The sequence below is a fragment of the Oxyura jamaicensis genome, chromosome 4 (genome assembly GCF_011077185.1).
Source record: "Oxyura jamaicensis isolate SHBP4307 breed ruddy duck chromosome 4, BPBGC_Ojam_1.0, whole genome shotgun sequence".
NCBI classification, from domain to species: Eukaryota; Metazoa; Chordata; class Aves; order Anseriformes; family Anatidae; genus Oxyura; species Oxyura jamaicensis.
In genome coordinates, this window is record NC_048896.1 from 87,129,348 (window position 1) to 87,273,526 (window position 144,179).

At 42.4% G+C, this 144,179-nt stretch overlaps 2 protein-coding genes and 1 long non-coding RNA gene across 6 annotated transcripts; all 3 read right to left on the reverse strand.

Annotated features, from left to right (window-relative positions):
- Positions 1-999: 999 nt before the first annotated feature.
- On the reverse strand, positions 1,000-9,489 carry LOC118167177. Of its 2 annotated transcripts, XR_004750992.1 has the most exons (4): positions 8,235-9,489; positions 5,432-5,529; positions 3,154-3,220; positions 1,000-1,390 (listed from the first exon to the last, which is right to left on the reverse strand). It is a non-coding gene; the product is annotated as an uncharacterized LOC118167177 (long non-coding RNA). The 2 variants fall into 2 exon arrangements; XR_004750991.1 differs by lacking the exon at positions 8,235-9,489 and having other exon boundaries at positions 5,432-6,096.
- Positions 9,490-20,913: 11,424 nt separating this feature from the next.
- FAM193A (family with sequence similarity 193 member A) lies at positions 20,914-98,607 on the reverse strand. 2 transcript variants are annotated; one of them, XM_035325173.1, is made up of 22 exons: positions 98,148-98,607; positions 68,128-68,193; positions 64,935-65,180; positions 62,451-62,617; positions 62,022-62,189; positions 58,585-58,819; positions 55,516-55,640; positions 50,562-50,706; positions 45,804-45,881; positions 44,138-44,250; positions 43,738-43,980; positions 41,703-41,856; positions 41,422-41,601; positions 38,006-38,257; positions 35,407-35,605; positions 33,837-34,109; positions 33,232-33,514; positions 31,904-32,090; positions 29,839-30,069; positions 27,264-28,110; positions 24,246-24,327; positions 20,914-21,791 (listed from the first exon to the last, which is right to left on the reverse strand). In XM_035325173.1, the coding sequence occupies exons 1-22, from the start codon at positions 98,421-98,423 to the stop codon at positions 21,698-21,700; spliced, it is 4,644 nt and encodes a 1,547-aa protein (XP_035181064.1). In that variant the 5' UTR covers positions 98,424-98,607; the 3' UTR covers positions 20,914-21,697. The 2 variants fall into 2 exon arrangements, with proteins under 2 accessions (XP_035181064.1, XP_035181065.1); XM_035325174.1 differs by lacking the exon at positions 45,804-45,881.
- Positions 98,608-123,310: 24,703 nt separating this feature from the next.
- Positions 123,311-141,174, reverse strand: RNF4 (ring finger protein 4). 2 transcript variants are annotated; one of them, XM_035325026.1, is made up of 8 exons: positions 141,105-141,174; positions 133,466-133,663; positions 132,837-132,957; positions 131,852-131,931; positions 129,956-129,965; positions 128,012-128,177; positions 125,362-125,410; positions 123,311-125,015 (listed from the first exon to the last, which is right to left on the reverse strand). In XM_035325026.1, the coding sequence occupies exons 2-8, from the start codon at positions 133,472-133,474 to the stop codon at positions 124,866-124,868; spliced, it is 585 nt and encodes a 194-aa protein (XP_035180917.1). In that variant the 5' UTR covers positions 133,475-133,663; positions 141,105-141,174; the 3' UTR covers positions 123,311-124,865. The 2 variants fall into 2 exon arrangements, with proteins under 2 accessions (XP_035180917.1, XP_035180918.1); XM_035325027.1 differs by lacking the exon at positions 141,105-141,174 and adding an exon at positions 137,908-138,434.
- Positions 141,175-144,179: the final 3,005 nt, after the last annotated feature.

Here is a 144,179-nt window from a genome sequence, read left to right on the forward strand (position 1 = left end):
GCTGCATGCCAGATGTTATTTTGCAGTCATGCGGCCAGGGCTCTGCCTTATCTCCCGGCCACGTGGGGCACACCACCCATCCTGAACAGGTCTCTCGTGCTCCTCACCTCCCTGTCATCGAGCTGTGCCATGACAGAGGCTTATAGACAATGATAGTTGCTTTTTGTGTGCGTTTTTTTTGTAGGTAAGCCATGAACCACAGTGAGGCTCCAGGTCATGTTTCTGAGCCCTGGAGAGACACAAGAGGCATAAAAGGCTTTGGAGATGTAGGGTGGGGTTAAAGCAGTGCATGGACAAGAGAGAAGTGACCACAGCTGCCACGTTCACTACATCAAATCACCCCTCAGCCATACAAATCTCATCTTTCTCCTGCTGCAGTCTGCTCCTAATACTTATAAAAGTTTTCCCTTTTTACTCTGGCAGAAGCCATCTGCCCAAGACAGAGATGTACAAGGCAACAACCCTGCATAAACTTGAGAGAAATACGAGGAACAGAGAACAGGAATGACAGCATTATCTCCTTACACACACAATACCTCCTAGGCTTCTTCACCCTATCGTGGAAGCTGCAAAGTGTTAAACCCAAGTGGTTCTGGTCTTTTTCCTTGCCTGCAGGGAAGGGGTTGAGATTTTGGAGCCTATGGAAGATGCCAAGTAACACCTACTGAGACCACAGTCTGGGTATCATGCACAGGTGAGTTTCCACCTGCAGACGTGGATACACACTGGAGATCAGGTGGAGTGGCTGCAGGTGCTTTGTGTTGAGAACAGCCATCTTCAGACCTGCACCATACCCCCAGCTTCTGGAGGATACCAGCAGCTAAGGCCTCCTAGAGCTGTGGGAAGGTGGCTTCCCTGGCCTTCAACTCTTGGCCTTTCCCCATGTCTTTCCCATCTCCTGTAACAAGCAATAAAATTGTGCTTTAAGGAATGTATGAACAAACACTAGAAAGACTGGAAAGAGGTAAATACCTTAAATATAATTTATTCAGCATACTACAAAAAATGTAGCTTAGTGGTCAGGCCTGAAGAGACAGGAAAGGTTTTGCTTATTTTAAGAAATAAACACTAAATTAAGAAAGGTAGAGTAAGTAATTTATTTTGTCAGTCAATACCAGAAACAGAATTTGGCCTTCCACCAACTTATTACAAATCTTGAGAAAAAGCAGAAGGATGGAATTAATCCAGGGTTGGGAAAACTCAGATAAACCTGAGGAGTCTGAGCAGTCCAAAAGGAATTAAACAGGAAGAGATTCTTCTAACAATAAGCTGCAGTGTCACACAAACCCATGGCTTCTTATTTTAATCCACAAGGCTTTGTTGCTTTTAAATCTGAACAAAAATTATGTTATTGTCCTATGAAGATGTTGTAAATTCTGTTCAAATATACCTGAATATGAGAGAGAAAACTTCAACAGCTTCAGATGCTCATTAACTTCTGGACAAGACAGGATCTAGACTTTTCAACATAAATTCCAAGTTCCAATTCTGACTTTGTCCTAACTTCACAGAATCATCTAGGTTGGAAGAGACCTCCCAGATCACCGAGTCCAACCTCCGACCTAACGCTAACACATCTTCCACTAAACCATATCCCTAAGCTCTACATCTAAACATCTTTTAAAGACCTCCAGGGATGGTGACTCAACCACTTCCCTGGGCAGCCTATTCCAGTGACTAACAACCCGTTCAGTAAAGTTCTTCCTAACATCCAACCTAAACCTCCCCTGGCGCAACTTTAGCCCATTCCCCCTCGTCCTGTCACCAGGCACGTGAGAGAACAGACCAACCCCCACCTCTCTACAGCCTCCCTTGAGGTACCTGTAGAGTGCAATAAGGTCACCCCGAGCCTCCTCTTCTCCAGGCTGAACAGTCCCAGCTCCCTCAGCCGCTCCTCATAAGACTTGTTCTCCAGACCCTTCACCAGCTTCGTTGCCCTTCTCTGGACTCACTCGAGCTCCTCCATGTCCTTCTTGTAGCGAGGAGCCCAAAACTGAACGCAGTACTTGAGGTGCGGCCTCACCAGAGCTGAGTAACTTATTACCTCTATTTCTTTAAATGATCCCTTGTACCACTAAGTGGAGCTAACAAATGATTACCACCCTTGAACACTGAATACAACTGTTTTTTTTTTTCATGCTCATAGTAGCTGACTGCCTAGTTAAAATGTTGAATTTTGTTTCTACTGATCCCAGACAGTGACCAATTAAGTGACAACTCATGTCTTTTTGTTAAAAAGCAGTACTTAAAATTAGCAAGTTCAATCAAATACGAAACTCACTGACCACTACTGACACAGACATTTTCAGTGATATTAGGTTGTGCTCAGTATATCGGTAGCCAATATAACAGCATTATCTAAAACCAGAAGATAACACATTAAAGGAATGACTAACAGGTAGCATTAACTTTCAGCAGGAAAAAAAATAAACCCAAGGCTTGCAGAGGCCAATGACGAACAGAAGAAAAGGATCATGATGGGTAGGCAACAAGTGGCAACTTCAAAGGTTCCAGCTCACTCTGAAGTTTGGTCCAACCTAGTCAAAAGCCACTGTGACCTTAATGTGCAACCTCCCGAGCACGTGCACAACCTGGAAGAGACCTCCTGCTAATTGAAGTTAACTGGGATGAAGGTAGAAGTAATGCCCCACACCCCCAGCAGGAGAAAAACCCTAAGAGAAATTGGTATGAGACTGAGCTGAGGCTGGCCCTTTGAGGCAGAGGCAGTGGAACGTCTTGGGATTTCCTGCTCAGCGTGTGCATTCCCACTGCAAAGCAGTGAAATTTTTTGGGCTGTGAAACTGTGCCACCTATGTGATCTTTCAGAGTGTTTTGGGGAGGGGGATATGTGTGCTACGTCTGTTGCTGTGGTTTGGTTGAAGATGGTTTCCTGTGAGACTGGGCCTTCAGCATCTAAGTTTCACAAGAGAAAGAAAAAAAGTACTGACAAGCAAGTTAGACGCAAGCTTAGACTCTCCAGGAAACCACAAAATAACTTTTCTGAAGACTGCCAAATATGCTATTTCTACACCTCTATCATCTTTTAAGGAGACTAGAGTGGCAGAGGAAGGACTAGAGAAGAGAGCTGAGCTCCAAAGAGCTGAGCGAACGCGGGCAGGAAGGAACCAAGAGCTGGGGAATGCCAAACCCTACTGGAGTCAGCAGGAATTTCACCAGCAGCTTCACAGAGCTGGGGCTGCACCCGGAGCCAAAAGTCCTCCTAGACAGGAACAAAGACAGACGCCCACTGTCAACATGGGATCATGGCATGGGAATGCCCCAATCTAGATGAGCAACCTACACATGAGCAGCGGGCTGGAATTACCAAGCTGGGCAGACCTATTGCAAGATTAAGCCACCACAACCAGACTGTGGTTGAGGTATGCTGATATTTTAAACAGGTCTTCTGCATAGTAGGGAAGACAAATGAGGTATGGAAATAGTTAGTATAATACCATTTGAGCATCACTAGCCTTCACCACGAGGATTTGAAAACCTCATGGTCAAGAGCAGAGGTTAGCCTCAACGCTGCCTGCGTTGATGGGCTCTATGCTCGCTCCAGCTCCAGAGCTGTCACTGGGAAACGCAGCCTGTGGCGATATTGTGGCTGTCTGCTTCGTCTGCTTCTTTTGGTTTTGACACTTAAAACTGGGCAGCATTTCAAAAAAGGAGATCAGCTAGGAGAGGGAAAGCATTTGTATCAGATTAATGGCTCTCAAATGACTGTGAACTGATCTTACCCTCTGCCTTGCCTCATGGCTTAAATTGATTTCCTTGCAGTGAGAATCACAGAAAGCTGCAATTCATTAGGCTGAGCTCCAGCTTTATATTACTCACTTGCACTGCTGGAAACCACAGGCACCAAACAAGCTTCAAATTATGATTGCTCTGCTAAGAGCTAGAGCAGAATCAAATGCTAAAAAAGATGAAATACCAGCTGGTTGAAAGACCTTCATCTGACAAAGGCAAAACACCACTTTGCAGTAATTACGAGAGAAGGCTTTTCCCTTTACTATCATTTTTCAAGATTAGGTGAAAAAAGCTCTGCAGTTTTCTGTAGCAGGTAACAATTTATCGTGTAGGAAAATGAAGTACTGAGCATTTTGTATCAAAATAAACATTTCTTAGACATATTTTGAACCTTATAGTCTTAATGACAGATCCTATGTGACTGTTGTTCCAAATACATTCACAATTTGCATTCACATTAAATCTTTATAAACTTTTTTCCCCAACTATGAAAATTGCAAGGAAAATATGCTTTTTAAAAAAAGTCTCTTGCTCCAAGTGGAACAAGCTATGAATGGGCAAGGAGGAAGAAGGAAAAGTCCCTTTTCTTCTCAAAACAGGAAAACTCTTCTTAGGAATAGCAATTACTCCATACGCCAACAGAAGCTGCTAGCTTGATGCATTAGTGGCTTCACTTGCTACAATTTTTTTTTAGTCCAAATCGAAATGGGTCTTGGGCTTACACATGAGGAGCCAGCAGACAAGGTAGGGATGTGCCATGCTCTGACAGTGACTTCCTGCATTGCTTTCAGCGAGTCATTTAACCTTGCAGTTTGCGTCCTGTTGATCTTACAAAGATCAGGCATGCCCTCAGCATGAATGTGTGCACGAGAATCACAGAATCATGACAAGCACAATATAAATGTAAAAACATTATTAGAGCACTTTTTGAAAATACTCGTTCACTGGCATAAACACCCATGAAAAGGTTATTGGGGCTGCAAGTACAAGCACACTCAATTAAGAAACTCCTCTCTCCAGCAAAGCATCAGTTCAGCTACTTCACGTACATGCTATGGCTGCATATTTATGCCATCACCAGGATACTTGTGCTTCACTTGAAGAATAGCGTGGACTTACAGAATCACAGAATAGTCTGCATGCAGTAACATGACCCAGCAAAGCACTCCATCCCGAGGATTTACAGATGCCATCACTCCCAGGTCTATTTTATTGCATTTTCTTTGCCACAACCAAGCACTACTAGACACGTTCTCCTGGCTATAGGCAGGTACAGCCCAGGAGAATATAAAACTGAGCCATTTGATCACAGGAGCTCACTGACTGCAGCGGCTGTGTGGCACAGGGAACACAGCACAGGTGTGTCACAGACAAACATTGGGCTATAGAAGCACAGAAATTACACTGCAATACCAAACATGGAGCCTCCTCTGGAGCTTTAAAGAGCATGTGTAAGAGAAATCCCACCTGCCAGTGGGAAGAAATGTTTTTTTTTTGAGGGGGGCGGGCCACAAACCACAATGACTAGCTGGTTTCTCTTTTGAAAGACTCTCTCAGACTGTGCACAGCAGACCCCCCTCAAAGAGAAAGGACAAAGAGAAGTTACTGAGATACTACAGCAGGCGAGTAGACATCAACTTCCACAGCTATGGAGAAGTGCTCAGGGGAAGTGCATACTGACCTCCTAAGAATTGTTCTAGGATGGTTCCTCTTCAGATAGTTAGGGCACAACTTAGGAGCTATCACAGCCTCGGTGGAATTCACCTGAAGAACCCTGGACTTGAAAAAAATGACTTGTTATAATCATCAATAGTTGCTCACATCTGAGTAGAGATGAGGATGTGGGAGCAGAGAACTGCAGTCTTCCAGCTTCTGAGAAGAGGAGGAGGAAGTGACAGGACAGACGCCCGCTGATTCTGCTCCTTTGCAATGGAGAGAGGAAGAAAAAAAATTTCTTCTGCTCTTCCTCACTGGGGACTAATTCTCAAGTCCACTGTGTGACAGTCAGAATCCATCACACAGAAAAACACTGAAGATGAGCAAAATCCGCTGGAAGGTGTCTGAACAGACGTTAACACAGAACACACGCATACATTTGTGCAAGCATGTTAAGTAGGTGCAAGTGCGTTACCTGGGATTCAGCACATCTGCAGAGTCTTAAACAGTGACCAAACCATCAGAGGTAGACCAGCATCATTCTGGAGATGCACAAACCCACCCTAGACCATAAAAGCTGCATATGCAGGAGCCAATTAGAAGTGCCTACATATCCTCGTGTGCTCACTCACTTGGTCCTCGCAAGGAGTTGCAAAGGTTTTTTCCCTGGATATCGCAGTGCCTGGGAACAAAGGCAGCCTGAAATGTCCTCAATGCATCAAATAGCTTGGTTCCTTCATGACACCAGAACCAGTTTTACAGAAATGGAAAGGTAAAGAGCAAGCAGTAGGCAGTGTTCCTAACCCTTTCCCAAGACTCTCACCTTCTCGCTCTCAAGATGAAGATGGGGCCTCTCCGAAGGCTGTCTGTACTCAAGTGCTGCAAAACAGAAGAAATCAGAAGTCCAGTTGCAGACACAAAGCACCTACACAGAGCTAGGATCTCTAGGATTAGAGATGCAGTGAGGGTAGTTTACATTCCTGCAGTGCTATTACAGATAGATGTCTCTTCAGGAATTAAAGAAAGGGAAAATAAAGAGCACAGGGCTGTGCTCTAAGCAAAGGAGTGACTTGAACACGCAGAGCTCTGCAAACTAATAGGTAACAGACTGGTCAAGAGTTTAGGGGTCAGAATGAGATGGGAGGCCAACAAGCAGAAGAGTGTCATGGGTGTCTGCTACAAACCACCAAAATGGAGAGAAAATGGATGAAGTCAAACAGTCAGCTGCTAAAACCTTTTGACTGCCAGACCTGTTTCTCCCTGTGGATTTTCACAACCCCAGTATCTGCTGGAAGGGTAACAGGAAGGGTTGAAAGCAACAAACCAAGAAAACAATCCTAGAGGGCATTAAGGACAACTTTTTGAGACATGTGATAGGTCAAGAGGGGTACTCTGCTCATTCTGCTACCCATGGACCAAAGTGAACTAAACACGTGAAGGCTGATCACAGTCTTGGCTGCAATCGTAAGATGGTGATAAAGATCCCGAAAGAAGTAGGCAGGTAGAGATCTTGACCTTCCAAAGAGCAAATCTGGGCTTGTTCAGGTAGGCAGGAGCCCATCAGAGGCTGAGGCAAAAGGGCCCAGGAGACCTGGTTGATCTAGAACAACCACTGAGAACAGAAGAGAGGTCCATTCTGAAAGGCAGGGTATCACGCAAACATGACAAAGGGCCAGCTCTGCCAGAGAGGGGGATCTCCTGCCTGAGCTCAGGCACTAAAAGGAAGTATGTGGAAGGTGAAAGTGGGGAGAGGCTGTTTGGGAGGAATATGGACAGAGTTTGAGCACACAGGGAAACAGGAAAGCATAAAGCATGTTTGGATTTGAGATACGGAAGGGATACAGAAGGTATCAATTAATAACTCATCGGCAAAGAAAATGTTGGTCCAATCACAAGGGCACAAAGAAGGCCAAGGTATAAGATATCTACTTTGCTGTAAAGGTCTGCTCTCAGACCTAGTCGAATGTAGTGGCAGAGCCTGTGCAAATAAAGCATAATCCGGAGTCAAAAAAAAAAAAGGATCAGGGAGTACTTTAGCAAACTAGACACCGTAAAAGACAGCAGGAGGCTAGACTAGATGACCTGTAATGTTCCCTTCCAACCTGATTTATTCTGGTTATAAATTCCCCAGGGATCACCATAAAATCTTTGGCTATGCAGAGGAAAATCAAGATAGAAATGTCATCTCAATCTATCATCTTAGCCACAGCTCTGACAACACTGAAATATGTAATGGACAGAAGACCCAGTACAGCAATGCATACAAGAAATGGTCACTAAGTTCACCAACAGTTCTTATTCATATGCATTACATTGCCAGATGCTAGAATTACTAGAATTACGTTTTTCAACACCAGCATCTCAGGTGAGAAAATGATGGGCCAAGCATTGTGCTGCCCTCTAAAACATATCAGAAAAGCTGGTAACTTCATTGCCTCACCCCATCACCAAGGGACTGACATCAGATTTGGTGGCTCTCTTGTGATTCCGTAATACTCTCATAGTGAAAAGCCCTCAAGCCTGTAGAGCAAGCAGGTCTGGTGCTTCAACAATACAGTAAGGTAAGACGTTAATTCATTTAGGACTGAAAAGGGAGTAACAGCTTCCATGTGGAAGACACCCTATCCTGCTGTTTGTGTTTGCTAGTTTTTCCAACAATATCTGAGCTCCCTTTAAGACTAGGATGGAATTGCTAATCTAAGAAAACCTTCCCACATTTTGTCAGTATCCTGCTGCACTGTAAAGCAGCAATATTTTGATGTAATGCCAAAGCAACTGTCAGAGCAAAGGGGGAAAAAAACACAAGACCACCTTCCAGAGCTACTTACATCACAGTAATAACCAGTTTGAAGGAGGCAGCCTACAAATACAGACAGGAAAATCAGCTCTGTGAAGAAAACAAACCAGACAAAAATTAGGAAGATGAATAAAAATATAATGAGGATATTATGAGTTCTCAGGCCCCTTCAATTGAACCACCAGCCAGATAACTCCTTTTTATACACTTCAAATTCATCGTCCTATAGCAAGCACAGGAAGCAACTTCCTTTTTTTTTTTTTTTTTTTTTTTTTTTTAATATATTTCAAATAAAGCAAGGTCAAGCAATAAATCAAGGGTGCTGCAACAACCAAAGGGCAACTACACACTTCGTCCCAGTGCTACAACAGCAGGAAGGAGCCAAGCCGTAGCAGTGCGTGCCTTCAGACAATGGAAGCTTTTAAAGCTCAATCTTTTTCAGACCCTTCTTACACGCTGAAATATTCTCAGCTGAGTACATACACACAGATGCTTGCTTTAATGAACTGAAAGCATCGACTTCCCATTGGTGCGTCAGATGGACTTTTTCCTTAAGCAGTGGAAACAATCGTCTAGGCAGCGCTTGCGTGGGGCAGCAGACACCGCTGAGCTGTTAAAGTACCTTTTATAATAAAAATGAAACTACGAGGAGAGACCATTCATTCTTTACCTCTGAATCAGGAAGTCCACTCATTCAAGCAACCATCAGCCCGCATAGAAAGCGCAACATTCACACCATCCCTTCCACTCCTCCTCCAAGCATGAACTCACAAAAAGCTGCTCGGAGGCTTCCTCAAGCCCACCAGGAAAATCAGTGGGGGCTTTCTGTAAATGTTGCTTATGGCAGTCTAAGGTCAACAACTAATTTCAGCCAGGGAAAACCCAATGCCATTTATTTAGTATTTCCTTAGTGTAACACACAGATTGTGTGGGTTAAAAAAGGGAAAGGCCTGAGAGAACCATGATGTAGCCGACGTGGAACACTGCTCCATGTCAACAAGAACAGCCCACAACAATATTAACAAGCAGAACAGTGCATGCCAGTTGCTACACCATTCTGGCAATTAACACAACCACTGCAATGCTTGTGACACTGTTCTGTCATAGTGGAACAACAACCTTTCACAAGAACCATCTCTACCTCAAGGTAGAGATAAAGCAGGCACGTAGCCATCTGATGTTCATGATTAAATTACTTGAATGCAAGGTGTCACAAAGTTGCTGATTTAGAAACAGGAGATCTAGATGCTGTTCCTACCTCCCTGTCCCATTCTTCAGTTGCTCACAAATTGAAGTAATACCTAGCTCACGTGGAAAGGGGCAAATGGTTTGAGATCCTTAAAGGAAAGGTGCTAAAACTTTACAACTTGCCGGAAGCAGCCCAGGACAGATCAAGAACAGAGCCCTTCCTGTAGCACTACCATATAGGTGGATGGGGTGCTGTGCAAGAAGAAATAAGCAATGAAAGACTGAGGTAAGCTAAATAAAGTGAAGAATTGGGAATGTTGCCTCACCTGCAAATCCTTGAAATGCATGGGTTAATCCCCACTCTTTCCCTAGAACTTGCTTAGAATCCATGACATGGATTTTTTTTAAACACATACAGAAAGCTTAGAGACATGAAAAAGTGAGCTAAAAGCTATAAAATTAACAATAATGAAGTGTCAATTTATTACAACTAACAAATCCACAAACAGACTGCCCAGAAGTTGCCATCTCCATCCTTGGAGGCTTTTACAGTCAAATTGGCTCATCACCTAGGTAACCTGATCTGATCTCAAAGCTAACCCTGCCCTGAGCAGGAGGCTGCATGAGAAACTTCCACAAATCCCTCCTGACCTGGATTATCCTAACCTGTGTTCCTCCTCTGCGGTTCTTTGGCAGGTTCTTCTGGTTTCAGCCTCTGACTGAAGAGATTAAGTGTTTCAAGCCTTGCAATACAGACATGAATACTTGCGGCCTTAGGAGCTAAAACTCCCCTTGCAGTATTAAAGTCAGCCTTCCTCCCCAATAAAATGAAAACAGCTACGTGATCATCTGTTGCCAGGTAATGCAGAAGCTTTCAGAGTGCACCAGAATGGCCCAGTCTGCACAGGGAGGGTGTTAGAGATCACTCATAAGGAGCACCCAGGCTGTAACGTGCTTCACTTCGCTGCCCTGCCAGGTTTCAGGGCTCACTAGAAACTACCTTGGCTGTGAATGTGGCAGCCCACGCCTCACGTCGGTAACCAGGCTGCGTACGAGCATGGCGGGCAGGGCTGCGGGTCCTTGGCATCCCACAGTGGGCACGGCCTGAGCCCATCTCCTGGAAGCGTCAAACTAGACTGAGTCATACAGAATTGAGTCAAGTTCAGAATTTGAAAGGGAAGCCAAAACCTCTGTAAAATGCCCACTTCCTGATTAGCAGTAGCCAGCCCTCAGCTGGGTGCAGACTTGCCCCGGCCACCACCTTGTGTCACCAGCAGCGGTGGGTGCCCACCCCGAGCCCATCTGGCCAACACTCCCCAGGGCACGCTGCTACCAGTCTCCACTGATCTGTGCTAAACATTCATTTTCTTAATTAGCACGGGGAGAAGTACAATCGGAACTCCAGCCAAACCCATAAAACCACTCTCTGGTGCTGTCAGCTGTGCTTTCAGCTCCTCCTGGCTGGCAGCACCGCTGACTAGAGGCCTGGGGAAGCCAGGTAGAATTTATAGCGCTGCTTTCCAAGCCCAGTTGGTTGTCCCATACACTTCCACCAAAATAGCATCAAACTGCACTGGCAGTTTTATTGTTGCCTGAAAATTCAGTTGTTGTCCCTTCCTAGGGCACAGCTGCTACGTGCTGCTCAGGGAGCTCATCTGCTGTCCCATCTGTCCTCTGAGACACATGCAAAGAAACACCACGCATGGGATAACAGGAAGAATTGGAACTTATTTAAAATTTGGATAAAGGGAAAAATATTCCTGATGCCATTCCTTAAACATGAAAAGGAATCGACTGCTGGCAATAGAAAACAGCAGGGGAAGATGAGTGGACATAAAAAGGAAGCTCTCTTGGCCACCGAGCACATCAACTTCTACGCTGGCCACACCACTCTCACTACGGGTAGAGCATTTCCTCCCATGGGCAGCTTTTACAACAAGGTACTGCCACAATGCCACTAAAAAGGGAGCAGAAGCATTTCAGCAACACATCCTAGAGGGAAGAACAGCACATAGCCTCCAGCCTCCAAAAATTTAGGATCCACAGAAATTATTTTGGTGTTTCCAACAGCTGATATTCAGACCTACTGTGTTTTGAAGCCTGGGCTTCCGAAGTAACCAAACTTCCTTAGTTACATAGACAAAAGGCAAACCCAAGAGCACCCAAGTGATCGCTGCTTCACCACAAAGGCACTCGGATATTTCAGGTTACCCCTTGGGTCCCATCACCACTGAAAAAGTTGCAGCTTTTGCAACCCTGGTAACTCCACTGAGGTTGAAGCACGACAGCTGGCACGTTTGCATCTTCTGCACAGATTATGGCAATTCTCACATTACCTAAAAGCATCACACATGCCTTACAGAAAACCTAGCATCCACTATCTCTCATACTGCTAGATAATAGGAAGATTTTCTCAGCTGAAGACCCTAAGACTCAAGACCATAAAACGTTTTTTTGTTTGGTTTGAATTTTAAATTGTCAATTTTCATACTGAATTCTCAATAAAAAGCTTTAATAAAAAGCTTTCCTTTTTATTGGAATACAGTTATCCCACCAGACCAAGAGGCCTAAATAAACCTGCCAAAATCTTTGCATATTCCTCATCTCCTTCCCCTGTCTGCACAGGGATAGATGACTTCAATTCTCTGTATACTTCTCAGAGGGAAATGGCAGATTCAGTAGCTGAATTAGATGAACCCATTCTGAGCTGATCATCTGAAATTAGCTCACTCCATGCAAATGAGTGCATCTGCTACGAGACAAGGCTCCTCACTCAATGCAAAACTCGCTGCTTCTGATGAATGCTCTTAGTTTCTCTCTATTAGCGAAAGTAAGGTGAACAATGTAAGTCAGTCACATGCTTTCCTGGAAATTCATTTCTAGTGGGTAGATATCATTGTCACTGTACACAGGAGAACTATCACTTCTGGAGACCACATTTATACCATGGCTAAACTGCTTCTTAAGCATTAAGCGTGTAAGCCAGTTGATTCACTTCTTCACGCATAGGATGGTGATACTGCACAGGGAGCCAGTCCACGCAGGATGGATGTCAGAATGTAACACACCATTCATTAGCATTTAATGTTCCCAACACCTCACTTCACGGCTGCTGCTAAAGGTTTGCACGACGCCTTTCAGATGAAAATTTCCCCCATAACTCTGCTCGGTGCCCTGGAGAGTAAGCATCATTCGGAGGGGCATTTAATGAGTAAGCCATCTTTCAAAGGTAGAGAAGCCATATGTAGTTGTAGGATCATTTCACAGTTCCCATTCTCACAGGGAAAAGTGGTCACACGTGACAGAAAAGAGCAAATTAACCTGATCCCCCAATGTGCTAAACAAAAGACAAGTTACTAAGACCAGGAGCAAGAGGTTAAATGAATCCACAGAAAAACTGAGTACTGCGGGTCTGGATTGCAATCTGGCCACAGGCGTGAGATGCATGCTTCCCGCTTTATGAAAATCTACCAAGAGACAAGAGACATTACAACTGAGCAGGAAAGTAAGAGTTCCTATGCATCCCTGTGACCACCTCCTCCAGCACTGGACATCCCACTACTGGGCTAGGAATGAACGAGCTAACGAAAAACCAGGAACCTCCTCTTTCTCTCATCCAACACTGTTTAGAAAACAGCTAGGAGTTTGACTTCATTTTGACCCTACCAAGCTTACTCACAACACGGTCTGACCTACAGCAGAGAGTGTTTCATCTGGTTTTAGTCAAGCAGCTGTCCACACGTGATAAAAAGCACTATGGTGTGATGGCAGCCTTCCAGGCACACGTGAGATAAGAGCTTAATTGAACAAACTAGAGGTCGTGGCACTAGTTCATCAGTTCTACTGTCACAAAGCCTCAGGAGCACATTACCACTTACGCAAACCAATTGCTTCATAAGCATTTTCAGGGAACTTCAGCCACAAGATCTGTAAAAGCAAGACTGGGGTGTTGTGGTCTAAGTGACACAAGGTAAAGAACATTCAGTACAAAGAACACCACAAAGCAAAAAACTACAATGCTTTACTATATCAACTCACTTTTTTTTTTTTTTAATCCAGGGAGAAGCCCTGTATAAATTCTCATGACCTAAGTGAGGCTCATAATCCAGCCACAGGCTCGGTCTCTGGAGAGCTGGGTTTGGTGTCCAACACACCTTCCACAACAATTTGGGTAAAGCCAATTCACCTTTGCACCCCCTGCTTCTTCTATGAAAAGGAGTAAGCATCTCACCTCTTTGCTGCCTCACTATTCCAGCTATACACTCGTTGGGAAACTAGCATCAGTTTGGAAACATTTTTAATGCACTTCAGGTATTCATAATCATAAGGAGAGACCAATTCTCCATTTGGTGATCAGCTACTGAATTGCACAGATAACAGTAAAAGAGAAATACTGTCTACAGGCTGAAACAAAAACTATTTAAGAAAATAAGAAGATAAACATCAGAGTCCTTTAACAGAAGAAAGCAACACATTTCTGAAAAGCTGTAGGCTACAAAAGCTTGCACTCAAAGTTTAAAACTTTTTACACGGTTTATAAATTAAGCTACAACGCAAAAAGGAAATGCTAAAGACTTTATGATGAAGAAATAACACTTCATACATTTAAAACAGTATTTTTAAGATAAGTCTGCGGATAACACCTATTTTTTCCCTTCTTCATTCACCCACAGCTACCTAGTTTTGGTTCTCATATAAGAAGCAATGAAGTTGGGCAGTGCACAACATTTGCTGATCATGGTCACAAAATCATACGTTTTATAAAAGTTTAAGCCTACAAAAAAATGTTACCACAAGCAAAAAAACAAAGAGGAAGTAGGATTTTAAGCCAACATCTCTGTGTAATGTTTAAACCTGACATAGTTCAAACAACGTTATCTTTAGGACCATTACCATTTTAGACCATTTAATTACACCTTAAAACATAATTTTACATCCATAATTGGAATAGGTAGCATGCTTGTTTTCCTCACTTATGTTGCTTTATCTCTCGCAGTTCTACCACACAGAAGGCATTCCAAACTATACCCAAAAAGCATTAGTTTTTTTTTCCTCCCCAGTCATTTCAAAACACTATCACTTCCACAATTTCTCAACCAGCTGCATCGTTTCCTCATTGGGGTACTTTTGTTTGGGTGACTCGAACAACTTTCAAGGTTGCCAAGAGCTAAGCATTATAACAAGTGTCAACTGCTACCAAAAACAAATCTAGCATACAGATGATAATCTCCCAGTTTAAATACATCAAGTTTTTTTGTTTAAACAGAAAACTGAGCAATAAGCAGAGTCACCCAGCCAGTCCAGAGTTCATCTAAAACTGTATTTGGGTTCTAGCTTTTTCAAGACTACTTGCCCCAGAATCTCATCCCTTTACATGCTCACCTATTGCTTGTATGACAAAAGAACTGGCAACAGGTCTTGCCAGACCTCATCTGTCCCTATGCCACATCATTTAAAGGATTCCAACGCAAGGACAAGCATAGCTTTGTATGAGTAATGGCTTTAAGATTTCTCTCCTATGTTTAGTCTACTTGCATGCATCACTGTGTCCTAGTTCAAGGCATTGCCAAAATCTCCATCTCTGCCAAGGCCTAATCCACACAACCCCCCCAGCTCCTACGCCTAAGATGATCCAAAGCATGTACAGATGACATTCCTATTGCACAAGTGTAGATTAATGGCCAAAAAAGGCATCTGCATGGAGAAAGAGGAAAAAACAATCAGGCTATACTGGCTAAAACAAGACTGCAAGTCCGGCCCACACAGGAACATGACAGCTCTCTGGCAACTCAGCTGTGGCCAGTTTTTGATTGCCAGTTAAGAAGGGTTAAAAATGGATTTCAGAAGAACCATTACCATAATGATCACAACTGGGGGTCTTCGAGTGAACTAAAATCAGTGTTTTGGAAAGGAGTAGCATTTCTCATGTAGCAACAGGATTATTTCTCATACCATGCTATCAGTACACCGACCTACTTCTCACTTTTCCACTTGTTCTTCTCACTAACATCTCCAGCTATAGCTCAGCAGAGAACTTTAAAAACATCTGAAACCTCTTGTAACTTTACATGTGCATTTGCATAACTCTTTCACCAATGCTCAGCTACCAACTATGCATTTGTACCAGAGCAGTACAACAGACCATTTAGTCCTGAGCAGCTGAGTGACATATTTGAAGTTAATTTGAAGTTATCAAACAACCTGACAGCAAAATCTGCTATGCTAGGTGTTAAACAAAACCCTTCGCAGCATGAATAAGGAGCCACACATTACATAACTGTCTTAAGCCTTTTGCTTTCCAATTCTGTTCACATCCCCTCCATATATCTTCACAAGCACGATGCCATCTTCTCCCAGGATTATATAGAATACTACATTTTTTTTTTAATATTAAAAAAAAATAACACACTTCTATGCAGTAAAGATGCTTGACTCAAATATGTAACTCATGACACAGGAAGGATAGGGTTTTCTACAAAACAGCATTGAGAATTTTTCCCCATCTGGTGAAATACATAAAATATGATCAATGTAAATGACAGACTCAGAGGCAGCTGGGCAGACTGAATGACAAAATTTCTCTGCAGACCACAAAATGGCTTGGGCAACTGACATGCAACAGTCACATTACTGAAAAGGTTCAAAGATTCTTTAAACGGTGTTCTCAGACATGCACTCAGCCTCAGAAGTGAAGGCTACCTTTTAAAGCTTATTTTTTTTTCTTTGCCATCAATTTATGTAGAAGTCCCATGTAAGATGAACGGTAGCAGTCTGTCTCCATTGCTCTTTTCAAGTGAACAAAAGTCCATTTACCTGCTAACTAGAAGGCAAAGACTCCTACTTCCTATAACTGTCTGCAGATAAGAGTACCCTCAATTAAGAAATGTAAGAGATGGTCTTGCATAAAAGAGTAGAGGAAGGCAACAGTACTACTGCTACGTTAGATGCTAGTGTACCAGTATGATTTCTCCCTCCCTCCCACTTTCAAGCAGTTCAAGCTATCACCTCTTTCACAGTCAGCAGGACAGCAGAACTGTGGTCTCACTTCCAGCCAACAAGAATTCGCTCACTACAACAAAGAACTTACACCCTGATATAATCAACACATGTAAGTGAAGAGACTCATATAATGCTATGTAAAACTCAGTCTTTCCCCATTAGTCTGTTAAGATTGTTCCAAGAGGATTTCTCTTACAGACTGGTTATTTCTGATTTTCCCACAACAGAAAACTTACCAGCGTCTATAAATACCTGAAGGGAGGGTGCAAAGATGGAGCCAGGCTCTTCTCAGTGGTGAGAAGTACCAGGACAAGAGGCAGTAGGCACAAACTGGAACATGGGAGGTTTCCTCTGAACATCAGGAAGCACTTTAATTACTGTGTGGGTGACCAAGCACTGGTACACGTTGTCCAGAGTTCTGGGGTCTCCTCCTTGCAGATCTTCAAAAGCCACCTGGATGTGGTGCTGGGCACCCTGCTCCAGGTGGCCCTCCTGGAGCGGGGGGTGGGGGGTTGAACCAGATGGCCTCCAGAGGTCTCTTCTAGCCTCAGCCATTCTGTGGCTTCAATTCTGTGAAAACAAGATAAAAAGCTTCTAAAAAAGGTCATCTTAATTGCTCTGCACAATAGTATAGAATCCAGTTAGTGGTCAAGCAACAAATTGACCAATTGTAGAAGGTCTTGAACAAAGAGTGCAGGAAACAGGGTATTCATACCCAAGTAACTGACTTTAGGAGGCTTGATTCCTCCTATCTTTTGGAAGGAGAGGGCTTTGCTGATTATCTATTTCCAGTTAGCATAGAACCACTCTCCAATAAGTTGATGCAGATGAGGGGTTTGCAGCATAAAACCTGAGACAACAGCAGGCAGCAAGATGCTTATCTGGTCTGATGAGTTCAACAGCCCAGCTTCCCACTCCAGAGTCCTGGTTTTAAATTCTGTATTTCAGTCACTAGTGACAACCACCTTTGACAACACGCTACTTGCTTGTAAAAAAACAAACAAAAAAACACACTAGCCCAACCCATTGTGTTAACTTGATTTGAGTCAATGGCCTGTTTAAAGGAAACCTGAATGGGAAGACAAGTATAAACATCTTTCCCTCAGAAAAAATCAGACTTGTACAAGCTGGTTCAGTGACATACTTGGTGTGGAATGCATGCTAGCTGATACAATATAAGTTGCAGATAATCAGTTATACATCCATCACTATAGTTTATTTATTTTCCATGTAATATTGTGTACCTCTTTCCTTTTCTCCACAGATACTACATCTGCCTACTGCCTTCCTTTTATCATAGATGACAAGCTGGATATAAGGATTTTACAGCAAAAATGTTAACTAGGTGTTCTTTGACAGTTAACATACTTGAAACTGTCATTTCATGGGTATTAGGGCCCTGCCAAAGATTTTGGCTTTTCTTTTCTGTTTGGCTTCGAGGAAAACAGGCGAGGAAAACAGAGTTAAATGTTGACACGAGATTCCCAAATGCTTATTGTTGGCTGAAGTTAGTCTTTTGGAGATTTCTAAAAAGAACTGTCCAGAAGCTGTCTTGCCACGTTGCATCTAGGCAGATCTGTGGATTGCTTTACTTCTGCTACACAGATGTACTGGAACGACAACTTAGGTTACACATCCAGACTACGTCCAGTCTCCTCTCCTGGTGACTCTGTGTAATGGATAGCTAATGAAATAATAAGATATTTCTGTTCAAAGAATATCTGGTGAAACAGACAACATTAGCAGCTACAGACCTGCGATTTAAGTGTGAAAACGTGTTTCAAGGCATTCTAAAAACAAAACATGCAGACTGGTAAATAGTAAAATGTTTACAAGAACATCTTTGAGAAAAAATAATTATCACTATATACCTTGTCTCTATTTGCTTTATGCTTTTTATAAACCACAGGGACAGGAATTGGACACCATCCACTTCAAAATCCCATTTGTACCCATCACGTTTGTAACCAAAGCATTAAAATTTCCGCCGGGGGAATACAGTTACAGAAAAGCAAAGCTTTACCTGGCACATTTTTCAACAGTTTAAGTAGATTCACTATGCATCAACAGGTAGATTCTTCCATATCTCTAAGCACTGAGCTGAAGGAGGCCCAGCTCTACAGCTAAAAACAGCAGCAAAGCTGAAACTGAACACAGATGTGAAGAGAAGAAACACCCAAAGGTTATGGGCCATTATTTGTTATGTGGGGAAAACGGAAGACATGAAAAACATCCTCCTCTCAACCATAGTTACCTCAGAAAGCAGCAACAGTGAATACAAAGCACAGATTCCACATCCCTGTGTAAAAGCAGTCTTAGGGCATTCAATGCCAGCACTCTTCAAAACTCCCATTAAGAACTAAAAAGTACTCAATTATGTATTTACAGAGGTCTCCTCTACTTGAAGAGATACCTCAATCTCTTATACCTGAACACATTTTACCTGGATTGAACACACCTGAACCTGCAGAGCTTGTGTGCCCAGGAGGTTTTAGTGTTGCACTTCAGACTTCACCTCACTACTCAGGCATTAAGAAACATGCTCATAATCCAGCAAATCCTTAATAAAACCACTTACTGGGTAGAGTAACAGTCACTAACTCATTTGCCCAAGGCCACAACAGCGGTACTTTTAAACCTCCTGGCTCCCAGATGGGTCCACACACATCTTCACATAATTATGAACTCAGAAAAATATGACTTGCCTTTACATTCTCCTCAAGGTACAACAGCAGATTGAGTTAGATTTGCTCCGTATGCTTTCTGTGTAGTGCACGCAGTCACGTCAGTTGCATTGATATCTCATGATGCAACATAAGGCAAGTATCTTCGAAAAAATATTATAAATACAGATATACACAACCTAGGTACAAAAAGAGTCCGTCTGTTCTCTTAATTCAGGATTTAAATACAAAAGAAAAACATCATAGTCATATATCACTCTTCGCAGCTTTCTTAGCTTATTTTCTTCCCCATTAATTAGTTAAAACAAATGCTATGAGTTTTCTAGCACCATTAAGGAAATCTCAAAACTCTTCCAAGCTCTCCTACTCCAGAGGAGCTGGAGCCTGCACCGTTATTCAGACAGGTGACAAAATCTCGTTTTTCCATGCCCTGCCCCAGCTGAAGATCACTGACATGGAGATGACTTCTGATGACACGCACTGCCACCTCGTGTTACACTTCGGAACCGCAACAAAAGCCTGAAGAGAGACCCCACATTCAGCCTCGGGTGTTTTAGTCACATTTTTCACAGCTAGTGTCCCATAATAGAAGTGTCTAAACTTTTCTGCAGCTAACATCCAACCGAGGCTGCAACAGATGCAAGCCTCAATGGCCGCAAGGAGCAAAGATCACTCTTCTGCACTGACTGATGCAGGTATTTTGAGCAGCTCAGTCTTTGCAGAGACAGCTAGAGTTAGAGCAGCACAGGTACTACTTTTTAGGCCTGATATCCTATTCCTCTAGCAGGTAAATAGATGTTACAATACTTCAATGGAGGAAAAAAAAAGTGAGACTACTCTATTACTCCCTTCCTCAACCTGAATCTGATGATTAACTGATGAGTAACAGAAGCTGTCACCTTTAAACCCCTGGACTATAATTTGGTAACAGGTATTGCATCATTCCCTCCTCTACCCAAGGGAGATCTCATTTACCTGCAGCAGCTTGGTTTAGCTGAGCAACTATATTCTGCATCAGCAGCACACACTAGGACAGGAGCTCCAGGACTGACTAAAGAGGGATATGAAATGGTTGATCTCTCAGGAATCTGCAGCCACACCAACCCTCCTGCTGCCTCTTGGCCTCAAAGGGGATATGGAAGCAATCATTCCTTAAACCTTCTCAAGCCCAAAGCTGTATAATTACACTGTCTTGCAAAGCAGTCCCAAGCCCAGTGGCTGTATTACACCTAGTGGGCTTTGAAGCTGCATTGTCACTTTAAATATATATTGGATGGAAGTTTTATTTTCTTTATAAAAATGAAAGTGTCTGGGTAAATATGGTCATCAAAATGAAATGTTATGTCTAAATAAATAGCACACTATCAGAAAAACCTTTCGAAGTGCATTGTATCTTTACACAGACGAAAATCCTGAAACACCAGTTTTCCTCCATGCTGGAGGACACTAAGCAACCCATAAGACATTACTATATTGTTAAATACTTACACAACATCAAGCCTACCTGTTTCATTTCTATACCAACAAGGAAATTGAAAATACTTGGATTACCTTGTTTCTCATAAAGTATCTATTATAATAGTCGTGTTATCATAATTCACAGAATTTGCAAACTTAATTCCAGCATTCAGCAGGAGTCCTTCTTGCTCCAGCAGACAGCAGTTTTTCCGATCAGGTGAGGTGGCAATCAAGTGTTCAGAGGGACACATACTAAAATTAAGCAGCATTCACTGATCAATTCTGGCACAAGATTAGATTTAGTTTAGAATAACATTATTTTTTTGCAATGTTTGTTTCTTCCCTCACCCGACCCAAGCAGAAAAAAGCAAGACACAAGTCTTCTGCCATACTAATGTATTCCATCTTTCAAAAAGAAAGACATGATTTTAATATTACTTAACAATATGTTAAAAAAGTAGCCAGTTAGGCTTCAGTGTTAATACAATTATACACTCTATAACAGATTTGATAGTGTGAGTACTGTTCTTTTTAAATTTTCTCATTCTGCAAGTATTCTTACACAAGCTGGCTACAAGTCAGGAAAAAAAATCAAAACACAAATAGCGTAACTTGTACACTCTTAAACAGTAGATTGTGAAAGAACTGAGGAAATACTTGTCCCATAAGAGCCTCTTTTTCATGAAGTCATGTCAGGAGAATTCTGGAGCAGATGAAAGCACAACTGACTAGGTCCATTCCTTTGTCAGGAGTCAGAATGACAAAACATAGCTAAATGCAGAAGTGACAGGAGCCACTGCAGATGATGCAAACTAGTATTTTGGCCTCCACCCAAGCCTAAGCAATTTAAAGTCTTTGAGGCCAAGGCATTCAGAAGGAGATGGAAAAGAGCTATTGTTCCAACTCCAACGGCATACAGCTACAATCAAGTAAGTCTCACTCACAGACTACAAGCACACAAGCTAACAAATTCAGGTAGAAAGTGGCAATTTTTCAGTCCGCAAGAATTATCAGGCCAAAGGGTTCAGTGCAGATCCACACAGCACTGGGGACAAGGCAAGGCAGCACTGGCTCAAGACCAGATAAGCTCTCAGCACAGCAGGACAGGTAAGTGGAGTTGTCATTCATCGATTCCTGCAGGGTTCCCTCCCCATATTGTGTCATTTCAATGTGCAGCAAAGGTGGTTTTTTTCAAGCTAAAATTGGACCAGTTGATGGAAAGTCTCTGCCTCGTCTGTCTGGCAGAATCCAAGCAGAATCTGAAAAAAAAGCAATAGAGTGAAACTAATATTCTTCAAAAAATCAAGCCACTGATAGCATCCCTTTTCAAGGGTCATTCCCATTCAGAAGTACAAAACTTAAGTCATACCATGAAAAAAAAAAATCACTTGCCCCCTATTCATAAACCAATTTCTTTAAACATCCCTCTATTATCAAGAATTGGGAGAAGAAGCAAAGAACACCGCATATTTAGCAACACAGAAGCTAGCTGAATGTTAACTTAAACCAGAGCTGACATGGCTGTATCTACCAAAACCCTTGTAATAGTAAGAACGTAGGTAATTTATAAAGCAGAAGCACCAATGGCATTGGACACTGCTTTTTCTAACACCAATCTTCTGAGTACAGCAAAATTGCATTTGAGACAAAGACGTAGTGAAAGGAGATTTGTTTATAATATAGCAGATAAATAGTCCACATGCCTGGAAAAAGCATCTTTAGAATAAAAATGCACTTAGTAGCTTTCACTGGACACAGTGCACATTTATGGAGAAACTTGTGAAAGCTTGGCATGTGCTAAGAAACAGGTATTTCAGTGACGATTAATTCGTGCTTAAGTCCCTTATCAAGGTATGCTGTAGCTTGATTAGGCTAAAAGTTCAATTACAGCATCAAGGTAGCTCATCTGTAAAACCTTTCTCTGAAAGAAAGGCTACACACCTTCTGTAACAACTGAAAGCCAAGTAAGGGGAGCAAACAGAAGGAGAGAAACAGAAAAGGTACAGGGGAGGGTTAGAAGAACCATACTTATTTTGTTCTTTCTAAGCCAAAGTTAGAAAAAGTTTGCAAAATCAATTCTGAAGTCAAGATGTAATTAGTTTATCTATCTATCATCCTACTACAAAGAAAGGATGACAAATTAACAAATTATCATTAGAAAGGATGAATTCAACCGATGTTGTTAGCTTGCCGTTGATCATATTGGTAACTATCCAATGATGGAACACATTAAACGTGTCTTCATGGCATTCCCCTAGAACAGCACCTATCAGGGCACAGCAGGCACCTCTTCCCAACAGGTACACACACAAAATTGGACGCTTTCAAACAGATGAAATTAAAGGAGTAGATGATATCAATCACAGAATTGGTTATAAAACAGTAGAGTTATAGAAGTTCTAACTGTTCATTTGGAACCATGTTTGACAAACTCATTTCCAAACTTCAGCCACAATCTGTAAGTAAAGGACACTTTACTCCGTTTATCCTATTGAGAGTAAAGAATTGGTGAAAAGAATTTTCTTGTTTTATTATCACAGACACTACAAACTTGAATGAAGCTAAGAATATTACCTACAACTTGTAGCACATTGTAGCACAGTACTTGTGCTATGCCAACACTAGTATTACTTAATATATGCCAAATTTCGTTTATAAAACCTACCTTTTAGCTTAAATAAAGTTGGTTAATTGGCACAACTCGGAAAAATACTTTTTAAGAATAGAGTATGTACCACTGAAATTTCATCTTCCATATGTGGTAACATTAATTTAAATCTGGCACATGAATTTCATACAGAAATAACCAGCACAGAGAAGCAGTTGTCCTTCACTAGACTTGGATATTCACTACTTCCCAGGCACATTGACTATCAAAAGTGTAAGTTTAGAAAACATTTGAATTCCATACCGAAAGCCTGATCTTAAAATAAACAAAAACACCCTTTAAACAAATAGTTTTACTTGTTTTGTGAAACACTACTATTGATTCCTAAATTATTAAATGCTAATGGATCTGTAACCGTTCAGCTTTGGCTATCACAATGAAAGACTCCCTAAGAAGTATTTATGGGAAACTAGCACGCCCAGCCACCATTAACAGATGACAAATTTGAGTAATCTATGGTATTATTGAAGAACGTGTGCTATGTTACACACATATGACCCATCTTCCTGTATATCAATAATTTAAATATAATCTGATGCATAACCCTCCGGCAAAGCAACCAAAACTCAGAAGAACAAAGTTGCACGAACATCTGTTCATTCTTTCTTGATGCTGCACTAGTGTAAGCATGCCCTCTTAATCACTAGTATAAGCTATTACCCACAGTTGTGCCATCTATATTTCATGTACAGTAAAAAATTCTGAAGTAACACCTCTTGTCAAGTAAAAAAAATCATGAAATTACCTTTTACAAATACATGCTCTGAAATTTCCATGTTTTAAATGTTCAGTACTTATCATCTAACATTGAATTTTTATATCTGGCCCCCCCCCCCCCCCTTTTTTTTTTAAACACTAGCAAGTATTTTGTCTGTCTGGATAATAAACATTCATTCAAACTTCGCTTATAGAAAAGGTGGTAGCTGATGACATTCTGAAAACCTTGATGAGAACTTGGGGGACACAAAGACGATGCAAGGAATTGGTCATTAAATACACTGGAAGCACCACAACATCTTTATGGGCAGGGGTTACAGCACTTTACCTTTTAAAATATTCCACTTCTCGCTCTGTTTCATCCATTTCCACACTGTCTAGATCAATGTCTTTGGGTAGAAAAACATCATCTATGAAGGGAAAAGGATTAGACTTGGTTAGATTCCATGGGGAGGAAGGACAGAGAAAGGAAGAAGCTTGAACAAGCTGCATTAAAGACACTTTTAGCGAACTGTCTGAACTTTGTGGACTACTGATTATTTGTATTTAGGCTGAATTAATAGCAATTTATAATTGAAAAGCCACTTCTTAAAAACCTTACAACAGTATCTCTGCTCAGCCTTTAAAAGGAGTTACACCAGGAGTAAGGAAGAGACAAATCAACAGTAAATGTACTGATCACATGGATCGCAAAAGATCCGATAAGCCCAGAATACATGAGAAAGGTCAAATTATACAAGGGGAATGACAAATCCGGCAGCAAAAGAACACTGTGTGCCTGAAATTTGTTGGCCTGGCTACTAAATAGACAGCTCTAGAACATTTTAAGAGGAGTATTCATAAAGAAAAAAATTCAAGAGTTCTTTGTAGAGACGCTGCACTCCTCCTGGACATTGTAATCAGACTGTCTGCAAGTCGTGCTATGTGCAATTAGGAGATTTTTAAAAACATTTTTCTAATATTTTAACATGGAAGGAATTCAGGCGTTAGCTATTATAACAAAGTTGGTGTATATTACTGTCTCAGTATATGATTCTCTTGTACTTTCTGGAATAAGGGCATGCTTCAGGAAATGTAATGCTTTTTGTAGAAAGAAATTTGAGAATTTTCTTCACGTAGCCTCTTCTTACTTCACACGTACTCCATTCTCACTTCATGTATACTCCATTCTCACCTCTGAAGCAGCCTCAGAACGTGTTCCAAAAACAGTGAGACTGAACACAACTGAAATCACCTAGCACACGTGGCAACTTTCCATACTCCCTGGATCTAAGGGAACAGATGACTTCTCTAAAGGCACTCCTGACAGTTCAAAAACTGTGTCTTGGCCTTGCAACTGACTTCAGGAGAACTAGAAAGCCTTGTAAAGCCGGGCTCCCTGTACCCTATTTTCTTCAGCCACTTTATAATGAAGAGTTAGAAAACCCTGCCCAAATATTTTTAAGAAACAAATCACAACAGCAGTGTTCACTGCCTTAACACTTCATTTAACACTGAATTCAAAAAAAAACACGTTACCCTAATTTTTACAATTATTTTTTCCTTAGTTCATTTTTTGTGCCTTTGCTAGTTTAATACATCAATCCCATGTCTTCAGGAAATTGCAACCAAATGAGAAGTGTATTACATTATCTTTTAGTTCTAAAGTCAGAACTACTCAAAGCAAAGGGACTACCTCGTCCAGATTCTTCAGAGAGGAGCATAATGTTTCTGAATTTATAAAGAGATAACGTCCTTGTTCTTCTTGACATTTGAACATTCAGAACCTGTAAGTATACTTCTTACAGTAGCAGAAAAGAAGCGTGGGGGTGCGTGTACATGTGGATATGCGGAGAGGGTGAGATGCAGGAAGTACCTAAATGCAGGAAGCCACAGCAACCTACCCACCCACTCCTATTCAAGGGTTTCCTTCAAATGTCTGTAGGACCAGGAGAAGAAACCAGACTAGCGTTTTGTTTTTTTCCAGTGACTGGAGTTAAGGCTGCACCACAACACCATATAAACAAGACCTAAGATCTCAAGGAAAAAATGCTCAGGGCTGTATCACTGTCAGATTGACACAAAATTGAAATAGAGAAAATAAGAATTAAAAGAAAGAATGGTGGCTGACTCAAACTGGCCATGAAACCACAAAAACAAGAAGAGGCTCTATCTCTAGCTTACAACAACCAGAAGTCTGGTTTGTATTTTTATAAGAACGCTGAAGAAATAAATGTATACTGAAACACATAAGTGCCTTCTAGCACAGACTGCCAGAGAAGGATGGGACATGTGTATGTGCTTACCCAAGAATATTGCAGTTCACATTGCTGTGCTAAATCATTCAGACATTTCATTTGTGCACTGCTGCCACTCAGCTCCTATGCAATCACTGGGGAGTGACCAGGTGCTCTGAGCACACATATCTGCACCACAAAACTGCCACCTGAACAGGCAGTCAGGAGGGACCAAGCACATACAGGAACAAATCGGTGCCCGAGAAGAGTAGATTGATGAGTACGTTGACTGAGCAAACCAGCTAGCACTGCAGGCATTCATCAGCTTTGATATTAACCATTAAATGCTTTCAGGAAAACAAATTAAAGCAAAAAATACAACAGGAAGAGAACTATGCAAGTGCAACTTCTTTGAGTCAAGTCCATCTTCTGTTGTTTGATTAATTCTATCAGATAATTGAAATCTATTTATTAGCACAAACTGATATTCATATAGTGAAAACACTCCATATTATTAAGTTATATAATCCCACTAAATTTTCACAATGACAAATATAAACCAGTAAATTAGTTTGTATTTACTACACCTGTCCATGTAAATACAAGCAAATCATTTCCACTGAAAAAAAATACGCACGAGCAATTGGCTGCAGAATCCCCTAGTTTCCCTTGCACAAAGGGTTAAGACCAGTTTTAGACTACACTCAACGCTGTATGAGAAACAGCATTGCTTTCAAACAAGTTCAAAATAGAATTCCACATACTGGTCAAGTATTCTAAATATTCTTAAACAGTAAAGAAGAGACAGACTGTAGAGAAAATAAACTGATTCTCAACTGATAAAGAAAACATACAAAAACAGTGGCATGTGCTAGATTATTCTGCCACATCTCTTTACTAAAAGTATTTGCATCTACTAAGAGCACAGAAGTAGCTCCAGATTGTATACCATCACTGAACACCCTGGAAAACAAACTGAAGTGTAATTACCGTTACTGGAATTTTCCTAAAACCTATTTTTCTGTTTCTCCAGTTTAAATTAGCAGGGTTGACTAAGGATAAAATTTTGGACTTGAACAATAATAGTGAAAAACAAAACAAAGAACATTTCTTCCTTCTTATACACTTACCAATGGAATTGTTGACTTTGTCCCCTTTTTTCTTCTTGTTTTTCTTGTTCTTGCCTTTTGGTTGAGGAGAATCTGCAAGTATTAGCTTATTATTTTGTTGCTGCTCATTTGGTGAAGGGGATTCACTTGGTATAGGGGCTTTCTCTTCCTTTATGTGGTTCAACTGTTTTTTGTTGTTGTTGTTTAATTTCTTCTCCTCTTTTTTAGGTTCTGCAAGTGTTGAGAGCTCTGCTGCTTTTGCTTTGGCTTCTATTTGGTTTCTGGTTTTAGTCTGAATCTCAGCTGCTTTGGGGGATTCAACAGGCTTTTTCACTTGTTCAGCACATGGTTTATTATTTATTTGCTTTAGTTTCTGTTTGCTGTTTCCTTCTTTATGTTGATGCATAATATCAAGCAGAAAAGAGAGGGGCTCATGCTGCTTTACACTCCCCTCTTTCTGATAAAGCAGCTTTGAGTCTCTAGTGTTTACGGGGTTGGATAGTTCACAGCCTGTCTCCGAAACCGGCCTCTGTTCTGTGTGATTCACATGTCTTGACAGTGAACCAGAGGAGGTTTCTATCTTTTCTGATTGCTCAAGTGTACCATTCTGAATGTCTTCAGGTGCATTTGGGACAGATTCCTTCACTGTCTCGCAGTTTCGAGTAAGCATGTCCACCTTCTGACAGTCTTTACTTGTTCGTTCTTTCTTCTTTTTCTTTACAGCTCTCAACTGCTGAAGTTCTTGAAGCCGTTGTAACTCTTGTTTCAGCCTCTCCTCTTCCTCTTCTTCTCGCCGCCTCTGTTCTTCAAGCAACTGGTGATGCTCCCTTTCCCTGGCTTCTGCTTCAAGTCGAGCCTTTTCTTCAAGCTACAAAATAGCAGTAGGATTATTGGAAGTGACACAAATTTTGGAAATTAGTTTTAAGTATCATTGCTAGTTTTGTGTGCGAACGGTTTAAGTCTTAGGGCATCAGCAAAGCAACGTATTTGATCGGCCAGCATGTATGTGGCAGCACACAAGTAACTAGTTGTACAAAAGCTGTCTTTTTTTGGAGTCCATAAGTTTCTTTTTGGAGTTTGTTTTCTATATTTGTGTAACACATTTGACTGTTGTCAATACCAACTGTTCGTCTTCTTTTTACTACAGCTAAACTTAACTTTCCTATCAAAGTTTGCTATAATCATCAAGGCCTGTTGAAAATAAAATATTCAGCTTCGTTCTCTCAACTATCTGTGAATTACTGAGGTAACTCTAGCTTGTGGCATGTTCCATCATTTACCTGTTCTTTCCCTATGGCAGAGTTACTTTTCAGTGTTTATTAACATTAGGAGGAGCAGTCACTAAAAGCAAAACAACTAAGCACATTAAAGACACATTCCAAACTGTCAAAAATATTATGGATGGTGAAATCTTCTGTTAGCCCTGAGTTTATAACCACATAAAACAAAGACATAAGACTTTTTCCAGCTGTTACTGCAAGTAACTAAAACTTTGTGCAGTACCGTTCTTTCCTAAGAAGCAAAATGGAATTCGTACACTGAGAACAATCCTGTGCATATAGTTACTTTCCTGCACAGTTACACATGTCTATAAAGGATTCCTTTTTCACAGCTACAGAAGCCATGCAAAAAGAAGCACAACCCTGTAACGTAAACATCAGGTCTTCCAAACCCACAGGAGCATTTAAAGCACGCAGACTTCGTGCCAGCAAACAAATCCACAAACATGAAACATTTACAGTGATGTCACACAATGTGCTTACCAGGATTCAAAAACATTCAGCAAATCCATCTCATTACAATTTGAACTTGCAGTATGTTAAGGCTGATACTTAAACTGCAATAAGGAAAGCAAATTTTCTGCTTGTTCAACTTAGAAAAATCATTTTCCTCTATTAACTCAGCAAGTGTTGTTTCTGTTGTTTTCAAAAAAATTATTTTGTGTTATACTTTGTAGATGTTTTTGTTTGAAATGTCTGTGCCAATTTCTGTTTGAAAGCAACCTTTCATTTTTATTTTCTTCTCTGCAGCTTGCCACTTCACTCTGACTTCGGATAGGCCTTCACGCCATCATGTGGCACAGCACTCTACCCCTTTCAACTGGGGCAGCCAGGTGCCCAGTGCAATCCTTCTACATATCAAACTCAAAACTTAACTTCTCCGCTCTCATGAAAGCACTGACCATGTGCTTCCTGGCTTCCGACAGTCATCTTTCATAACCATTATTCCAATGAAGAAACACTAGCTTTCTAATTTCCCCAAATTTCAAAGTGCCCATTCTATACAGCTATCAGATTCTTGTAGTTGACACTTAAAAATAACTTTCTGAAGTGGGGGGAATTCCAACATAAAGCTGACTTGCAACAAAATAAACAAGGACATAGTGAGAAATCTTCCTGTTCTATGCAACTTCTAAGCATCAAAATGGGTAAGCAAGCTTTGTATGCACAACCAGGCAGAATACCATAAACTACATGGAAAACATTTAGGCCATTATTATGAAATCAGTACAGAGCGGTAAAACTTAAAGAGTGAGCACAAAACACACTTAAATTCAAATATGAGGTTCTAAGATAAGCAGACTTATAGATCTTACCTTTCTTTGCTTATGTCTGGCTCGCTTGGCTGCCCGAGAACTGCTTACTGGTTTGGTTTCAGAGCTGTTTATGAATTGTAGCAAGTCTTCCACCTTTCGATGATCAACAACACTTTCCCTTTCGGAGATCTGATCCGGTTTCTTCGGCTGTTCCTCCTTTCTTTTCGTTAGACGTAAACGAAGCTTTTCTCGCATCTCTGCATAATTTCTACTGGTTGGTGCAGCTGGTGGCTAATGGACATCAGACAAAAATTTAGTGACTAAATGTAAAAGTTTCACTGACCTAATACTTTTGAGATTTTAGAGACCTTCAAGGTCCAAACTGAAGGTCAAAGCCTGAATGCCAAACTCCATGTGTGTAGGTGTACCTGAGTGGATATTTAACAGGCAACAGATTTCAGGCTTGTTGCGAGCTTGTTTTATTTTCCAATTGGAAGAGTGACTGATTTTGCAGAGGAACACACAAGCGAGAAGACAAAGGCCTTTAAAAGCATGAAAGGAGACTTGCATGTTTCCTTGTGATCAGCATGCTTTACCTGAAGGTTTAAGAGAGGAGACACCCTTGCTGCTATTTCCTTGTTCTACCAAGTCTCTCTCAGAGGTTGGGCTACACAGGCCTGCGGGCCCTCACTGTGAAGGGCTGATTACCCTGCACCGAAGCACACCAGGGTACTTCCAGCAGAGTCACATCGATAGCACGTTAACACTGCTGTAAGATGAACTCCTGAACCATGTTTCGTATCTGTGTTCCCATCCGTAGCTCCTGCCTCTCGACTTCTTTGTTCCTCCTGCCTGCCTTCCCCTTTCCCCTCCTGCAGCAGATCTGGTGCCCATCTGTTTGCAGCTACACCAGTTCAACTCCTTAAACCAACAAAACAAAGCCTATTAACTTTTAAAAATCCTATAGTGTTCTGCCACTTCAGCACAACAAATAGCTCCCTGTGCAATCAGACAACTGACAATAACAGATCAAACAGGCATGGTGGGAACATGCAAGATGCAGGATCCCCTCTCTCCTCTCTGCCCCTTCCAGACACAGGGCAGGGGCTATTAATTCACTTCAGGCTTGAAGATGAAGCTGCAGCTGGCCAAATACAGAGCCAATAAGCTGAATTTTTACTTTAAAAAAGAAAAAGCCAGACACTCAAATTCCACTAGCAACCTGATTATTAAAACAGACATTATGCATAGATGTACAAATAAGGCCAGCACAAAATAAAAATTTAAGAAAAAAATGGATGTGGCAACTTAATAGCTTCTACCATTTCACTTGTGAAAATGAAAAGGCTATTAGGAGAATCACTAGCTATGTTGGGTATGAAGTAAACTTCAAGATGCTCCAACCAAATCCTTAAGGAGTAAAAAAAAAAAAAGGGGGGGGGGAAGGGGAGATTTTTTTTTATAACCTCTATACTACAAAGCACCTTATAAAGGCAAGTTCAAGCCAGCACCTATCAAAATGCACCAAAGGAAATTGTTTGTAATACTGAAAATAGGCAAAATGCAGATTGGGTTTTCCTTTTATAAAAATGAGATTTTTATACACACTGCTTGAGTTCTAGGTGAGTTTTTTTTTTTAATATCCCTTTAAAACGAGTACTTGGAGAACTAAGATTTTGGAGAACTAAGATTTGTGGATAGAAGAATTGTTCGTAAATTGCCACCAACTTTTTTTTTTTAAACATCCCACATAAAGTTCATTTTAACCCGAACTCATCACAATATTTACAATTACACTACTATAGATGAATGCCTGAAATTTGTACAGTTACTTACATGGCTGAAAGCCCATTTGCAATGTCACAGTCAAACATGGTATCTATTATCCAAGTCAGTTGCTTGCTAGATCTTTTAGCCATTTTTATTACTTTTGAATTACTTTCAAAGGCTTGTTTCAATTCTTCATTTCAAAGAGGAAAATTATTTTCTACCCATGCTTTGAACTTCCTTTTACTACTCATCTCTTCAGCAAGCTCTACACTGCAGCTAAGGGGGTGGCATTTATGTCACATGCAATTGATGAATACACAACAAAAAGAATAAAATTGGAAATCCAGCAACTTACTCCGCCATGGCCGAAGAACTCACAGTAACAGCAGTCACAGTATTTTCCTTCCTTCTGATTTGTGGATGTTGAGGTACTTGAGCTATGCTCTGAGCAGCTATCTTCATCTTGGCTCTCCTCTCCATCATACTGTTGGTGATCATATGTGTTACTGTTATCACAGCGATGGCCCTCACAATCAGGATCACTATGTTAAAGCAAGAAAAAGTTTTTACAAACTCTAGATTATAATACAAATAACATCTGAAAACAAACATGTACAGCAGTATGTGTATGTACCAGGAACAACTCCCAAACTGGGATGTCAGCCACCAGCAATGCATCAAATCCTAAGGCTTTCTTACAGTAGCTTTCAAATGGAGATGCTCAAAACCAAAAAGAGACATGATGGTGCATGGCAAAGTAATTTATGAAAAACTCAGCAGGTGACTCACTGAATAAGTAGCCTACAAAGAGCTGTGGAAGTGTTCTCTCTTGTTTTAAAAGGGGTAAAAATTTCAGAAGCAGAAACTTTTAGCTTTAATTTGGAATGGTTTTGAAACTGCAGCCATCTCATTGCTTGTGGTCTGAAGAGAACTATGCAGTTGTAAAATACCAAGCTTATTTCTGAAATCCCCTGGTTTAGACATATTTTCAAGCCCTTGACTTAAAAAAATTCAGCATCAGCTAAAAACAAGATGTTGCCATAACCCTGTTTGTACCTTGTTTTTTTTAAGGAGAAAACACAGTATGCCTCTCCAATAAGCAGAATAAGCAGTAACACAGTAGTTTATTCCCTCCATAGGGCTGCTCAAATATATGCCCAACACATCTATTGTTCATTTCATCTCAAACTGTGATGTGGTCTTGCTTTAACTGTAAAAAGTATTTTAAAAAAATCTTATCTAGCATTGGTATTTCTTTGTTCTTATGTCTTAGGTGAAAACATACCATCATCTGTCCTATCTGCAAAACATATGTGAATCTTCCTTCTGAAGTAAGCAGCTCACTCCCCACTCGCCCCCTGCCCTCCCACAAAAAAGTACAGTTATCCAAAAATAAGTACAGTTAGCAAAAATTATTGAGCAAGGCAAAAGAAGAAACACTCCAATTCAGTATCTTAGTTAAGGAAAAGGTACGCACGACCATTCCATGGAACAGTAGGTACCTGACAACACAAACATTCTGGCTAGTCAATCTGAGCAATCCTAGTATTGCTGTTTCTTCCCTGTTGAGAGTTAGCACTGCAGTGCCCAGCAGAACAGTGGGGTAGTGTGCTAGGAAATAACAGACGCAGCTCTGTAGAAATCACAGCTTCATTAGTTCTGTCACTCAGCTGCTAGACTTACCTGCAGACACTTGGCGGGGCACTTACAGAGCTGTCTGTGGTAGAAGTAGGAGGTGCAACCGTAGCAGGACAAAGACCTGAATGAGGATCCACAAATCCAGGGGCTGTTGCAGCAGTTTTGGGGAAAGAAGGAGCAGCAAGATTTGGAAGATGGGGTGTAGAAGCTGGAGACAGTGCAGCAGGAGACAGTGAAGGAAGGGATGCTAAACTGGTAGGACTATTTCGTGGTGCAACTGGTGCAGAATGTCTATGGTCCTCTTTATTAATATTGTGGAACACTTCACCTAAATTGAGGGGAAAAAAGACATTGCTTACAATTAAAGAGAAATAAATTTTCACTTAACCACACAAAAAAAGTCACTCAAAGTGGTGGATGTTCTCAGTTTCTGAGAAAAATGGGTATTTCAACATCTATTACCGGTCCCCAAATTCAAATATCAAGGTCTATTACAAAGTTATAGAATGAGTACAGAGACCACAACTCAAGAGTACAAAGAACACTGATTAAAGATAATCTCAAGACAAAACATTTAAATAAGCGTGTATAAATCTTTATGATTAAATATATTTGAGTCAGTTACTAAGCTGTGAATTACAACTCCCTACCTATCGATGAAGGTCTCTTGGATGATACTTTGAACTGGTTGCTGCTTGACTGCACTGTTGTAGCTGTGCAAGAGACAGAAGAAGTGGCAGAAGAGGTTGCCATGACAACTTTATTAGCTTCCATAAAGGCATCCTGGAAATTGTACAGACATTTCTTCTTTGCAGCATTTTTCTTCTCTTTGCTGTCAGTAACTGCTGATGCTTCGTTGCTAGATGTAGTAGGAAGTGCTTCGGGTCTTATTTCTGAGAGTGCTGGCGTTAATATATCACTCCCTTCAATTGAAACACACATAGTAATTAAGAATCACAGAATTACAGAATTATCTTTATGGTATTTAAAACTAAACATTTCATAATTTAGATGTGATGTCGCAAGACAAACAAGGATGTGCTGTGAATGTTGGCTTGATCAGATTAGTGAACTGATGCTCTCCTCCCGAGTACCACCCCCTTTCCCTCCCCACCAAATACAGCTGTAATGGAAGTGGTAAGAAGTCCCATAGCAGAAGTAAAACAAGCAAACAAACAAAAACTTTAAAGTTACATGACAAACCTGTTAACAAGAAGCAAATATGCTACAGATACCTATAGCCATTTATCCTTGAAAAATTAAAATTAGATACCTTTTTACATCTTAAGTATACAAGCTTCAACATGGGCAGTCCAGGTTGTCCTTGCAACAATTACAACATAGGCAGGAACAAAATATCCTTCTATCAGTATGATGTTAGAAACCTTATCTTTACTTATTGGTAATTCCAGACAACTATGGTAAACCCCTTTGTGATCAGAGCTTCGACACAAGCTTGCCACTAATCATTTGTTGGAACAGCTACTCATAACTACGCTTGCATGGAGATGAACTATGCTACTGGGGAAGTTTTCTGGAGGTTTTTAATGTCTTTCCTTTCAAGTATCACTTTAGTAGCTTGACCCAAGTTAGCAGTAGATCAGTCTGGAAAAAAAATAGCCAAAACACAAAACCAAGCTTCCTTTTTCATACAAATTACTTTAAAAGGGCATTTTTATATTTACTATCATGTGAATGGAAGATATACATACTTTATTTATTAACCTATTCTATGTTACTTTAACTCTTAGCATCTCCAAAGGCTTCCTGGCTTAAATAAATCACTTAACTAGATTTATACCTCTGTTTGAATATTATCTCTGTGCACTGTAACGAGGATGTAGTACCATGTTACCAGTGCTCTTATGACCCTGTAGAAAATCAGCATGCCTTTGTGACCAAAGAATAAAAGTAACTTAAGCTTCCCCTGAATTCCAATTTCTTTGCTACCCTAAGCATCTGAAGACAAAAATTCCTCTACAATGACCACAAGTGAAAAATGGTGTGCTATTCTTTTGCCTTTAGAGTCCTATCCCCAACACATAAGAACTTATTTTTCAATTTTCGGTCCCACTGAAGTACAAATGGCAGCAAATTTCTGCCAGCATTCCATCTTATATGAACGTGATGATAAAACCCACCATTCCTGGAAAAAAGTGCCACATTCCACTCAAAATATAAGACTTAACTAGTCAGTGTGAAATAATAACAAAACCTCACCAGGAATTGTATCAGGCAAGAACGTAGCAGGATTCCAGTTCTTGTCATTCATCATCTCTGATCCCCAGAGACTTATAAATTTAGAGCTATTCCAATCTGGAGTGCTCCCAAAACAGCTTGGATAAATATGATCTTGGAGAGATGCATTGAATACTTGATGTTTGTTTGAATGATTCTGAACTGGAGCTGGCGGTAATGCCTACAAAAATAAAGAGTATTTTCCTCATTAATATTCTGTTTGCTTACACAGTCACTCCAACAGCAACATTGAAATCATAAACTGTTTCAATTGTGAAAGGCATTGTGAAAAGCTAAGGGTAATAAACAGTATTTCCCAGAATGATAAAAAGGTTGATGATTTTTTTTAAATGCAGATAAATTATTACACAGATTTTATGTATATATTTTATAATCACAAACATTTCCTTTAGATTTAGATAGAAGATGAATACAAAAAAGCCTTCTCGAAAAATACCAAGGTAAATATATAATTTACCTCTGTATTGTGGGTCACCATTTTTCATTAAAAAATAATATTTATTTCAATGTAGAACTTGTTAGGAATTGCTACCTTTCAAAGCCCAGGCTTCTAAAAACAGCTCTGACATAATAACCATTCCCACATAAAACAATTGTGATAAAGGATTACAAACTTCAGGATTGGAAATAGCACAACAGAAGAAATAAACTTATTTGAAAGCATCTTTTAAAAACTTGATTGTATTTGTCTACTCTTTTCACCTCCAGTATTAGAAGGTTCCCAACCTGAAACTTAACAGGCAATGAATGCACCCTTTTATTCCAAAAATCACCTTAAAATAAGCCCGATAAAGTATTTTTTTTCCTGTTTTATAGAGGCGAGTTGTTCTGGCGCACCCCATTTCCTCTAGCTGAAATTGTTTATTCACATTCTAAAATGTAACTTTCTTCCAGAACCCTTGTGCAATTCAAGCATTACATTCAATTACTGCCACCTTTTCTTTTTTTCTTCAAATGATTGTCCACATTTCACGCAATGAAAGGCTATACAGATGTAGATATAAATATTTTTAATATCATCTGAGTCCAATAACATTTCAGAAAGTAATGCTTAAACACTCCCAACCAAGAAAACTTATATACCTGAACTTTTTCCTTTTTTTTTTTTTTTTTTAAATCCAGACAGATTTTCATCATCCGACTAATGGTGAAAGCCAGAGCAGCAGGAATACCCTCCACAAAAGAAAACTTGTACACGTGGGTAGAAAAAACATCACACAGACAGAACAGCCTATCCATGATGAAACAAGCCTGATCCAGTCGGGCTTATTAGCTCCTTCACTACCAGCTCTGCTGAATTCATCTGGCTCTTCAAACGTGAAAGCTCCCTGAAGCTTCAGCTTCCACATGTCTTTCTAGCTCCCGCACAACATAAATACATGGAGCCCAGCTGGTTCAGGTGCTGTGCCAGAACTAATAGATCTGGCCAGCATAATAAAGCCACTCCGTGCTAGCAGCCTGCCACTCCGCATGGGGCTTCTGGTGCAGCCTTGACAATACGCTGCAGATGTTTCAATATGCAAAGGTCTTTTGAAAGGAAAGAGAGCAGAGATCAGGGTACTGCATGGATGAGAACTTGAGAGACTGCTACAGAGGGATGGGGGACAAGGATGGCAAAGGGCGGAGATTACAACAATTAACAGTTTCAGAAGAATGCCAATGGGCTCTTGAGAAATGTCAGGCTGGAATGTAACAGAAGGGACTGGTGCACTGCAACAGAAATAAGTAAAGGACACTAATAAGACAGGAAAAACAATGAGGATATTAAGGAGAATAGCAAGAGTGATCATCTGAGTGATCATCATTAATGATCATCTCAGTGAGCTAATCTACTCTACTTGCAACCACAGGATCTCTGAACCAGAAGAAGGGAGATGACAGGAACATGTCATACTAATGACAGTCTTTGCCCCTTTCAGCAGGGCCCCTGTTCTGACTCAATGAAATATGTGAAACTCCACCACAATAATGTTAGTTCTTGCTTCTGACTCAATTCTAAAAGCAGTCACCTGGTCTCAACCTGTTCTGCATCTCTCTCATTCATTACTTACAAGCCTTGGGTCAAAAGAACTTTGCAGAACCTGCAAGAAATCAAGTTCTCTCAAAGTAGAGAAATGCGCGTATGTTTAATACCTTGGGTTTCTCAAAAAATTACTAATACTTTGAACTAGAAACCTCAGGATATTATCACCAAAATGGAATATTAAATTTTGACCTCCAGTATATATTAAATGAAGATTTAATTAGTCCTATTACACTGACTAAAGCCCCATTACTCTTCTACCATTCAAGACTCATTTGATTCTACATTCTTTCTAATCACAGCAAGGAAATTGTCAGTCTTCCTGATGATAGCTGCTCTCAGCTCTGCTGTATGAACCTTTCACCATTTCCGAATCTGTTCTATTCCCTACCCCTCACTATTTCTTCCAAAAGAACTCCTATAACCAGACCACAAACTCAAGCGATTTTTATGATTGACACTTTTGTCACCTACTCATTTACACAGGTGTACAGCATTTCTCCTGGGAGCAAAAAGCATCTACTTTGGCACACTTACCTTATTGTGTGTAAAGGGGGAAGCTGTATACAAGGTAGGGTGGATAAGTGGACGAGGAAGGTGTGGGATTGTATGCAAAGGTATATGTCCATGGATGTGAGGATAAAGATGAAGTGCGGGATGTGCAGGTTTTTCAGGATTCATGAACTGATGGCCAGCAGGCAGGCGTCCAGTTCCAAGTGCAGAGGCTGTTAGACCTGAAGCTTCTTGTTTGCAAACGTGACATTCACAAGCATTTGGGCCTTGGTCAGCCTGTAAGTGCAAAAAACAAAACAAAACAAAATCAATGTATTTCATAATACAGTCAGACAGCTCCCTCCATGATTTTTTCTTCATAATTATAAACAATTACTTTTGCATACAGAATTAATAAATTCAGAGCATCCATTGAACTCTTTCATTATGGAAAACTATTAAGTTAAGTAAAAGCACTAATAGAGGATCTTTATCTCAGTTAAGCATGGAACATCCCAAAGATTAACACAATTTGATACCAGATTTTGATTGTCTACTATCGGTGACAACAAGCAAAACACTGATATAAGTTATCAAGGAGAGACAGGAATAGGAACCTTGATAACATTAGGCAATTGCTAGGTAATTACTCCATTACGAAAATGGGATTAGATGTTTATTTTCCATAATTTCCCAAGTATACGGAAAACAGCATGCACAGAAAGTAGAAGTAAGGGTTGATTAGCTGATCAAGTCCTGAGCAACATTAGGCAGAGCACTGCCAGCTTGCTGAGTGAGGGGATCCTTCCCCTCTGCTAAAAACTGGCGAGGCACAGCTGGATTACTGGGTCAAGTGCTGGGCTCCTCAGTGCAAGACAGATGTGAATGTACTGGAGCAAGTCCCCCAAAGGGCCGCAGTGATGATTCAGGCCTTGAGGCATCTGTCAAAGAGAGGCTGACAGAGCTGGGACTGTTCAGTCTCAACTGAGAAGGCTTAGGCGGATCTTACCAGTGTATGTAAATACCTGACTGCAGGGGTGGGGAGTGGGTAAAGACAACAGAGCCAGACTCTTCTCAGTGGCATCCCATGAAAGGATGAGAGGAAATGGGCATAGACTGAAATAAAGGCTGAAAATTCCACTCCAAGTATTTACATACTGATTTTATTGTGAGGATGGCTAAACACTGGAGCGTGTTACCCACAGCAGTTTTGAAACCTTCATCTTCAGTGATATTTAAAACCCACCTGGATACATGGCTGAGCAACCCTCTCTGAGGAGCCTTGCTTTGATCAGGGGGGTCAGACCAGACTATCTGCAGAGGTCCCTTCCAAACTCAACTACCATGCTGAGGACTTTTCTTACAAAAAAGAATCATATATACCATCGGTGTCTTGGTGGGAAATTGGTGTCTTACGGGAACCTTTAACTGATTGCAATGTATCATTACTGTCTTAAAAGTACTCAAATACACTCTGTAGGAGAAAAAGCCCAGGAAAGTGCAGCTCCATTTCCCTCTCTTAAATTAGTACTTTTTCCTACCACTTTCATTTGGCATTTTACTGGAAGATAGTTTTACTGGAAACAATACCAGGAACACTTCCCAGTTGTGATTTCTTCCCAGCAATGTGGTAGTAGAGATTTTTTTTTTTCCCCCCAAGAAGCATCATTAGCATCTTAGCTTAACTTTCTAGAAAAGAATTGACAGGTGGTATCTTTCTCCAATATACCTTCTTCTTGGGAAGAAATAATACCTCATATTCACTTAATAGCATTACAGCCTTTGCCACAAGGTATTTTTGGCAACCTGAGCCAGGGCTCCATCAATTGCACAGCACAGAAGTGCTGCCTGATGGTCAGAGGGACCCCCCCTACGCTCCAGTTTGTGCTCATTGCCTCTTGGCCTGGCCCTCACTGAGAAGAGCCTGGCTCCATCTTCTTTGCACCCTCCCTTCAGGAATTTACAGGCATTGAACAGATCCCCCCGAGCCTCCTCTTTCTCCAGGCGGAGCAGCCCCAGCTCTCTCAGCCTTCCCTCACAGCAGAGCTGCTCCAGGTCCTTCAGCTCCTTGGTGGCCCTCTGTTGGGCTCTTTCCAGGATGTCCATGGCTCTCCTGTGTACTGGGGGCCCAGAACTGCACACAGTGCTCCAGATGTGGCTTCAGCAATGCTGAGAAGATGGGAAGGATCACCTCTTTTGATCTAGTAAAATGAGAAACTCCAATAGATAATGCCAAAAAATCTCAAATGCATATGTGAAATTAATCACATAACAGCATTACAAGGTAAATACTAAGCCCTGATAAGATTATCAGACTAAAAAGTGTCAGAACTAATTATTTTTTCCTCAAAGAAAATAAAAAGAGAAAGGTTAAACACCCCCTTTCACCTTGCATTTTAGTTTACCTCCCTAAGGCAAGCAGACTTATATAATCTCAGCAGCACTTGATTTTCCACAACAAAAGCTGGATCTGTTCACCAGTTTCAAGCTAGCTTGACAGATGTCTCAACCCATTTAAGCACTATAGCATTGGTCAGCCATACACAGAAAAAAGATTTTTCTTTCAGTGAGCATGTTGAGACATTGTAGCTTAATACCCATAACACAGGAGAGAATCCTTTCACCAGAGGGCCGTACAAACATCCGAACCGCAGGGGAACATCGAATGGGAGTTCCCACCTGACTATCATCTAAGCCCTCAAAGCTGCCCCCTCCAGTGTAGGGTCTTTTGTACAATAAGCAATAAGAGCGACTGGTATTTTCTGTCTCAAAGCAGTGAACCCATGTTATAGCTGCAGGGTAACTCTCATTGAAAGCCGCACAAAGACAAGTCCAGTGGATGCTTTGCTTTGGTGCTCATGGAACTATTTGTTCAGCTGTTAAACCAGACACTGCTACCTGCTGAGCAAATACTCTGGGTATGGTTCTCTGGGTGGTTTAGTGACCTTACTGTAAGGAGCTCAATCTTAAACCAAAAAGAAAAAACACAACAAACGACCAGAACAACAAACCACATGTCATGATGCATGCAACAGACCCTACACGAGGTTTCAACAAGACAAATTAGTCCTCAGATACAGTATTATAATACACTCATTAACCATGCACTCTCACTGTATGCCACCAACAGTAATTTCAAACAACATTAATATGTAGCAAAGACCAAGACCAAGTTTCCAAGAAGAAATGTTTGTTTCTCACTCATACAGGCAGAAAAAAAACTCTTCCTTTTTACTGAAAACACCTTCAAAATAAGTAACAACCGTTTGTGAGAAAGGAAGATAGTAACTACAACAGTATACAATCAACTAAAGCTTATTTTAGATATCTTAGGCAACCACAGGTAACTTAATACATTTAACCTTAAATATATAATTAAAATTGAAGACATAATATTACCATTCAAGTAGCCACATTTCTGAAGTCCATTTACTAGAAGATTCTTTTGTAGATTACTATACCTGCTGACTAGGGTAAGAAGGTGGTGGACTATCCATTTTTGCTTCATCTTTCCTTAATGCCCTTTTTCCTAGAGACATTTCCTCCTTTTGAGTCCCTGGTGGTTCACCACTGCTCTCCCCATCTGCTTCTTCATCGTCTGCTTCTGAGGAACTGCTGCTGGTACTGCTCACCTGAGGAGACTAGACAACATGAGCTTATTAACATCGGAGTGAAGGACAAGCCCTTCTCTAGCAAAAACATCCAACTGCCAGGAAAAAGTAGGACAATGTAAATGTTGTACCTCATCTTTCAATGCCATGTTTTCACCTCCGCCATTTAGCTCATTGTGAATTCCATTCATGTTGGCTACCACCTCTGCATCATCATAATTATTTAGTGGGTAGATATCAGCAAATTTTGCTGATAATGGTGCAACATCTTCATCATCACTACCACTGAGGGGAAGAGAGGCTTAGATAAATCACAGCGCTCAGGAACCGTGGTTATTGTGAAAGCAGTCACCAAAATTAAATAAGATGGGATTTTAATATAAGCGATATTCCAATTGGGAACAAAAGTATTTTTTTTTTCAAGTAGTTTAACTGAGCTTATTTTTTTCAAGCAAGCAAAACCAAATAGTCTGCTGTATAGCCCTACTGAATGTACTAAGTGCATGCCTGAACACAAGATCTGTACTGAAAATACGATTCTCTGCTATTTCTATGTAAAATATTTTCCAACAATGTCTTGTGACCAAGAAATTTGTCAACTTAAAAATGACAGGATACAAATGACCTTTAATTTGATGAAAAAGCCTTCTTATGCCAATTATTTCATTTAAAGAAAGTGTGAAGTGGCAGAGAGCACACTAGAATTTAACTTTTTTCATCAAGTGTCAAACCAGTCAGTCTAAGTACTGAATATTCAATGTGTCATGGTATATCTTAAGTTTCCCAATTGCTAGATGACCCCACACCTGTGTTTTTTTCAAAGTCTGCTCTAAAATACTTAATAAAAGTCTTCTTACAGACAACTAGAACAGGCATGTTTTATTACCCACTCCAGGGGAGTGTTGCAAAGATTGCTGTAAAAACATGACATAACCAACCCCGAGCTCTTAAGAGCTCTCAGACTGTGCACCATATCTTTTTGCATTCCATGAGACACTTCACCAAAATTTAAATTATGTGATGGCACCACTAGGCACACTTGAAATGTGCAAAGAGCAAATCAAACAAGTAGACTTAGGTCCAATACAAGAAATAAAATGACTCTTCCCCAAGAAGCAGTAGCATTTCCCCTAAAAAAAGGCTTCTTACAGCAAGTAATACTTGAATTTAACTTCATTAGCTTCTCAAGAGACAAATTTACCACTTTTGGACATTTCAGCACCAAATCTAGTTTACAGAAATTACAAAGCACATATTTACATAGCTAACCACAATACCACATAACCTGTTTTCAAACACATCCCAAAGTCCCACTATTAAAGATTAAACCACTGATCATAGCGTTAAATAGTGAATACTTAAAGAAAACCAAGTGAAGTGATACTCAGAAACATCCCATGCATTTGCACCTTCCTCATTCATCACGATACTAACACAGAATCCTGATGACAATTCCTTGACTGTACTGACGACATTCTGGTAACTGTACTTGATTAACTTTCCCACCAGTACTGAGTTCTGTTGTTGTTCTCCTTCTTTCAAACATTCTTTTAGAAATATCACATGACAAGACTGCTGGCTAGATCCACCCAAACCACATACAGAAGTGAGCCAGCTAGTTTTATCCCCTCAGAATTATGGGAGAGGCAAAAGCCTACCATTAGCCTAAAGCCTCAAATCTGAGGGTCATTGTGATCTCAATGAAGAAAAAGGGTGGCAGACACTTCTGAGAGGGAGAACAATTTTTCATGCAAGTCTCAAGTTAGCACACATTTAATGAGCCTAATTAGAACTAGTTAGGAACTAAACCAAGTCTTATGAAGTCACCATCCCTCAAAGAGGAGATTACCATTTCCCTTACTCAAACTATGAGAATGTGGCATTTTAAATTGATGCTCTAAAGCAGACCAGTATCTGATGTCCTTGTAACCTTAAAGCAGAAAAATACAACACTTCTAGCAGTATTAAATCAACAGCTTTGGAAGTTTTAAAAAATGTTTTAGATGTTTGCACAGCATACAGCGCTGGACTTGTGGTCTTCAGAATACAGTATCAGGATTAAATATTTGGATGCAAAAATAGCATTATCTAATGATAGTTAGCCTATGTAACTTGCCTTCTTAAGTTCCATTCACTATTTCAAAATTTTAAAACAGAAGAACTTACAACGTTGGCGCAGAACCATTGTCTGCGAGGATCAGCCTTGGATGTTGCTGAATTGTAATAGGCGAGCTGGAACCTGATCCTGAACTTGCTGAAGACATACTAGGTGGGCGGATCTCAGACAGATAATCTGGAGCAGAATCGATTTGTAGTGGTAACTGGTTAATGTGGATATCATCCGTTATAGGAGAATCCATGATGCCACACGTTAAAATGTGTGAAAGGCTGCAGTCATCACAAGTACATCTGTTCAAGAATTAAGGTTACAGATATTTATGACCTTGTTTGAGAATAATTCATTTAAAGTAACCAGACTCTTTCTTACAATTATTTATTTTATTTTTTCCTCTAACACAAGAAATTAATTGTTTATTATGATTTCAAGTTAAAAACATCATCTCACCTTCTTCTATAATTACAGTTGGGACAGTCAGGCATGCTCAAACGTGATGACAGCATGTGTCTCATTGTGTCTGTGAAGTTGTTCTCCCCAGCTAGTGCTTTCTTGTTATTAAGCTGAAGTAAATTATAAAAGCAATGTTTTAGCTGTGCAAGTCTTTCCATTAACAATTCAATGGCACATCATGATCAACATAGCACATAATCAAAAAGGGTTCTTTGGGAAAAGTATTTTTACAAGAGACAGCTTTATGAAAGTGGTGTTTTGATCACGACTAAAAAGGTACTAAGTTACAGACAAAATTTTGGCACTGATGCTCTTCAAAGAAAGCATTCCCCACTGAAACCGTAAAGCAGCCAAGTCCACCTCATTTGTAAATGCACCCCGCATGGTATTTCTGCTGACGCACTCTGAACTTGAGCAGTTCTTGTCATGTTTCATGGTATGCACAGGACACTGCTGACAAACGGAGAAATAATGCAAACTCACCTTTAGCTTGCAAAAATAATAACGACTAATTCTGCAGTCACAATGGGATAGACTCAAGGAACGAAGTAGCTGCCCAAAACAGGACTCCACCACATTAGCGAAAAAACACAATCTAAATAACCTCCAACTGGCAGAGGCCTAATCCTGAAAGCACCTAATTTCATTAGATACCTACAAACCTTAGGTTAAACAAGGATGTGCCTAAGCTTCCACTTCTGTAGATGCCCAGACCTGACCCTTACCTAAGCAGCCATGGGCTTACAGCTCACTTAAGCCCAATTAGGATCAAGTAAAAAGAGGATTCTCCCTCAAGTCCTCTGAGGGGCCTGGTTTAACAGACGTTCTAAACTTGTGGTTAACACAGGCTTATGTTCCTTGAAGAAAAAAAGTACCGAATACTGTTTTAAGACATTGCCAATTTAAGCTTAAGTTTATAAAAATGTACAGTCAAACTCTCTCTGGCTCAAGAGTAGCATTTCTTCCTGTACATGCTTCCATATTCTTCCTGTACAGGAACGGACAGGTTCCCCATCCAGTCTTGACTCTGGCCTAGTCACTCTGTACTCTTAAAGAAAGCATAACACATGCTTGAACACTTCTAGGCTAGAGAAAAGAGTACTGTATTAAACAGCAGATAGTTTTAATTGAAGGGGAATTACTAGTGGCCCCTCTTCTGCTGTGCCTTAAAAACAAGCAGATACCTCTGCTCAGGCTTTACCCCACAGAACAGATGCACAAGCCATCTCCAAAGCCCTAACAGATGCAGTCAGCCACCCTGCTGCTGCAGCTCACACTCCCCAGCTCTGCACACACAAGGGAATTTAATATGCTCTTGAACACAATATTCCCTATCATGTATATCACGGCAGCTCCACACTTAATGTATTGGCTGTTTTGGATCCCATCCTGAGGCACCAAAAATTCCTGATCTCATAAGGAATTTTAACACCATATATTCAATTTTAAGACTACAGTGTTTATGTTTTACCTTTTAGTTACTAAGTTTACATACTCTTCTTGGATCTTGCTTTCTGTACTTTAGCTGACCAAGTTTCAAGCCTGGCAAAGTCACAGAATTAGGTCATAGAAAACTAGCACAATATACTATACTCTGATGTTTGCATCTGAAATATATACATGAAACATTAGTACAACTTAGTATGGTATAAACAAATCCTACCTGCTCTTCAATAAAACGCCTCTGTTTAAAAAATTCCCAGTCTTCCTTTAGCATGCGTTGCTTTGTTTTCATTGCCATCTAAAACAGAATTTAAGGAAAACTCATTGGTTTAATCATAAAAATTGTAGGCTGTGGTCAGTTGGTCTATCAAAGTCTCATGAAATCTAACTCATCTACACCATTTTGAAAGTATTTGCATACTCAGTCAACATGATGTTTAGTTTATTTGTTAATCCTTTGATTTGAATCCCTTTAGTAAAAGATTTGATATTCATTTACACTACTCTGATTTTTCCACTACTGTTACTTATTTTTTTCCTCCAACTACATATTTTCATAAAATTTGACAAAACGTCCTTGCCATTAAGCCTTTAACATCTCAGATGCACTGAAATCCATCAAAATCTAGGGCCAGAAATTTTAGCAAGGCTTCAGTATAAGCGCAGAGCAAACTCACGTACCACACGTGGAACTAGTCATCTAATCTGAGTGAAAAAATTAGAAGAGTAAACATAAGATTAAGTGGCAACCTAGACTAACACTATTTACCGCTTTTATCTCAATCTATTTCATTCCCATGATTTATTTAAGGCTGGAAAAATATTTTATAATTACTTGACCTTGAATGACACTGTACAAAGTGCACAGAGCTCCTAACTTTTTGTATACAAGTCATCTTGCTCTGATTTAGCAAACAAACTCACTGACAGAACCCAAAAGCTTCCATGAACTTTAACACAGCAAAACACAGGAACAAAGCTTCTCTGACTGTACCTTACAGCCTTTTAAGAACACTAATTCAACAGTGAGGAAAACCAATTATCTAGGTTCTTTTACTTTTTGATTTACCTGGTTAATAAAAAGAATTGCAGCAACAGAATACGCCATACCCCTTCATAAAGATATGTTAACGAACTAAAGTGCAGGAGGTTATGCCACTAGCAATCTTTCTTTTTCTTTAAAAATGTGCCTCCAATACCGTATCCCTTGATCTGGAGTTATAAGCTTTACTATTAATGTAAGCGTGTTATTGCTATTACCATTATTTAACTAGGGAAACTGGAATTCTAAAGCTGGGGATTTGAAACTGCATTAAGTGGTAAAGTTTTGCCTAATGGATTTTTGACACAATTAGCAGCATAGAATTCTAATTACTACTGTGAATTTTTATTTCCCTTACTCCAGGGAGGTTACAATAGCAACAAAAAAGGAGTTTATCACGTGTTCTTAAACAGCACGCATGAAACACTGTTGAACCATTTGTACCACTTCTTAGGCACACTAATGAGTACTGCAGAGCCTAAAGCCAAAAACGTCGGAGATTTCATCTCAGCTGTACTATCAGCTTCTGAGCATCCTTAAGCTACAATCAAAACCATCAGTACTCACTGCTTTAGGTATCTAGGCACCTAGCTGAAGCCTCACCACTAAAATCAAGCACCTACATTTGCTATACAAGAGAAGATTTTAATGCCAAAGAATGAAGTTTAAAACAGCCAGTGCATTAACTGGGAGCTGCCTACTCAAGTCTGCCAAGAAACTATCAAGGAAAATAGCATGGTTTAAATCCTGGAACTCTTAAGTATTAATGGGCTGAAGTTAGTTTCCCTGCTTCCAGATTGGGGCCTTTCCTATACCCATGTCTGCAAGTATCTTAACTTACTAATTCCATATATAATAGGGAATCAGTCCATCCATCCCCAGGCCCTACCCACAAATATTTGCTATTTCAGCAGAGCAAAACATCTTCAACACAAACCTCGTGATTCATGCCCAAGAAATCTTTTGGGAAGTGGTATGCAAAAATTGAGATGTCATCAGAATGAGAAATTTACACTCCAATCTTACGCATCTGCAATGAATAGGCTAGCACTGCTGCCCAACGGAGAAGAGATGTCTACTATGAGTAACTTCTGCCTTTTTTTATCTAAGGTTAAAAACTGTTTGAGATCTGTCAGACAAGGTAAGTTGAACTGAGACTGGCAAGTGAACTCAAACAGATTTAAGCATCAAGCAAAACCAACAGTTTGGTCAGAACCGACACATTACAGTAGATCGATCACCTGTAAGAAACACTGATGCTTAAACATGTATCACGGGATGCTTGTTGTTTCCAAATTTTAAATTCTACCAAATGTGTATAATACCTTTGAGCATCCCAAATTCCACCTGTGAACCTAAGTTATTTCCCTAGCCTGCTTCACTAGAAATAATAAAAAATGAATTCCTCTTGTCACAAACTCTCAGCACCAAAAAATAGCAAAAGGCATGTTTAGATATGTAGGTTCCATAAAGACAAAAGAACAACTATGCCCGTAAAATACTATAAAGTCTATCCTCTAGATATGCTGACCAGGACTGTAACAAATCACTTGTGAATAGGATGAGGGGCGCAAGAAGCTCTCCCTGCACTCTTGTGGAACTGGGCAAAGGCATTTCTGTATTCCTTTCCTCTGTGGGAGCCAGCAGAATTAAAAAATGGGAACACCCACAAAGTACATATGATTATCTAGCCTTTACTTACAGAAATGATTCAAATACATTGACAACCTCACAAGTTAAATGCCATATAAATTTGATAAGGGAAACAGCAGGACCTGGAGGTACAGACTGTATGTATTGAAACTCTCGAGTATTACAGATATATCCTGAACATCTTCCTCATGTCATCGTAACGTGTCACCAATAAAGGTGCTGATATGAATGAATGCTTTTCCTGATTTTTTTTAGTGTACACACAATATTGTAGCGTATTACTGTTACAAGCCTGCACATGACGCAGCTGCCTTACACAGTCTTTAGAAAAAATGCATTATTTGTATTGCTTGCAAAAGCTGTTCCTTGCCTCCAAGAATAAGTAACACACTGTAGGAGAGGTCTGTTAATTTTGCCCACTCATCCTGTCTAAAATTTGGGTATAGCTTCACAGCAGATAAGGGAGGACCATTCTTCTGTGAGCTGCTGGTCTGCATGCTCTGACCTTCGACACACCAGCAATAAAACCACACAATTCTGTTAAGCCAAGAGGCAACAAATGATCAACATGCACTCACTGTTAAGATCCACAGTTTCCATAGTAGCTGGGCTTTATCATTTTTACCTTCTTGACAAAAACATCACTGCAATTTTAGGTACGATGTGATTTTGATCAAGAAAGTATAGTCATATGTAACATCACCATAGACTTTGAGACTGTGAAATGCTTTGATGTTTAATTACCAATACATCCTATAAAATTTGGTTACTTTTAAAATTGTTGTCCCCCATAAGCTCTTTGCAGGCTTTTTTAGTTCATTAGTAGGAATGTCATGCTATGTTTGCCCAAATAGACAAAGGGTTTCTGTTTGCATCAGGGTACAGGATTTACTGAGTAGATAAAAAATGCTATAAGCAGCACTTGTGGTAACTGCATGGTCACCTGATACAGAGAAACAGGAAAAGAGTTAAGACTTAATTTTGAGAGGTGTACAGATCAAATAAGAAGCTCAATATGAATGCAACTCTATACAACTTCCATCTTTTGGCAAAATTAGTGCATGATGAGAAGGGACGTGAGTTCCTTTTCTTACTGGAGAGGCAGCACCAGACAGCCACCGCACCGACATCATGGAGAAAATGAATTTTAGTAACACAAAGTGAGATGATCAAATTTCACTGAGATGCCATCCATCATTCAGGTGCACAAAAGCAGCCTGACCAAGAGAAAAGCTTCCTAAACTTCCTAATTAAGGGTATAGGAATTAATGGTAGAAGTTTAGTTAAATCTTCATCACAGGGAAGACCCTCTGGAGGACACTTACAGTGTACTGTAACACTTCAAAATATCCTGTTACCTGTAATACTAATGTAGCATTACTAAGTTTCAAATTAGATCTCTATAGTTGTAATGCTCATAGAACTTTAAAATACTAGTTCTATAAAACTTTATCTCCAAGTTCAAGACAAATTCTTTCTTCTATTATCCTTGATAGAACTGAACACTATCCAAAGCCTTATCCTGAGGTGTTACAACAATTTGAGCTTTGAACTGCGGACAAAAAGCAAGGGAGTCGTTTTGGGAGAGCATAAACTATCACTTTCCAAATAAACAGCCAACATTCCTTAGAAGTAAGCTCTTGACAATGAAGTCAGTGCAACACCAGATTTCTGTAATATAGCACAGACCCAGAAGAATCAGCGGTTAAAACACACCATTATAAAGCAGGTTGCTACAGATGTCTCTGTATGTCTACAAATATCTGTACATCTGTACAAATATTTATGTAGTGAGACTTGCAAGTTCTGGTTTTGAATGTGATAATGACAAAGCTCATATCACAATATGCAACACGTACAAAGAAGTTAAAAATCATTTCAAGGCAATCTCTTGCTATGAATTTCATTTAATACAATTATTTTGGAAGCCTATTTGGGGACTCGCCCCCTGCCAGTTACATCAGGGGAAGATTCACATTAACGCACCATGGGTAATTTACAGACTAAATTAATTGAAAAATATTCAAAGACCATCTCTAAAACAGGGCATAACAATCTGCTGCAACAATTTGAAGACATTTCTGCACAATCACCATTATGTTTTATTATGTTCAGATTCTTTTCTGTTTTCCAACACTGACATCACTGAAAGCTGAAAAAGTATCGTTTTGTAGCTTCAAAGCTCCAGATAAAAGTACCAAAGAAACTCTTCACCGGAGGCATAGCCTTGCATGAGCTGCTCCCTTACATGATTAGTCATGAAACTGTTTACACAGTCCTTACCTGTTCATCGACATAGTCATCTATTCTTTTCTGGCATTCAAGCCATGCTTCAGCAACTTGACCCATTTCCTGTTCCAGCTGATGATACCTTTGTAGCAAGGTACTATACATATCTTCACTACAGGAATCGTGTGTGGTTCCAACCCTAGAAGTTCAAACAGCGCTTGTTACAGAAAAGACATTCAACTGAAAATCACACACCGAGTTCTGCCAGCCTGTAAAATGTTGTTAAAGTGACATTATAGATATACCTAGGCCCCCATAGCTGTCTGTATCCCAAAATGAGTATTTTTAGTCATTTTTCAAAAAATAACCAACAACTGCTTGTTCCAGTGCTCTGTAACCAATAATAGCAAGAATGTGGGAAGTGCAACATTTCTAGAGCCTCTTTCCCACGGGCAACCAGATGTCAATCCTACTGAGCCATGTTTATTCAAATTTTATTGCTTGATATATTTATCCTTCCAAATTCTAAAGGGTAAATATACAAGTTGACTATTCACTGAAGAGCTAAATGGTAAAAATAAAAGCTAGAAGGCTGTTAATCAGAACACATGATCAATGCTAAAAAGATTACTACACTAGCTCCAGTTTGGGAAAATGCTACAGAATGACACAAGTGAGAATTTGGTTGCATGCAGTAATCTACTATCGCTTGAGCAGCAACATAAACTTCAAGATGTGCTTATGTCATTCACTGATGACTGGCTCCGTAAGGAGCCCCAGAAATAGGATAAAGACTTAATCTCCTTTCTACTGCTACATTTTTGTACAGCAGAGTCTTTAAAAAAGGATTCATAAGAGCACATCATCACAATGACTCTTAAGAAAATAAGCAAGCTCTCTAAATCTTGACTTCAAAAACAAGGAAACAACACAATTCTTAGAAATTATGAGTTTAAGGCACAGTGAATTGTAATGACCTGTGAATTGACACAAATAAACGAAAGGTTTTCAACATTTCTCCTGCTTAGTAATTAAGAGGAAATTGGCTGATACTTCACTAAGCACAAAGGTTGCATGGTTGGTCAAGGACTCAACAAGCCTGTGCCAGAACCAAAATTCGAACATCTTAACACTTGACATTAAAGCCCTGACACAGCATTTCTGGAGGTTTGCTACAGATTTCCATGGCATCAGGATACTAATCCAAACCAAGAACTACAAAGCCCTGTCTATGACCTGGCAAAGAACTGAGCCCTTAATTTTAAGATGGCAATTAAGCATAAACAAGAGCTGAGCAAAGAGACAACTGACAACAGTAAGCATCAGTTATAGCCATTAGTATCAATTTGCCAGTGAACTTGAGTTTCATGTCTTTTTTTGATGAGAACCTGCAACGCAACCACCTTAGAAGGCTATGCAAGCAATTCTGCTCATTAGCAACCTGGGAAGTCCTTTTTTGGTAGGGTACAAAGATGACTTCAGCACCGTCAGTTCCAGTTAGTAGATCACAATCACTTTCCCTAAAGTCTGTGTTTTTGGTATGATGCAATTATGTGAATTTCTGGTTCTTACTATGCAGAAGTCAAAAATTTGTTCTCACAGCTGCAGTTGAATAGAAGTACTCTAGTTGTACACAAACATCTTTTCAAAATATGCTTTCAAGTTAGAAGTAAACTTCATTTTTTAAATTTTACATTAACAATGCAGCAGCATTTATACTTTCAATTTCTACTGTGTCTCTTGAGTACAGATTAAGAAGTATTTACATGCTACTAGCAAATATACTTTTACCCCCAAGGCAACTGTAAAGCAACGGGTGACAGGACTTCCTTAAATACTGATTATGAAAATAAACCCTTATGAATTGTAGAGTCTGATCTAGAAGCCCTGCTGATTAAATAATTGTTTGTAAGCACACAGACAGCTCTTATAGCTCGTCTGCAGGTTGTACACAATGTGCCCCTAAAAGAAATTCGAGGTAACAGAACAAGCTGCAGCCCATTAAGACCCTCTAGTCTATCCTGAGAAGAGGACCAGACCTGGCACAGCTGACCACCCATATCAGCTAGTTATCCCACTTCCCCTCAAGATTACTATGTTTGAGCATCATCACTAAGTGAGCATCTTTTACAGTCAGACATTTGATAAATAACCTCAGAATTAACCACAGCACACAAACTACACGTTCTGAACAGCCCAAGATGTACAGAAGGTCTCATCATTTAGATGAGGGATGACAAAGTGTGAACACTCAAAACCCAAGTGAAGCTGGGATGCCTAAATTTTCTCATTTCAGGAAGGGAAAACAGTGAGACCAATGTTCTTCTGTCACAGAACTCCAGCAGCACCTTCTCTACCGCATGTAAGCAAGACTCTAACAACAGTAAGGCAAAACTGGACAAGGGATAAGTGTCAATGAAGATAACCACGTAACAGAACATCCTTTCCATATGAATTTTGGCCATTTCTTATTTCTGGGGGGTGGGAAGAAGTGGAAGGGTCTGCCTACAGAGGAGTCCTAACTGTTGCAAAGAAGTCTGCTCTGTATCCTGAACCAGGAGAGAGACTGCCTTTCCTTCAAGAAGTCTGAAGAAAACCAGGTGCTTACTCTTAGAACTGATACGAGAAATAGGTTTTTTGTTAGAAAATGATATATACAGCCCAAATTTTTCTTCCAAAAGTTACAGACAACACAATACTTTTCAATCGTTCAAAGGCTCTTTTATTGCTGTGCAGTTAAACTGGACTATGCATTTCTAAAGGCTCCGTAACCTGAGCTTTAATAAAAACCTCAAATAAGTCTCAAACTTCTGAAAATTTCAGAGACCATATTCTCTTCATGGCAACTACAGAAACAATTAGAACTTGAGTATCTTGTAAATCTTGAATCATGTCGAATAGACCTCCCAGAACTACTGTTCCTAATATCTGAGCTTAATGATATTCCCATGCTAGGTGACAAGACTTATTAGAGCTCACTCTCAGCCAAGTAGTTTTCTCCTTTTCCAAACCTGCCAAACAGCAAGACCAGAGTTCTTTAAGCATTACAGATGCAATACCTAGAGATAAGACTAATGACCACAACGAGGAACCTCAGTGCTCACAAAAAACATATAAACAAGTATTTTAGTCATAAGGTCTATTGCAAACTGTATTTCCATCTGCAAGAGACAGACCATTCAGAGATCCTCCCTCTCAGAGACAGAGGAGCCTCTCATATCCTTGAGAATTTCTACTAGGAGGTACCCTTTACAAACCCATGTGCATTTATACAGTGACCATTTGTAAAGTGTTCAGTATTCCTTCAAAGAGAAGTCCTTAAAGGCTTGAAATCAACAGCAAAGAGTGTATAAAGCCAATCCTCATTTCCTATTCAAGATGAAATCATCAGGAGACTAGGTTGATGCTTATGCTCCCCCATGCGAGGCCTCTGCTGTGACGTTTCTCCACTCCATATGGTACCCAATTCCCAATGGAAGGTGGGATTATTCACATTTCTTTAGGGATGGCTAAGGCCCAGAGATCTCATAAGAAAAAGAAATCTGATTATGTAAAAAGTAACAGCAGAAGCCTATGCTTTCTGAAGAAAGAATCTATAAACCAGAAACCATGGAACAGGAAAAGCTTGTGCTGAACCTCTGCTTTCAAAGAGGGCTCGTGTATCAATCTAGGCAAAACCACAATTTAAGTGAAAAACCCTTAACACTACATAGGGAGCATTGATGGACCGGTAAAGCAGTTCCTGCAGGAACAGATCCTGACTTTAAGCCTTGAAAGTAGCTGTCACTACAGTGAAGCTCGTCAGAGAAACACCTTCTGTTGCTTTGATCTAAATTCCAGTAGCACTTGAGAACAACAGGTATATGCAAACAATCCAACATTTTGGGACTTAAGAGAAACTTACGGTCGTTTCTTCACATTCTCATCTCTATAGAGAATGACAATATAAATACTCTTGATATAACCAGGACTGATGTAGTAAGAGGTGCAGAGAAACCTTTGCAGAAAACATGCAAGATGCCTGAGGATAGTCAGTGAAAATAGTACTGGGAAGTCAAGCACAGATCAAGAGATCAAAGGACAAGCATGCAACTGAACAACATGCTGTTGAACACCGGAACAGAAATACCTGCCTGAAAAGGGGTCTCAGCACCAACCCAGTGCTAAGCCCAGCGGAAAGCACATTTTCCTGCCTTTTCTTGCTTTCCTTTTGAGTATCTGCTAGCAAAGGGAGAACTCGGGAGTTTCTTTTTTTTTGCTGTGAGCAACATTGCTTGCAACTGAGACATTTAATCATATTGCTCTTGTAGCAGATAAAAGAATACTCAAGAGAGTACCTTCAGGACAAGTGCACGCAGAGCACTAATGTTTTCATGAGAAACAAGTCTGAGAGGTCAACATGAGCCATGTATGGCTGTACTTTAAAAAGATCAGAACTTAAGATTAAGAATTAAATTTCTGTGATTTAGTACAACTTTTCTGTAAAAAAAAAAAAGCCCTTTCAGGCACACAAACCACAAGCAGAACAATTTTACTAATAAAATACATACTCTAAAGCCCCAGGAAATGCAATATGCCATCGGATCTACAAACATACGACAAGGGTGTGGGGTTTTCAAGCAATCTATTCATTGAAGAAAGCAAAAAAAAAATGTTATTTGTACACCACTACAAGCAGGAAGGCACTCAGTGCTTTAATTCACTTGCAGAGATGTGAATACAGTACCAGTGCCTGATGAGACTATTGTTCAAATCAAGACATCAGTATTTTCAGAGGGCACTGACATTTTACTAGATAACCCACAAGCAAGCAGACTGGAGTAGTAATTCTTCTGACAAGCAAGTGGTGACAGCCGCCTGCTCCATCAACAAGACCCTTTTCCAAACATATTGACAAGATTTTTTACCTATTAAGTTGGACAAGCAGAGCAATTTTTTAAACGCAGTGGTTGCAAACAAGGATTTTGCTTTCTCCTTTAAATAAGGAAAGAGAAGTTGAAGTCTCTACCTTAGCTGTGACACTAACGTTGGCAAGCTATTCTGCAGGAGTGGCTCAGAAAACACCAGATTTTCAAACAGATGCTTATTGTGCAATTCCCACGTCACCTGAAATTTCTTCAAATGTTCATTTTCCTATAACAAAAAAAAATAAACAGAAATAAGCTCAGGTCATAAAACAAAGAAAAAATACTTTTGTCTCAAGACAGAATCTTTTAAATCTAGTTTCTATTAAACCCACCAGCCTACAGGCTTCATTATTCGGCTCAGATATTACTCAGTTTAAATACTCAAACTATGAAACAGTTATTTAATGGCTTAATAGATGTAGCTTCATTTTCTGTTTTTCTAAATTGTCATGGATTAAAGAGAAAAACTGTTGTTGAAAGCTCCCATTTCTCTCTCATAAGGTACATAAGGATGTACCTTATGATCTGAACCAGTTATTCTCAGGCTCTCTTGTCAAGTTGTCTCATCCTTGATTGTTTTTGAGTTCTTTGAACTTATCCAGTAACAGACACACAGGAAAAAAATTATAGCTTGCCATCAAAATTGACATAACTCAAGTAGAGAGGTTTCTCAAAGTGCAGCTTTTTTTGAAAAATGCACGTTTTCTAAATAGCCAAGAGACCAACTGCTCACTTCTCTAATAAGCACAATGTTCTTCTATTTAAGATCATTTAACATACAAAAGGTATTTAATTTCAAGGCCTAAAAAGTAAGTCTATTATCAAAACAGCAGAATCAAAGATAAGTACAATGTGTTTTTTCCGAGTTATTCAGTTTTTCCGTATCAACAGGAGTAGACAGGTTTTTCTACAGCAGATTCCCTCAAACAGCTAAATTAAATGCAAGCATTCCGATTGTCGGACCAGGAGGTGAGGCCTATGCACCATAACCTTGAGTAACCAGAAATATTTTAGAATTTTAAAGTTTTGTTAAGCCTAGGGAGTTAAAAATTAATACGTATTCATCAGACCCAAGTAGTAGAATATCAGTATTTGAAAAAACATCAAGGACTTGGTTTGTTGTTGTTACTATTTCGAGGTAGGATTTTTTTTTCCAGTTGCACAACAGACATGTACCCTTTCACTTTGAATGCTGTCTTCAAAATATCTAAAGCTTCTATGAATCGCTAATACTTTCTCAAGGGTCAACAATGAAAGAGGTGAATTACCGATGCAATTTCCGTATTATGCTGTGAACAAGACGGTCAACAGTTATCTACCAAATCCTGTGTATCTGATTGTGAACAGTACAGTATTTCTCATAAAAAAATACTAGGCAAGTTCTCCCTTCTAGACCACTATACTGAGGTCTCTACACTCAAGGGCTTTTCTATACTGCCCCCAGTCTCTCCAGCTTGCTCTCAGTAGTCTTTCATTCCTCAGTAAGGCAAAAGGCTTTAGTTCCTGCTCTTCACTCTGCACATTTGCTGGATTCCTTTGAAAGGTGGGACAGTCACAACTTCACTGAGAAATTAGCTCCTTGCAGGTGGAGATTCAAGGCATTTTAAGTCTTTGTACAGCAGGCAATGTGCAAGGTTTTAACCTTTAAAAGGAAGGCTGCAGAAAAAAACAATGTTTTAAGATCTTGACTGTCTTTTGTGTATTTCAACTGAAAAGATTCATTCTTCTGTAGCACACTAGTATCTTCAGAGAAAATGACCATGCACACTGAAAGGGCTAGTCACCCTGCTATCTGTACTGAAATCTGTGACATACCAGTCCATTTAATGAAAAGGTCACTTAATAAATCTACCAAATGTATGACAAGAGAAAAGTATCTTATACTTCCAAGTCTCACATTTCAACTTCTCAATGTCATAGCCTAGTAGAAACAAAACTTTCAGTACTTACTGGGCTGCAGGAGAAGGTTAAGAAGAGTCTGGGATACTTTGAGTTTTCTTATTTGGCATTTATTTATTTTTAAACACAACAGGAATTGTGTTTTACTTTGTATTTCTCTCAAGCAACTACATTTGATGACTTAAAAGGAGCCAAAAAACTGGAAGTGGCAGTTTATCTGTCACTATTGTTATATAGTGACCTCTTATCTGTATCTAAGTGATGAAGTTTGCAAAGATGATATGGACAACAACAAATGCGGACTACTGACAACAGGAAAAGTACCAGATATGCCTGACTTTCTGCACACTAAGAGCCCCCAACTCAGTGATGACATTCAGTTTCCATTCCATCTTATCTTTCTCACCTGTGGTCATCTTGTTACTGCCCACTCTTTTCCTTTCTTTACATACCCAGGCAGTCATTTTTAGCTCATCAGCAAAAAAAAAACACAACCCAAGTCTGCCAGTTTGACCAAGTTTGTGCTTGCGCAAAGTTTACACAATTAGAAAAGGGAAAAAGATAATGGAAAAGGATGTACAGAAAAAGGTTCTGACCTAAACAGGATTAATAACCTCGGTCCTTAAACAACCATCAAGTTTGTTTACTGTATTACTCTCACATGATGGACAGTTACTCAAGAACAGATCTAAGGCTATTGCTTATTTTCTACTTGCCAATTCAATTCCACATCTGACAGCACGATCTGCTGACAAAAAAGGGATTAGAGAGCAAAAACTTTAGAAATAATTAGACTGCACATTAATTCCTGGGAAGAGATTATCTGTTCAAGTATCCATTCTTGTTTATAAAGGAAAAGAAAAAATTGAACATGAGAACAATGTGTTAGTGCTACACACAAGTCTTCATCCTTCAAATGTGTTTTTCAAGGCATCAGTGAAGAGAAACAGAAATGTCTCACCCATTTTCCAAGAAATTACCTAAGATTTTGTAAAAGATTGCCTTAAAGGCTAGTTTCAAAATAAGTACCACAAACAGCAATGCACCTGTTCTTTCACGGAGGCTAATTTCATTGATTCACTGTAAGAGATGCCTAACCTACATTTCTGAAAAGCAAAAGCCCCATTTTCAGAATATCCCCATCTCCAAGCACACATACACAGAAGACTTTGTATTTTACAAATCACAGATGACTTCTTAAAGAACCCACAACATCTCTACTATCATTACCTCTAGCAAGCTGGAGCATATAGGTTGTTTTTCAATCTTACCAGAGTAACTAGGAAGGCGCTGATTGTGCATGCTGCCTGACAGAGTGCACTGTATTCTTCAAGTAGGAGTGAGATGAACTGATGTGCCTGGGGTGGCCCTTGTATTGCTAATGTTGATGCAACTTTAGATCCCAGTGACAAGTGTCTGAGCAGACGAACCTTCATTTCAAGTACATATTCTCTAGCTTGCTGCTCCAACCGTTGGTAAAGCTGATATGGATCTCTTTCACAAAGCCTGTATTTTTAGAAGAATTGTGACAGAAAAAAAATACATGCAAAGAATCAACAATTTTAACTCTCCTAAAAATACTTAGCAGTTATAGATTATTATTATAAAGAAACAGTGACTGACGTTTACATGGCTACCTTGAATTTGGGAGAACAGCCCAGTTCCCTGCTGCTATGGAACTCAGGTGCTGTGTAGCTTTCAGACTAGGACTAGCAAAGGATGTTTGCCTGTGAGCAAACTAATTTAGGACCTCAGGGCTTCACTGCAACTTGTGAGCTAAAAACCCTTACTCATTCGGCATACAATCCCACAAGCACCTCAGTTCTACAGACATGCTTCTTTACTACTTCTTCGTTCTTACTCTAACACACAACCCTAATAAGTGTCTATTTGGAACAGCCAGACCCAGGCTCATTTAACATATGCAGGACAGTCCTTTACTTCAAGCCTTTGCAGGAGCTTGACTCATCAGGCAGTCAGCACACATGTCAACACATACTAACCAGACTGGGCTCTATGACTGCTTTGTGGGACCCTTCTATTGTTAAATTCAACTGAAATAATGACATTTCACAGAACTCCCAAATTTTTAAGGCACTCACTCACAATCATTCTCACTTTCATTGAGAGTTTCTTACCCCAAGTTGGGGGGTCTTCTCCACAAAGACTCTTTGCATCCTTTAATAAAGCTGTGTCACTGCAGGGAGGGGTGTGGGATTCACAAGGCCATTACAAGTATCCTTCCAAGAACAGAACTTAGGGTACTACTTCAGTAGCACCTAAGCCACAATCATCAGAAGTGACTGGTGGCTTTTTTGGGGTCTTGTTTTAAATCTGGACTAAAAATCTAGACCAGATTTTGGTAGTCATTTGTCTGAGGGAAGCAGTTTAACCTTCAAGCTGCAGATACATACTGCCCTCTACACATCCTTTTAGCCATAAAGCAGTGAATGCTGGAGGTATTCAAAGTCACAGCTTCTGAGAGGGTCAGGGCTTCCTGTGAAGGACAGTGTAGAGCTGTCTAGGTCTGATACTCTTCTGGAAATGAAATGTGGGTTTGTACCACCACACAGAGAGGAAAAAACTCTCTTCTGTGGATCCTTGGCAGGTGCTGCGGTTACTGCACCTGAAGTTCCCACACACCAGAATCTTTTGCTGCAGCTCCAAGCAGCACGTGAACACTGCCCAACAAACCAGGGCTGCACACATCAGCAGAAGGCATCGGGGTACAGCCCCTCGGTGGGAGAAGGCAACGCACGAGCCTGAGCTGGCGTACAGAATAAAATCAGCATCACTACCACCCATCTTCTCCAGCTGTATACCGAGAGCTCTCAAATACCTAACAGAATGGTTTAGTCACCAGCCCCCAGCAGAACTTCATAACTCATAGTTTCAGTGGGCACTTCAGTCACAAGAAGAACAGGATTTCAGTCAGCCATCATCACTGCTTCTACCAAAACACAACAGCTGTTTTCTAGCACTTCACAGTGAAACTGTACAATTGAAAGTCCTGTGCATGGACTTCTAAGCATTTGTCTCAGGGAGGTGGGGAAGAAGGGCATTCGTCAAGTACCTACAACTTTGTGCAAGTCCACTACTCCCCAGTCCCTGCTCTTCCCTCAGTATAGAATAGTATCACACTGTCATGAGGTAATCAACATACAATAGGGACAGTACTTGGCACCACTACTTCTTTTCAAGAAAGCATATCAGTATTTTTCTTGCCAGCGCTATCTAACAGAGCTGAGCGTGAAGTTAGCAACAAAGAGTTTGCCTTTTAAAAAAAGATTTACTTGGCCACAGCATGATACTTGGCACACTACTGACGTTCCTTTTTCTTTTCCTTTCTAGAAAAGAACAAAAAATACCTTTCAATACCTACTTTGACTAGTTCCATTAAATTTTAGTACCACAGACTGAAGTCACGTGTGTCTGCACAAATCCAGTTTGTACAAACCTAGTATACTAATTTTATTTCATATTTTGGAGACCACAAGGAATGCAAAATCATGTTAACACTGAAAATTTCATTAACTGAGATCCTGTTTCTGGCTTTTAATTTTCATGATCTCTCAACAGTGAGAAACAGTTCTAGATAAAAGCTATGTAAGAAAGCTGTACAGCATGTGTTAAAATTTCCAAAGTTCTTCCATTAAAGGGTAACTGTATAGAAATAAACAACCATTTTAGCTGTGATTCAGTTTTAATTACCTACACACTACATTTAAGAATCTTTGATTTCAAAACCTGTATTGTATGCTTTGATCACTTTATTTAAATAAAGCGTGACTATATTTAAGAATCTTTGATTTCAAAACCTATGTTGTGTGTTTTGATCACTTAATTTGAATAAACAAAGCGTGACTAATAAGAAGGCATACTATATTACTCTGCAGCTACACAACTCACATTCAAAACTAAACACTCAGTTTTTATATAACAGAAGTGCAAAAAGCTGATTTAATTACTTAAGACTGATTCAGAACTATAGCCTTCTAATACAGCTCTATGTGACTACCTTTCAAAAGTTTCTCTGCCTTGCCAGAATTAAGCAGTTTCTTGTTGAAGCTAAAAAACTACAGTATAGATCAGTCAGACCTTCATGTATTAAGTACATACACTGAGAGAACCTATTCTCTGCCCACACTTTCAGCTGGATAGAAGCTATAATAAAGTGCTCCAGCATGTTCAAGGACAACCATAACATTCTGACAAGGAGAAAAAAAATAACCAACAAACTCATTAAGCGCATCTTTGACTTCACACCTAGAAAAGCTCAAAAACATCTTCTAGATGTTACAACCATTATAACATGCAATCACTATTATAAAATAAGTCTGTTCAACAAGGTAAGATCCTCATGTGGGGAAAAGCTAAACAGTCTTATCATTAACAGTAATCATCTCAACATCTTTTGAGGAATAAGATTTTTAGAATTCTTCCATGATTATCCATTAATATCCCTATTGCAAATAGCATACAAAAGTAGTGTTTTGCCATACATTCAATCTAGCATTTAAAAATCCCATGTGAAATACAGCAAACTCTTTTGACTTTTCATTCTAATGGAGAGGCAACTATCGTAAACCAACTGACTTGAAGATGGTAACATTTTATTAAAAGATAAAAAAAAAAAGCTCCAAGTTACTTGGAACTCATTTTAAAAAATCCCCCTAGTAATCAATATATAGTTTTCAAAGTGCCATACCTATCCACCAGCTCTTTCATTCCTTCTTTATCTGGTACCAAAGATTGGTCTTGGTCATCTGCCAAAGGGGTCCCAGCTTGGCGATATATACACCGAACCATGTATCTTACTTCTGACCAGTAATTTTGAAGCTGCTGAGATTCACGTTCAGTCTCTGCTGAAATTTCTCTGCAATTCAAGACAAAAATAGTTACTGTCAATTTATACATCACAGGTGTTTTGATCCCTACTATTCTGAAGATGCTCCTCAGATAAAAACAGTGTCTAAATATGTCTAAAACCAGAGTACACAGTGAAAATACAGCAAAAAACTAGGTAAGAGTCACTACTATTGTCAGATAAGTAGTTCAAGGATCTACTAACAAGCCACAATACTACTGAAGCTCTGACTACTGGCATGATGCTATTGAGTTTCAATTCAGTTCCTACCTGCGCTCATTACAGGCCTCACAGTTGCACGCTATGTCTGAAGGAGAGGAATTGCTAAGATCTGCAGCAGGCACCGTCTGTGCACCAACAGTTATCCTTCCTCCTCCTACAGATTCCTGCTGTGATCCACTGTTTCCAAGAGGCATGTGCAAAAGGAAGTCTTGGCTCTGAAAGGAAAAACACAGGTAACAACTTTGGTTTGTAAGGTACATGTGTAAAATGTTAATAGATAGGCAAATAATATGACAACTCTTAGTGCTGGATATATTTTGGGAGAAGACCACCAGGCACAGAGAATTTATCTTTAAAAGACCAATAAATGCAAAAAATGGTCTGAGAAAGCCAGTAATGTAAACAGAGTTCCATTTCTAATAATGGATGCATGTTCGTTATAATTTTTGCTTTTATGCTCTCCAGCATAAACAATGAACTAAGCTAAAGGGAAGCTTGCATCATCCATGATTAACCATATAAACTAGTAATATCTCCTCAGTCTCTTACTTGACAGTATGTTTGACTTCTGCAGTTTAACAATCCATTCCAGCAAAAAGCATGAAGTCCCCTTGTTTATAACAGCAAGGCACAGTGCTTTGCCATAATGGATGTCAGCACCAAACCCTAGTAACAGCAGCTTTCCATCTCCTGCTTGCAGTGCTGCTCAGTCTTAGAGGATGAGAGACCTCTCTCCACAGGCTGCTGGTATTCTGGGCTCCAGTTTCTTTCTCCTCTGTGCTCCAACCCTAGTACACCATGCTTCCCCTCCTGTACCCTCCCAAAGTTGCCACCAGCTGTTTGTGATGCCAGGCAGAAGCTTCTCCCACATTAGGGGATAATTAGGGGACAGAGGGCTTTTTGTGCTTCGCTCCACATCCTGGAGCAGGATGCAGACAGACCTGCACGCATGTACTGCCAACAGTAAATGTTGCAAGAGCAACTTCTGGGGATGGTGCTCAAGCAACGCAAGTGTTAGAACATCCAGGTAATAACAGCAGCAGAAGACAGAGCACAAAAACATCTCTACAGAGCCACTTACACACTGTTTTGCAGTGACTGCTAACAAATTTTTCAGTTCTTCCTTCCCGTTTTTTCCCAATTTGACTAGCCACCTAATCCATTTAGTTGCTTAAGTTAAACTTGCAAACATGGATACTTTGTTTGCTTTTAAAAATACCTCTTGAAACAAGGCAACAGTTGCTAAACATCATCAATTTTGATTTGATCTGGAGTATTTATAACTTAACAAGAATTTTTGGAAGCAAATCCTGCCTTCCTTGCACTTGTAGGACAATGTCTTTACTACTCAAGCTCAGTTTTAATGCAATGTGTCAAAATTTTTCAACTGAGTCAAAAGTTATGTACTTCAGGATTGCTGTTTTTTGACATCTCTAGAATGTGTTTACCATCAGGCTGTCGATATAATCCCCTTAAATGTTATCTTTTTGGATTAATTTCATTAACCCTTGTTAAGAGCAAGAACATCAGTAAACAATAACTGTAAGTACAAGTGATACGCTCTTAAACCATCCTTATTAAAACAAGGATTAACTGAGCCACTAACATGAGTTTCACAACCTATGCTATACAAAGACCCTCTTTTTTCCACACTGAATTGTTTATTGAAATAAGATCTGCGTGTGCCTGAAGGCTTGTGAACAGTCTGTTAGCTCTCTACACAGAGATGTCAGCTGGAATCTATAATGCTTCCAATTATTGGAAATTTGAGGCTTCCCAGATCAGTTGTGATGATTTGGTTCTTCAGTATAGCCTTATAGGTCACTTCTGATGGGGCCTGGCTGGACCTGACATAGAACTTCGTTTGTTAGGATGAGCACTGCTGTTAGTGAGGTTGAATTCTCATTTGAAAATACTTTTTCACACTTAATCGCAAAAAAAAAAAAAAAAAAAAAAAAATAGCTTAAAGTATTAACACCATGCATTAAATCAGTGTCTGCAGTGCTACAAAAAGGAGCGATTGTTACACACATACTATGCAAAGTGTGTCTTTATTAAAAAAGGAAAGGAAAAGTGACAGAACTGAGATAGGCAGGAAGGTAGCACTCTAAATGCAGTCAAAGAACAGAGCAAGCGCACTGGAAGCACAAGGAAAACTTAGTCTACTTCATAGACCAGAAAGGGAGGGAAGTACATGTGAGCAGGCAGAACAGGAAAATACTGGATTGAATGAAGTAGCACTGGTAAGATTTGAAGAAAACAAATTTAAGAAGGGGAAAGGTCCAACCATGAGACCCAGTAAACTGAAAGGGCAAAAAACAGTAATAGAGCCTTCTCTACTCAAAAATCCCAAACTCAGACCTCCTCATTTCTGAAATGCAAGAAACAACCTGCCTGTTCAGTTTAGCTCATACAAAAAACAACTCGAGATCACCTAAAATACTTTCCAAGCACTCACAATCTAAGTGGCTCCAAAGCACAGAGCACATTGTAACACATCTTACTGTACCAAATGGAATTACTTCAACTCACCACAAGAGATTGCTCTATTGTAGCATGCCTCTCCTCCTTTTCGACTGTTCGTCTACAGTCTGGACACACCCACAGTGGAAGATGCAGCATATTGTTTGCTTTTGGAGATGTGGAAAGTGCTGTTTTGCTAGAATTTTTTATCCCGCTCTCTGAAAGCGAAGTATCTTTTCGTTCACTTCTACAAAGAAGACAATGCTCCCCAGTTGTATATGGTGCCCTTTGGCCCAAGCCAAAGGTAAATGGTGTCTACAAATAAAGGTTTTGAGAGCATACTGGTTATTCAGAGAACACAACAGAAAAAGTAACTCTGAGATTTAAAAAAAAAATCTAAGTCATTATTAAACAGTAAACATCTCAAGTATGTCAAGATCAAACATTGCAGTCTTAATGTCAATTGTTATTATGAAAAAATTCCATTTGAAAAGAGCAGTGCTTTTCATGGGCATGGACGGCAAGTTGCATTATTTTAGAGGGGGAACCTAAGTACAAAAAATCTATTAGGTAAAAAAGGAATAGTACAATTTTTATTGTTGTCCTTCTCTGAAGTAAAAAGGCAAATAACAGCTCTGAAGTCTGGTGTCACCTTCCTGTTCAATATTTCTTGAAACAAAGACACTCTTAGCTAAGCTTTTTGCAAAACAGAAATTGAGCTTGGTTTTAACAACAACAACAACAAACAGTGAGGCCTTAAATCCACAATCAATTATTGAGTAAAGCAAACTTGTTGACTTATGAGGACAAAGGCAATTAAAAATCTCACTCATCTCACTTTTCTTCTCACGCTACTGTGCATGAAATCATGGTTCAGACATGAAATGCTGATTGTTCACCAAGACTGATGCTCTAAAATAGGTCAAACAGCACAAGCCAAACAAGAACAACTTCACAAGAAGTCAAAGTTGTAACTAATGGAACAAAACATCTTTTAATGGCAGAATTTCAGATTTGTTTGATGCTACAGCTACTAGCTCTGCCTTAATGACTAATATCCTCTGTGCAAGCCTCAACGTTGTAAAATTGTTTGGGTTGGAAGGGACCTTAAAGACCACTGAGTTCCAACCCCCCTGCCATGGGCAGGGACACCTCCCACCAGCCCACACTGCCCAAATCCCATCCAGCCTGGCCTTGAGCACTGCCAGGAACGGGGCATCCACAGCTTCTCTGTGCCAAGGCCTCACCACCCTCTGAGGAAAGAGTTTCTTCCTTATATCTTATCTAAGTCACCCCTCTTTTAGTTTAAAGCCATTACTCCTTGTCCTATCACTACGCTACCTGATATGGAACACCTCTCCAGCTTTCTTGTAGGCCTCTTACTAGCTATTAGAAAATAGTCACATTCTTTCTCAAAGGAAAGGCAAAATATTTAAATTTTAGTCATTCAAGCATCCATCTAAATACTGCTCAACACCAACACAACACGGTTTTAAAGATCCTGTAGGCTTGTATTGCACAAGCACATATCAAGCACGTTCTTTAGGGCAAAGAACTAAGTCAAGCTGGAACACAATTGACTGTCCTCGTCCTCACAGGAAGAACAAAAGAATTCCCTATTGTTGACATCTGAAAAGAAACAGAACAGCATTATGAAGTTGATTTTTGTGTTCTGTGTTTCTAGAACTGACTCAACAATATGGAGAGAACTGAGAACTCTAGACTAATAAAAGACACATTGAAATCATCTCCCAAAATATCTTATCTTTCAGAAATTCATGGGAAACTTAATAGATTTAATAAGAACAGCTGATCTCCTCCCTTACTGATGCCAATTCAAGAATTCACACGTAAGCACTAGGGCAAGACAAACACCTTCTCCAGGTGTTACTCAAGGTTTTCAGGTATCATTTAAAAGGGAAGACTCGCTCTGCCTCCTTAAAGGCAGAATAGCTCTACAAACATGAACACATTTCCCAAGCTAGACACAGCTCTTGGCTGAGCTGATGCCTCATACTGACACCTAAACCCTGTCTGCAAAACACAGCAGACCACCATGGCTGTTCATCCCCTTAGCACTGAAAATTTCCTTCCTGAAGGATGCTTTTGATGCCAGATCAAGTCTTTGTTGCTATAATGAAGACATGTTTTCAGCCTTCTGAAGGAAAATCCTTATAAACATCGTCAGCTGCAGAACATCTTCCAACAAGGAAGAAAAAGGGGAAGACAAGAATGTCCAAGTTCAGAAGTTACAGCAACCTGACACTCTTTTGCAAAGGTAAGGTTCAGCACAAACATACACCAACCACATCACAAGGACTTCTAGAACCTTATCACTAAACAAAAAAAAACACAGAACGGCAAATAAAGCAGGAACAACAATCCTTCTGCTTGCTAGACAGACTCAGTAGAATCTCAGTAGTCTCCTAAATGGGCCTATATTTAACACAGATGTCAAGTTCAAATGAGAGTGCTCGGTCCCTAAAGTAAGATGCAATCAACTGCTAAGAATGAAAGCTGAGAGGGTCACCTATGTAGCTGTGGTCTCTAAGCAGTTTATTTCAAAAAGGTAGTTAGAACCTCAACAAAATCTAGACAATTGGATCACAGCTATCTATTGTAGCTCTGCCGTGCTAAATTGAAGTTATGGATTGCCGTTTCTTAGTTATGAGATTAAGAATGCAGTGAACATTTGTTACAACAGCAAGCTATTTCTGGATTGGATTAGATTCAATCTAAGTCATATATACATTATAGTTGTCTCCAGCAAAATCAGAGTTATAGTATACATCTTGAGAAAAGATTTTTTGACTAGTCAAACTTCAAAAAAATATGTGATGGATCTCTGCAAGAAAACATCCAGTCTCACTTTTTCCCTCTGAAACACGTTCAGATATAACATTCATATAGGAAAGTTGGAACTAGGACAAGCTGGAACAGAAATAACTGCCTCTCTGCTATGTATTTAGATTTATTTCCAAGAATAACTTTATTACCATGAAACTGCATAGCTTTTTTCACATCCATGTCCAATTTCAAGCTTATTATAACATAATTTAACTTTAGAAATAGTAACTTGTACTGCTTTTTAAAGCTTGAATAGTGAAGTTCACAGAAACCGACTTCAGTTAGCCAAATCCTTAATGCAAACAACAAATGTAGATCTTGTTACTGATTCTTCCTCTGTGTCACTGGAACTCCTTCTCCCATTATTATATGACTGCTACCATAATATACACCCACAAAATCTGGCTGCACATACCTGAGAAACACCTGTGAACTCTGATCCAACAGAATTGTCTGTAAACTGTGTACCATTTAGCGAAACCTGGAAAAGAAACAATACACTGGTCAAGTTTTATGCTAAAAACAGCATTAAAGATAAAAATAGAAGCAACAAAACCTTTCCCCTGAATCTAAGGGTTGATAAAACAGCTTTTGAAGTTTCAATGATTGTTTGGCTGCAGACATGGTAAAATCCATTTCTTCCACAATAAAGTTCTACAGATGCAAAAAATAATTTAAAGCTTTTGTAGTATAGCTGTTTTATTAGCAGTGCACCTCTGATCAGAGAGAATTGATACAGAAAATAAGCCATAAGCAAAACAAAGTTTTTCCCTCCGTATTTGGTTGTTTGCATTTTGGTTTTAAGCATCTATTGTGACTTGAGACAATTACCAAAGATTCCTTCCTTTAGGAAGCTGAATACAATACTGCCTCGAAACGCACGCTGTGTAAACCAGGAAGACTTCTCCATAGCAAGGCACTGAGCTGCAGTCAGCTATCCCACCACTGTAGCTTGATTTGTGCCAGTTTTGATTCACAAAAACCTCTCAAAGATCTCTTTTGCACCCTGTTTTGCCATAAGGGTTACAGAAACTACACCAGATACCAATGAAGTACCTTTCACAAGCCACAAGTGTTTTCATCCAGTATTATTTGATGACACTAGAACAAGCCTAAAGTTAAGACAGCGTGCAAATTGAAGTCGATGATGGCAAAGAACCCTGGACCGCATTGCCTTGAAGAAAAAGAATTTAAATGCACTTGATTAAAAAAAAGGGGAGGGGGAGAAAGAGTCGGTGTTTTTATTAACCATCCTCCCTTTTCCTGAGCACTGGTTTCTCACTTGAATTTCAGATATAATGCAACTCATACCTTCATTCTACCTCTTCTGTTTGTGCTAGCCTCTTTTTGTTCTCCAATTTTCTACCTACTACTGTCTGATACTAATATTTTTAAGACTGCTTTAAAGACTACAACAACTAGCCCATTTAACTTAAAAAAAACAACACAATAATCTCTTGCATGTCACATTGACAGATTTCGGCAACTATTTTTGCCCTGCTAAGAAACCAGAAACTCAAACTGAAGCCTCCCCCAGCACAGAGGAGCATCCTTCAGCTCTACTCATCCACAGGACTACCAGCTGCTTGGTTTACAGAGCCAGTTCAATTATCGCAAAGCCACTGTCTTCAGCTGGACTTTTCGAAGGCAAAGTAGAGGATAAAACAACCTTCAAATCATTACTAGAAATGATACAAGTAAGAAAACTAATTTTGAGGAGCTTGCATTTAAGAAACACCCTCCTAATATGCACGTCAGGCATCTCAGACCTAGAATCATGGGAATAACAAGAAAAATCAAATCAAGTTTGGCTTCTATTTTTTTCAGCCATTTTCCAAAAGGGGAAAAAACTTTTTTTTGAACAAAGAAACTCTTCTTCAAAGGACTTCTACTACTGGAGGTTGACTGGGCAGTGGCCTTCAAAAACAAAGAAACGAGTTAGGAAGTTTAGAATGAAATTGGTACCTGCAGCTCTAAAAGCATTTTTTGAGAAAATTCAAGACTAACTTCCAAAAAGACAAGTCGCTCAAAACTCTTTTCATTAAGGGAATATAGAGAAGGTAAATGTATTCAAGACAGTGATAAAAAAGCATCAACCATAGCATTTTAGCATGCTGATGCTGAGCAATCACACTTAGGGCACTCAGAAATTCTTCAAGAGAAAAACAAGTATTGGAAAGTTTCTCTTATCCAGAACATTTCACAACAAAACACTGAACATCAGGAGTGGCTGCTTCATAGAATAAGATGCCTTTTCTTCTGTTAGCAGCATTGCATTTCTTGATCCTAGCCAACGTGCATTATTTGGTTCAAAATATTAGTATAAATCCCCAAAACTTAGCACTGACCAGAAAATCTGCAAGAGGAACAACCATCAGGAAATTAAAAAACAAAGAAACAAGCAGAGGGAATCATCAAGAGTAAAATGTCTGTAGGCAGTGAGGTTTAAGACACTACGTGAGACTTAAATACAAAAAAAAGAACTGAAGAGACACGAACAGGGAGGAAGGCACCAATGACATGACAGGCAAGGGAAGGAGATGGCTCAATAGCACATCAGAGAAAAATTAGAGGAATCTCGTAGAAGCAGTCCAAAGGGGGCTCAAACAATAGCAAGCTGAAAACTGCCTGGTTTTAAACAGGAAAAAAATACAATGAGATTGTCTCACAAAATTTAAGGAAATGAGGGAAAACTCTAAAACTACAGCTACATATTTTTTTCCAAGGCATAAGAGTTGTGAAGAGGAGAAGGTAGCCTGTCAGAACCTGTACGGGTGAAAGTAAATGAAAAACATTCTCATTAAAAAATGCTCCAAGAAGCCAAGGTCATGGCAGAAGCACCAGATTTATTTTTCTTCATGTTCACTACGGAAGAGCTTCAAGATATCCTCCCAGCGAAAGCCTCCTTCATGGAGGAAGCAGCAGAGGGTGTTCCAAAGCAAAGCCCTGCTCGAAGGTGGCACATAGGGAAATGGATGACTCAAACTGACCACCAGGAGCGGGTCATGTTCAGGCTAAAGCAGCTCAGTGATGGAAGAGCTGCACTAACAGTGTGTAAACACTCGCTTTATACTTCACTACTACCAGAGGAGCAGGAGGGGGTTTTGGTTTAGTTTTTAGTATTTGTTAAATTCTCAGAGCAGATCAAGGAAACTGTCCCTGTCTGAAGTCTGGAGCAAGAAAGTGCCGAGGCAGCTCCCCAACAGCACCACGTTCATCATGTTCCTGAAGAGACTGCAGAAAGGCAGAAGGGCCTTACAGGATCCAGTTACTGGGCCGTATGTCAGCAGATGCCACTCAGTGTGTATAAATGTGAAGCAAGAGAAACTAGACAGCTGTTACTTCTGGACAACACCTGAGTTTTTTCTTAAACAGTCCTGGACATCTATTTTCAGGATTTTAAAAGGCTATTTTGTGAAGGTGAGTGCCAGAAGGAGACTGTCATGATCCCTAAAAGAGGAACCGCGCATGCCCTCTTCACTGTAAGGTTAATCAGAAAAAAAATATCTTCTGTTCTTTCTACAGATGTTATTTACACTGAAAAAAATCTTGCAAGCTGCTGCCACACTAATTCAGCCTCTTCAGAACCCCAGTTTTCTGGAAAATAGGCGTACTACCTCACCACAGAGTAATTCACACCAGAAAGCACGAAGGAGGGAAGCCTTGCTGCAAGCAATGCTCTGAAGTCATCTGAATGACCTTGAAGAATCGGCCGAGCAATTAGGAACGCACACACTCGAACAAAGCCTGTCAGGAGCTGCTGCAATAGTCTGTCACAATCAAAACCAGAGCTCCAGTGGGCTGAGGGATGAGTTACGAGATCGGAAACATGCCCCGCTGCCCTGGGATGGAAGGCCGGTTATGTCACACAGGCAGCATGAAGACAGTGAGGGATGACGAGGGATGAAAAGTCTCATGAAAACCTCAGGGAAAATAAAGGCACAGGAAACAGACCTGAATTCAAGTCATCATCACTGAACCCTCAGCAGTTCAGAGATGCGATGCAGAAAAAACAGGGTATTTAATCAAATTTATCCTGTGGGAAAACAGAGACAGTGTCACGCTGACTGTCTCAAGCACAATAGGAAAGACAGACTGGAGAAGTGTTACGTGAAGGCTGTACTTTATTCTACAATGTTCAAAGGTAATTCCACAGCACTTTAATTAATCCCCTTATTTTTCTACAGGGAGGTGAAAAGTTGTATCTGTTGAAACACCTGAGACAACACGTTTTCTGTATGTGCAAAATACTAAAGAAACCCACCGCTCTTTGCCCTGCCCATCTCCCTCCCCCCAAAAACCTTCAGAAATCCATCAAGAGGTCTGGGCCACGCTGCCTGCCCCCCTGCCTGTACCTGTTGTGCCAAACCCCACTGCCCCAGCTGCTCTGGGCCCTCTTGGATGCTCTACATCACCTCCCACCTTGGGGAGGGAGCAGCCCCGCATGTGACCACCCGCAGAGCTCCCTCCCTCCGGCAGCCTGATGCCGCTCCGGCTTCTTTCTTGGGTGCTCTCCAGGCAGCGGCTGAGCTACGGTGCTCCTCTTCCAGCCGCAGCTATATCTGGCACGGAACTGCTGCTGCTGGCAGATGAATGAAGCTGCCAGAGTCCTTCTTGAGTTCTGGGGACAAAGAAAGATGTCTTTGTGCCTTCGGTTCAAGGGATAGGAAGATAGTGATTTCAGGGAGTGAAAGTTCAGGCTCCTGCCCCCGTGCCCACAGCTGATTTAAGGATAGGGTGCTGTCAAAGTCACCGATAAGCTCGAGGAATGATTATAAAAAAGCACCATGAGAAATAGGCTCAGCAGTAGATAGCCTGCATCACGTCATTTATCTAGACTATGAAGAGCTGGAAAGATACCGTAACAGAAGGATCACTACAGGTGCTCCATCGTTCCCTTCTCCACTTGCCTGGTACCAAGCCCTATCGCACAGGGCAGCATGCTGGCCTCTAGGACAGCAAGGGTTTTGTTCCTTTGTGTTTCTTGATTGGTTTTAAACATTGCTCCTGAACATCCAACCATCAACACTTCTCCCTTCCTTCAGTCTTTTTCCAAGCCCACATGGTGCCTAGTTAGTAGGTGATACAGTGCAGTTTTCCAGAGGATGCCAGGGCTGAAACAGATCTACTGGGTAGTCCCATCACTCTTGCCTAGGTGCTTTCGTGTATTTCAATACTCCGAGCATTTCTTGTCTGCTGTACTCTAGGAAACCCCCAAAGAGCTTTGGAGGCACTGAAAGTACCCATCCACAAGACAAAGCACTGTCTGATTTCTCGCTGAAGAAGCTCTTTGCTGTATTATGGACTGACCACCTCCATGCACCAGGAGTGACAACCAACTCACCCACCTGAACACTGTAAGCCCTCCAAGATCCCACCCAGAGCAAAATCAAAGCAAAACAATGTCCATGCCTGATAAAGCACAACGTGATCCAGGCTACAAGGGACAGGGTATTCAGCCTTTTCTTATTTTATGGAAGTTGTTGAGGATGGACTGAACCCAAAGGAAGCAGTGCACGGAGGTCCTGGAATCAGACAAGTGATCACCCAGGACTGCACTCAGGAATCTGCTGTGAGATGATGCCAGCATTACTGTTGCAGCTAGGGGAAGCTGTCAGGAATATTTACCGACACTCTGGCCAGGGCCAAGAGCTGCAGAGGCTGCTGTGACACAGCCCACCTCTGCCTGCCACAGCCACTCGCGGCCGTCCCTGTCCATGGTCATGAAACTCCTGGCCCAGTCTGGCCTTGGACTGGGAAGCTTTGGTAACAGAAGACAGACCTCTATGGATTTTCTGGGTGTAGTATTTCATTGTTAAATGACCCCAAGTAACAGTAGAGGTTCTGCAGTGACAAGCCTTTTTAGAAAAGCATACTAAAACCGTATTTTTAAGAGGTTAAATGTAAGAGTTTTCTTCCTAGCACTCAAGTATGCAGCATATAAAATGAACACGCCCAAAGCCAAGCAGGAAAGCAATCAGCAGCGCGTACCAGACTGTTAGGATCATTGGCACAGCACTGCTCACGAACTCAGGAGGCTACTAGAGTTTATTATTGTTTTAGACAAAAATAAATCCTTTCTGATTTAATTCCAAACAGCTTCTAAGCAGTAATTGTAAATTGGTAAACATTGCACTGGCAGCTGCAAAGAGGTTGGAGGTTCCTACCTACAGGCACAGTCACAATTTAATGTGCTGCAGTAGTGAAACTGGAGTGAACTTAATTTTCAGGGGAGGGCTGTATATGGATAAGAACCTCCAAATAGTTTTAGTAATCGTGGGGATAAAGAACAAAATATCCTAGTACCCAACACTGATTTAGAAGCAGTTGTGTTTTTTGCTTAGGAAATTGACATCATGAACACCCAATTTTTAGGTGATAATTACACATCTTTAGTGACTCTGAACAGAACACACTTGTACTTGTTAACAGATGCTTGCTTGCCAGGGAGTCTCGGTGTTTGAGAAGACGCAGAGAGGAAGCAGGGAGGTCACTGATTAGCTGCCCAGGTCACCACCTGAAGGACACCCAGAGGGAAGGCTGTGAAGCCTTCCTACAGGAACAGATCTTGGTTCTACTAAAGATCTTGGAGTTCCAAACAGAAACCAGAGAAAGCAGAGATAAGGTGATTATAATCAAAACCAGAGTACCCACATCAAGTCAGCCAATTGATTCATTTTGCAGACTATTAATCCATTTTAACAAGCCTCCTATTTTGGGCACGACCACAAACTCCTAGGCTATCTTTTCCCAGCCTACCTTGAATTATTCTAGCATAGTCCAAACAACTGAGATAGGAAAACTTTTCAATGCATAAAGACATGAATCAGTCAGTGATGCAAGAAGTCGGCCCCCTGGGACTCCTTCAAGAGTCACTGGAGTGCTTGCAGTTTCAGAAAGCCTTTAAATCTCTGCTGAAGTCTGTGGAAGCGTTCCAAAGGATGTTATGAGGGTTTTGTGACTCTTGCTATACCCAAAACTTGAAATACAGAATCTGAATGCTACCCTCAAATACAGATAACCACCTTTTAGCTCTGAAATAATCAAGGAGCAGGAGAAACAGAAGTTGCCAGAAGTTGAACGGCTGCCAGGAGTAAAGCATTAGTGAGAAATCTGGCACAGGTTCCAGATGGCAGAAAGTACTCTGCATCAATACGGCTAATGTGTCGAGTCAATCCTTCACTATGCTGCTGCCTAACATACAGCACATTTATGTGCAATAGCTACAGTACTTAAGAGAAATCATTAATACCATAGCATATGAGCACGCTCAAACATTTTTATCTTACCATGCTGTTCCAAAGTGGAAATAGCCAAATCTCCACCTGGCAGCCAAGGAGCTGGACACAAAGCAACTGCATAACCCTCTGCAGGTCGCAGATGACATTTGGGGAACAGGAGGAATTGAAACCAGAGCTGCTGCAGACAACCACATCAGCTGTAAGATACCTCAGCTGGCTACGATAACCAACAGTACATCACTAAAATCGATTTAAGTAAGATCCCTGTGTGTATCTCCAAGGGGATCCAGCAGGCTGGAAATCTTGCCTGTAAAGCACGCTCCCTCCATCAGGCCTAGTCAGTGGGATTTACGTACCCAAGGGCTAAATACAGGAAATAATCTATAACGGGGGAAGGAAGAAGAGAGACAATGCTGGCACCACAAAAAGATGATTCATCAGACTTGAGAGAATTTGTTCTTGTTTTGTCTGTAAAGACGAGCAATAGACAGGAAAATGCCAAGCAGATAGCTCAAGTGCTGCTCTCAATTACAAAACCAAACGCTGGCTGCAGGAGCCAGCAAGGCTGCTGCCAAGTAGGTCACTCATTTAGCCCTCCAAAAGGTAAGGCACAATACTACTCCTCCAGCATGTTAGGAAGAACATATTAAACCTATTCAGAGTTGGAGATAAACCTGGCGATAGACAATCGTCACATTAACCCAAAATGTGCTATTTGCTACCCAAGCAGCTCCTCAGCAAACACCTTGTGGTGGTTTTACCGTGCTAGGCAGTTGAACACCACAACTGTTCTCTCACTCCCCCTCCTCAGATGAGGAGGGGAAGAAGTAAAGGAAAGAACAACTCACGGGTTGAGATAAGGATGATTTAATTAAAGAGGAAAAAAATATATATATATATTATTAAGGAAATATTATTAAACAATTCAACTAAAGGGAAAAAAAGGGAAAGGGGAAGAGGGAGAGGGAAAGGGAATAACTAAACAAAACAAGTAAAGGCTATGTGGAAGTGCAGAGGAAAGAAATTACTCTCTACTTCCCACAAATGAGCGATGCTTGACCACGTCCTTGAAGCAGGGCCTCAACGCACGTAGCCAGTGTTCGGGAGGAGGACAGACATTTTCACAACGAGAGCCCACCCCTCCCCTCTTCTTCCTTTTTCCACCTTTTATTGCTGGGTGTGACCCCACATGGTATGGAATATCCCTTTGGTTGGTTTAGGTCAGCTGCCCTCCTGATGTTTCTTTCTCACTTTTTGCCCACCCCCTAGGAGGGTCAGAGAGAGTCCTGATGCTGTGCCAGCACTTCTCAGCAGCAGACACAACACTGGTGTGATACCACTGCTGTTCTAGCTCCAAGTGCAGAGCGCAGCACTGTATGGGCTGCTGCAGGGAAAGTTCACATCCCAGCCAGACCCAGTACACACCTATGACCAACTCTCTCCAGTTTAACTTGTGCTACTTCTAAAGCTTGCGAGATCCCAGGTTGACTTATTTCTAGCTAACTAAATAGGCTTCTTGCTTGCAATTCCCTGGAAGATGCTCATTATTCATCTACTATAAGACTTGGGTCATTTTAGTGACACTTGTTTGCAATTTTCATCTTGTTAAAGTAAAAGCACAGACTTGGAGTATTTTATCTACGAAGTCAACCCACACCATTACCAAATTTGACCAACCCACAAGACAGTTTCTTTAAAGGCTTTCCTTCTTCAAGAAGGCGCATTATTAAAAACTCATCACTTGGATAGATGTAAACATAACACAATGTGCATAGCTTAGTAAAAAGTATTCATAAAAAAAATTGTCAAGGATAAAGGAGGTCAAACAGGCTGACAAGCTGAGGGCAGGGAGGCTTCCTGTAGAAAACTTGATTTACCTAGCATATAGATAACGAAGTAAGCTTACTATGACTCAAAGCCCCTACAAAATGATGTCTCAAAATTGCAAATATGATTTGCTTCTATTCCAAGAGTGAAATAGGACCTGGGATATTAAGGCAAAATGGCAATAGAGTTTGCAACAGCAGCTGAAATTATTTCAAAGCAGATCCTTTTTTCCAGTTGAAGCATCTCTCATAACTGCTGTTCGACCTATGGAGAGGAATTATACAAAAAAGGAACTGCAAGGATAAGGCATATACTGGACCTTGTGTTTGTTCTGAAAACACGACTTAACCACTTACATGCCAATCACAGGGCCGAGTGACCTGTACACAGTCCTGCTGTTCAACATCACGCATGAAGATTGATAGCTGCAGAAAGCTAAAAGCCTGTGTTTTTCCATTGTTTGCAACAGCGCTGGCCATGCCCTGTTAGCATCTGCCAGACCAAATACATAAATAAGTGGAAAAAAGTCACCCTGAGAAGTATACATAGTCAAGGTTTTGTTTGTAACATGATTAGACACAGAAAAACCTCAGAAATAGAGCAGGAAGGAAATCAGACAGCATTGAACAAAGCAGAATAGGAAAAAAAAATCTTCTCGCAACTTTAAGTCTTTAAAGGATGCAAGTCCTCTGAAAACAGGTAAAAGCAACACTTCCTGTGAATTTACACAGAACTGTTTATTAGCCAGCCGCATCTTCATGCCTTTGAGTCCTCAGAGAAGATACAACAGTTCTGCTCTAACACAGTAATCAAAACCGACTCGACTCTAAACAGCCACTTCAATTCACAAATCACAAATCCATCAAACCTTGATTGACAAAAAGCTATGCTCAGAAACAGCCATCTCGAGTGAGAAGAGCTACATGGCAAATAAAGGTGCCTGAAAGCATCCCAGCAAAGTTGTTTTTTTTCTAATCGTACCTACAAAAGACAACTTTGAAGTAGCACTTTCAAAAGAGTGCTGACATTGTTACCCTGTAATGGTTTTTAAGAGAGCAGTGTCTATATATTCTGAGCTCTTCCCCCCCTACATTATTCAACAGTGCACAGTTTTTTCTTTGGGCTAAATCAACCTGAAATACATCCTCCAGGAAATGAGCACCTGTTAGGAAATTCAGAGTTCACCCATCATAGTACCAACAATATGGAAGTGTTAACACCAGAAAAAAAGCTATGATCTCTACAAGAAATGGGAAGCATTCACAAAGCAAAATTAAAAAGATAACTGGACAACGATCTACAATTGTTTAACTTCCCACTTAACAGAAAGGTTACACTACAGAGGAGTTTTTCATCTGTTTTCATTTATTAAACAAGGACAAATGCCTTCCTTGGACATTAATCTGAATGATGCAGACTTGAACTACCAATCCCATGAAACTTACAGATGGGAATATTCATTCCTATGTCAAGCTTCGCAATAACTCTCTCCCTGCCCCTCCTCTTTTTTTTTTTAAAAAAAAAAAAGTCTGATGTGACAACTAATCTCTATTAAAAACTATCCTATGATAAGAAAGAAATATGCATATATATGAATACCCAGTTGTCTTTTGGAATGAAATGCCCAGATCCTACCATCAGTGCTACCTAGCTCTGCAGGCACTAAGTGGAATTCCACTGCTAAAAACAATCCTCTAAAAGCTGTACTTAAGCAACACGCTGAAGTACTGCCTGTCACATGAAATTTGTATAACAGAGGCCAAAAGACCTTCCTGTTTGGATGCCTTTTCAAACTGATAGATATCATCTAGCATAAACCCTACTTAAAGATTGCAAGTAGCAGATCACCTAAACCAGAATTCATTTAGGCTCTTAAAGCAATTAGCAAATTTCATTATATTTGTTTACTCGCAATCATTGCTATTCTTTCATTACGTCTTCAGACACTTCTATCTGATAAACAGTTGATTCCTTGCCTTCAGTGGAACTGGAAAGTGTCAGAGAACAGGCCCTTGGAAGTCAGGAGCAGTTACCCTGATCCTGCCTACTAAGTAGCCACAAGAGATGGTGTTGAGGAAAAGTTCAGCTCCAGATACAATCTAACCCCCTCCCCACTCCTGCATTTGATACTGTTGTCAATAGATTCAAGGCCCAGGCTAGGTTTTTTCGTTGTTTTTAATCCATTAAATGCTGTGCAGCTATGTACATGCCATCAGCACAGCAACCACAAAGGTCAGGCTAGTTAGGGCATATGAAATTTGGTCACACTTGCACGAATATTGGTTATTTGTAGCATATGAACAAATACAGGCTCTCCTCTAACAACTGATAGCTCGTTTTTATCCTCTTCCAAGACCTTTTATCAGTAAAATTTCACATTTTCTTCCAAGGCAACAGCAAGAAAGAGTCACAGCACTTCCACGGCTCCCCAGAACCCCGCAGAACTATACGCCTGTACAGCTACCACGCTAATTAACAACCGATGGTTTTCCAGGACAAAAAGCCGGAAGACTCGTGTCATCTAGGGAGAACGTACTCCTCGCATTCAGAAGGAAACGAGCTGAAGCCACCCCTGCTTTTCCTGACACTGCCGCCACCAGAAGCGGCACTGCCCTGAGCCCGCAGGCAGAGCTTGCCGCCCGGCCCTGCAGACATTCTTCCCGAAGGAAGACGCGCGCTTCCAAGCAACGCTGACTGCCGTGGCCAGCCTGCGCTGACGAAGTCTCCTGTGGTTAATGGTTAATTGCCCTTCCGAGGAGAAGGATCGCTGCAGGAGAAAGCGCCAGATCCCCGATGCCGCGAGGAGTGCCTGTGCTTGCGAGCCTGATCTTGCCCTTCTCCTCCTTTGAGCCAAAAGCCATCTGTCTCATTCACACACACAAAAAAGTCACAGAATCACAATTTACATTGTGTTTAAGCACATAAACATGTACTAGAGAAATGGGTATCACACTGAAATCCATACTGTACTGCAGTAACTGAAAGATACTGCCCTTGGGGGAAAAAAGGTGGATTTATCCAACTGTCAAGCTCTGCTTTTCAAACTGCAGCACCACTACTCGTGCACATGGACAGCTTCAGGGGATGAGCCATTTCCTCACAGCATCCTAAGTACAATAAAAACTCCCCTCCAGAATAAAAAAAAAAATCATTAATTTCGGTCATAAAAATCTGTTTAACTTTAGAGCAGGTGGAACAAGTGAAAACAGGATTTAGCACAAAAATATTAGGGCTTACTTAGTTTAACAAATAATGACATCACGAGGAAGGAACGGTGAAGGCAAAGACAGGAAGAATCAAATCCCTGCATTTTGCAGAAATCAGATATAAATCTGATAAATGACGGCTGCAGAGCATGACATAAGCTTGTGCTCATCCTGTTCGTGATGCTATCTTAATTCTTTTCCTAAAGAAATGTTTTTGAACAAAACCCGAATTATCGCATTAAGTATGAGGCTCTCGGCTCTTGAACTGTGTGTAACCAAGGGAGTACAGCATGCCCATGCTTGTGCAACCAATTACTTGGCTCAAGAAGACCATTTCTTCAGAACAAAGCCAGCAGCAATTAACATCCTTATCTTCTCTGTATTTTGTATGGCATCCATCTGAGGTACCGCACATGAATTGAAAAATGTGCGTTAGAAATTGGGCGGTTTAAAAGCATCATTGTGCACACATTTGGTGATTTGTGCTGGTAACTCTGGAATGTCTTCTCTTTTATCTAAAATTCATCACCATCTTTTATACTTGGCAGTTTTGATCCTCAGGATTTTTCAACCACCAGCTCCAAATCAAGAAGTTTCACATCTTAAGGAAACATTAAAGAAGCCACAAGAGTCCAGGGCTTCACAAGTGTCTCCTGCTCCATTTGCAACCAAACATCCTCTCAGAGATCAGTTTTCTACCAAGATCTGGAAATGAATAGGGAAAAGGATCTGGGTTTACCAATGGCTTGTTCCCAACCCTAAGACTTCTAAAAGCAAACAGTTCCAAGATGCACCACGCTGCGTTTCCAGAAGATACTGGGAAGTATTAGTGCTGCTTCATGGCCCTCGAGGCTTCATTTGGTTGGCCACCTTCAAGCGATGACAAACGGGAACACACAGTGACAGCCACGCAGGGCTGGCAGCGAGAGGCCTGCGACGAAGTCCTCCCTGTGAGTGCACCAGGGGTGGGAGGAAGATGAGAATTAAGCTGAGGATTGGGAAAGCCGCGTACAAGGTCCTGGAATACACTCAGCCTGAGATAAAACACCACCAACCCCAGCGTGAAGCATGTGAAAGAACTGAAAAATCAGGGTAGTGGAAGTCCATTGCAAATGAAGTTTAATCAGCTAGCAAAATGGATTTTATCTCATTTCTACAGACAGGACCAAAATTTTATCCCTATTGATACCAGAAGGCTTTGTAGTTGCACAGATACATTTGCACCTGAGTTGCAATATGATTATCTTTGTCTTCCTGATATTTAAAACAACCTACTACTGGGCTGAGAGTTTTAAAGCTCTTACATGACTTAACACAATTAAAGCGGAATTTAGTATTCCAAGTTGAGTATAAAAGCACTGAAAATTTCCAAGATAAACCTTGAAACTGAAATAAAATCACATTTAATATTAAGCCCGAATTGGAGGAGGAGGAAGAAACCGTGCCTTTCCCTCATTTAAGTCTAATAATTACCTTGTAAAGAGTTTTCCGCACACCACTAAGTGCTCTTCCCAGTTCACAAGTGAAATGGGAGCAGATACACAAGCTAACAGAACTAATGTAGGAGCAGACAAGCTTAGACTTGAGTGAACGAGATCTGGGTCTGTACTACCTAGATGTGCAGTCACCCAGAACCCAGGCTCTTCCAAGGAACACTCAGGCAGGGAGATTTCATTTTGATGACACACCACAAGTTCTTGAGGAGCACATATCCCCCATGCAATCCTTTCCTTCTTCGTAGCCAAGCATGACACAGCACAACAGAGCCAGTCCATCTCCCGGGATTCTGCCCTTCCTGTACTAGAAAGAAGTTCAATGATTCTCCAGTAATCAGGCAGCAGCATGTGCTAAAGAAATACCAACAGCTAACAATGAAGGTGATTCAAGCACTCCCCGCCCTCCCAGTACAACACCAGAAGTGTTCCAAGCAGGTAGTTCAAACACCCCAAAGGTCTTTCAACCAGCCCTGGCAAGTAACAGCCACGCATACACTTTTTTTCCTCTAGCACAGAGTTGTCAGAGATCTAATCTGTTGTTTATACTTCAGTCCTGAACAGAAATACATAACATCAATAGGACTGATAGAAAAAAATCCCAAGAACATGCCAGCACTTTGCCTACGAACAAGTAAGTTGCATTCCTTCAAAGGCAAGTTCAGGATGCTTCAGACAAACATTTAGGAATGAATTACACGTAGCCTCAGTGATCTAACCGTAGATGCCCTCTTAAAGGAATTATGTTGGAAGAAACTGCCGTTATCTGGTTAATCAGGCAAACTGGTGAAGGGTTCATCTGACTCACTCCTGACAGCAAAATTTCCTGAGATATTAAGTAAAGCCCTGCAAGGGTAAAGGCATTATCCAAAGGACCAACCAAATGCAGCATTTCAATCCAGTTGTGTGTCTTTTTCTGCCTGCAATATAGGAATGGAATGCCAGGTGAATCACACACTGTACGTGGACGTGACACTGACAATCAAAGTAGAGAAATAATTCCCCAGTTCTAAGCCCCTTCAATTCTGCAAAATGAGCATCAATAAGCAGAGGAGCCCTATTTAATAGCTAGATTTCAGAGCAATCAGCAAAATTACTGGAGAAGATGGCAAGTAAGCCTTAACATCAGATTTGTGATGATCTGTGAGAAGCATACCTTTGAACACAAAGCTGATCAGCTACAAATTACGCCAACATCCACACCAGATTATCTCAGTCCCTGCACCTCATCCTCCCCAAACAGCCCAGTTCTGGCTGTTTGCTGTATATGCATACATCAAACCACCTCTTAAATGTCCTGCAGCCACAAGAAGCACACTGCTGAAGCCTAACGCATGGTGTGCTTCACCTACAGCTGCAGGAGGGAGGGAGGAGAGGACAAGCCAGGCACTGCCCAGGGAGCAAGCTGCCTGCCGGCCTTTCCTAGGGATGCACCCTCCTCCTCTTGTTCTCTGCCTGCCCTCAGACCCCAAAAAATCAAGTGGCTGTCCGCAGCAGCTCCTAAGAGAAGCAGCAGTCTCAGACATCACAGCTAACCTACAGGCAGCTGCGCACCACCCTGAAGGTGTTCAATGCTCACTCATCACACCAACTACCCCTCACGGCTGCCCATCCATGCAGGTACTAGTTACACTGCTACAACAACTGAGAACAGGTAAGGTGTTACATATCCCTGCACAAAAAGCAGGGGTGTAACAAGCTCGAGGCTCCCCACCAGCCCTCCTTATCACAACTCGGGCATGAACTACTCCAGCCTGCAGACAACCCCAACCCCAGGTGCTTGAGAAGAGTATCAGAGGGTGAAAATGCATCAGAGGGCAGCTTCGGCTTCTCTGATCGTATGACGAGGTTCCGTGCACAGGAAAGCAAGAATGGAGAAGCTTTCAAGGAATTAAGCCACAAAAGACAACCTTTCTGCTTGCTAACTTGAATGAAGAACATTTTATACTAGCATCACAAGCAAAACAAACTCCAAAGATAAGCCAGAGGAACCTGAATAAGAACCTCTAAGCTAGTGAAAGGAGTTACTCAAAGTTCATGAGGAAGAAGCAACCAATCCATCAGGGTTAGCCATGTGCATTCAGCTGGAGGAAGCATGAGAAAAGCAGCTCAAGTTCTTTGTACGTGATCAAGACTATCATCTACCGCCTGAAAGTGTATTCCCTGCTGGAATACTAACAGAAAGAGGATACAGTCAGTACAGAAAAAAAAACACCACCACCACCAGCCACCTCTTCCCCAGAAGCCCAGGGGGCATTGTGCCTGACCGCTAAAGGATATGAACATTACCAAGCACAGGAGCACTCAAAAGCTGCAAGCTTACTGCCATGACAAGTGGCAGATGGATGGATGACACCTTCTCTGAGCAGGCAGGTGAGTGAAGAAAAGCACAGGACATGTTGTTACAAGGAGATCCTACGAACCTGGACATCTGCTGAATACACAACTCCATCACAAGTTCAACAACTTGACTTTTTTTTTTTTTTTAAAGAAAAGGAAAGCAACCAGAGAACCCTTCTTTAGCTGTAGCCAGCAAGAAAGAAGTGGCTGCCAGTAAACAATGAGACAGTTTCACTGGATGCAACCATTAAGTCAGTGGTTATTGAAGAGGGAAAGGAAAGAAGAACAGCAAGAGACAGACCGAGGCAGATTTAATATTATTAAATAAGAGCTCAGAGAAGGCTAGTCTAAGGCAATTCTCAAATGACACAAGAGACACAAATTCAAGAAAACCAAGCACAGCAAGAGAGCAGAAAACATAGCAAGAGGATAATGACTCAGAAAAAGCATACAGAAAATGAATAACATGCATAACAATGGCAAGAGAATAGAGGGGACAAATCAAAAAGGCCAAAGACACAGAATGAAACAATTCTCAGCTTGAGGCTACTAAGAAAAAATCCTTCTATAAGGACATTCCTAATAACAAGAAAGAATCTGTCCATTACTGAATGAAGAAGGAAAACAGATTTAGTCCTCACTACAGAGATCAGCTACAAGTAGTTGATGAGTACAATTAGCATCAATCGGTAAAAACACTGTTCTAGAGTCAGTGATTGGAAACAGCTGTATTGAAACAAAAAAAATATCAAGGTGGCTTTATCTGGTAACATTCAACTCATTTGCTCAGGAAGCCCCTAAGCCATCTTGAAATCCATAATCTTATGTTTGAGAACCAAGACGACACCCAAGATATCAGAAGCTTAGAGAACGGTGAACATGGGCTCTTTCTTTAAAGCAAATAAACAACATGATCCCTAAAAAAATAGAAAAAAGAAACAAGAGAAGCCAAGTGAAGGACAGAAACACCTGGGGAATAATACTGCCTTAGCGTAGCTTCAGTTCCCCAAACAAGTTAATCACATATATTCAATCCATTATTTTTAATCGCTTGGATGATATTGAGAGGAGGACTAGCCACCCTGGTTTTGTCAAAAACAAGCAATGTCAAAGACATACAACTTCCTGCCACAATGGAGCTGCACAAGGGAGAAGTGTCACGATTTACTCAATTAAGGCTTTTGACAGCCTTACTTAGTAGGCTCTTTACTAGACCAACTAAAAAGCAAGACCTGGATAAAGTACTGTGAGTTTCTACAGAGGTGGAGGTGACTGTATGCAGAAGAGTTAACAAGGTCAGCCTGCTGGAAAAAAGGCTAATGCTCCAGTGGGCCATCTAGCTTATGTGACACATGACATAATCCTCCCACCTAATGCCGCTCCGCTAAGTCTTCCATGGAGAACTGCACTTCCTTCCCAGCACGGTTCTCGGAGCTGGACACGAACAGCAGGGAGAAACACAGAGAAGGGTGACTGCATCCAGAGAGAGAAACCTGCCTGGGAGAGCTGTAGGAAGCAGGGACACCAGGCTCAGGTGTCAGACAACTGCCGGGAGGAACAGGCAGTTCCCAAACAGAATGGGCAATCAAGTGCTTGAACTGCAGCAAGGGAGACTCACATTATACAGTTGGAAATTAGCAGCAGAGTATTTAAGGACAAAAATAGGCTGCTCGGTGCCGTTGTGGAGTCTCCATCACCGAGGTCATTAGAAGAGCAGGCTGAACAAACAGCAGCACCACCACGGCTGTCTCCATGGCTAGGAGAGGGAGAAATGAGCGAGTTAAAAACAAGGGAGGAATGAAACTTCAAATTAAGGTTTTATTGCCCTGATAGGAGGCTCTGGAACATTACATCCAGCTCTAGTATCATGCTTAAGACAGTTTAAAATGTGCAGAAGGAACCAAAGAACTACCCAACTGCCAGAGGACACCTCCAGTACCTGAGAGCCTCATCATTTTAGGCTATGAAAGAGGAATTTGAGGGGAAATCCTGTTACAATACACAAATACCTTCACAAGAATGAAGTGTCAGTTTCTAGTGAGCTCCTTACAAAAAAAACTGAGACCTACTGCCCAGCTATTCAGCAACAGCATCTTTGTTACAGACCAGCATTAAAGACAAGGATTTCGATAAGATCGTAGCAAAGCATTTTTCACAAAGTCTATTTTAGTCTATTGGCTGGCATGAGGTTTAAAAGGTAAAGCATGGTAATTCAATTAGTATGGCTATAAGCAGTACTGTAACGTGTGGTTGCTTGGATTTCGGTCTGCTTCCAAGAGTGCAATTATGATGATAATAATAAAAATCAATCTTCAAGTAAACGAATGGCATTTCTGAGATTGATCACCCACTTTTTGAGTTTGTATCAAGGTAAATATTTACCGATCCTGGTGTCCACTGGTACTTTAAAAAGTGACAAAGCTCTAGAATCAATGGGGTCTCCTCCAAGTTCCCCAGGGGATATATAATAATATAAAACCAGGGCTGCAGCAGCCTGCTCACCCAGCTGTGTGCCCTCCCTCTTGCAGGCAGGGCTGGAAGGTGGCAAGGAGACAAGCTAATTAGAAGGGTAAATACACAAAGTAGCTCTGGTACTCAGAGCCATCCTTCTGCTGCTCCCACCATTTTCTAGTGTTTTAAGGCAGCTGTAAGCCTTTCTAAGGGAGTTTCCCTGCAGGCAGACCAACTACACAGGACCAGTCAGCAGAGCACAGAGGGCTGGCTTTTCAGGGAAGTGAGCTTTATTATTATTATTTTAAAGAGAAATGGAAGAATCACAACAACATATTGCAGAGCCAGATGCAACGAGTGACAGAAGGACATCTTGCTCCAGTGACCCTCTCGTGGTTTAACCAAAGGGATTCCTGCTTTGCTAAATCCCAGGAAAGGGGACACTTCTAAGGCAGACTCTTTTGCATCATTTTTTTTTTCTAATAATCAGCTAATATAAACACTAAAAAACCTTGATTTTGACAGGTTAAATTACTTGGGCAAACTACACAAATGAGTGCATTTGTGGCAGAAGTGGCAGAGATAGGACAAGACAAGCAAAATAAAACACTGAAGAAAAAATCCTGTTATTAAAAAAGAGGAAACACAAGGGTCACGAAGAAACCACGGAAAAGTCTTATCTCATCACAAGAGCTCATTCTTAACTTGAGATAACAATTACGGAGTAAAAATACAATTATTTTGGAGGAAATGTTTACTATTAGGGCAATAACTCAAGTATCCTGGTACTATCACAGTGCACCCTATACATCAGTCATTTTGCCAAGACAAGAGCTCACAAACATTAGCAGGGTTGGGAGTAACCTCCTTGAATGGATTTTTTCATATTGTTTTCAGTAAAAAAGAGGTCTAACATTGGTTCATATCCTCTAGGCTTTAACAGAAAACAGGCACGGAACACCACACACTAACCTGACTCGATCTCTGCCCAGCTGTCAGAAGCACCTTACTGCCACAGAGGATGAGCTGCGCTCACTAACAGGTAACACCAGCACCCCGCTGACTTCTGAGCTTCACAGCCAGCCTCAGACTTTAATATATACTCGAAATAGGAAATACACAAGTACATATACTATGTCCCTAAGTCAGAAGCCACAAAAGGCAAGCACACGTTCAAATTCTTATTTGAAAACTCCACTTGTATTTAAGGAATAAATTCCAGCAGAACATCACTCGTAATGTTTTGATCAACTCCCAAGGACGAAAGCAAACCCGATACAACCACCAGATTTTTCACCTGATGAAAAATGGAAACAAATGCTCAGAGCATCGAAAAAAAGGCTACTCCTCTTCATTTTCATAATGAAGACGTAAGATGTGTCAGCCAGGTTTAAGAAGCACAATAAGTATAATATTCAAAATATTCATGATTAAGTGTCATGATTTTCCCCCCCCAATTCTGAAAACAAGTAAGCTGGGTGGCCAGTGACAGCACTTCTTAAAACATTAAATAGTAATTAATATTTAACTTTGTCACTTCGTAGCATTCCTCAGTACAAAGTTCCTCCCTCTCCTACATAATGTTTCAAAATTAAAGCTAGGGGAGAACAGTGTCCAAGTATGGTAGTCTGTATTCAGCACAGAAAAAAATCACGTGCATTTTTTCCATTGAAATATCAGTTGTTGTTATTTAAAGCAATGCCCATCTGAAAACCATGGGCATTTAATTTTGTCTATTCTTACTGCCGTGCTGCAGACTCCTAGCCAGTCACTGCACTGCCACAGAGCCCAGCCAGCTCCAGCCTGCTGTTCCAATCCGCCTCCCATCACAGCCGACACCAGTACAATTCCCCACGGACGCCCTGAAAAGGAGCGGAGAATGACAGCTCACGGAGATGAATCTTGGGAGTAGCAGGGAAAAAGGAGCAGAGATGAAATAAAAGATGATCACACAGGTGTAACTGCAAAGTTTCTGCTGAGTGAAGAAGTGGTCTGTGTCTTGCTGAGAGGCGAAACAACCTGAATTCACCTGATGCCTATTCCAGTGGAGATTTTGTTTTCAACTACCCATCACCTACAGCCACATACGTAAGTTATGGCCATTAAGACACACTGATGAAAAACTTCTAGTCCACCTCAGCTAAGCCACTGACTTGCCATCTGTTGTGCTAGCAGCTTACTGAGGATAAGCAGCCTGGAAGCATTACGGCAATTAAGAAATCTTTTGGTCATTAACTCCACACCAATTAAACACTAAAGGCTGGCAAAATTGGACTGTGGCTCAGATCTGCTGTTTAAGGCAAACTTGTGCTCCCAATGACTGGCTTCACTGCGCAACCCAGTGTTAAAGCCATTACTTGGGCACTTGTTTGGCTAGGAGCAGCCTTAACACTCACGCTAAGTACACGTTCCCCCTAACCCAGAAATATTCACATGCACACAATGTACCTCATGCCTTACACAACAACACTATTAGTCCCCATTGAAGAATGCCATGTTTAAAAACACTTGGATCTGTGCACACGCGTGTAAGAACACGTACACACACTAACATCTGTCCCTGAGAGTCGCTGGGCTTGTGTCACCAACATTAGTGCTACCCAAATTCAGAGCCTCACGTCTATCTTGGTGATAAACTCCCTACACGCCTGAAACATCCCACTGCTTTAACACAGCTGGCTTTAACACAGTTACACAATTTGGCTCCTTAACTCCTTGAGGGTCACAAACTAACCCAAGGCTGCTGTGAGAACTGTTAACTCCATGAATCTTCACATCACACCATTACTGTTAGCTTGCTGCACCCACACCACGGAGAAGGAGAAAAAGACCACACAACACTCAAAAACAGGTGAGCTGCGCTTGTGTACAGCTCAGTGGTAGCGCCACCTTCCTCACTTTGGAAGGGTCCTGCTCTGTGGGCTAAAGCCACTATTCCTGCACCTAGAAAACTGATAAAAAAAATAATTTGGCTTTCTAGAACTCCCCTTAGTTTAAAAGCAAAATCACTTCAGTCCCAAAATACAGCAGAAAGCAAGAAGTATGCAATGGCTCCAGTTCGTGCCCTGCCTCCAACTGCACCAACACAGCTGCTTGCACTCCTCTGCCTTTGCGAGAGGCATCAAAGAGAAGAAGCAGGAGGCAGAAAGCATCCCAGCCTGGCACCCCAACCCAAAGCTGCTTCTTTTGCTCTGGAAGAACAGTCATTGAGGCAGCACAGAGCTTAGGGCAGATCAGGAGCCAAGGTAGAGCCTCACAACACTTGGCAGAACATTACCTTCAATGCAATTTCCAGCAAACTTCAGTGCTACATACAACGAGATGTGTCCTAATAAAATAACAGATTTTCAAGACGCCTGGAAGAAGTCAAGTGGAATTTCATGGACTGCCTTCTTTTCCTTACATCGCCAACATTACCAAGTTTCAAGCCAAGTCCTTCACGGGTTTGGAGGCTGTCATTAGGTGATGCACCTAAAACACTTACTAGTCAAGTTCACGAAAAACAGGTTACATAAATGTCATGCTCAGTGGAGGTTTGAGTCTTCATCAACTTACTCGTCTATCTCACAAGGCTGAGCTTCTTTTCACCTAACATCAATCAATTTTGTGCCTTTAGTTCTTTTTCATCCAAATTAACTCTTCTGCCACATCATCCAAGAGGGATGAAAATGCCACTTTAGTCTCACTCTGTCCTTCCAAAGACCCCGTCCCCATTCACTAACCACAAGCCAGACCTGTGCTTCTCTCAGCTTGCCGATCTGTGACTGGCACCTGCTTCTTCTGACAGATGGGGTAGAGACAAGATGACCAAAAGGCAAGACCAGCCCCTGAGAACAGGGCTGCATACAAGTTGTACGAAGATGCTGTTTCTGGGTCACGTTCAGACCTTGGTCTAGTTGACAGGTATCCGGGCTCCTAAATAGCTGCTGGTGGCACACAGATCACTTGATGGACGAGGCTGAACATCAGCTCAGGTTGCGCACCAGCTCAGGCAGCAGCCAGCCAAGCTAGCAAAGTGTGCAAAGTCCACCTGAGAGGCAGATTACCATGAATCAGATCATTTATTAGCCTAGATGGCCAACTTTAGACAACAGCTGGCTCATGAGATGGATGGTCCTCACACAACCTGCTGCACCTGTTTTTCCCCTCTCCCCAGCAGCTTTCTGAATGCTTAACTGTATGGGATTGTAGGGGAACATGCCCCTGCTATTCTTCCCTCTCCAGCTCCCTCTCCGGGGACTAATTCCAGTAGTCACTCCTGGCACACTCACAGATCTCCTGAAGAAGGTGAGTGAGCAGACCTTAAGGGGGAGGGAAAAGAAACACCTCACCACTACCACCACACAATTATTTCACTGCTGGAGACTGAAGCTACCAGTGTTTACATCCCTAATTAAAGAAGCTGCAGATAGTTACAGGTCCATGGGGCCCTTTACACATTCACAGGGCAGCTACTGGATTTATTTACTACAGGTAACACATCAGCCACACACAACGTAGTAAACTGCTATCAATCAATGGTGTTTATCACGCCAGCGATGCACGCACCCGTACACAATGGCTAGGAAACCTACCTTCTCAGCACATGCACAGATGGGAAATAAACCAGCCGCTGCCTCTGCACTGCTTGGATTTGCTTTAACTTTTCAGCAGAGAAGCTGTTATTTCCAAAGTGAGCAATGACTTGGGGATGGAAGTGAACAAAGCTGACAGTGCGACGCGAGCCGTGATTTCACTAACACTCTGACAACATAGGCATAACAACCTCTAGAAGAATACAGACAGGTATCTAAAGATGTAGCTCCAGAACAGTGAAGTATCCTGAGCTGCTGGACACTTCTACCCTTCCTGCCACCTTTCCCTGGAGAAGACAAGGAAGAGCTATTTAGAGCAACACACACTGCCCCAACAGCTGATCACATCCTCCATCTGTTCGCAGCTCCACACAGACCACTGAGCTGCTGCCAAAGCAGTTAAAAAAATCCAGCAGCTTTTTCTGAGAGCAACTGCCAGCCACGCACGCTCCCAGCGATCGGTCCTCACTTCTCTCACGCCTCCTGGCCCCTCCTGCAGCAGCACGTCACCTCCCACAGCCACACTCAAGACCCAGTAGGAGAAGAGAAGTCCTAAAGCCCAGATGCTGTTACTGATGCGTGCTCTAGATCAAGGAAGTCCAAGGCTCTGGATTCTGAAGCGATGATTTCTGTAACCCTTTGAAGACTTCGTTATTTAGCTGGATGACTGTGGTCTTGTGTTTCTGAAGTTCCTGCAGACACACACTTGAGGAAGCTCCTATTACCCACTTCAACAGACCAAGGTGTTAAAGGGTCCCTACTGTAAAAATCTCTCTGTGGTGTTCTACCATACAACAACAGATCTATAGAAGCATCCACAGCCCATTTGATTTTATTTCCCTGGGTGTGAGGAGAGACTACACACAGCAGTATTTCTCGGAAGTAGCCCGAGCTTTTCTTCCAAGAAACACACAGTAGAGTCACTCTTCCTTCCAATAAACGAGCCAAGCTATTTTTCCAGTTTTAAGAAGTGACCAAGGTTGCGATGAGGTTCACTCATCTCAAACCTTCTGAGCTTCAAGTTTTATTTTTTAAAAGTGAAAAAGCCATAACTGAATAGGCAGGCCAAGGATAAATAGGGCCTTCCACACTATCCCCACCTCTGGGCGTCCAGCTTGTACCAAAGTCCCCTAGGCTTCCTCTAATAAAGGGTGGAGAGAGACTTGTCTCCTACAGCATGATTCAGAGCAGGAATGCCTCCTTCCCAGATGCTCAAGCATCCCCTGTTATTACTAGGAATTCTGTGATGGAAAGAACCACATTTTCCCAAGTCATGCAGCTTGTCCAACAGAAGCTAAGTTAATTACATAAGCACACGTCTGAAGCTCGTGCTCCCTGAAAGCCTCTCTCCAGCTCCATCACCAGTCCAGCAGGAACAGCTTCATTCAACAGCCTCACACAGGCTCATGAGGCAGCCCCAGTAATTTGTTTCCCTGAAAGCCACTGTGTAACGTGGTGCTCAGACTAACCTCCGTACCACTAAAGCAGCTGCACGTGCTGTATCAGAATTATTTGCTCCAAGTATATACTTCAGGAGAATTACTGTGCTGCTCAGACAGAGCTTTCATCCTGTATCTGGTGTATTTGCTCACATGGCTACGAGGTGAAGGTCAGTAATGTCATAGGCTGCCTTGAATTTTAATAATATAGAATCAAGTAACACTCATGTCACAGAAATAATGGCATATTTATTTCATTGCATCCTCTGACAAACCTCAACTGCGGCAGTTCCCACGATAACATTAAGAGCACCATTCCAGATGTCATTTCCCATTTGAACTCTTCATTTGCAGAAGAAACTTGAACTTGTGGATTAAGTTATTAACAGAGAGAGAGTGCAGTTTGCAGCATTTGTCTATCTATTTAACTTCAATACTTCCTTCTTTCAATTACCCCAGGGAAGTTTCACATATGACGTACTCTTCCTCAAAGCAGAGCAGTCCAAAGCTGCCTTGGTCACTATTCAGATAAAACTTAGCACAAGAAAATGTAGGAACTGTTCTCATCACTTTAGTAAGAGATAAGTGACCTCTCTTCCCAAGATTGAAGGAGCCTCAACAAATATTAAATCTTCTTTGATTAGCTGTACCAACAGAAGTGCTGGAACACTGCCTAGCACATCCATGAAGCCCTGTCCATCCTAAGCAAAAGCAAGCTCATTTCCAGTTATTTCTCCTCATAACTTCTTAACGACACATCTTCAGCAAACCTATGTTTCTTGAGGAGCACCCCTACAAAAACCATACCAGGGACTAAACATGACCCTTGCAGGCACCAGATGCCATCAATTGGCATTTCGAGGTGCACTTGGCTCTCCTTGCCAGGGAAGAAGAATAAGCCAGGATCTCTTCATACGGTGACTGAAGGAGAGGGGACCCGAGGGCTCCCACTACAGTGGGATCGTGGGATACCACTCCAAAAGGATATGCATTCTAAAAGAAAATCTGACATGATACACAAAATGACACTTGGGGTACTGTTTTGTATGAAAAAACTGCAGGACAGTGACTGGTCAGAACCCTGAATGTTGCCATCAATACCCATCCACTCAACAAGAAACCTGATTACATGTTAACCTAACTGAATTAAATCAGCAAGGTTTCATTCACAGACAGGAAACTAAAGTTTGGAAGGGAATGGAGTCAGTCTTTTTTTTAATATAGTCAAAAATATCTTTTTAATCTCTTTCAAACATTTTGCAACCAATACAGCAAGAAAGAAACCCACCTCCTTCCTAACAAAGCCATAGCAGGCTACTTAGCCAGTACCGGTTAGGCACTGCTGAACCAGATGCAATTTTGGCCACATTTTCCACATGTTTCATTTAACAATTCACAAGCAATTATTCTCGTTATCAATTGACCATGATAGAGCAGGTGCAGGAGGTGGGGGAGAAATGGAGCAATCAGGGACTGGAGATCCATCAAGGTCAGGAGTACACAGGCACACGCTTCCCAGGAGCGGCATTACCAGGTCCGAACAGAGGGCTACGAGGCTGCCTGTGGTCTCCGACCTCTTAGCTGAAAAATAGCATCTTCCCGTGGTCAGTGAAGGTAAGAAAGAGCTATTAACGTGAGCGTTATGCAACCATTAAGCTTGTTTTAAATGAAGCTAACTAGGAGGCTTCAACCTAAGTCGCAATAGATTCCCTTTCTAAATTAGCAAGGTAACTCAGCCGTACCACCTAAAATCAGTCCTAATAGTTTCACCGTGTTCTGTTACATCTCCTTTTATTAAAAAACAAGCAGAGCATAAGCTCTTCAAGGCAGGGACCGCACCTCCATTTAAAGGGGAAAAAAAAAAAAAAGAGTGCATCGCATTTAGTCAGGGGAAGAAGCATGCTCCTGGACTATCAAAAGACTTTTTTCCTAAAGTATCATGAATTTTTAAGAGCACCTGTTTCCTCAACTCAAGGTTACAATATTATTTTATTAGAATTACCAAGTTCATCTGAGCGTTGACAAAAATGGCCAAAATGCATTTGTCTTTTTTGTTAGCTATGTACAAAAGATAGGTATTTGTTGAACTCCTGAGTTCATGACAAAGCTCATCTTTTATACACTATTTCTTTTGAATGTTTGAATCATGGAGGGGCAAAGAGAGAAGAAAAGCCTCCAACAAATCAAGCATAGATATCAGTGAAGTGCAATCAACTGGAGCACTGAGCTACAAAGCTGCTGGGAAAAATGGTCTACAGGGTGGCAACGTATGGTCTGCCATGAATAGAATATCTATTTAAGAAGCTATCTTATAAATAAAGGAACAGTCCAGTGGAGTATCTCATGGAAATTCTAAAAACCAACAGCTCTCAAATGCAAGAAGGTTTAATGCATTGCTACAATTTACTGATATAAATGATACTTGGAGAAATGGGAGCGAGAGCATTGTAAAATGGCTACTGAATTATTCACCTCGATAACCTACGGCAACTGGTCAGCCACGGACCTCCAGCCCTTCGCTCCCAAGTACCTGGGCACGCTAAGGAACTGCAGGTTCTCCTACGGCATAACTCTGGGTTGTGCAGCTGTTGATAAAGATTAATGCTGTAAGATGCAGATGGTTATGATCCAAGCACCAGTCAAAGAGCTAAAGGGGCAAGTAAAGAAGGCCTGATGCAATGCATTACTGAATTAAATATATACATAAACTCTCAAAATGTGTCATTTTTCTCACTACAAATTGTTGTCATCCATAGGATACTTAACTTTTCACTCCGTGACACTGCTGCAAACAGTTCTGCAAGGAGAAGAAATACAGCTCCTAGGGAAGTCTTGCAGGAGCACCGCACAGAGACGAATGACTTGGTTTTCGGTTCCAAGTTAATTAGACATAGCTACAAGTTTCCAAAACTGAGCTACTCCCTTGCACTGAAAACACTGCCTGAACTCCCCTATCACTCTGAACATCTGAGAGCGTTGTACAGGATGAATTCTGATGCTTTAAAGCATGTGCACGGGGCAACGTAGCTTCCAGGAAGATTCCATTAGGAGTTGCCCCCTTGCAGCCCAGAACAAGACATTGCATGTACTCGAATGCAGAATTTAGCCTACAGTCTTAAAAATAATATTCCAGATAAGACACATAAAAGCCTCAATTAAAATATATTTGTTAGCTCTAACAGTCTCAGCTTGAATTTTTAATACCGGCACATGCGCTTTTAGTTCCAACCATAAATAAAGCCATTTTATAACTCTGTTCAAGCCGTTCCATAAAACGTGCTGTATGCATACCTTATTCTGAAAGTTACTGACAGACCAGAATGCAGAACACACGCAGTATCATTTCTCAAACCTCTCATTTCATTTCTGTACTTCAGACAAGTTTTGGAAGAAGCATTTAATGAAACTTCAACAGAAGAACGTGCCCAGAACATCCAGCATGGCTGCCCTAATATCAGGGAAGTGATGAAAGATGGAAACAAAGCATGCTAACAACTAGAAAACGCCACTGGAAATTAGAAATTGTGCCTTTTTATTAATAATTTTATATATGTATACTTTCAAAGACATTTGTCCAGCAGAACTGGCTGCTGATTTCTCTTACCCACTAACAGGAACTTGAGAATATTCTGAGCAAGGTGAAAGTAAGGCAAGTCTGGGTACTTCCTACAGCTATTAGCGTGTTGCTTACTCTCCATGCAGCCAAAACAAACACTGCACCTAATTTAGAAGTGATCAGGCATGTAAAATACAGTTTTCTTTCTCAACTCCATCCAGAAGCAACATCTGGTAGGCTTTCAGTCACAGAACGCAGCCTTGTCTTGACCACGCACCCTTAACTGGCCAATTACTGGCCATTAAGGACAGCACATTTTCAAGTACCTAACAGCCCTTTAGTGATGCTTTATCATTTACCTTTTTCAAAGACAAAACCTTAATCTTGTTCATTACTGGCAACTTCTTGTCACAGCCACTGGAGAGGCATTGGAAACGTCAAGGAAGAGGTCACTGAATCCAGCATGGAGGAAGCAGCACCAACTTGAATGGAGCATCTCTGAGTTTAACCATTTGTCTTTTGGAAACTGAGCGCTGGGGATTTATCTATCCTCATTATAATCCATTTCTAGTGTCTAGTGTTTCATTAACTAAGAAATCTGTCACAGGTTTATTCTAATCTTAACTAATTGATCTGATAGATGTGTTAATTCCCTGTCAGTCCATCAGTCTCCTGGGCCGCTTGTGCCATACTAACAAGTAAAACATGGAAACATTTGATAAATTCCATACACATCCTTGAGTACAAGCAAAAAAAAATTCAACTAAGACAAAGTTACAATGTGTTCAAAGTATATGTTGTAAATACCTGAAAGAGTACCAATAACATATTGCTACAAGTAATATATCAATGTATTGTCCTAGAAACCTAGTGCTGAAATACTGTATTTAAACTTGGAAGATACACTCTCCAAGCAAAGACCCTGAAGGCTAAGAAATTGTATTCAGACCTACCTAGTCTAAAAGGAGGAAGAATATGAAGCAGAAAATTTAGAAGTGATGATGCCCTTAAAGGATGAATTTCAGAAAAAGATCTGATCCAGTACTATCAGTTTCCAACCAAAGCCCCGGACTACACCTAATCACAAGATACAAAGAGATCAAACTAGCAGGGACAGCAGAGCCTTTCTGAATCAGAGCCATGAAGCATTCTACCTGCCACTCCACTGCTCGTTTTATTCCCCTTGCATTACCATGTTTACTCTAGCAATACCTAGGAACTTGTGCCTGCAAGAACTTGCAATCTACGATGTAAAACAAAACAAGATGCATCTTCCTGCAAGAGTTGAACCAGAACAGAGTTCAGTGATGATTGGCAGAGCTACAAATCGCTTGCACATCTCTTCACCATTACGCACATCGTTCTTCTGGATATCTAAGTCATGGAAGTAGTACTGTCCCAAACAGAAATTACACCTGGAATAAGTGGCAGGTTAGAACAGACATACAAAAATGGTTACTCCAAACCACCGTGGGCTTCAGGTAACTAAACATGATAGCACAAAAAGACAAGGGTTAAATAAAAAACAAGTTAATCCACTAATACCAGATCACTTGTCGACCAGCAAAACATAAAATAACACTGACAGCAAAAAAAAAGCATTCATTACATCACGGTGCTTTAACTGCCCTGCAACACAGGAGCCATTGCTTCTGCTCCCCTCACATGTACCACAAGTTTATGAGAACAAGAGAGGAAGCAGAGCAGGCTGCACAACAGGCAGGGAAGCCTGAAGATGCTGTCAGCAGGAAATCCTTTTGTAAATACGACACCTAAATGCAACCTTTGTGCGGGTAAAAGAAATATGAGGTAACCTTTATGGGAGAAAAGAGCATGAACTTATTTATTTACTCTTCTGTCACTGGAGCTAGCAGGACACCCTGCTAAAGGCTTAATCCTTCGGCAGTGCCTTGGGAGAAAGGCCAAACGATCCACCCGACGTGCTCCTGATGCATTTCCCCGTTTGATGTGTGATTCCGAGGGGTGGCTGTGCGAGCTGCCCGCCGCAGGAGGGGCCGGGCCCCCCTCTGGCGGCTCTCCCCCCCGCGGCCGATTTCCCTCCCGGCTCCTCCACGAAGGAGGGGCCCGAGGCGAAGCCCCCCGCGGCGGGGGAGAAGGAGAGGGGGGCGAGGGACGACACCGGGCACCGCCCCCCCAAACCCAAACCCCTCGGGACCACCGCCCACCTTCTGAGGGGGAGGTCCCCAAATCCCCCCCTCCATAAAAAAGAGGGGGGGTGGCTCCTCACGCCCCCTTATGCCCCCCCCGCGGCCCCTCCGGCCGCCCCTCGCGGCCGCCCCCTCCTCACCTCGCCCCCGGGGGCTCCGTTAGCGGCGGGCGGTGCCGGCAGGAGGCCGCCCCCGGCGCTCGGCGAGGCGGCCGCCGCCTGGCTGGCGGCCCGCACGGGGGCCGCTCCCGCTGCCGCCGCCGCTCCCGCTGCCGGTGCTGAGGCCCCGGCCCCGGCTTTGCCCAAGCCGCCGGCTCCCCCGCCGCCGCCCGGCCCCGGCCCGCCGGTGCTGCCGAGGCCGCCGCCCCGCTTGTTCTTCCGCCGCTTGGCTCCGCGCTTGGCGTCGGCCGGGCTCATGGCGCCTAGCACCGGGCGGCGAGGAGGAGGAAGAGGAGGAAGAGGAGGAGGACAGAGGAAGGGAGGGGGGGCGGCGAGGAGCGGGGCGCGGCGCCTGTCACGGCCACGGGGCTGCCTCGGCCCCGGCGCCGCGGAGCGGAGTTACCGTCCAATATGGCGGACACAAGGGGAAAGTGATCCCCCTTTACGTCGCGGGGCTCCCCCTGGCGCTGACGGGAACCCGCCCCGCGGGGCACGCTGGGAAGACGAGTTCTCGCTCCCGCCGCTTGCTGGTGTCTCTACGGGTAGAGGACTACAGGTCCCGGCGTGCACCGCGGGAGCGGGTTGGGCGCGGCCGCTGATGTCACCCGCCGCCGCGGGGCGCGCCGGGAGCTGTAGTCCCGCCCGCCGCCGTTAGCCCCGCCGGCCGACGTTGCCACCCCGGTCAAGGGACTACACCGCCGCCCAGAAGCCGGCGAGCACCACGTGACGCGCGCCCCCGCGCCTTAAAGGGGACGCGGCTGCCGGCCGCTCCCATAGGGGCCGAGGCGCGAGGGGCTCCGCGCCCTGAGGGGGGCCGGGCCGAGCCCCGGGCTCGCCGCAGGCAATGGCGGCCGCCTCCCGAGCTCCACGTTCGCACAAGCACCACAAAGCCGCAGTCAAACGGTGCCCCTGACCACGTCCCCTCAATAAAGAGTCGTGGGGAAGCCACGTTTTGTCCCCGATGCGTGCAGGCAGTGGGCACCGAGTCCCCCTGGGAGCCTCAAAATGGAGGTTGAGCCCCGTGGGCTGGTGGCACAGCGCCCTGCTCCTCGCAGGGCCGGCTGGTGAGGAGAGCAGGCCGCCCGCGCGGTATGGCCAACCCAACCTGCAGCATCACCTCACAGCCCGGAGCTCCTCTTCCTCACCGCCAGCCTTGGGCCCCGCCATGCCTTCCTCCTGCCGAGCCCCAGCAGAATCCCTTCACCTCACGCCATTAGCTTCCACGTATGTCCCCCCGCCATAAACCTCCACGTAACCCCCTGGTGCATCATAAACCCTCAGCCAGCAGCATTTCCAGAGATGGTTTTGCCCCGATGGCACAACATGCGGTCGCACGGACAGACCTTGACAAACTGCTCCAGCGCTCTGCTTCGAGCTGGTGTGATGGCCTGACGTAAAATTATAGATGGGGTGATGGAACCTGGTGATGATTTACTGCAGTGTAAAAATCTCATCACGTTGTTAAAATTTTGATGGCCTGTGTGGTAGCGGTGGTGGATCTGGCTATAGCTCGGAGACACCAGAGTCTTTTCCTTCCATTCACTGCAACCACGCAGCACAGCTGGACAGCTGTTTTGATGAAAGACACAATGCCCTTAAGCGTTGGCAGGTCACGGAAAAGACAGCTCTGGAGCTTGGGAAGGGAAATGGAAGAAAGCACTTATTCCTGTGCATCCTGACGAGTGCCGGCAGCTCCAGTGGTAGCCACCATCCATGCTGAAGCTGTTCCAGGCTTAGTTTGCCCCGATACGCACGAAGGAGCTTTGCAGGTACACGCAGGCAGCTGTGAAACCAGGAGAACATGTTTGTTCGTTATGTGGTCTAATAAATGGTGAGTTTTTGGGGGGCAGGGCGCTAGCCTTCATGAACACGTTCAACACAGCGTGCACGGGGCTGTACCAACAAGAAACAGCAGAGACAACCGTAGGCTTACACAGAACTCACACGATTGTGTGCACCATTTTGCCAGGAACAAATAAATTCTTGGCCTTGTCCTGTAAACTCAAATTTAGTCTGTGTAACATCTCTTCTTAATACGTGGTGTTATTTTCAGAGCGCATATCTTTCATTTGAAAGGCTGACATGTCTTATTTTAGTCTTATAAAGGCCAGCTTTATCTTCCTTTCAGAATTGTATTTTCATTTGGCCCCTGCTCATCTAACACCATGCTTCTGAAAGAAAGATTACAGCTCTGTCAGTCTCTCTATCCCCTATGTGCTACAGATAAAAAACATTATTATGAGAAACTATTATAGTAAAATCACTCAACTGTACAGCAGCTAAAGTAATAACTGCTTAGTCTGACATCACAATGTTTAATTCCAATGCTCTCGTTATAGAAACATAAATGTTTTCCTTTTACTTTTCAGAAAATAAGGGTCATCCGAAAGATTTTTTAAATTCAGTTTTCAACATTAAAGACAATTTGCAGCGCAGGACAGAAAGTCTTAATAAACTGTCGAGGCCAGGGTCTTTTTTAAAAAAATAAAAATAAAAAAAATGTGCAAGTAAATACTGGTGCTGAGGAAAATGAAGTTCTTTTATGGCTTTGAACAGCACTCAGCTACCACACCTTATTTTTAACTTACAATTAGCTGCTGAGACAGTAGGTTGTTTTAGAAATGAACTTGCCAGCTTGGTGGTGGATTTGAACATTTGTATGAACTGGAGCGAAAGGAAAAGGAAATTAATTTGCCTGCTGCAAAGACTTACAACCAAGATTCTTGCCCTTACTTGAATCAAATTATTTAAAATGTTCCACCTCATCCCTACAATAATAAAGCCAGTGATTTGAACAAACTAACTTTCATTTACCTCATTGTTAATTTAAAGAATGGCATTACACTTCAATATCCTTTTGGGGGAAAAATCATTTATACTCCTAAAGTTTTTCAAGTTTTCCAGGAACAACATGTATAAAAACTCACTGCATAAACAGTGCAGAATGCTGCAGTGCATTCAGATGGCCTTCCTTTGAACCAGCCGAGTTTCAGTAGCGTTGTCGTTTTATCTGTGAAGCGTAAAGTCAATAAAATGCTCTGTGGAGAGTCCTGCAGGTCACAGTTACCTTCAAGTTCTGCATTCACAATGCCAAGGGGTCTGGGATAGCTCAGTAGGGTTTTACCGCCTCAGTGGAATATTTGTGCTGGTCTCCTCTTGCACTCACAATGACATAAGGAATCCATACCACTCAACTCTTGTTATAACTACAATTAAAAAATAGGTGCTCTGCTAATCATTACTGTTCTTGAAGAAGTAGGCTCTGTGCCAGGGAGGGTAAAATTTATGGTTTCTTTGATTTCATGTGGTTGTAAATTATGTATTTCATGCAATAATAAGTCAAAGGAGCAACTCACAAGCTGCACGGCAGCTCCAAGAAGAGCTAAAATTGTCCTTCTGTTTTCCACCATCCTTTAATTACCCCATTCACTGAACTATTGTTTTATTTACATTTCCAAAACTTACTTCTGTGGCCTGTTTTTTCTCTGTTGCCCCCATACAGGTACAGTTTTACTGAGGACCATTATACAACTCAAGCAATTTGTCAATGTAGTTATTCTGCAACGAGCACTCTTTGTCTTTGCTGTCCAACAAGGGGTCATTTTAATAGCAATTCCATATCTAAAAGGCTTCACTACAGGAGAGTGAACATGCACATTTGTGGGCATAGGGATACATGTATTTACACATAAATAAATAATGATTAAAAAACAAACAAACAAAACAGCTGGGAAATACGGAACCCAGGCACTTTGTCACATCATAAGGATCACCGTCACAGTGAGAGACCCTCTCTGTGTCAACATCCTGAACTCACATCCCAGCACTTTCTGGTAGAGCAGCTGGAAGTCCCCAGGGTCTCACAGAAGAGCTCTGTGTGTCTTCGGGGACAGCACCATGACTGCAAACCAGCACACAGATCACTGAAGCAGCATCACAGCATCCCGGGTGCCATTTAATCAGCACATCTCCAATTCTCATGCACGATACAAGAGCATCTGAGCTCCTTCTGCATACTAGGGATGTTGAAAACAAATTCCTGGATGGGTTTCATAAGGTCCTAGGCAACGCCTCCTTTCCAAAGCAAGAATAATTTCTGGGGAAAGGTTATAGATTTATTGGCTTTGGTAAAGGGAGTTTTTTTGTTGCATGATGGGACTGAACTGAAAAATGATGCAAGCAATGCCATTCTGCTAGCAGGGCTTTCAGTAGAGCAAAAGACTGCATTTTTTTTCTTCAGAAGGCCAAATTCAGTTTCACCTAATCTGCTCTGGAATTTGTTTCACAGCCAGATGCCTCAGCTGAGAAAACTACCTAACGCAGCGAAAGTTTAGAGCAGAATAAAGGGAATCTCACCTGCTGTGTAATAAAATTTTATTTGATTAGCTTTATGACCTTTGTGGCTTTATGGTTATTGGCTTTTTTTTCTGGACAATCTTCACTCGCCCTTAAACAACGTGTTTGTTAAAACTATAAGCACAGAGATCTTGCAGAAAGATTTGTTTGAGTATCTGCCATAGAAAACAACATCCCAGGGAAACCTGGATTTCATACCTGGTGTAGCCAAGAAGATGTGTGATTTCTGAGTGCTTGTTCACAGTGCCAGTGCTGAAAGACTTCTGTATTATGCTGAATTTATAAATAATAAACACAGAAACTCAAAAGCAAGAAAATTACCTTTTTTTCTCCTGAATGCCCCAGTAAATAAACTGAATAGAGATCTGTTTCTTACCATAAGAATACTACTAGAATGTGTATGTCAACTGCATTCAGCAACTTTTTCCCAATATTTGATTCTCAACCTTTTTTTCTTCCTTGGAGTACTCTTTCAGCCTGTTCTGAGGGATAGCTTTTGAAACATCTCCTGCATTTTATGAGGCATGGCTTAATTCTGGCCATTGAAATATGTCAGGTAATGCTGCTCTGCGAGAGCTGACATTTTGCATACAGAAAGGTGGTACATCTTTGCATTACAAGATATTGTTGCCTCTTAGTTACAAAGAAATGTTTTGCACATCAGTACAAAGACGGCAGATAAGACTGCACAATTCCAGCTTATCCTAACAAAATCATAAGCTCTACCTGCACACGGGGAGCGATGTGCCTGCAGGCTGCTGGCACGCAGACGGAGGATCCCCCACCAGCAATACCCGCAGCAATTCAAAATGAAGTGGAGCAGCTTGGATGAGCCTGCCTCTGAGCCTTTACAATGAAGTGTGCAGGGAATGAAGTTTACTCTCCCAGCTAGATTTTCAGAAGAAAATCCAATTTCCACCTTTCAGCGCAGGTGTTAACCTACGCAGTCAGAGCTCTGCTGGTGAGCTGATGGAGTGAAAAGGATATTTCCATAGTGCAATCTGCTTTATCCACAGAGTCCCAGCACAGTGGGAAAACACAACTGCATTTCCTCGCTTGCAGTTTTCAGCCCTGCCCGTCCAGGCAGCCCTGTGCCCAGTCTCTCCGCTCCTCTGAAGGCCACAACTGAGGCTGCTCGTCTTCTCTTTCTGTCTCCATCCCTCGCAGATTGCCAATAATCCTTAAATTAAGCACTGGCAGCCTGTGCCTGAGAGCAGTGCCAACCTTTGGGGATGATTATGGTGCCCATCCCTGTCAGGTCAGAATTGTTCAAGTAATGTTTCATCTGGATCCAGCTCCTCCTGCAAAAAAAGGTCTCAGGGTTCTTTGACCCTTTTGTTTCACCTTTCAGAATATGCTGAATCTATCCATCATTTTTAAGCAAGAGTTTGACAGCTGAAAGATCAGAGCATACTTCTTGGCAGGCATTAACACGTAAAGCAGACATCTAATTTCATTGTAAGTTTTGCCGATGGAAGCACATTCTGCTTTTGCACTCATTGATCTTGAGCTTTTTAACATTATCAAAATGAACAATGAAGCCTGAGAATCTTTCTTATGGCTTATCATTCTGCTACTTTGGCTTTTGAATTTATTACCATAGGGGAAAAAACAGTATCTCATTGCTCTTCTATCAGCTGTTTCCTCAAAATACCCCACAGAATTTATTTTTCCCCATCGCTGGGATGTGATACAGGAGAGTTGTGGTTGTGAGAGCAGATCTCTTCCTAACATGAGGATGCTCAGCAGAGCTCATGGATCACCCAGGTTTCCACTCTGCCTGAGAAACCCAGCAGAGATAAGGGATAACATTTTCTTGTTTCTCTTTGCTTCTTCTCCAAACTGCTGCCAGCTCTGAGCAATCAAGTTAATGAATTTTGGCTGCCATTTGTGGAGCGGTTGAACCCAGAGTAGCAGATTGAGGGGGTTTGGGTGCTCACACCACCTTTTTCTGGTGGCAGGAGAGAGGGAGCACAGGACGGGACATCTCCTTACCAGCAGGACACCAGGGAACTAGCAGCAGTCCCAGGCAGCATCTTTTGTCTGTCCCAGTTGGATGAAGGAAGTGGAGAACCTGGGCCCTAGGATGCTACAGACACAGAATTTAAGCCTAGAAAAGACCGATTTGTCTGCCCACCTTCTTAAATTTTCACTTATTATCACATTTGTTGCTGAATGACAACCTATTTTTCCAGAAGGTCTCAAGTCACAGCCTTAAAAATCCTGGGTAATGGAGAACATATTGTCACAGGAAAGTTTAACTGAGGGCACAAATTACTCTCTTTGAATAATCAACAATTCTTCTGCAGCTCAGGCTCTGCTAGATACAGCCTTGCCTGGAAACAGCGGTGTCAGGGCTGCAAGGCCGGGATCATTACCCGCTGCTGCCCTCAGGAAGCCCAGGGTCACTGCAGTGATCTTCATTTCACATTTTGACAGCTTGCCCACTAATTCCATGGCCTCTGGAGGGAGGCCGGCCAAGTGAGGGCACTCCCTGTCCTGGGCATGGCGCTGGTGGGGAGCAGGCCGGGAAGGCGACACAGGGACCAAATGCAGGCCTCAGTGCTGGCAGCAGTGCCGTGGGGCTCGGCCACGAGCAGGGCTCGCAGCTCTTGTGCTGGGGCAGAACTGGTGGGAGGCCTGCCCTTCGTGTGGGCAGGCCGGCAGCAGCAAACAGGGCACTCACTTCAGGCTTTGGTTTCCAAGGGTTTTGAAGCTATGACAAGGCACTGGTTGTTACGGCACAGCGCTGTGCCTTGCTCAGACTGGCAGGAACCATGAAGAAGCCAACAATCCTGGGTGTTTTGAGTTCTCCATCTCTGCCTCTCTCTTCCCCAGGTCTTCTGTGGTGGGTCAGCCTTTATTTCCATCCCCACCCAGAGCAGAGTCAGAGAGAAGAGGTCCCTTGAAAGCCTCTCACTTCTTCACAGGAGTGGATTCAGATCCCCACAAGCCTGTCTTCTTTGCACCCCGGGCTGTGCTGCAGACAGCTAGCACCAAACCATGATGCTTTGGCTACAGGACAGCTGAGGACAAAGCTCCAAAATGAAGTTTTACCGCTTTTGCTTCTGACACAAGGGTAATGTGAATGATCCAACACCATTCAGTAGACTCATCCTGTGTTCAGATCAAAGGTCTTAGATGCAGTACATACCCATTTAAGCATTAAAAAAAAAAAAAAAAAAAAAAAAAAAAAAAGGAAGCTGGAAAAGTTGATTTCTATAACCAAGATTCTGCTTCAATAACAGTGTTCAAAGGAAACCAACACCTATGCTGTCACCTTGTCTCAGTGACCAGCTAAGATTTTTTTTTTAATCCACCTTTCACTTTCAATCCCACTTCACAGACTCAGAGATCCCCCAGTTATGCCGTCTGACAAGTTTTAGGCAGACGTTAACTTGCATGTCCCCCGGGTAGCCCCACGAAGGGGAAAACCACTTTCAGTCTCTTATCTGTAATGAGAGGCAAGAACCCGCCGGCCAGTCTGCCCATGCGTAACTTCAAGCACGGCATAAAAGATGCTGCCGCTCGCCTGGCCAGGCGGGGAGGAAATGAGAGAGCTGGGAGGGGAAGGGAAGGAATGCAGAGTCCAAACCCATGGGAAACTTTATTTCCACTGCCATAGAGCAGCATATTTCAGTGAAGACCAAGATTTGGAATTGGCTTCTCTGAGGTTCCTCAAAGCCTGGGGCATCTGCGGACTAGAGTTTGGTTCAAGATCAAAGATACCAAAACCAGCTGTGAAATTCCAGTCCAAATTGAAATCCTCACCACAATAAGTGTCTGTGCTTCAACTTAAATATTTAGTTTGCTTGATGAGATTATCGGAACTGACTGGGCTTGCCCCTGGATTGTTGACTCATTTCCATGCTGTCTCCTAGGGTCCAGGCTGTGCCTTTCAATCTTCAGAAAGCTTGAGCAGTTAATATAATGACGTGATCCCAAAAGATGCTGAGCATCAGAAATCTCATAGCAGTAAGTATAAATACGTCTAGGTTTTGGCTGCAGGTCCTTTCAGAGCTACCTGTTATTCTAAACCCTTCTCATCATGAGCACAGTGGGGCTTTTTGCTGGACTATTGCACAGCTCACTGTAAACAACCATTTCATGGTATTTGTATGAATACAGGGTGTCATAATTCTGTGCTTCTCTCATTCCTATGAGAGAAAATATTAAAGGAAATTCCCCAAAGGGCAAGTCACATTCAGAAAAGGCTGGCATCACTCCAAGGGTGCTCAATTGCCAGAGAAAGGGAATTTACTTGATGAAGAATGAGAATATAGCTTTATTTACAAGCTAAGAGCCGACCCTGCAGGGGGTAGAACATCGTCTTCCTTGGTATCGGAGTAGACTGAGGCCGCTCCACATCTCAGGCCCAGATTTAATAAACACTGACGTGTTTGCACAGTATGTGCTTGCAAGAGGCATTTCGGTAAGTGCAAGGAGGCAGTTTGCGCATTAGTAAGGCCAGCAGAGACATTTTCTGAGCCACTTCAGTGTCTGGGTTGTCAAGTGCAACAGCGATATCAAAAGCTTCTGCAGAGACGGGCTTGTTAATGTGCACTGTTTCTGGGCACAAACCATTAGCAGAGGGCTACAGCCCCTGGGTTTCAGAGCTTTTGCTAAGTTTATTTATTTATTTTGGAGTAGCAAAAACACTGCGTGTACTGTACTGTTCATGTATGTGGATAAAAAGGAAATTAATCCCCCTGGTCACATTTAGAATCCACATTTGAACATACCTTTTGCTTTAACTCCACGGAGAAATTGGTGCGCAGTTGTACACTAGTTTGTATTTAAAGCATCACCTTCCAGAGAGTGAATCTGCCCGTCAGACACATGCTGTGTGTTTGGGAAAGGGGCGGAAGAAGGGAAGACTGGACATTGCAAACGTTTCACCACATGTAACCCCTACCAGTTTTGAGAACATCGAGAGACCACCGAAATGCAGCCTGAAGGCACCGTGCTCCAACACATCGCTCCTTTGCTTTCTGCCCTTCTGATCCCCCTGGTAAAAACTGGCAATCTTGGCCACAGAAGCAGCACCTTTCTGGCTTCTTCTGCGCAAGTCTTCCTCACATGTACTCCCAGTTCTCTCCAGGATGGTGCCCAAATGATTTTGAACAGCAGTGAGACAGCGTTGCAACATTAAATAGTCAGAAATTGTGTTTGGAGAGTCAGTCTTCCCCATGGTGGCTAACTGGTACCTGAGTCAAGGCTAACTGACAAATGAGAAATTTTCTCTTCCCCCTTTGAAAACATCTACATTGCTGTAGCTGACTGATGCCAGCTGAAGCCAGATGGAGCAGACTAGCTGGGTTTGGTTGTGATAGCAGTACGTACACTTACTGCACGCTGTAAGAATATCCCATCACATCCCAGCTTCTCCAGCCCATGTAGCAGCTCTCTTTCTCTGTCTAATGAAGCCCTTTTAGTCATCTCATTCAAAATTAACAATCTGACATTGCTGTTGTGCCAGATAAGAGATGGGTGTATTCTCAGGATTCTTTTATTTCTCGGTGACTAAATTGGAAACAGGCTGGAACAAAGAAGAGATATTTCATTACATGTCTGCAAATAAATGGTGTATAAAATACTCCTCACGGCACATCACGTGCTTCAGTAAAACTACTTGCTGCTGTGAGAACTACTCTGCGCTGAAGATTTACCTGGGAATCCTGCACTTTCAAAGAGGAGCCACCTTTCTGCATTTCAAGCAATTCTATTTACTTCAAAGTGCAAAAGGAAAAAGCTGGAAGTGGCTTTATTTAAGGATATGTGGTGGCTGGATGTGCCAGAGATAAAAATAGTGGTTAATAAGTGAAATCCAGAAGGGGAAACAGATTCAGCCTGAATGAATTCGAAAGCTTTGTCAAAGAGAGCAATTCGTTTTTTGGCAGTGTGAAAGCTTCGAAAGCTAGCAGGGGAAGGACTGCCAGGAATTTGTTTCTTGAAAGAAGACTTTTGCTGAGAATACCCTGACCAAGGTTACCCATTTGACGTTCTTTGTGCTACTGCTCTAGTTTAGGACATGCAGAGGTCTGGGTTGAATTTCCTTTTCTGCCCAGTGCCCCATGTGACTCTGAGCATTTATTTAACCTCCTTGGCCTCAGGTTCCCGTGGGTAAAATGGCAATAAAAAACGCTGTACAAATCTTCCTTCCCAGCCTCTCCAGCATGCGATCTAGCACTTTGTTTTCAAAATAAATCATGGATGATTGCGAAGACCGTATAAATCTTATCTACAAAGTAGGTTGATCTGTCAAAAAGGCTACCTGAGCTGAATTAAATGATGGCTTTCTCCTACCAAACATATCAGTAACATTGTGTAAGAAGTCAGTGGAAAATATGGTGGAAATTAAATGAGGCACAAATAAGATCTCTGTAAAACCACCTAAGAAGTGGTATCTAATATTGGCAACACTCCAGAAGCTGTACTCTGTCATCATGTGTGAAGATGGCTTAACATTTGGGCAATTCAGATCCTGCTGTAAAGGGTTATATATCCACTGCCTTGTCACAGCATTTGTGATGGCTTGCTGAAGCACCATCCCTCAAGCATTTATTAAACCAGTTTAGGATTTTTTTTTCTTAACGGAAATAAAATACTAAATCACTATCTCACAGCAGTTTAATAAATGTTCGAGTTCTGCCAGTTGAAAATAATATTTCCATAGTGATTTTACTGTTAAAGGCTCACAAAAAGATACAGTACCAGTTTCTTCACCCAGGGTGAGGTGCTGAATTTGAAGCCAGTGGAGCTGCAGCACTTTCCGCTCGGTACGACTCTGGGCTGACATAACTCAGGGAAATAGAGCTGTCTGAGCTCACCCGAAGCACGTTCTTAAATGCTAAAGCAAAAGCTTCTTCCCCTCCCAGGCTTTAAAATGGGACCCTGTTTCCCTGAGAATCTCCCTGACATTTTTTTTAGTTCTGTGTGAAATTGGCAAAAGTGCCTGCTGTTGCTGTTTTATTGCAGGAGTAAGTCCCCTCTGCTCTGACCAGCTCACTCGGGTGCGTTCTTACAGCATTTCCCCCGTGTTATCCTTGGAGGGCAAGTACAACGATGGCTTTGTCTCACCCTCGGCTATAATTATTGGTAAGAACAGAAAGAAGAGGGGAAGCAGAGAAAATGCGAGAAGGGCATTCTTGAGGGCACTTTTCAATCTGGCTGTGATGCCTGGGATGTGGTGGCAAATAGCTGCCTGCTCGGGGCATCGCAAGGGCTTTTGTGGAGAAATGCGAACATATTTGGGTTCAGCTGTGGGCCAAGGTGGGGACTGGTTTGGGTTTGTTTGCTGTCTCCCATGAAGAAGCTTACCAATGAGAGGAAGGAAGAAAGGGAGAAGGAGGTGATGTCCAGGCTGCGATGTCCTGTGCCAGAAAAGAGAAAGAAAGGAGCTGCTGCTGCCAGCCCCGCGGGGCTGGGAACCACACAGGAGCCGGGAGGTGGGCAGGGAGAGGGGAGGTGGTGGCTGGAGACAGGGGAGGAAGACGGAGGTTGTTAAAGGCATTTCTGGGGGTTCAGTTGCAGCGGTGGACACAGAACCAGCAGCACTCCACAGCAAAGAGGGGATGGGGTGAGGGTGGGGGAGCAGAAAGCAGAAACGGCGAGGCCACCCATGTCACCTCTGCACAAGCGAAGGAACTTTTCTCTTTGAAAAAACAAAACCAATTGAAGCGCTTTCAGGATGCATCCAGATTTCTGTAACCTTTTCCTTCTCGGCAAGTCCGGTCTCACAGTATCCATGGCAACGCCAAGCACCCGTTTTCTCTCTAATTTCCCCCAGTTGTACGCACGGTGGGGGAAGTTGGTCCTGGCCTTGCAGCACCAGCGATGCTCCTGGTGCCGATTCCGGAGCTCAGCCTTCAGCTGAAATCCTCAACATCCATGAATAAAATAATAATAATAAAAACAAAAACAAAAACAAATGCTGAGGTTATCGTCCCCATGAACTTACCTTGTTCTGACAAAAGAGCTCTGCTTTGCCCCGCAGCGGTGCTGATCAGTGCTGTATGGTTCCTGCCCATACAGCAAGGCTGCTGGACCTGCTGCGTGGCCAGGGGGCTCCTGTGCAGCCCATGGATGTGCACCCAGACCACTGAACCACTAACACCCACAGCCCTGTTCTTACAGCATGGCTGTACCTCCTCAGGAGATACAGGCAAGTACAAATACTGCGAAGAGCTCACAAGCTGCCCCTCTGAAGACAATTAACGCTCTCCCTCTCTGACGAACATCACACAGTCTCTGTTGATGTCTGTTGTTTTTCTGGGTTCACTCTCATCAGCATCCCCATTACTGAAATATACATATTTTTTTTGTGAAAATGTTACAAAGTGCAGCTCATTTCATGAGAAATGTAGTGCCCGGGGGCCCCCGTATCAGCCATGCCCCCACAGGCTGCAATGCTCCCCTACTCCTTTCGGCACGGTGACATCTCCCCTCCACCCTGGCATCGCTTCTGCGCTCTGCCAAAGCGATAGGACGGCTCTTGCAAAATTCCCCGGTGATTAGGTAAGACAATTAGCATCCTCTTGGTCTGCAGCGAGATGAATGCTATGAGTCTGACCTACGCCAGGCCTTCACTTCGCCTTATGGCTGTGCATTGGAAGCGGTCTCCAGAGCAGCCAAACCACTGCAGAGATAGCACAGCCGTCCCTGCAGCATCCAGCAGAGCTGTCCCACGTGCACACAGTGAGCATGGGTGGTAATCCCTTGGAAAAGCTGTGGTTAAAGGAAGGGAGAAACACAGATTTCATTCCGTGTGTATATTCTCTTGTGTTTTTCCTAGGGGAATTCATAGTTCTTTTCTGCTGTGTCGTTAATGTCTAAACCCTTGCCACGAGAGGCCGAATGGATGCATTACCATTTTGCCCATCACTGGCTGTAGGTTTCGGAGGGCATTTCTTTCCAGGCAGATGTCAGGCGGTGGAGGCAGGGTTGGATTTCAGCACGGTGCAGTTATGGCCGCCTTGCCATCAGCTTCCCTGCTGCAGTAGCAGCTTGCTCCCCCCACTCCTTCGTGGTGCGAAGACTCCTCCTGGTGAAAACAAAGCAGAGAGCTTGACAACCTCCCCCTCCGTTATTATGCAGGACCTGAAACAACTTCCCAGCCCCATCACCCAGCACTTGGAGCAGCTGCTGGGGCATCCCTGCTCACCCCACTGTGCCCACAGCTGTGGAGTCAGGGCTGGATGTGCCAGCCCATGCCAAGATGCACCCACCTGGGGACTGTGACCCATGGACAGAGAACCGAGAGTGCTCTGGAGATGGGCAGTGCCCTTTTCCATGCCCTGCACCACGGCCAGGTCTCCTCTGGACACCGCACAAAGCTGCTCCGCCGTTTCCAAGGTGATCCTGGAGGTGAAGCCTGTAATATATTCTCTCGCAGGTAGCAGCAGCTGTAGCCGAGATGCCCTTGGACAGGCCATTGTTTGCAGGGAGGTGGGGAGAAGGCAGAAAGAAAAGATCTATTTGTAATTATTTTTTAAAGACTGTTAAGGAAAAAAAAAAAAAAAAAGAAAAGAAAAAAAATATATATAAAAAAAAGGACAAATTAGGGCATTTATTCTGTGAGACGGTGAGTGTTTTCTAATGCAGTTCAAGTCTTTGCATCTGGGAATAAGCATTGCAACTGCATGGTAAACAACAAAATTAATCATTTAATCCTCATTTAGCGCTGTCCTCTAATGCGATGGTTACAAATGCTGTTAGGGCCTAGCGCGGAAGCCTCGTGTTACCTGAGGAAGACCCCGATGTAAGGCACCACACCACATGAGCTGAGGTGTGTTCTCCTTCCCCTGCCTCCCCGGGGGACAGGCTTGCAGCGGGCGCAGCATGTGGCCCCTCGCTGCCTCCTGAAATCTCGGGGAATTTGCGCTAAACTTTATAACATTTCTCTGGAATTTCTTCTCCAGAGGTTTGCCGCAAACCAAAACCACATTTATTTGAAGCTTGATTTAGCCTTGCTGGAGTCTTTCTGCTGACCTCCTCGAGCTCAGGATTTCATAACACCCTGTGGTTTTGTAAGCAATGGATGCTTGGTTTAATGGATAAATTTCAGTCGGTGCCCTGCGAAAACAAACAGAAAGCTCACCCCAGAAGATGTTTGTCTCCTTTTTGGTTTTCCTTTTGATCAGTCTGTGGGGAAGCCATACGCATATCCTGTACCCCCTTGGATGCAGCATGGATTTCTTTAAAACATTAACATCCAGTCTCGCAGGGCAGACTTTGATGTCCAGCAAGGTCAGACCGGCTCCTCCGCCTGTATTGGAGCAATCAATGCCAGACGTTTTAAAGGAAAATGAATAAATCCAGCCCCAGGCTCTAACACAGTCAGCTCATAGGACACCTCTTCTCAGGGAAGCTTTGCCCGGCCTCTTAGGGTTCAAGATGGAAGTAATGACTGGGAGATAATACACAGCAAAATAGCGTGGGCATCAGCCCGTGTGGCTGGGTCTTCCTTCATAGAATCTCAAAAATCATTTAGGCTGTAAAAGTCCTCTGAGATCATCACGTCCAACTGTTGACATGGAGAACATCAGCCTCAGCCTGAAAGAGAAACTCTTGGAGTCTGGAAAACTGGGGAGGAGGAGGATGGTGATGGAGGGAGTTCTGGTCACCTCCCCTGCTGCATAACACGGCTGTGGGTGCTGAACTGGCTCAGTGTGGCCATCGAGGAGCTCCCTGTGCAAGACGGCAAAGCACGACCTGTACTACAAGGACAGGACTCCAGGGCAGCACCCATGGGTGGCGATGACCTCCAGCACCTCTGAGCACGGTGCTCAGCTAGGCTCTGTGCACAGCACGCACAGCCAGAGCCCGGCTTCACAGCAGTGCCAGTCCTGCAGCCTTGCTCTCTGGCTACGTATTTATTTAATGCCCTTGCTTCCCACCAGCTCCGTGGTGCATCCAGAGGGCACAATATGCATCTGAATTAGGTGCGCGCATCAGTCCAGCAGCACGCTGGATGGCAGATTACACACTTTCTACCCTTGTGTGCTAATGGGTGCAGGGAGCACCGGGAACACTGAAGCTGTTTCAGAATAAATCTCTCTTGATGTTTTTGTTTGCTCCTGAATGGTACAGCCTTTTAATTTGCCTCTGACACACCGAAATCCTGCAGCATGCTCATTTTCATTGATTTGTAATTCTTCAAAGTGCATCCAGGGCTTGGAGCTGGGCACGAGGCAGGTGAGGCTGCGTGGGTGGCCAGGGGCAAGCTGGGGGTGCCTCCCTGTCCCTGCAGCAGGATGCTGACCCCGGGGCTTTGCAGCTACGTGTGGTCTGGGGATGTGCCAGGGGCTGCTCACAGGCTCAGGACACATCTCCTGACACTGCATGACTGCCCACCCTGTCCCTGCAGGGTCATCGGCCTTGCCCGTGCCCCTCGGTGCTGCACGGGGCCAGCTCAGTATTTACAGGCAGATGCCACGGGTCACTTCTTGAGCAAGCCGTCACCTGTGCGAGTTCCCCTGCAAGGCAGAGCACGCTTCCTCTGGCAGAGCAGCATCGTGGGCTTTGCTTCAGGCTGTGCTGCACGCAAAGCAAAATGCAAGCATGAGCAATGAAAACCAGAGCAAGAGAGCGTGGTCGCAGGCTCCCCGGGGGCTGGTGAGGTAGGAGGCAAGTGGGGCACTGAAGCAGTAATCTGTAGCCAGGGATTTTTCCTGTATGACTCACACCAGATCCCCAGCTGTTAATTTTACTACGCAGCACATGCTCTTGCATCACTGCTTTCTGCTCTCACCTTGCTATTGTCGGAAGCCTCTGCAGCACATAATTCAGTGCTAATTAACTCACGGTGGCAGCCTCAGCACCAGCACTGCTGGAGGAGCGGTGTTAAACCTGGAGACTGTGTTACTGGTGGGGAAGGATGCTGAGCAAGGAGAGGTCAGACCATTGCAGAACAGGTACAGCCACGTGGGATAAATGGTGATTCCATCCTGACGAGGCTGAAAATACCTTCAAGACCCCTTGGGAGAGCACCAGGTGGAGCAGCAGCCTGTGGCATGGTGGACAGGAGGTGCAGGGAGTGGGCAAGGTGCTGCTCGACCACTTCCTTTGGAAAGAGAAAAAAGCCAACCAGGAGGCCGTGCAAGTCCACGCCTGGTAAGCTGAGCCAGTTCCGAGACACAAAAATTCACACCAGCGCTGAAATAGTTAATCTTAATATTTCAAGATGCTATTTTTACACAGAGCCTTAGAAAATGATTTAAGGTTATTAAAATTCTCTCATTCATCTTCTTCTCTCGTTTCTTAAAACTGCGTCGGAAGAGAACATCGACGCAGCCCCTATCAGCAGCGCGGCGTGAAGTGCAGCATGCTGACCCCGAAAAGTTAACAGCCCCTGGAGATGCACTGCCACGTCCTAAGCAAGCATAAAGCATTCGGATTAAGAGATTTTAAATTCATTTAAGACATAAGGACAGCACTCATCAGAGAGCCCGGATGCCTGCATGAGAAGTGAGAATATTTTGCAGCATGTCAGCTCTCAGCTAAGGCACACACGTGATGGCTTTCAGGAGCTCCGTCACTTTTCAGTTAAACAGACCTGAAATGGTACATCAGTCTGCTTAGCAGATACAGCAATGTAAAACCAGTTCAAATTCAATGTAAAATTAATTAAGGGGGTAATTTTTGAAGTCTTTCTACCAAGACATATAACCGCCAGGAAGCAGACGTCTCCACGCGTGAGCTCCCCCACTACAGCCGATGCAGGTACCTGCTGCTTGCGAGGAGCACGTCTCCTCGAAACAGGGAGCTTTCCTCCAAAATCCATCCTTCACTGCTCTCCATCCTGCTCGGCATCACTGGGTGCCTTGAGCCCCTCATCACTGACCTACCCCGACTTAGTGGCAGTTCCTCAGTGACCTGAAAGAGCTCCAAAACCTCCAGGACTGGTGGCAATGCCCATGGGGGGGACAGCCCCACCGTCGGTCAGGCCAGAAATCCCGTGTCCATCTACGTGCAAGTTTTGTCGGCCTCTGGGTGCCACCAGACAATGGCGATGCTGTTGGAGAGCATGAAAGGAAGACCCTGAGATGTGTTTAATGCAAGAACATGGACCTTTTGTCCCTGATCTTGGCAGGTCTTAAAATGTCCCGACAACTTCATAGGGGTCAGTTCGTGGTCCCCAGTGAGGGCATCAGTGAACATTGGGACTGGAAGTGAATCCCAGTGCCCCAGCCAAGCTTGACACATGCAGAAGCCCACAGCATTGTGCCACAGCTGCCACGGGATCAGGGGATGGCTGACGGCAATGACCTGGCCTGGAGCTCCTCCAGGGCCACGGGATTAACAACCAGGTTCTTGTATGAAGTGTCAGTAAACCCATTACCTCCCCATAAATACTCAACAACATTTTAGGAAGTTAATTTGTTTTCCTCCTCTTTTTTTTTTTTTTTCTTTCCCCCCTGTGATTTGCATTACAGGTTGTTAAATGGATTATGGCACACTTTCCCCCCATTCACAGCTTCAAAGCCCTCCCCTGTAGCAGTTTTGCAGGTAATTCACTACTTGATCTTACAACTCCTGCACATATTGCCAACTGCAAGAATTTTATTTGAGACCAAATCACCATCCTTTTGGAAGTTAATACCCATTATTTTCCTCTAGTGGAGTTTCATCTCCTCTATAGCAGTAGAAGGAAAATATTTCTGTCTCTCTGGAGGCATTAGGTGGAGATCTGCATAACGGAGACATCCCAGTGCTGCCTGGTAATCTCTCCATCGGTGCTGAGGTCACCCAGAAAATAGGAGTTTTCACTCTGCTCGTCTCTGCTCTTGAGGTCAATTTGTTTTTTGTGGAAAAGTAGTGTTCTGGGAGTTTTTTGTTCATGCATTCCCCTGTGTAGTGGTCAGGCTTTTCTCCTCTTACTTGAGGTGTAAAATGGCAGCCACAATGTTCCTGGGACCAAAGACCTCCTGAGAGGCCCAGCTAAAGAAACTATGGAGCCACAACAACATGTTTTAACTTTTGCCATTAGTCTTGAGTGATCCCTTTCCTCTCACACTGGGCCTGTTATTGCAATAGGCTTCAATATATAAAATACTTCAGTTAAATCCTCCCCAACAGTTCCCTTGTTAGGCTAAATAAAAGCCAGCTTTCTTCCTTATGTCCCACTAAGATCTCCAATCATCTCCATTGTGTTTCTCTTGGCATCCTTAATATTATCAGTATGCAGCCAGAACAGAAATTGCTGGCTTTATGATCAGCTTTAATAACAAGTGTTTAATAATTGCAGGTATAATTATTCACAACACTGACAAATTTTCCTATTCACCACTAATTTCTTCAAATTGCTCAAGGCATAAAGCAAAAACAGACTAGTTAGAAAGACATTCATTCCTAATCAAGTTTTGTTGCTGATGTTTAAGGAACAAAATTTTCAACCCTGGCGTTCCAATGAGATTTCATTACAATAAATGAAAAATAAAGATAACAGTGGTTTACTGCTCTATACTATGCACAGATGCTTCTGATTTTGCTTAGAAACATTAATACCCGAGCTCTGTCGGGGTGCGCCTGCACTGATAAGGCATGACAGGTGCCAACAGCGTATTTTCTCACCCTGTTTTTATCTATTCAAATGTTTTGATTATTGCCACAAGACTGAAACACGGGGCCATGTCATGAAACCCCAAAGAAGGGCTTGGCACTGGCTGCCCCCCGTCCTGCTGGGGAGGGCACAGCCTCACAGGATGGCTGAGGCTGGCAGGGACCTCGGGGTCCTTCTGTTCCAAGCCCTGTCCCAGCAGGGCCACCCTGAGCAGGGTGTCACCAGAACCACAGAGCACACACGAGGGACACACAGTCTTGAGCTTACTGTGAGGAAGGAGCAGCTACAAGGCATTATGGAAGAGCCCCCATTACTCTGATAGCTTGTCCATGGCACCCATGCTGTACATCACCAGAAGCCACGCCAAGTCCAGCGTCTGTCGTGCACAATCAGAATAATGTGTGGGGCAATCCTGGCTTTGGGCTGGGGGGTAGGGCCGGCCTCTTGTGCCAGGTACAGGCGATGCAGCTGTTGTGCACGGCTGAGGAGAAATGTAACTCCAGCCCCACTTCCCTGTCTAGGAACGAGCCAAAGCTTCCACAGACCAGGCTTGCCCTAGTGACAGCCTAACACTCTTCACAAGTTTTGGAACTAAGCTAAAGCAGACATGGTTTTCTATACCGATGACCTGCACTGCATCCCGGTCTGGTTAATCTCAGGATCAGTACGAGGTGAGTGGGGCACCTGAAGCCCAGACAGCAGGCACTTCCTAGCCCAGAAGCACAACACGTTGTCCCCGGAGTCTCTTGAGACAGAATAGTAAGAATATACACAAGTACCCTGGGGATATTTGCTAATTGAAAGGTACAGACGTATGAGGAAGGAGGCAGGGTGACAGCAGATGGGACAAGTAGGGCCACAATCTGCTCCTCAGTGTCCCCAGATGTGGTGAAGGCCATAACAGGGCCTACCCCAGGGCACTGCGACAGGCCTTGGCCCTCTCCTGCCTTGTCAGCCCGCGCCTGCCCCATGACAGCAAAAAGCTGCAGGAGTTTATGGAGCTGCTTGATTTTGGGGGTTCAAATAATAATAATAATGAAAATTATTTCTGGAGGGTGCGTGCGGCTCCAGCTGAAAGCCCCCCCTGCTTTCTCAGGGCCCATCCGAATCACGGTTTTCAGTGCAAGGCCCTCCACCCTCACAACGCCGGAGAAGGCAGACATGAAAGGAGCACTGGGTGGCAAACACAAAACGCCGCCTCCTCCGCCAGAGCCCTCACCATTACCAAAGCACTTGATATATATTCTAGCCAGAAGTGTTGGAAAATCAGTCTTTTGCAAGCATTTCTCCTAATTAGCGCTCTGTAAGCCACGGAGCCCCTGTGGCCGCAGACAGATGTCTCTCTGAGTGGAGCCCCGGCTGATCCTGGAGCCCCACGCTCGAATTGCTCAGCACTGAGGGGTGCTAATGCTCCAACATGCAGCAGGCATTTTCTTGAATGTTGAAAGACTTAAATTATAACCATCCTATCATTTGGCGGGTTAGAAAAGAAGCTTTTAAAGAGCCTTGTTAAATTAATGACTTAAACCCTCACCCCAGGTTCTTTTAAAAATTAATTTGCACACCAGCGAGAAGGCAGGAGGGAGGCACAAGCGTAGGCATGATCCATGTCTAAATTTCTGATTGCTGACTTAGAGAGAAGCTACAATCGTTTCACCCATTAATAAAGGATTTGGGGGAATTGTGTTGGAACATTGGTCACTGCCGTAGCCATGGCTTCCTCCCATTCCTCCACAGGGCAGGGATCTGAAGGAGATTTAAGGAGGAACCTGCGGTAGAGAAAATACTCAACTCGGCACCTCCAGATGCTTTATAAAGCAAGGAGCACCATGCAAGGAGTTGTTCCTGGAGCCTGGCCACCACAGCACAGTGTTCCCTGCTACCAGCGTGTCACTGTGGCAGGCAGGGGTCAGGGCAGAGATGTCAGTGGGAGAAACTCTTCCTAAAGGAAATGCAGGATAAGCCACAGCGAAAGGGGCAGAGGTTCTCCTCCTCCACCTCCTCCTCCTCCAGGAGGATCCCTCAGCAGGAGATGCGAGTCAATGTCGTGCGCTGACTGGAAACGTGTCTCTGTACAGAGTTGAAAAGTGATTAAAATTAATGTCTGCAATTTCTTGTGTAGACAGACCTCTAAAGCTATCAATCCTCCTCACCTCTGTATTAGAATGGTATCAAACCCTGCAATTTTTCTTGCATAACATTTTTAGTGCCTTTTTTTTTTTTTTTTTTTTTTTGTAATTTTTTAAATATCTTCTTCACATAATTTGGGAAAGGAAGTAAGTTCAGAAACAAACAATTTTCCATTCACACTTTCTTTCCCAATGTATCTGCTTCTAACTGCCTTGCTGGCAACCTTAAGGTAACATCTAGCACTGGAAATAAGAAAACACCGAGTCTGTATCTTAAAATACGTGGTTAGCAGCATTACAAGTGGGCAGCAAGGCCATTCAGGTTTATGCTGCTGCTGTCATCAAAGGCTTTAAGGAAAAAAAGGTGTTGCATCGATTCAATATCATTTTGAAATGGAGACCTCAGTTTCATTCCTAAGAAAAGCAGAAAAATGCATTGCGTTACCTCCATATTCATACCTGGCACATACCGCCAGCATGGGTTGGACTCCTTTCTGAAATGAGAGGCAGGGGAGAGAGACTGCATTTGGACACAGCCTTGGAGATTTTCCTTGGTAATAATGGCAATCTTTCCCTCTGGGAAGACCAAAACAAGATATTCCTGTCCCTCTTACTTTCCCAGAACCCACAAAGAGAAATTGGAGGAGGACTTAGGATGTCACAGAGAAGCCTTACAGCATCTCAGTGCTAACAGCCCTTAAATCAGCTGAAGAAACTGGTAGGAATTTGATCTTCAGATGAAGCAGAGCAATACAGAAAGAACAAAAATAGATTTCACACCATCAGGAAAAAGACTGATAAAAATGCAGATAAAAAAATTGGGGGTTAAAACAAGCTCATAAGCCCAAAGACTCAATCTCATACTCCTGACCTGAAGAAATAAAAGCGATCTAAACAGAATGTATGCAGCTAACATTCACTGCCACCAAATGCGTATCAGAGGGGATGAAAGGACGTTTCTATGTTTAACAAAACTTCCTAGGCACCATTGCACCACCCACAAGCATCACCCCAGAGCTGCCTCACCCCCTGTGAGATGTAACGGAGGCAAACCAAGGCCTAAGCTCTGCAGCAGCTGCGGCCCTGCCAGGCTGATCCATCCGACCCGAGGTGATGCTCGCCCTCAGTGATTCCCTTAGCAACCCGGCTGCTCGCACACCGACTGACTGCAGCCACGTCGCTGCTCCTGGCTCTGCAGGTGCAGTTTCTGGCTTGTGGTGCTCCAGTGTCAGCCCCGCTCCAACCCCCAAGACCATCCTCCTCCCTCTTCCCACCCAAGCGATGCCGCAGCATTGTGGGCATCCCCCAGATGTTCCACCTTACTCTTGGACCGTGTTTCTTACCTGCCTTCCTAGCCCAGGACTGGTCTTTTCTGCTCCTGGACTTCAGCTTCCCCTGCTTGGGTATCTGGCTCACATTTTGTATTTACCCCTTCTCCTCTTCAAAACTGCAAACCAGGATCAGACCCAAGGTGAGAACAACTTCTTGTCATTCATCCCACAAGGGTCAAATCCGACTGCAGGTCGGAGCTGAGTTCGGAGGGACTTGCTATTTCCAGTGGCACCAGGAGCAGACCAGGCAGCAAGGACTGAGCCACCACAACACCTGTGTTTGCTGAGCTCATTCAAATGGAATCAAGCGTGCTCTTCAGGGGGGATAGAAATGGGAATGAGAAGCCCCCGGCACCAAATAGCACTCAGTGGAAAGCCAATGCACAGAGCAAAATAGAAGAGAGATTTCTAACGCTCATGCTATAGAAGGGAAAAGCTGTAGTGTTCTGATTTTAAACAAAACCAAATCCAAAACGATAATAATTTGAGATTAACCAACAGTTTAGAAAATCAGATTGTCAAAGCTCCTTGCAAAAATCTCTTAAATAACATCCAGCATGCAAATTGTTCTGTGTCGCCTACAGCAGAATGGAGAGACTGGAACTTAACACAGAAAACGAATTATTCTTGGAGCTTTGCCTTGCCTTGTTTTAGCCAGGAGCTGAGCTTGGACGCCTGCTTGTCACTGGTGTATGCTTACTGTAGACCTCTAGGACTGATCATCACCTGCAGATGAAATACCATTTTGCACTAGCATCTCAATTTTTAAGACTAGAAAAAAAAAAAGCCCCAAGCAAATAGGTAACCTTTCCTCTCAGAAAATAAAACCTGCCCAGCATAACCAGAACCAGTGCAGATAGAGCAGGGAAGAAGAAAAACACGATTAGAAGATGCAAAAAGGCATCAGGCTGCTGTAAATAAAGATCAATAGAAAACATACACACTTAACGCGTTTCATTAGCAGCAACATATTTCAGAATAACACATTTACTCCCAAAGCTGCTGTTCAGGTCCATCATAACACATTTTAACACCCGCTGAATAAATAAGATTACCAGTGGACCTCTGCTGCAGTGCACTTGCGTATGGATACAAGCGTGATTAACATGCTCTATAAACTGCTTACACAGACGTAAGAGGCACGCCTCCCCCCTTCCTCCTTACAATGCAGAAGCTTCATTAAGAAAAATGAGTAAGGAAAACAAATTAGAGGCACAAGGAAAGAGCTACAGGGCAACAGCATCTACTTAGCTTGTTTGGAGAAGTAAAATGAACTGTAGAGAGGGACTTGCAAACCACGGTGTGATGTCCTCTCTTCCGCGCTCACCGCCCCTCTCCCGCACACTTCCATGCATTACAGGAGCAAGCTGCACACAAGAGCAGTAGGAGCAGTGAGACGCCTCACCACACGCCTGTTCTGCCCAAATCCTTGAAAATGCCACTGGCCCCCAGCTCCCAAAGTAGCCGGTCCTGAGCTCGGCGATGTCCCTGCTCCACAACCCTGCAACAGGACTGGGAGCCACGATCCCACCATCACTCCTGCACGAGACACCACTTTTCGACACCAACTCTCCAAAACCCAGACATTCTGGGACTTGGGATCTTTTTTCCCCCCAAAGGATTTAATACCATGCGATTAAAAGAATGAATACTTGATTGATTTTTTATTTTATTTCCACCTGTTTAAAAGAACTGTTTGCCTACCAGCAGAGTCCAACATAGATGTGACATACAGACATGAATACAATTAAATACAAGAAAAATTGAACTATATACAACAAGACATACATTTACATAATGAAAAAAATCTTTATATTATCTATCAGTTCTTGCCAATGTGAAACATCACTGCAACTCAAATATATTGGGGTTTCTTTTTTATTACTTTTTTAATAAAAAAGTATAACGCGACGTAGTATTTTTCCATGTACTGCGAGCTTAAAATTCGAGATGCACAAATTTGTGGCACTTCACAGGGTACACAAAAGCTAAAAAACTTTTTTGTTAAATATTTTATAGTTTGGGATATCTAAATTTCAATTAGGCCTACTTATTAAAGCACAAACTATAAAGTGATATTTACATGGAGGGAGTTGTGCAAAGTCAGTTTAGGCTCTAGCTAGCACACTATGAAAGATGCATGGAGACGTGACTCATCGTCATTCCCAGAGGTAACTCATTAAACCCTCTCGTTATTGTCCCTCTGACACAGTAACCACTGAAGTGAAACTGGCCATAATTCTCCACCCACCCCCCACCTCCCCTTTATGGCCCGTAAATATTTTCACAGTTTCGTGTTGGGCTGCTTCTCTTCATGCAGTTCTGTTTGAAACAATCCTAAGGACTGTTTTTTCAGGACACAAACTCCAGCCTTGTCACCGCGCTACCCTAAGACTGCCGTATTCCTTCGCTTACGAGCTCACATTGCTACTGGGAGCGCATGGCAAAGTAACACTTTAGGAGTTAGAGCACTGCCACAAGGCAGAACCGGCATTTTCCCCAGAACAACGCCGAACCCAAGCTCTCCCAAACCAGGGTGGGGAAAGTCTTGCATTTCTTAAGGTGGCCTTTATGGAGCAGAACTCTTCATGGATTACTACATCCAGTAACACCCCTAAACATCCTAAGAAGAAACTTTGCTCTTGGGTTGCAATCGTCAATCAAGAACTTAAGACAGCTAATTAGAAGAGCTGCTTTAATTAAAGGCATCCTACAGATCGCTAGGACATGTTAGCAAAGATACATCAGACATCAATGTTAACTAAACGCTTCCTACAATTGTGTTGTACCAGAGCACAGAATGCTACTTCTAATGGCTTTCATAACCAACAAGCTTCCAAAGGATGCCTGACAGTTTCATTTTTGATTTAATTTTTTTTTTAAACAGACTGAATTTCAACCTTTATAGATGGAGCTACTGCATATATGGACAATAAAACACCAATTTTAAATCACCTCATCTATATTTAGTTATTAAAATCCTATTTGGATCAGCCCATTTTGGATTCCACATCAGCTGGCAGATTTTAGCTGCATCAGGTTTAAGCAGACATTTATATCTTAGTCCTAGAAGAAAAGAAAGAACTGGGTAACAGTACATGAGCATGTGTATTCCTGCCTTCTTTAAATAGAAGAGCTCTCTCCTAGGACATGTACCTGACTTCTCTTCCTTTTAAAAGAAAGATGCACGACCCTCAGGGCAAAGACAGTTTAAGCTTCTCTTCCAAAAAAATTGCAAGTCAAGATTGCTGCCAAATGTCTTTTAAAGTCTCTATTTCCTCTAAATTCATGGTATTGCAATTATTTCAATGTTGATCCTATACATCAGGCTAAAACCAGTGTGTCAGTACAGCGACTGGAGAGAACAGTGAAGTGAACGTACTGCACTTGAAGCATTGCATTGGGTACACTTGATACAGTAAGAAGATCTGTCTGGGTAGTTTGGTATTCAGCTGACAAGAGCAAAGCATACAATTTGCTTCTTATTCATCACTAGCAAGCCTAGAGAAGACTATATTCGCCTCAGTTACAAGGATACAGAGCTCTATAGAACAGTAGTAAACCCAAGTGACCATCTCATCATGTTAGAAAATAAATTCATTGTTGTGATCCAGATTCAGGAATTCTTGGCAGTTAAAACATGCAAATAACTATTTTCATGTTGTGTATGTTGCAATTTGGCTATGTACTTCAGATCTCATGGAGTTCATGAAGACATCTACACGTTCAAGCCTTCTGCTTTAAAAAAAATCTGACTGCTGGTTAACAGCAGGCTATTTTATTGCATTACCCTGGGTGTCAATTTCCTATTGATTTATGATGAAATGATCAGTTGTTACAGAACTTGTTCTACTTGGACAAAGATGATTCAGCAGAAAGCAATACAGTAATGAGCATATTATAGGATAAAAACAAAAGAGTAATGAAATGGCAAATTGTTCATCTGTATTTTGAAAGGTAACTATTTCATATCTTTACGCAGTGGTGGGAATAATTTCAAGAGTAACAAATAACAAAATATTCAGACCCCTCTTATTTACGCATTAAAAAAGTAGAAGGAAATGGATTAGCTGCTTCATTTCTGATATAGGCTGCTGGTCTAGTTTATAGACAGTCATAAATTCAACATTATAACCAGTGACATAACAAGCAGCAGCTTGGACCATAAAAAAGCTGTTTATATATGTACAAGTTATTCTCAAAAAAAATCAGTTTTATTTGGATGTGTTCACAACCTGCTGCTCCTTAAATCTTCAGAGCACTGAAACCAAGACATTTTCCCCAAAAATCCAGTTGAATCTGTCCTGAGAAATATAAGTACTCATATATAAATTGGATGGTATTGTCTGTGAGTGAGTTTTTTCCTACAGGTTGGGCAGGAATTGGCGTTCCTAAGGGAATCACGGAGGCACTGACTACAGAAGACATGGCCACATTTGGTTGACACAATAAGTCGCCCGCTTTGCACAATCTGGAAGAGAAGAAACCACAACAGGTATTTGGAATAAGGAATTCAGCCTTGCAGGTCTATCGGCACCAGGCAAATAGCACTTGAGTATATTACTACTATAATACTACAGTACATTACTACTACGATATGGAACCTAACTCTCAGTGCCATTTGGAAAGTATTTCTCCCTCTATGCATACTACTAAGAAATGACTTTGCGTTACAAGCCAGTTTGACCTTTGAACCAAAGTCTGTACTTCAAGCTAGCTGTCTGTACCTTCCCACATGACCTAACATAGCTGTGTTGCTCAACCTCTTCCCCATTCTCCCTCCCACAAAAAAGAAATGACGACGTGTGGGTCCTTACCTCTGAGTAGCCGTCCATGCAAATCGGACAACTAACAGTACCAGAAGGCCTTGTGGTAAAAGGAATAAAAAAAAAGAAAAGAAACACATCCATTAATTTCATGGTACATTGACATTTACTGATACATAAAATGTCATATCATCCTCTGACTGCACAGACCAGCCATGACGATGCACTACATCTGAAGATCCCTGCACAGCTTTAACTCTCTAAATTCCTTGCTTTTGATAAGTAGTTAGGGTCTCCTTGACTTAAGGGAAACAACTTGATTTCCATCAACAAAAACATGAGGAAGAGGAAGTTAAGTCACACACTAACATGAGGAAACATTAAAAAAAAAAAATCTGGCTCAGAAGACCAACTGGGTGGCCATTTCCAAGCTGAGGTCACAGAGGAACCCCCTCCTGCCTTCCCTCTCCAGGTCAGCTGTACTGCAAGCACTGCATACTAACAGGCTGAACTATCCTGCATGAGGGAGTGTTTGTAACCTAAGTGCTGAATGATATTCTCTATTAGAAAGAGTAAGAGCTTTGTGCCACTTTTATTGACAGATTAATCTCGATTTTAAATGATCAAAGTAAGCTGCTTTCATAAGTCTTTACCATAAACACTTGGCTTTACTGTATAACCTCCCATGTTAAGTAACAGTTTATAATTTATTAACCACAACAGGGATAGAAAGCATACCTTCTATGCCACAATCTTAAATTCAAGCAGTACTAAAGTATACGCCTAGTTTCACAGACATAATTTAATTCTGTTGATTACCCCATTTTTACTACTCAAATTCTTCATGCAGCAGCTATTACACCAGCTCAGTAAGTACAAATAATGATAACCTCCATGTAAGCAAGAGTAACCTAACTCTGCAGCCCAACACTGTGAGGGCTCTGTGGCAATCTACATCATCAGTATCTTTCTGTCCATGTTAAAAGCTGCAGCACTGAGCTGTTGTAGCCATACCTAAACGGACCAAGAAGGCCCAATCTAACAGAGAAGCTTGAGCTTAAGATAGCTAAACATTAACTAAGCAGTGGGATTTATACATATAATATATATACTTAAAGGCCAAAAATTACAACAAAAAATAAATCACAAACTCATTGGCCAAATCCACCCTGTTTTCAAATACAAGCACTTCAGGTGGCATATTTAAGAACCTGACACACAAAATTTTCGTGTTCTCTCCTATGTTGCCCTCCACTAAACTAAAAGGCTCAAAATACAACAAGATGAAATTATCAGTATAGGGAGCTGCTTCCCAAAACATGCTCAAGTAGTCCTGTTACAAAGAGTCCAGAGTTGTATATTAAAAAAAAAAAAAAAGACTGCATACTTTCATGAATGCATGATGGAAGAGCTGACCACTGCTTGCATAACTTTTATTATTATTATTATTTAATCACAGTGAAGGTTTTAACTCATTACATTGCTGGGGCCAAACAGCAGGACCGGTGCTGAAGGTACCCAAAAGAAAGGATCAAGAAAATCTGAGAGTTAAGGCCACATGTCAATGCCTACAGACACTGAGATGCCAAAAAGCCAAATAAATTAGCACACTGACACTGTTATACTGGGAATGTTTACACTGCAGTCTTTGTCAACACCACAGACTACTTAAATTTTAAAAACAAAATCCACCACCAGTGCTCTTAAGCTTTATGACTATGGGCACATCTTTAGCCAATTTTAGCCCTGAAAAACAGAGCAGGTAGATCAGTTCCATCATAAATGCCATTTACATGCCTACTATCTAGTACCTTATGCTGTAAGGTCAGAGGGGGATACCCCATTCAAAGTTGTAAAGCCATCAGTGAGATAAGAACAGCCAGCCCTACTCAGTAACAGCACTAAGCTGTCAAATTTGACTAAACTTTAAATATGTAATCAAGCCATTCAAAAAAGTGTTGAGGAAATATATTTATTGGGAAGAATAACATTTTTTTCCCCTTTATTATCCACTGCACTCCAATTTCATCTTGATTTCATCTATTTCCCAGTCAGAGACTAGGCTGGACCAGGTGATCTTGAAGGCGTTTTCCAGCCTTAATGATTCCTTGATTCTATGACAGTAACAACACAGCCTAGACAGCATGGTCTAAGCACGCAGCAATACAATCAGTGAGCTAAACAAAAGACTACATTAAAACCCTAAATAAAATCTGTATTCCCCCCTCCCCCAAACGTTTTACAAGATTTTTATACCACAATTCTCATTTTCCTTGTCTGCCCTAGTCGCATGGATACCTGACTTCATTTAGTTACTCTAGTAGATTGTAACACCAAACCTCATCCACACCGGTGAAAGTACTTCCATATTGTAACAGCACTGCTAGAGCTTTGCATGAAAAGTAAATGCAACACATTATAAGCTATGGCTTGTTGCTAATCCTCCTTCCTTGACACACCCCCACATTCATCTTAAAGGTTGTATGCAAAGCTGTACATTCCTCTTGGGCTGGCTTTTTATTGCAGAAGACCAAACAACATCATTTTGTCGCTATGTGAAATGTGGTGCTGTACTCATCAAGAGTGGCAACCAACTAGAGTAACATTTCAAAGCCAAGACTGACGCTAACATTATAAATTAGTCCTGTATGTATAAGTAAAGGCAAAGCTTAGTATTTATTAGGTTGTAAGGCATACATACTTTGAACTTGCAGTTTCATCCTCTAGTGGTCCCAATTCTCGAGACACTTTATCTGTTACATACACATCATTATCTCTTGTTTCATCTTCATCATCACTGCTCAGTACACAGCTGTCTGACTGCCGCTGGCTTCTTAGTCTGAGATTTCTCCTTCGCCGTTGATTCTCTGTAATTTATTTACTTTAAGTTAGATATATTATAAAATATATAGCCCTGTAACTAACCTTGAAATATATGAGTAGACTGTAACAGCTGTAATTTTAAGTGGACTAAAACATATTCTTCTCGGTTAAGAGACAATAAAAAACCTTCCTAAATATTAAGGATGGGCATTTCCAGACGCTGTGAATATTCTGTTTCATATTGACAAAAACCATTTGCTCTATTCACTTTACAACAGCAAAAACATGACCCTAAAGCTCATCTGTATGTTAAGTTTCCATATAGTTACACTGTGTGTGACTAGAATGCCCCTATAAAGGGAGGCTACCTCTACACACTTCTAACAAAGAAATCTAACTGCTTCTAACTAGGATGATACAACACTGAGGAACTGGAACAATTGCTACTTGATTCTTTAAAGGAAAAGAGAAAAAAGTGAAAAAGGACAAGTTTCCAAGTAGCATGGCGAGGCAGGACAACAAAAAGGTTTGACAAAACAGAGAGCACTTTGTTCACAACTGTATAATGCATGAGATTAGAAGGGAGCACCATCCCTCACAATTACCTAAACTGCTTAGGGCAGGGATATCATTGCCAGCAGCCAGTTGCTGCTTCTGGGGATTATCGACCATATGTGTGTACACACACACACAATCAGAATATTTGTCCAAAATAAGTGATTTTCCAGAATTGATGGAAGACATGCTTAAGTCTAAAAATTTAAATTATGCAGCTGCTGTGGTTTCTCACTGCTCTATCCAGGTATACTGAAATGTCCCACTCTTTTTGTCTGTCTTAAATCAAATCTCCCTACTCAAAAGCAGTTTTGACAAAATAAGCCTTTTTAAGAACAGTATCTGGAAGGTTACATAAATACTTGAAGTAGTGTCTCCTTAGAGATTTTCATCACCATCCTCCTGAGTTACTGCAACTCGAAAATGGAGTTCATATTGTCCAAGATAAAAGCAGATAAAATAAAATACCTGGCCTGTAGCATCCAAAGGTTAAAGAACTGCTGCTTGCTTTTTTAACAATTAGAAACTGCTTGCAAGAATTATTTCTTTGCTGTTGATCAACACTGGAGGTGCAATCACGAAGGACTAATTAACATTACATTTCAGCTATAACTTTTTTTTGTATATATTTTTATTCACTTGCTCGTGTCATTCAGAGCCCACAATGGATTACATTCTAAGTAAGCAGCTAACAACATATTAACACATCTCAGGTATTATAATCAGAGCAAGGTCTGAAAGATGTAAAGGATTAAGTTCTTTATACCTATTCTACAACTACTGTAATACATAAAGTAGAACAAAAATCAGTATTTGTTAGCACTTATCAGTATTAAATTTGAGGAGTGTTAGGCTACACAATTAAAGTGAATACTATGACTTTTGACATCTTTCTACTTCGGTTCCTTCACTGCAACACAGGCTAATAAGACCTTTCAACATTTTCCTACTCAAAGCAGATATTCTACTGCTAAAAGTGCTAATTAAATTGATTGTTCACTTCAGGCTTACAGAAATTCTGTATTTGGGAAGAAAAATATATTTTGAGAAACTATGATAGATTTTATTTCAGATACTCAATATCATCTTCCATAGAGTCTATGAAACATAGACTGGATCCGTTCTCCAAAACACTGGCCAGATACTGTAGCACTGCTCTTTGTTTTTTGCCGAACAGAGTTTCAATCCATGCTGCTCAAGTTTGTTGGAAAAGGAAAAAAATTAAGTTCAGGACAATTCTATTGTCACTTGTAAAACGTCAACTCACCTTCAACAATCTTGCATCAATATATATGGTAAGGGAGAGAGAAGAAAAATAAAATTAGATTTCTGGTATGCACCCCAAGCATTCCATACAAGCATCAGTTAAGGTAAGCAATTAACAACAAGCATACTAAGAATTTTAGGATATCACCATATTATTTTGCTTAAGAATGTGTTAAAAGTATTCTCAGAGTAACAGCTAATTTTCTAAGTGGTTACTTCTGGTTCCGCTTACACTGCTGAAAAGGGGCAGAAATGACTCTCTCCCCCCTGTCCCCCAGTCCCTGTACCCCAATTTGATATAGGCTGGAGGTGACACTTCAGCTCCTTCTCCCCCCAACAAGCAAATTCATGTGAGATATCCTTAAATACTTCATATTAGATAACAATTGCTAAAAAAATAAACCTATACAGAAAACCAACCCACTATTATCTCTGGTGGAACCAGAACTGGGGCAATGCAGATTATGTTAAAATGTTCGTGGCCTTCCCTTTGTACATGCTCAGGAACAATCGTAGCATGAGATACCCTCCCTGTTACTCCTGCTGCTTGTTTGTGGTTCTGCACAGCAGTAGTGGCATCCCCAAAACAGACGTTATTAACTACACTATGGACTGGATCAAATACTGTTTGAGCTCTAAAAATATCAGTAACAACAAAGTAGATTTTTTTTTAAAGAGCTCTTGGAGTAAGAAACTGAACTAGTTTCTAACAGTCAGCTGCAGTTGTGCTTGCCACCTTAAACTAATGTTTCAACTGAACACTTCACATTTGTGAAGTCAAAGACTTATTGCTACCTCATCCACTATCGGCCTTTATCTTTGATATATCTAACACAGCTCCAACTTTAAGTAGCATCTGCTTCTATTACATTACCCGTGACAAGTATATATCCCTGAGATCTGGAGCAACAAGCTATTTTAGACTGTGCTTTCATTATCTGCAGGTGGTATTCATAGATGTAGATACACCTATAAATCCATTTGGCATTGAATGTGAACTCTGAAGTGCTAAATAAGAGCCACGTTTTAACCCTTTAAGTCAGGCTGCTTAGATACCAGAAGCTGTTAGTCTAGAAGATGAGCTTTTGAAGATCTAAGGTCTTGGTAAAGTATAACCAAACCCAAATCTTGTAAAGATTAAACTTACTTGCACAGTCAGTATACCAATTTACTATTACTGTATAGATCTTCAAATATTCATCAATAATACATTTCAATAGATTCTTTAATACCTTAGCATTCAGTTTTCCAGAGTCCTCAAGCTTAGTAATTATCAGTAGGATCCTTCTTAAACATTCACAACAGCCATGACAAGCATGCCAGACTTCCGATCCTTAGGTTAGAAGCACTAAGGTCTGTACCTAGCTATTAAGAAACACACACTGCAACCTACAAAAACAACTGAGGAGCCCGTGCATTGTACTCCAAATAACTATACAGCTCAAAAACCCAGAGAGAAATATGGGAGCAGCCACTGTGCAGCTCAGGTACCTCAACATTTAGTGAGCAAGGGGCCTAGGTTCTCAGAGAATCTTGTACTTGAAATGCATTTACCATCATGTCTACACTACGAAAAGGCATACTATTATGTTGATCCTGGTTAAATTGGTTAGACTCATATAGACATTTAACCAGTTACTTTTCAAGAGGAGTGCCCGTGCAGATTTAAAGCACTTCAGGAAAGCAAGGAGAGACTACACTGCTGCGCCCAAAGAATGATTGTGCTAAGGAACACCTTCAGAGCAGCTTCTGTGTTGATTTGCAATGCATGCATGGCTTTCATGCATTGAAAAGTCAACTCTGAACTCAAAACTCATCCTTAAAGATTCTACCAGCAAGCACAAGACAGAATTAATTTGACTACAATATTTAGATAAGTGTGTTATTCATTACTTACCACAACAGAATCACTGTGAGTTAGATCAACTACTACAGGATCGGAAGATTCACATGTGAGATCTACTACTTCTTCACCAGCTTAAAAACACAACGTTAGAAACCGTATCAGAGACCGCAGGACTAAAATTACCCGTCAGTGTGTGACATGCTAAGGTATGATTCAACACTGACCTATCCCTCTTCTCTTCAGTAATGTGTCCAGTATTTCACTCAAAACTTGCTCTCAATAATCCTACAGCATTAACAACACTGCCTTCTGCAAGTCGCACTGCAAGAGTAACAGTAGCTGACCTCACATATTTTCTTGTACGTTAATAGCTTGTAGGAGGTATGCAGCAAAAGGTTATACATCTGATGTAGGAGAATGCTTAGCACACAGTAAAACACATCATATCGGATATAAGAGTTTTCTAGTGCTATGCTGTGAATGTTCTCATCTCACGCCTCTTCCAACCTTTAATAGTCAAATTAACAGCAAAAAGACAAAAAGCCATGTAGCTACCTGGAGACCAACAGTTACTTTTAATTCTTTCCAAGGAAAGCAGTTTAAGTATCTATTTAGAGGTTAAGGAGCCTTTTTTAAGCCTAGTGCATTTTGTAAAACCATACCGGACAAGGGCCCTTAATGGACAGGGCATGACTGACAACAGAATTTAATTATCTTTTTACAAGTTGGGAGTTCCCAAATTTACTTTGCTGTTATCTGTAGAGGCAGCTGCAGTGACTCCCAACACAGCCTGATATTTGAGCATTTGCCTACCTTCCTTACGTAACTCAGCTCTAGCGGTGAACGCGTCACACCTCAGTAACCAACAAACAGCTGTCAGCAGCCTTGTTTACAGATTCCATACTACAGGCATTTAAAAATAATGAGGTTTCTATCCTGCTTTAAAATGCCTTGAAACTGGCAAAAAACATGTTAAGCAGGATCCCAACACTCCAGAAACAGCTGATTCTCTTACCAAGTTAAAGAGAAAGCTTACCACTTTCTTCAAGTTCTATTGGTTCTGCTTCTGAAGCCATTTCTGTGGTAGAAGCTATCAGCCTGCTTCGTTTCTGAGCTTGCCTAGAATTAACCGATCCTCCACGGCGCTTTCTTTGAGTCTAAGAGAGAACAAAGCCTCAGAGTTTTCTTCAAGAGTAATGTTAGTGTAGACCTCACTTTTGCAGCATCAGCAAAAGCATACAAAGATGGACAAAACACATCCCTAGAAGGCTGTAGTATGAATACACTAGGGGGATGGGTCAGTCCTATCTCAACTCATCACACCAAGGAAGACATCACTCCAGATCTCCAGCCAGCTGAGTCACAAAAAAAAATGATGACACATATTGTGATTGTTTACAAATGAGATGAGCTCACAATTACATCAGACGTTAGCTTTCAACCAACCATTTGATCAGTCTGACCTAAAGTTTTTGCTGACATTTTAGGCATTCCTGAAATACTGCTAGCTCCTAGAGATTAATTTATTTTTAAGTATTACAGAACATGAGGTTACATGGGAACTTAATATGCTAGTATATATACAATAACTCTTAAAGATTTACGGAAGTACTATCAACAACACATTTTAAGAAGCAGTTTTACATTGAATAGTAAAATACTTACTGTACTCATGGTGTTTCTTGATCTAAAGTTATAGAAAAAGTAAGAGGTACAAATACCATAAAATTAAAATGCAAGGAAGCTACAAATTTCAATTCCTTATATATATATATAAATATATATATATATATTCCTCCTTTAGGTAGTACACTGTTAAAAAGTCCAGATTTCTCAGTATCTTAGAATGATGTTCTTCCAAACCTATAAGAAAAGAAGAGAGAAGATTACCTATCTGTAATTCTTGTTCTCTTCAACACTCCCACTCGTGATCCACTAATTTCTGACCAAAGCCAGGCTGCAAGTCCCAAGAGCATTTAAGCCTCAAACACCTGCAGATGGGCCTGAAGCCTCACTCATTCTTGCCCACTTCCTAAACTGAACATCAGAATAAGCCAGCTCAATAGCAAACTACAAAAAATACTGAGGAGTCCTGATTAAGTTTTATCTGAAAAAACAACTGATTCTCTTCAGGCAATGTTTGTGTGTGGGCAGCAGTCACCGGGAATTGTGTCACAAGAAGCCATCTCCAGAGAACAAAACTTACAGATAAGCAGTTCTCTTTTCTCCAAGCTGTCTCTAGATTCCAACTCCTGGGAGCTGAACACCTTGAAAGGAATCATGGAACACAGAAATTCCAGCATGGAACTACTCACGGGTCTCTGGTGTACGAGAACATGAGTTCACAGCCCCTGTTCTGAAGGAGCTGCAGGTGTGCACGGCCCTGCTACCAGGCAGCTAACTGCTCGAGGGGAAGGGCCAGGGAGCAAGCATCAAGCTGGTTCTCACAGCAGCTGGCACAGGACTGAGGTTCATGTTGTAAAGCTTGCTTATAGTAAAACTACCACATGTCCAAACACAACAGGGAGCAGCAGGGGGACCCCAAGCAAACCAACTAACTCATTTCAGAAGACAGAGCATTACAAAGTAATAGGAAAAAAAAAAAAAAAAGTGGTTAGAAAGTGGTTTTGTTAGCGTTAGGTAGGAGGTTGGACTCTGCGATCTTGGAGGTCTCTTCCAACCTAGACTATTCTGTGAAAGCCGAGGAATAAAGCCCATCAGACAGCCTGCATTTTATTGTACAAAAGACCAAGCTGAAGCCTTCACAGACTACTACGTGTCCAACCATCAAGCCTATGCAGTCTTGTTACAAATCCATCCCTAAAAAATAAAGTAAATCCCTTCTTGATGCACAGCTGCTTCTACCTGCAGAGGTCTGAAAGTGCCTAGAGTCTCCTGCCCCTGGTATGTCTTTACAGACCTGGCAGCATAGGAGCCCTGGTAAGCGCTAGAAATAGTCAACACAACCAAGAGATGAATCCATCCTAGAAGACCTATTGCACTGCGCTCAGACAAAACAAGGAAGGCAGAAATCCACTGGCTCGAGGTGCTGGGCTTCAACAGCCATAGCCAGCAACGCACTCTTGCTGCAAGGAACGCCAACAGGCCGAGGGAGGGGATCCCTGCCCTCTGCTCAGCACTGGAAGGACCTTCCTGGAGCACTGGGCTCCCCAGTACAACCAAGACACGGACGTACTGGGGAGACCAAGGCCATGAAGATGCGCCAGCCCTTGGAGCACCTGAAACTACTCATGAGGGGATCTTGTCAGCGTGTGTAAGTAGCTGATGGGGGAAGAGAAGATGGAAATAAGTAATTCTCAGTGGTACGCAGGACTGAAGAAGTGTCTTCCCAGACCTTGTCCTACGCTGCCGAGGCCATCGCACGGTGCTCAGGCAGAGGGCACAGCCCAAAGGTGCTCCCCCAGCCGTGCAGAGCAGGGCAGCCCCCAGCTGGCACCGACGCACACTGCTCTGCCACGCAGAATAACCCACTGCTTTGTGACAAAGCCGCCAGCCCCTGTCCGTAACGGCCTAGGAGCTGGAGCTGGCTGTTCTGGTCACCGTTCTGGCTGCGGACAGCAGCCCAAAGGTGCAAGCTGCGGCACACTGTGCAGGTCCTTGGCGCTACGTTAGCCATAACCCTTGCTGCCTCAGCCAAGGGACACCGCATGGCCACTGTCACAGTGCAGACAGCACGCCATGGCCTGAAAGAGGACATGAAATAATGCCAGGCCGCCCGATCTGGCTGCTTCCAGGTAACTGGTCTTCTCTCCAGAAGAGCTGTAGGGCCTTTAGGCAAGACTTGACAGGAGCACCCTGGACACACAGACATATGATCTCAAAGTACAAAGTAAATCTAAAAATACAAAATAAATCTGCAACCATCCTCTGCACAACCCTCCTAAACACAAGGAGCAGCACATGCCCAAGCACTGCTGAGGTCGCCCAGGCTCCCACAACTTCACCATCTGTACCCAAGTCAGAAAGGAAGGACACAAAAGAGGTCGAGAGGACTTAGATGCATGGTAGATTTGAGCTAGCTGCATATCCCAGGCAGCTAAAGTCACCATAACCAAGCTTAGATTATCTTTCAGACTGCCTCATCACACCACCTCTCATTGTGGATTTGGGGATCTCCCTCCCCTCTCCTTTTTTTCTCCCGTGCCAATAGAGATACAAACTAATTAGCAGGCTATTAACCTATTCCTACGTTAAGGAACACTGAGACCACCCAGAGGGATGGAATGACATTGGTCATCAATTACAACCTTGAGGCAAAGGAAAGCAACTGAATTTTATTCCCCCTCTTAAACTTTCTCTGTATTTCTTAAATCACTTTCATAAAAGACCTCTTAACATGAACTGTGACACAACAAGATGTGCCTGAGAATAACTTTACATTTGGTGCTTTCCCTAAGCCAAAAGATGCATTTATGCACAGTTTTAAGCAACACAATACACCTCCCAATTTGCTCCCTTTTTTCCCCCTCATTTTAAAATCGCCAGTGGATTGCAAAAAATAAAATAAAATAAAATTATTTAGTGAGAGTAGCTGTTGTGTGCCACTGTTAGTGGCCAGTCAGCACATCAGCAGGTTCTGCTCACAGCAGATGAAGTTTCCTAAGTCCTTGTACACCCCAATCCACCCCAAAACACGGACCTGAACAGTCTTCGTGGTGTGATTTTTGCCAAATCTGGCAGGAAACGCTTTTAAAACCTCTAGTTACACAGATAGCCACTCAAGAGTTTTTCTAGCAAATGTGAGCAAACAGCCTTCTGCACTCACCTGGGACACGCAAGATGAGGGCCCAGCGTTTGCTCTCAAGGGCAGGGTGCAGCCTCCTGCTCCCCCCGTTCAGGGCTCACCCACGCAGCCCTTTTTGTTCCCGTACCCATCTGCAGCCAGGTAGCGTGTGCGCTCTTAGCACACTTCACCCTGCTGTTCTGAAGCTGAGGTTTCCCTTCGCTCCCTAAGGAAGAAAGCTTTTCTGCCATCTGCCAGCCTTACCAAGGCTCGGGAAGATCCCATTTTACTCAATTTTTGGAAGAGGGAACAAGAACTTTTCAAACAGAACTGCATCTGGTTCTACACACCTACAAAATCCAACCCAGGGACGCTGTTCTGGGATCACAAATTCTAGGTGCTATACGAGTTCCTCTCTATTTTCCATAGATCTGGCTTTGAGGCTTCTCGGAGACAAGGGGCAGAGGGAGGTGAAGCAGGAAGGGCACGCAGCACAAGGGATGAGGGATGGCAAACAACAGAGAATCACCCCTAAATCTAACATCAGCTCCATCAAACTCCAGTTGCTCAAAGGCACCATCTTCATCCACCAGCTACAACTGAAACCAAAAATAACTTTGGCAAAGCAGTTTCCCCCAGACAGCAGGAAGATGAGCAAGACCAAGCAACATCTGAGTTATATAAAGAATCTGACAGCGTGGCTTCTTGCTAAGTTCATTTCACCAAGGAAGTCACGAGACATTTTCCTCTATTCTCCTCAGATATGGAATGGGAAAAATACTTTGTTATTAAGAAGCTGGGAAATCTTAGCTGATACACACATCTGAGGAGCATAAAGAATTAAGCTTTAAACAAGATTACTTGAAATTACAAACTGCTTGAATTGGTTTTAATTACTATCCTTTAAAGCAAGCTGATACACTCACGTATCTACACTGCTGAAAGACAACAAAATAAAACTCTGCTCTTCACCTGGCAGCCCAGTTTGGGACATAAAACACCCAGCAGGTTTCACAAGACTCGGTGCTTTTTGGATGTGACACTGAAAACAGCCCAGCACAGTGGTACGGTGACATAGGAGCTTTAAAGAAGGATTAAAAATTAGATAAAAAAAGCAAACACCTGGGATGACTCCAAACACGAAACCTTACACGGATTCACAGATTTCCTTTGGCCAGAAGTGGCATAAGTGCCAAAGAGCTATTACAGAGAAAAACACCACCACCACAACCCAGAACAAAAACAAAACACAACCAAAACCACTTAAATTTGGTGGAAAGTTATTGGGGGGGGGGACAGGGGGGAGGATGACGTCAAGGAAGTACTGTACAATAGCAGATCTGTCATACTAAAACCATCTCACCACCATTAACCATTCCCACACCTCTTCACCAGGAGGCCCAGAAAGGTGTCATTTACAGGATTACTACGAGGTGTATCAGAGTGACATCAGGCCTCAAAGCAAGGCAGAGAGCTCTAACTGAAGTGGCAGCCCCGCGTTGCTGTTCAGCTGTTTTATCTTTCAGCATCTCCCAACACCACCCGAAGGCTTTCTTCATACTGATTGTCACAGCTCTTAACAAGAGTACACACGAGACGCAAGTGTTCCTGTCCTGTTCTCATTGCTAATGGACCAAACCTCAACCTCACTGGGAAGTTCTTCTGCAGAAGAAGGTTGAGAATGGGTATCCATGGGGATCATCACCGTAAAGCCACCCTAAGATAAACCATCACTGGAAGGTTCACCAGCATTAACCAAAGCCACCTCACAACAGTCACGCTTACAAGGAAAGCCAGACTGCTGGAATTTATTACAACTCTGGAAGGAGTCTCTCGATCCAGCAACATTCTTTTCTTTGAAGAACAAACCTCTGCTGTGGGGCTACGGATTTCCACAGTAAATTATTGGCTTATTCAGGAAACTTTGCTGAGTTATAATTGTCTGAACTGCAAGAACAGTGATGAAAAATAAAGTAAAGCTTACTTACCACGCATCAAATTAGCATCGTACAAGAAGAGAGAAACAAAACAGTTCAAACACCGCACATTTAGTGACACACTCGCTAATTTCTCTGGAGCCCCCAGCACAAGAAGAACACGGATGCACTAGAACGAGTGCAGAGGACGGCCACAAGGAGGATCAAGGGGCTGGAGCACCTCTCCTGTGGAGACAGGCTGAGGGGGTTGGGGTGATTCAGCCTGGAGGAGAGAAGGCTCCAGGGAGACCTTACAGCGGCCCTCCAGATCCTAAAGGGAAAGCTGGGGAGGGACTCTTTGTCAGGGGTACAGTGATTGATCAAGGGGGAATGGCTTTAAACTAGAAGAGGGTAGGTTTAGATTAGATATACGGATGAAATTATTTCCTTGGAGGGTGGTGAGGCCCTGGCACAGGCTGCCCAGAGGAGCTGTGAATGCCCCATCCCTGGCAGTGCCCAAGGCCAGGCGGGATGGGGCTTTGGGCAGCCTGGGCTGGTGGGAGATGTCCCCGCCCATGGCAGGGGGCTGGGAATTAGATGGTCTTTAAGGTCCCTTCCAAACCATTCTCTGATTCTACAATTAGAATTCCTTAAAAGATTTTTCAAAGCCTCAGGACTACCGAATAACAATTCGTTATGCAGATAGTCCAAATTATTTCCTAAGGCCCACATGCTCCTCCTCCAGCAGTCTCTATGGAAACCCAGCATCAAGGCTCCGACGACAGGACAACACAAATAGAGTTACTGCACCAACATCTCTCCTCCCCAAAAACATGATCTGTAAGCATCACATAACCCCAGCTGAAGCTATTAGTAAGGTCATCTATTATACCTGTGGCAAGATGCAGTCAGAAATCAGTTCAAATTCCAGAGTTATTTTATTTTTTAAGCTAAAGACTTCTTTTTTAAATACAAAAACTTTGAAGATCAACTTAGCAAGCCAACAGATACTTCCAAATTTTAGGGAACTTACTGCATCACTGCACGATGATGCGTTACCAGCACGAGCCACTTGCCCTTCCTCACATACACAGCGCTATGCACATGCACTTACTGCTCTTGGCATTCAGCTCTCCCAAAGGCTTAAGTATTTGTCCTCATAACAGCATAGTTCAAGGCTTATTCTAGCTAATCCACTGATATTTTAAGTACCATAACCACTGGCACTTCTCTGTACAGGTAGATTCTTCAGAAGAATAAAGGTAAAGCCACACAAGTAAGTGTTAGTCACTATAGGAGGAGAGGAACAGTGTACCCCATATCTACGATTTCAGTCTTCCGTTCATTTTTTTTTCCTAAAATAAGTTGGCATATCCACTGTGCTCAAGTTGACCTCAATTAATATGTTTGAATTACAGTCCTGAAAACTGAATTCTCTGGTCAGCATAAACTGAAAACTTCTCTTGCACCTCTCTGAAAACAAAGTTTTGATCTGCCACAAGCTTCGAACACTTTGAAGCAAATCAGCTGAAGGAAAAGTAGGTATTTCCATCACATCTGACTAATATGGACAAGACTTGATTTTGTAAACACCCTAAACATCACAAATACGTTAAAGGCAGTATTGCAAGATAGCAACAACGGCAGACTAATGGCTTGGTATGCGCCAGGCACAGGTGAGGCCACACAGTATACATAGTATTTGTCAGGGCAGGGACATGCTACCTCTTTAAAATCTGGCTTCTTATTTCCCCTTGTAAAAGCTCTCCTTGCACTGGTAACAACAGGAAACAGTATCAAAGATGTAGAAAAAAAAAAAAAAAAAAAAAAAGTGGGGCGGTTCTCTGTTCAGTGCTGCCCAGGGCCAGGCCAAGAGGCACTGGGCACAGCCTGGAGCCCAGGAGCTCCCTGTGACCCCCCGGCAGCCCTCCTGTGCTGTGTGGGGCTGCAGCCCGGCCCAGGCTGCCCAGAGGCCGTGGGGTCTCCTCCTTGGGGACCTCCAGGAGCCGCCTGGACGTGGGGCTGGGCCCCCAGCTCGGGGTGGCCCTGCTGGAGCAGGGCTTGGAGCAGAAGGCCCCAGAGGCCCCTCCAGGCCGGGCCACCCGCGGCCAGCAGGCCCGGCACCAAGCAGAGCGGCTGACACCACACTTCCCTGCCGCTGAGCGCAGCCACCTGCCATTTTACTCCCTCGGCAGCTCTCCCACCACGCACTCCAGGCACCTTTAAAGACATTATTTTCACACCAGCTGTAGAAAAGCAGAAAGGGAGCCTATCCCACCTCACCAAACGGGGCCGGGCAGCCCCACACCACAGAACCCTGCCCAGAGCCCCCTCAGCAGCAGCGGGCCCCCAGCACAGAGCCGAGCCCAGCGCCCCGGGCAGCCCCCCGCACCCCCCCGGCCTCCCACCCACCAGCGCCCTAAAAAAAGGGCAAAACAAAGAGGCTGAGCCCGAACCCAGCCCAAACTTTCATCTGGCCATCGCACAGCAACCGCAAGACGACGAGGACCGGCCCCGACCCCAAAGCCGCCCCCACTCGGCTCCCCTCAGCGCTGCCCCCCCCTTCCCCTCAGCCCGCCGCCATTACGCCCCCCTCGCCCTCCTCCCCCCCTCCCATCGGAGCCCCCCGGCCTGCGGCCCTCACCCTCCGCGGCCGGCCCGGCAACGGCGTAAGAGCAGCGCCCGCCCCCGCCTCTCTGCCATTGGTGGCGCCGCCGCCTCGCCTCCCGCTCAAAGGCCGCGGCGCGCGTCAATCAAAGGGGGAGGTGGAAAAAGAACGCGCCCGCCTCTTATCCGGCTGCGGGGTGTGCTGGGAGTTGTAGTTTCCGTGGGTGGGAGTGAGGCCTGGAGGCCCCTCACGGCCCGGAGCCCCCTTTGGAAAGTTGTTCTCGCCCCCAGGCGTTTGCTCGGTGCCATGGCGGGGCTGCCCTCCGCCCCTTCCTCACCTCTTCCCCCTGTGCCCCTTCCTCACGGCCGTTGTCTGCTAATGTCCCCCAGTGCACCCCGGGGAATCCATCAGAGACATCAGCCTGGGGGAGCGTTGCCTATTGCTGGCATTAGTCCAAGCCCTCAGTACAACTTACCCTACATGCTCACCAATGCATCTTGCATCTCCTCTCACCATCAGAAGCATTTTCTGGTTGCTTTCCCGGGCCTTCCTTTGATTTTCACTGCCCCACACCTGCCAGTCTGGCTTTTTGTAGACAAATCTATAGCTCTTTTCCTGCTGACTTCTCTCGCCTTTTCTCCCTGGGTAAACAGCTCTTGAGATTTGTACCAGCTTTTGCCTGCCAAGCCAACACAGCACTGTCTTTGGTTTTATGTGAATCACGAAATATCTGCACTGTCTAGGGCGGATTTGGTTGCCTGGCCAGGCACCTAGGGACTTGCCTCATTATCAGGTTGTTAGTCTGGTTTGATGTAGGGAGCCACGTGGCAGTGACCGTGGTACAGGAGCATGCACTCTGTGTCCAAAACCCCTTCGTTTTTCCTCACTTTTTTCTCGGACTTGTTATACTGTAGGTCCACAACAAAGTTTTTGTGATCTGGCCATCTACACTGAAATAAGAGACCTCACATTTATCTGAGTGATTCTGGCATGTGAAATTTATGGCATTAAAAGGGGCGTCTTAATGAGCCTGTCACTAAAACCAGACAGGTAAACCCTCTGTTTTCCGTGTCTGTTTTCAGAGATTATTGAAGAGCCAACCATGTCCACTTGCACTTGTCTCCTTGGCTGTAACAAATACTGTAACAAACATGTAAATAAATGAATCACAAATTATTCATGCCCTTGAGTTTACCAGTGTGAAGGCACAGTTGATTACCAATTATCTCTGCGTGGATTAACCAGGCTGTGGATTATCTGTGCCGCAGGTACAAGCTGTGGCTGCATAGAGACTTGCAGCTGTATTGCTTCAAAACTCCCTCGGCTCTACAGCAGCATTACAGCTGCATTACAGCTGCTTTTGTAATTTAAGGCTAGAAAGTCCTGCCAGACCTTTGCTGTCTCTCTGTGGTTTCAGTGTGCCATATTCCTGGAATGAGGAATACTAGGGAAAGTGCTCTGGTGGCCATGGGCAGAGTGGTTTTGGATAGGGTCTGCTGCCTCCAACAAGTTACGTACGTTTGTCATCAGTATCGTGTTATTTTTAATGTTATCCTGTATATTAGTGATATATTATAACATGGTTTAGTGGAGGACTTGTTAGTGTTAAGTCAGATGTTGGACTAGATGATCTTGGAGGTCTCTTCCAACCTAGATGATTCTGTGATTCTGTGATATTCTGTTGCAAGACCTGCCATCACCTTAAAATCAATAGCTTATGGAAAATAAGAATACATTGGTATTTTTCTTTAAAGACTAAAATGCTTTTATATTCCTCTAAATATTAATTCTGAAGATGAACTCATGCACCAGATCCTCAAGTAACAAGAACAGGGCTATTTCTAACTTCTGATGGTGAAGAATCCACAGCTAGATTATTGAGATACCTCAGCCCTTCCATTTGAGAGCTGGGAAAACATGGAGAAGGAAATAGTTCGGAGTCACCTTGATTGCAATTCAGTATGAATTTTGAAGGCCTGGCCCAACATCCCAGGGGAAGAAGCATGTAGTATGACAGATTTTTGAAATTTCTTTCTTGCCTACCTACGTACACTTAAAAAAAATAATCTCAAAATGTAAGATATATCAAAAAGTATAAGAGGTACTACTCAGCTATGCAATATTCCAAAACATGACTGTCAGCCCTGTTAATTGCTAGCTTCTGGAAAACTGAGGTGTTACAGTCAAGACCTGGCTTTGCCGTTCTGCAATAGAATGCTGAACAACCACAAAGGAAGATGAACTCCCTGCCACCTAGTGTTGGTCCTTTTAGGCTTTTACAATCCTCTACCAGACATAATGTCACAGTTCTCTCTTCTCTGTAGCTGTGCTGCTATCATTCCTTCTTTTCACTCTCCTAGGTTCCCTAACACTTCCTACGGAACATGAGTCCTGCATTGCTTTTGTGGACTACCGTAGCATTTGCAACAAATGAAAAATACCACACATTTTATCAGCTTGCAGATTGTGGAAGTGATCTTCACAGCTAGATGGCAACAAAAGAATTCCATTAGACTTCTCTCTCTAAAAAGTGAGAAATGTAATGTTGTGAGAGCATAAAAAGCAGCTGCCTGGCTCTAATGTCAATGACAGTCTCCTTCAATTTAAATATTTGCAATAGCCATAATTAAACACTTAGTAACTGGCATCAAGTTAAAATAGAAATACATTACATAGTCGTACTGCTGTGCAGATTTTAATTCAGATTTATATCCTCCTTGGCTTTGTGCCTGGAGTAAGTCTTGTGATTTAAAAGCTGTTTTACTCAGTACAGAAATTGTCATAGAGGGCAAATTATCTTCTAGGTGAGGAACAGAATTTTGACTTTTCTGGAAGCAGCTTGCTAAAGAGATCAAACAATGTTATGTTCTCCTTCCACTGTTTAAAGACTGAAGACATTAACCTCTGCAAACAGAGGGATGGTCTGTCGGGTCACTGAGTCTGACCTCTGGCAGCTGCAGGCTATCATGTCATCTAAACCTTCTGAACAGTTTTTCCCTTACCCTCTAAAAGCAGTGTTGAAAGTGGTGATCCTGTTACACACAGTTACTGTCATGTAAGATGTGTTAGGAGCCTGGGCTGAGCATGCCTTCTGAAAAGATGCTTATATAA

Coding starts and splice junctions, on each gene's coding strand:
- RNF4 (XM_035325026.1), bottom strand. Junction 125,411..128,011: donor GATGAAACTGCAAGTTCAAA/GTATGTATGCCT, acceptor TTTTACCACAAG/GCCTTCTGGTACTGTTAGTT. Junction 125,016..125,361: donor GCATGGACGGCTACTCAGAG/GTAAGGACCCAC, acceptor CTTCTCTTCCAG/ATTGTGCAAAGCGGGCGACT.
- FAM193A (XM_035325173.1), bottom strand. CDS start 98,423: ATGAGCCCGGCCGACGCCAAGCGCGGAGCCAAGCGGCGGAAGAACAAG. Junction 68,194..98,147: donor ACGGAGCCCCCGGGGGCGAG/GTGAGGAGGGGG, acceptor TTTCTTTTCCAG/GTTTCGCTAAATGGTACACA. Junction 33,515..33,836: donor CAAGAGACCTTCATCGATAG/GTAGGGAGTTGT, acceptor CCCTCAATTTAG/GTGAAGTGTTCCACAATATT.